This window comes from Triticum aestivum, chromosome 5B (genome assembly GCF_018294505.1).
Source record: "Triticum aestivum cultivar Chinese Spring chromosome 5B, IWGSC CS RefSeq v2.1, whole genome shotgun sequence".
NCBI lineage: Eukaryota > Viridiplantae > Streptophyta > Magnoliopsida > Poales > Poaceae > Triticum > Triticum aestivum.
In genome coordinates this window covers 275,433,851-275,578,029 of record NC_057807.1, presented here as the reverse complement: position 1 = coordinate 275,578,029, position 144,179 = coordinate 275,433,851, and the positions used below count along the sequence as shown (strand labels likewise).

Sequence of the window (144,179 nt, the reverse complement as noted above, 5' to 3'; positions counted from 1 at the left end):
TCTGATAGACATAATATTTTTGGTATTTTTGATAGATAGATGCAAAGTAAAAAGTAAAGGCAAAGTAAAAACAAAGCAAGTAAATAAAGTGATATAGATTGATATGATGAGAATAGACCCGAGGGCCATAGGTTTCACTAGTGGCTTCTCTCAAGAGCATATGTATGCTACGGTGGGTGAACAAATTACTGTTGAGCAATTGACAGAATTGAGCATAGTTATGAGTATATCTAGGCAATGATCATGTATATAGGCATCACGTCCGTGACAAGTAGATCGAAACGATTCTGCATCTACTACTATTACTCCACTCATCGACCGCTATCCAGCATGCATCTAGAGTATTAAGTTAAAAACAGAGTAACACTGTAAGCAAGATGACATGATGTAGAGGGATAAATTCATGCAATATGATAAAAACCCTATCTTGTTATCCTCGATGGCAACAATACAATACCTGCCTTGCAACTCTTTCTGTCACTGAGTAAGGACACCGCAAGATTGAACCCAAAGCCATGCACTTCTCCCATTGCAAGAACTACCAATCTAGTTGGCCAAACCAAACGGATAATTCGAAGAGACTTGCAAAGATAACTCAATCATACATAAAAGAATTCAGAGAAGAATCAAATATTTTCCATAGATAATACTGGATCATAAACCCACAATTCATCGGTCTCAACAAACACACCGCAAAAAGAAGATTACATCGAATAGATCTCCACGAGAAAGGGGGAGAACATTGTATTGAGATCCAAAAAGAGAGAAGAAGCCATCTAGCTACTAGCTATGGACCCGAAGGTCTGAAGTAAACTACTCACACTTCATCGGAGGGGCTATGGTGATGATGTAGAAGCCCTCCGTGGTGGATGCCCCCTCCGGCGGAGCTCCGGAACAGGCCCCAAGATGGGATCTCGTGGATATAGAAGGTTGCGGCGGTGGAATTAGGTTTTTGGCTCCGTCTCTGGTCTATTGGGGATACGTAGGTATATATAGGAGGAAGGAGTACGTCGGTGGAGCTCCGAGGGGCCCACGAGGGGCGCCCTCCACCCTCGTGACCTCCTCGAAAGCTTCTTAGAGTAGGGTCCAAGTCTCCTGGATCACGTTCGATGAGAAGATCACGTTCCCGAAGGTTTCATTCCGTATGGACTCCGTTTGATATTTCGTTTCTTCGAAACACTGAAATAGGCAAAAAACAGCAATTCTGGGCTGGGCCTCCGGTTAATAGGTTAGTCCCAAAAATAAGATAAAAGTGGGAAATAAAGCCCAATATAGTCCAAAACAGTAGATAAAGTAGCATGGAGCAATCAAAAATTATAGATACGTTGGAGACGTATCAAGCATCCCCAAGCTTAATTCCTGCTCGTCCTCGAGTAGGTAAATGATAAAAAAGAATTTTTGATGCGGAGTGGTACTTTGGCATAATTTCAATGTAAATCTTCTTAATCATGGTATGAATATTCAGATCCAAAAGATTTAAGACAAAAGTTCATATTGACATAAAAATAATAATACTTCAAGCATACTAATCAAGCAATCACGTCTTCTCAAAATAACATGGCCAAAGAAAGTTCATCCCTACAAAATCATATAGTTAGGCTATGCTTCATTTTCGTCACACAAAGATGTTCCCAACTTCTATACCCCCGATGACAAGCCAAGCAATTGTTTCATACTCAAATAATCTCAAACTTTTTCAACCTTCACGCAATACATGTGCACGAGCCATGGATATAGCACTATGGGTGGAATAGAATATGATGATGGGGATTGTGTGGAGAAGACAAAAAGGAGAAAGTCTCATATTGACGAGGCTAATAAATGGGCTATGGAGATGCCCATCAATTGATGTCAACATGAGGAGTAGGGATTGCCATGTAACGGATGCACTAGAGCTATGAATGCTCAACAAAAGAAAACTAGTGGGTGTGCATCCAACTTGCTTGCTCATGAAGACCTAGGGCATTTGAGGAAGCCCATCGTAGGAATATACAAGCCAAGTTCTATAATGAAAAATTCCCACTAGTATGAACAAGACAACTTATGAGACTCACTACATGAAGAACAAGGTGCTACTTTGAAGCACAAATACATGAGACTCACTACATGAAGAACAAGGTGCTACTTTGAAGCACAAGTGTGGTAAAAGGATAGTAACATTGTCCCTTCTCTCTTTTTCTCTCATTTTTTTATTATTTTTTTATTTATTTGGGCCTTTTTTGTGGCCTCTTTTTTTTATTTGGGCTTCCTTGGCCTCTTTTTTTTCGTCCCGAGTCTCATCCCGAATTGTGGGGGAATCATAGTCTCCATCATCCTTTCCTCACTTGGGACAATGCTCTAATAATGATGATGATCACACTTTTATTTCTCTTACAACTCAACAATTACAACTCGAAACTTAGAGCAAAATATGACTCTATATGAATGCCTCCGGCGGTGTACCGGGATGGTGCAATGAATCAAGAGTGACTTGTATGAAAAATAATGCATGGTGGCTTTGCCACAAATACGATGTCAACTACAAGATCATGCAATGGCAATATGACAAAAGTAAAGTATGTCATGATGAACGGAACGGTGGAAAGTTGCATGGCAATATATCTCGGAATGGCTATGGAAATGCCATAATATGTAGGTATGGTGGTTGTTTTAAGGAAGATATAAGGAGGTTTATGTGTGAAAGAGCGTATTTATCACGGGGTTTGGATGCACCGGCAAAGTTTGCACCAACTCTCAATGTGAGAAAGGGCAATGCACGGTACCGAAGAGGCTAGCAAAGGCGGAACGGTAAAAGTGCGTATAATCCATGGACTCAACATTAGTCAAAAGAACTCATATATTTATTGCAAAAATTTAGAAGCCATCAAAAATCAAGTACTACGCACAATGCTCCTAGGGGGATAGATTGGTAGGAAAAGACCATCGCTCGTCCCCGACCGCCACTCATAAGGATGCACAAGCCAGGTACACTTCATGCTTCAAATTTGTTACACAACTTTACCCATACGTGCATGCTACGGGACTTACAAACTTCAACACAAGTATTTCTCAAATTCACAACTACTCAACTAGCACGACTTTGATATTATTACCTCCATATCTCAAAACAATTATTAAGCATTAAATTTATCTTAGTATTCAATTCACTCAAAAGAAAGTTTCACATATCTTGAACACTAAGAATATTAACATTAAGCAAATTACCATGCTATTAATGACTCTCAAATTAATCTAAGTGAAGCATGAGAGATCAAGTTTCTTTAAAACAAAACCACCACCGTGCTCTAAAAGATCTATGTGATGCACTAGAGCAAAAATTATCACGCTCAAAAGATATAAGTGAAGCGCTATGAGCAAAACTATCAAGCTCAAAAGATATAAGTGAAGCACATAGAGTATTCTAACAAATTCCAAATCATGTATGGCTCTCTCAAAAGGTTTGTAAATCAAGGATGATTTTGGTAGACTAACAAGCAAAGACACAAATAATACAAGACTCTCCAAGCAAAACACATATCATGTTGGTGAATAAAAATATAGCTCCAAGTAAATTACCGATGGAAGTGGACGAAAGAGGGGATGCCTTCCGGGGCATCCCCAAGCTTTGACTTTTTGGTGTCCTTGTATTATCTTGGGGGTGCCATGGGCATCCCAAAGCTTAGGCTCTTGCCACTCCTTGTTCCATAATCCATCAAAAGAATTGACCCAAAACTTGAAAACTTCACAACACAAAACTCAACAGAAATCTCATGAGCTCCGTTAGAGAAAGAAAACAAAAGACTACTTTAAGGTACTGTAATGAACTCATTATTTATTTATATTGGTGTTAAACCTACTGTATTCCAACTTCTCTATGGTTTATAAACTAATTTACTAGCCATAGATTCATCAAAATAAGCAAACAACACACGAAAAACAGAATCTGTCAAAAACAGAACAGTCTGTAGTAATCTGTAACTAACACAAACTTCTGGAACTCTAAAAAATTCTACCAAAATAGTCAGTCCTGGAAAATTTGTTTATTGATCATCATCAAAAAGAATCAACGCAAAAGCACTCGCCAGTAAAAAATGGAAGCTAATCTCGTGAGCGCTAAAGTTTCTGTTTTCAGCAGAATCAAATCAACTATCATCGTAGGTTATCCTATAGGTCCTACTTGGCACAAACACTAATTAAAACATAAAACCACATCCAAAAAGAAGGTAGATGGATTATTTATTCCTAAACAGAACCAAAAACAAAAAACACAAAATAATATTGGGTTGCCTCCCAACAAGCGCTATCGTTTAACGCCCCTAGCTAGGCATAAAAGTAAGGATAGATCTAGGTATTGCCATATTTGGTAGGCAATCCATAAGTGGCTCTCATGATAGATTCATATGGTAATTTTATTTTCTTTCTAGGGAAGTGTTCCATACCCTTCTTTAAGAGAAATTGGAATCTAATATTCCCTTCGTTCATATCAATAATTGCACCAATCGTTCTAAGGAAAGGTCTACCAGGAATAATAGGACATGAAGGATTGCAATCTATATCAAGAACGATAAAATCTACGGGCACATAATTCCTATTTGCAACAATAAGAACATCATTAATTCTTCCCATAGGCTTTTTAATAGTGGAATCCGCGAGATGCAAGTTTAGAGAGCAATCATCAAAATCACGGAAATCAAGCAAATCACATAAAGTTTTGGGAATAGTAGAGACACTAGCACCCAAATCACATAAAGCATGAAACTCAGAATCTTTAATTTTAATTTTAATAGTAGGTTCCAACTCATCATAGAGTTTTCTAGGGATAGAAACTTTCATCTCAAGTTTTTCTTCATAAGATTGCATCAAAGCATCAACAATGTGTTCGGTAAAGGCCTTATTTTGGCTATAAGCTTGAGGAGATTCTAGCATGGATTGCAACAAGGAAATACAATCAATCAAAGAGCAATTTTCATAATTAAATTCCTTGAGATCCAATATGGTGGGTTTAGCAACATCACGGTTTTTATTTATTTCAATCCCACTTTCATCAATTTCATCATCAAGATCTAGAAACTCCGAATTCTTTGAACGCCTTCTAGGTAAAGGAAGATAATCTTCAGATTCATTAAGATTCATATTGCAAAACAAAGATTTAATGGGGGGCGCATCAATAACTTTTAGATCTTCATATTGATTTTCATAGGGATTTGAAGAACACGTTTTAATAAAGGCATCTTTGGAAGCACGCATCCTAGCGGTTCTCTCTTTGCACTCATCAATGGAAATTCTCATGGCTTTGAGAGACTCATTGATATGATGCTTACGAGGAATAGATCTAAGCTTTAAAGAATCAATTTCAAGAGAATTTCTATCAACGTTCCTAGCCAAATCATCAACTTTAAGCAATTTTTCTTCAAGCAAAGCATTGAAATTCTTTTGTGAATTCATAAACTCTTTAACACTACTCTCAAATTCAGAGGACATCTTATTAAAATTTCCATAAGAGTTTTTGTAGGAATTTCCATAATTATTAGAAGGATTACTAGGATAAGGCCTAGGATTAAAATTCCCTCTATAAGCGTTGTTTCAAAAACTATTCCTACCAACAAAATTCACATCCATAGATTCATTATTAATCTCAAACAAAGTAGATAAAGGCATATCATTAGGATAAATAGGAGTATTTTTAGGAGCAAACATCTTCATAAGTTCATCCATCTTTTCACTCAAAACATTGATTTCTTCTATAGCATGCACTTTTTTACTAGAAGATCTTTCGGTGTGCCATTGAGAATAATTAGCCATAATATTATCAAGCAATTTGGTAGCATCCCCTAACGTAGTTTCCATAAAAGTGCCTCCCGCGGCCGAATCTAAAAGATTTCTAGAAGCAAAATTCAATCCGGCATAAAAGTTTTGTATGATCATCCATAAATTCAAACCATGAGTAGGGCAATTGCGAAGCATTAATTTCATTCTTTCCCAAGATTGGGCAACATGTTCATGATCAAGTTGTTTAAAATTCATGATATCGTTCCTAAGAGTGATAATCTTAGTGGGAGGAAAATACTTAGAGATAAAAGCATCTTTGCACTTGTTCCAAAAATCAATACTATTTTTAGGCAAAGACGAAAACCAAATTTTAGCACGATCTCTAAGTGAAAACGAAAATAACTTCAATTCGACAATATTATTATCCGTATCTTTTTTCTTTAGCATGTCACACAAATCAACAAAATTGTTTAGATGAGTAGCGGCATCTTCACTAGGAAGGCCGGCGAATTGACCTTTCATAACAAGATTCAGCAAAGCGGTATTGATTTCACAAGACTCATCATTATTAAGAGGAGCAATCGGAGTGCTAAGGAAATCATTATTATTGGTATTCGAGAAATCACACAATTTGGTATTATCTTGCGCCATGGCAACAAGTAATCCAACACACAAGCAAACAAAAGGCAAAGGGAAAAAGAGGAGGAGATTGGGAAAGAGAGGGCGAATAAAACGGCAAGGGTGAAGTGGGGGAGAGGAAAACGAGAGGCAAATGGCAAATAATGTAATGCGTGAGATAGGGATTGTGATGGGTACTTGGTATGTTGACTTTTGCGTAAGCCTCCCCGGCAACGGCGCCAGAAATTCTTCTTGCTACGTCTCGAGCCTGTGTTGGTTTTCCCCGAAGAGGAGAGGATGATGCAGCACAGTAGCGTAAGTATTTCCCTCAGTTTTTGAGAACCAAGGTATCAATCCAGTAGGAGGTCACGCGCAAGTCCCTCGTACCTACACAACACGATAGCAACTCGCAACCAACGCTTAGGGGTTGTCAATCCCTTCACGGTTACTTACGAGAGTGAGATCTGATAGACATAATCTTTTTGGTATTTTTGATAGATAGATGCAAAGTTAAAAGTAAAGGCAAAGTAAAAACAAAGTAAGTAAATAAAGTGATATAGATTGATATGATGAGAATAGACCCGGGGGCCATAGGTTTCACTAGTGGCTTCTCTCAAGAGCATAAGTATTCTACGGTGGGTGAACAAATTACTGTTGAGCAATTGACAGAATTGAGCATAGTTATGAGTATATCTAGGCAATGATCATGTATATAGGCATCACGTACGTGACAATTAGATCGAAACAATTCTGCATCTACTACTATTACTCCACTCATCGACCGCTATCCAGCATGCATCTAGAGTATTAAGTTAAAAACAGAGTAACGCTTTAAGCAAGATGACATGATGTAGAGGGATAAATTCATGCAATATGATAAAAAAAACCATCTTGTTATCCTCGATGGCAACAATACAATACGTGCCTTGCAACTCTTTCTATCACTGAGTAAGGACACCGCAAGATTGAACCCAAAGCCATGCACTTCTCCCATTGGAAGAACTACCAATCTAGTTGGCCAAACCAAAAGGATAATTCAAAGAGACTTGCAAAGTAACTCAATCATACATAAAAGAATTCAGAGAAGAATCAAATTTTTTCCATAGATAATACTGGATCATAAACCCACAATTCATCGGTCTCAACAAACACACCGCAAAAAGAAGATAACATCGAATAGATCTCCACGAGAAAGGGGGAGAACATTGTATTGAGATCCAAAAAGAGAGAAGAAGCCATCTAGCTACTAACTATGGACCCGAAGGTCTGAAGTAAACTACTCACACTTCATCGGAGGGGCTATGGTGATGATGTAGAAGCCCTCCATGGTGGATGCCCCCTCCGGCGGAGCTCCGGAACAGGCCCCAAGATGGGATCTCATGGATACAGAAGGTTGCGGCGGTGGAATTAGGTTTTTGGCTCCTGTCTGATCGTTCGGGGATACGTAGGTATATATAGGAGGAAGGAGTACATCGGTGGAGCTCCAAGGGGCCCACGAGGTAGGGGGGCACGCCCAGGGGGGTGCTCCCTCCACCCTTGTGACCTCCACGGAAGCTTCTTGGAGTAGGGTCCAAGTCTCCTGGATCACGTTCGGTGAGAAGATCACGTTCCCAAAGGTTTCATTCCGTTTGGACTCTGTTTGATATTCCGTTTCTTCGAAACACTAAAATTGGCAAAAAAACAGCAATTCTGGGCTGGGCCTCCGGTTAATAGGTTAGTCCCAAAAATAATATAAAAGTGGAAAATAAAGCCCAATATAGTCCAAAACAGTAGATAAAGTAGCATGGAGCAATCAAAAATTATAGATACATTGGAGACGTATCATGATGTTACACATATTAATAGTGTGAATACCAAAAGATGTAAGGTTGATAATGATAGTCCCACATACTTGTGGCACTGCCGCCTTGGTCACATTGGTGTCAGACGCATGAAGAAGCTCCATGCCGATGGACTTTTGGAGTCTCTTGATTACGAATCATTTGACACGTGCGAACCATGCCTCATGGGCAAAATGACCAAGACGCGTTGAGGCACGCGGTGGCTATCGTTATGTTCTCACCCTAACTGATGACTTAAGTAGATATGGGTATGTCTACTTAATGAAACACAAGTCTGAGACCTTTGAAAAGTTCAAGAAATTTCAGAGTGAGGTTGAAAATCAACGTGACAGAAAAATGTGGAATATTTAAGTCACGAATTTGGCACACACTTAAGGAAATGTGGAATCGTTTCACAACTCATGCCGCCTGGAACACCTCAGCATAATGGTGTGCGAACGTTGTAATCGCACTCTATTGGATATGGTGCGATCTATGATGTCTCTTACCGATCTACCGCTCTCATTTTGGGGCTATGCTTTAGAGACTGCCGCATTCACTTTAAATAGGGCTTCGTCAAAATCCGTTGAGACGACACCGTATGAATTATGGTTTGGGAAGAAACCTAAGCTGTCGTTTCTAAAAGTTTGGGGATGCGATGCTTATGTCAAGAAACTTCAACCTGAAAAGCTCGAACCCAAGTCAGAAAAATGCGTCTTCATAGGATACCCTAAGGAAACCATTGGGTATACCTTCTACCTCAGATCCGAAGGCAAGATCTTTGTTGCCAAGAACGGGTCCTTTCTGGAGAAAGAGTTTCTCTCGAAAGAAGTAAGTGGGAGGAAATTAGAACTTTGATGAAGTACTGCCTCTTGAAGCGGAAAGTAGCGCAGCTCAGGAAGATGTTTCTGTGGTGCCTGCACCGGCTAGAGAAGAGGTTAATGATGATGATCAAGGTGCTTCGGATCAAGTTACTATTGAACTTTGTAGGTCCATGAGGACACGTTCCACACCAGAATGGTATAGTAACCCCGTCCTGGAAATCATGTTGTTAGACAACGGTGAACCTTCAAACTATGAAGAAGCGATGGCAGACCCAGATTCCAACAAATGGCTGAAGCCATGCAATCTGAGATAGGATCCATGTATGAAAACAAAGTATGGACTTTGACAGACTTGCTCGATGATCGGCGAGCGATAGAAAATAAATGGATCTTTAAGAAGAAGACGGATGCGGATGGTAATGTTACCATCTATGAAGCTCGACTTGTCGCTAAGGGTTATCGACAAGTTCAAGGGATTGACTACGATGAGACCTTCTCACCCGTAGCGAAGCTTAAGTCCGTCCAAATCATGTTAGCAATTGCCGCATTCTACGATTATGAGATATGGCAAATGGACGTCAAAACGGCATTCCTTAACGACTTTCTTAAGGAAGAATTGCATATGACGCAGCCGGAAGGTTTTGTCAATCCTAAGAATGCTAACAAGGTATGCAAGCTCCAGCCCTCCATCTATGGGCTGGTGCAAGCATCTTGGAGTTGGAACATTCACTTTGATGAAATGATCAAAGTGTTTGGGTTTATGCAGACTTATGGAGAAGCCCGCGTTTATAAGAAAGTGAGTGGGAGCTCTGTAGCATTTCTCATATTATATGTAGATGACATACTATTGATGGGAAATGATATAGAACTCTTGGAGAGCATACAGGCCTACTTGAATAAGTGTTTTTCAATGAAGGACCTTGGAGAAGTTGCTTACATATTAGGCATCAAGATCTATAGAGATAGATCGAGACGCCTCATAGGTCTTTCACAAAGCACATACCTTGATAAGATATTGAAGAAGTTCAATATGGATCAGTCCAAGAAAGGGTTCTTGCATGTATTGCAAGGTGTGAAATTGAGCTCAGCTCAAAGCCCGACCACGGCAGAAGATAGAGAAAAGATGAGCGGCATCCCCTATGCCTCAGCCATAGGGTCTATTTGTTGGAAATATGCCCTAGAGGCAATAATAAAAGTATTATTATATTTCATTGTTCATGATAATTGTCTTTTATTCATGCTATAACTGTATTATCCGGAAATTGTAATACACGTGTGAATACATAGACCACAATATGTCCCTAGTGAGCCTCTAGTTGACTAGCTCGTTGTGATCAACAGATAGTCATGGTTTCCTCGCTATGGACATTGGATGTCGTTGATAACGGGATCACATCATTAGGAGAATGATGTGATGGACAAGACCCAATCCTAAGCATAGCACAAAGATCATGTAGTTCGTTTGCTAGAGCTTTTCCAATGTCAAGTATCTCTTCCTTCGACCATGAGATCGTGTAACTCCCGGATACCGTAGGAGTGCTTTGGGTGTATCAAACGTCACAACGTAACTGGGTGACTATAAAGGTGCACTACAGGTATCTCCGAAAGTGCCTGTTGGGTTGACACGGATCGAGACTGGGATTTGTCACTCCGTATGACGGAGAGGTATCTCTGGGCCCACTCGGTAATGCATCATCATAATGAGCTCAAGGTGACCAAGGTGTTGGTCACGGGATCATGCATTACGGTACGAGTAAAGTGACTTGCCGGTAATGAGACTGAACAAGGTATTGGGATACCGACGATCGAGTCCCGGGCAAGTAACGTACCGATTGACAAAGGGAATCGTATACGGGGTTTGATCGAATCCTCGACATCGTGGTTCAACCGATGAAATCATCGAGGAGCATGTGGGAGCCAACATGGGTATCCAGATCCCGCTATTGGTTATTGCCCGAGAGTCGTCTCGGTCATGTCTGCGTGTCTCCCAAACCCGTAGGGTCTACACACTTAAGGTTCGGTGACGCTAGGGTTGTATGAATATGAGTATGCAGCATACCGAATGTTGTTCGGAGTCCCGGATGAGATCCTGGACGTCACGAGGAGTTTCGGAATGGTCCGGAGGTAAAGAATAATATATAGGAAGTGGTATTTCGGCCATCGGGAAAGTTTCGGGGTCACCCGGTAATGTACCGGGACCACCGGAAGGGTCCCGGGGGTCCACCGGGTGGGGCCACCCATCCCGGAGGGCCCCATGGGCTGACGTGGGAGGCGAGCCAGCCCATAGTGGGCTGGTGCGCCCCCCTAGGCCCACCCCCTGCGCCTAGGGTTGAAACCCTAGGGTGGGGGGCGCACCACATGCCTTGGGGGGCACTCCTCCCCCCTTGGCCGCCCCCCCCCCCTTGGGAGATCCAATCTCCCAGGGCCGGCGCCCCCCTGGGGGCCTATATAAAGGAGGGCAGGGGGGAGGGCAGCCGCACCCTTGTGCTTGGCGCCTCCCTCCCCCTGCTACACCTCGTCCTCCTCCCGTAGTCGCTTGGCGAAGCCCTGCTGGAGTTCTGCTGCATCCACCACCACGCCGTCATGCTGCTGGATCATCATCAACCTCTCCTTCCCCCTTGCTGGATCAAGAAGGAGGAGACGTCTCCCGTCCCGTACGTGTGTTGAACGCGGAGGTGCTGTCCGTTCAGCACTTGGACATCGGTGATCTAAATCACGTCGAGTACGACTCCATCATCACCATCCCCTTGAAAGCTTCCGCACGCGATCTACAAGTGGTATGTAGATGCAAACTCACTCCCTTGACTCGTTGCTTAGATGAACTCATAGATGGATCTTGGTGAAACCGTAGGAAAAATTTTAATTTTCTGCAACGTTCCCCAACACTATTTTGTATGCCATGCTATGTACCAGACCTGATGTAAACCTTGCCGTAAGTTTGGTAGGAAGGTACCAAAGTAATCCCGGCATGGAACACTGGACAACGGTCCAGAATATCCTGAAGTACCTGAAAAGGACTAAGGATATGTTTCTCGTTTATGGAGCTGACAAAGAGCTCGTCGTAAAGGGTTACGTTGATGCTAGCTTCAACACAGATCTGGATGACTCCAAGTCACAAACCGGATACGTGTATATTTTGAATGGTGGGGCAGTAAGCTGGTGCACTTGCAAGCAAGGCGTTGTGGCGGGATCTACATGTGAAGCGGAGTACATGGCAGCCTCAGAGGCAGCACATGAAGCAATCTGGATAAAGGAGTTCATTACCGACCTAGGAGTTATTCCCAATGCGTCAGGGCCGATGACTCTCTTCTGTGACAACACTGGTGCTATTACCCTTGCCAAGGAGCCCAGGTTTCACAAGAAGACCAGACACATCAAGCGTCGCTTCAACTCCATTCGTGAAAAGTTTCAAGATGGAGACATAGATATTTGTAAAGTGCATATGGATCTGAATGTCGCAGATCCATTGACTAAACCTCTTCCGCGAGCAAAACATGATCAACACCAGAACTCTATGGGTGTTTGATTCATCACAATGTAACTAGATTATTGACTCTAGTGCAAGTGGGAGACTGTTGGAAATATGCCCTAGAGGCAATAATAAAATGGTTATTATTATATTTCCTTGTTCATGATAATTGTCTATTGTTCATGCTATAATTGTATTGATCGGAAACCGTAATACATGTGTGAATACATAGACCACACCATGTCCCTAGTGAGCCTCTAGTTGACTAGCTCGTTGATCAACAGATGGTCATGGTTTCCTGACTATGGACATTGGATGCTATTGATAACGGGATCAAATCATTAGGAGAATGATGTGATGGACAAGACCCAATCCTAAGCATAGCACAAGATCGTGTAGTTCGTTTGCTAGAGCTTTTCTAATGTCAAATATCATTTCCTTAGACCATGAGATTGTTAACTCCCGGATACCGTAGGAGTTCTTTGGGTGTACCAAACGTCACAACGTAACTGGGTGACTATAAAGGTGCTCTACAGGTATCTCCGAAGGTGTCTGTTGGGTTAGCACGAATAGAGACTGGGATTTGTCACTCCGTATAACGGAGAGGTATCTCTGGGCCCACTCGGTAATGCATCATCATAATGAGCTCAAAGTGACCAAGTGGTTGGTCACGGGATCATGCATTACGGATCGAGTAAAGTGACTTACCGGTAATGAGATTGAATGAGGTATTGGGATATCGACGATCGAATCTCGGGCAAGTAATGTACCGATTGACAAAGGGAATTGTATACAGGATTGCTTGAATCCTCGACATCGTGGTTCATCCGATAAGATCATCATGGAACATGTGGGAGCCAACATGGGTATCCAGATCCCGATGTTGGTTATTGCCCGGAGAGCTGTCTCGGTCATGTCTGCGTGATTCCCGAACCCGTAGGGTCTACACACTTAAGGTCACCGGAAATATTCGGGGGCTCGGCATTGTACCGGGGCCCTCGGAGGGGTTCCGGGGGTCCACCAGGAGGGGCCACCTGTCCCGGAGGTCCACATGGGCTGTAGAGGGAAGGGAACCAGCCCCTTGGAGGGCTGGACGCCACCCCCCTGGGCCCATGCGCCTAGGATTGGGGGAAAACCCTAAAGGGGGCGCCCCCCTTGCTTGGGGGGCAAGCCCCCTCCCCTTGGCCGCCGCCCCCCTCTAGATCTCATCTAGAGGGGGCCGGCCCCCTTCCCCCTTCTCCCTATAAATAGAGGGGCGAGGGGAGGGCTGCAACACCACATCCAAGGCGCAGCCCCTCCCCTCCCCAACACCTCTCCTCCTCCGCAAGAGCTTGGCGAAGCCCTGCCGGAGAACTGCCACTCCATCACCACCACGCCGTCGTGCTGCTGCTGGAGCCCTCTTCCTCAACCACTCCCTCCTCCTTGCTGGATTAAGGCGTGGGAGACGTCACCGGGCTGCACGTGTGTTGAACGCGGAGGTGTCGTTGTTCGGCGCTTAGATCGGAGTCCACCGCGATCTGAATCGCTTCGAGTACGACTCCTTCATCCACGTTCTTGCAACGCTTCCGACTCGCGATCTTCAGGGGTATGAAGATGCACTCCCCTCTCTCTCATTGCTAGTTACTCCAGAGATTGATCTTGGTGATGCGTAGAAAAATTTTAATTTCTCCAACGATCCCCAACACTTCATACCTAGTTCAATCTCGTTACCAGCAAGTCCCTTTACTCGTTCCGTAGTACATCATCCTGCAACTAACTCATTAGTCACCTTGCTTTCAAGGCTTCTTATGATGTGTATTACTGAGAGGGCCCAGAGATACCTCTCCGATACTCGGAGAGACAAATCCTAATCTCGATCTATGCCAACCCAACAAACACATTCGGAGATACCTGTAGAGCATATTTATAATCACCCAGTTACGTTGTGATGTTTGATAGCACACAAGGCATTCCTCCGGTATCCGGGAGTTGCATAATCTCATAGTCGAAGGAATATGTATTTGACATGAAGAAAGCAATAGCAATAAAATTGAACGATCATAATGCTAAGCTAACGAATGGGTCTTGTCCATCACATCATTCTCCTAATGATGTGATCATGTTCATCAAATGATAACGCATGTCTATGGTTAGGAAACTTAACCATCTTTGATTAACGAGCTAGTCTAGTAGAGGCTTACTAGGGACATGGTATTTTGTCTATGTATCCACACATATATCAAGTTTCCGGTTAATAAAATTCTAGCATGAATAATAAACATTTATCATGAAATAAGGAAATATGAAATAACAACTTTATTAGTGCCTCTACGACATATTTCCTTCAGACGGAAGTACCAAGTTCCTTTCTTTTAACGAGCATTTTAAGTAAAGTAGTAAAAGGCCTTCACCAAAGGAGTTGTAGGGTAGTCTTGCTCTCCAACAAGATCAATCCCTCTAGAAAATATTTATGAAGATACTCATTAAATAGGAATAATGCCTAAAAAGGAAAAATAAAAAAACATGGTGTGATAAAATCCTACCAACTATACTACTGGGAGGATAATTTCAATATGGACCAAAGGCAAAACAAATCATTTCATTTGGAGGAAAGATGAGCAAGTTATAGCCAGTCAAAGTTTGGTCTTGCGCACTGACCATGAGTACGCCTGGAGTGGCCTGGACCTACAATTCTCTGCCAAGGAGCGAGCGCTCTTCTTCGCGTCCACCACGATGACCCGTGGAAACAGAACAATGGCATATTTCTGGGAAGAACGCTGGATAAATGGGCAGTCCATTTGTGAGATTGCCCCAACACTTTACAACTGCATACCCAAGCACCGGCGCAAAATCTAGACCATCGCTGAAGGACTGCAGGGCCATAGATGGGCTAGGGACATTCACGTGACCCTGGGCATACACGAGATTGGCCAGTACCTTCAAGTCTGGCTGGTGATCAAGCACATCATGCTCTCAAACACCCCTAACCAGCTAGTTTGGAGATGGACGACCTCTGGTATCTACTCTGCTAGCCCCTGCTATCTTGCCACCTTCCAGGGATCCATGACTTGCCTCTCATGGAAGCTCGTATGGAAGAATTGGGCGCCACCACAAGTGAATTTTTTTCACTGGTTGGCCAACCAGGATCGGTGTTGGACGGCCGACCACTTGGCTAGACGCAGTCTCCAGCACCAGCCACGATGCCCACTCTATGACTAGGCTCCTGAGACGGTGCACCATCTCCTCTTGGAGTGCCCCTTCGCTAGGCAGATTTGGCATGAAATCCTATCCTGGCTACGGATGACCAATGCAGGGCCAAGCCACGAAGATTCACTCATGGACTAGTGGCTACAGGCCAGGAAAAACACGACGACACTGATGCGTAAGGGCCTAGCCTCCATTGCTCTATTGACACCATGGATGATCTAGAAACAACGCAACAAATGCATTTTCAGGGGCTCCCAACCCCTAGTTCAAGTCCTGGTCTCAAAGATCAAGGAGGAAGCCAAGCAATGGGCAAGAGTGCGTGCCTGTGGCCTTCACGTCATTCTGTTGTCCGCTTGGGACGTGCACTAGTTTCACTAATCCTCATTTGTACTTGACCTCCTAGGAGGATTGTATCAAAATTGTACCTTTTCAATGCAATGAAATGCAAAGGTCCTTTGCATTTTATGAAAAAAAGTTTGGTTGAATTATCAAATTTAAATTAAATCAGAAACTAATCGAACCAGCTGAATTCGAAAGGATATTTTATAAGTACACCTCCCAGCGAACCGGTAAGCATGTGCAACTTATGACTCTAAGAGGCGCTGACATGTGGGTCTGGATGGATTTAAACGAAGGGTTATTATCTAACCAAAATAGAGCATCAACTGCGACACATCAGTGTGGCTCTCGCTGGCAATATAGGTCGAGGGTGCGCTCATGGATGATGCAGATAGATTAGGGTGACGTGTGCTTCCTATACGTGGGTTGCACAGCGGTGGGGCTCATCAAAACACCTCTGTAACCTTGATTGCGAGCTCTATATGTGATGTAAAGCAAGTGTGGTGTCTTGCATTAGACTCCAGGTGTAGAGAGAGGTCGAAGCATCATCTTAATTGACCAAAGAAGCAGGGGAGAGGTTGCTACGCGAGGTTAACTCTACGGCAATGTTGAGCTCGATTGACTCAATAGGAGGGAACCGCGACACTCTCCTCTAAGGAGGGTGTAGATTGAGAGAGAGGAGAGGAGTCAGGTGAGTGGAGAGGCTTGCTGGATGCTCCTTTTATGTGCAAATCATGACCATGGTGACCAACTACTCGAGTCATTGCATTGAAGATGCCAGAGTTGTTTCTATGGGCAATGGCGGCCTTGTTAGCTGCTAGGTAGGTACACCAGGCGGTGCTCGGTGGTCTGTCCCTGGGGAGGTGGTGGTGGCACATCTATCCAGAAGCATGCTCGAGGGGGGGGCATGTGTGGGCGGGGCCAGGTGAAGTGACTATAGGGCAGCGAAGATCTTATCCACAAGCGCATGACTATGGGACAGCGTGTGAACATGGCCTCGATTTTAGCACAGGCACAACAGAGCGACGCCTTTCTTCTCTCATCGAAGGTGGTCACTATTCCATCATATGAAGACAGTGTCGTCGATATAGGTCACATGGCTAGACTTGAGATTTGGTATGGCCGTGTCCTATGGATTCTGCATGATCTGCGAAATTTTCAACTAAAGTGTATCAACTCCACTTCACTGACATGGTATGAGTTTCCCTCTTATCAGTTTTAAAAATAAATTCTTTTGAAAATAAATTCTTTTTGGGGCCAAATGGACAATATTGGGGCTAAAATTAATAGTGCAGATGTACCAGGGTATATGGAGACTACACACAAAAATTGAAGCTTAAACTCCAGGATTAAATACACAAAATATTTTTATTAATTTTCTAGGAGAAACTTTGGGCAATTTGGGAGCCAATATTTGTACTAGAGTATACCATGTTTTTGCATATTTGAACATGGAAGATCATAAGATGGTACCATAATTTTCTTTGCAGAAAATGATTTTTCCAAAATGGTGCTCCTTTGCAAAGGAGTTTAAATGGGAATTTCTTTTGAAAATAAAATGTACTTTCTCAAAAACAATCGGGCTTGAAATTGATACATGTGAAAGAGCATAGTTAGATAAAGATTTGACTAGCCAAGTTCATGCTCATTTGCCTCTTGGAAAATGGGCTAACTATTTTCTTAAATTAATCCAGAGACAGAAATCCAAATCAAGTAAGAGCCAAATGAAAATCCAGAAAAAGCAAGGGGTCAAATTTATAAAAATTGTTCTATTAAAGTAGCCTTTGGTCATGCTAGTTAGGTGTCATCAACCAACTAATATAACTAACCTCATCATCTTAACCGTGTAAACACAGTAGGTTGTCTACATGTCAAACTTTATTTAACCAAATCAGCGGTATAACACAAGACATTTTGCCATGCTTAATCTTGCACATTCCTAAGTAAATGTTTACAGTTATGATGTCCATGTAGTCATAGACACTTGTTGGATGATAACTAACTAGTTCAGTTAACTTCGGACTACTTTGTAGCTACTTGGCCTTTACTAAACCTCCCTTTAATCAACTTAACACATTATACTACTTAATAGTTTTATTGTTACCTACAAAGGTAATTCCTTGGCTTCTAGGTAACTAGCCTATGTATAAAATAACTACTCCACAAATATAGCAGCCACTCATAAATCCTAATCATGTGTACACTTGCATTTGATCTTGGAGTATCTCACATCTACTTAAAGTAGGCGCACTTGCTTTAGGACATATGAGGCCTTTTGGTTAAACCTATAGAAAAGAAGACATAAAAATTTCATGTATGTGTCCTAACTGTAAGTCTGCCACAATAATAGTAATACATTTATTATTGGTCCCTGGGCGTGTGGGCACAATGGACAACTCACATGTCAAACTTATAACCTAGCTAGCCAACCTTGCCCATCAGACTAACAAATCAGCGTCCATGGTGGGTGTTAGGGCTAAATTTCAATTCCATACTTTTAAGTAATCAAGAACGCCCAAAAATTGCCTGCAAAAGCTGAAACTTGTAAAACCCATAGGCAATCCATCGTAGCTCCAAATAAAATAATAATAGGTATTGAACATTGTTTGCCTTGTACTATCAACTAAAAGTATTTCATCTATTGCATGAATTCTACCTCTGTTCAACCACTCAACTAATTGACATTTTGTTGTAGTTGTTGCTCTAAGGCTGACATGTAGGAACCAAAATTTATATCTCATGTTCTGTATACTCCAATTGAGAAAATCTAGTTGGTTAGTTTTGTATTTTCATAGCATACTCCATGATGCACTCCATGCATTTCCATCATCATTTGTGTCTTTTTTTCTATTTGTGCTTTCTCGCTGGTCCTTTTCGGCGTTTCGCTTCTTATTGGTAGAATTCGACCATGAGGAACTTTCGAGGTTAATTGCCACTGATACCAAGGTTTTGAACAGCCAGGAAAGCATCAACTTGTTGACCCTTTATCTCATGTTTTACTTATGTTGAAATATTTTGTTATTTTATCTTCTGTTCATGTCGGTGATCATGTTATACCTTCCTTTGCAATATGCATGCTTAGCCTTGTGTGACATGTCTAGGAGTTGCTTGTTATTCATGATTGGTGGGTCATGGCATTAATCTTTGACTAATAAACTATGAAAGTAATAAAGTGATTTGTCAGTGGCGGTAGTATATTATGGGGTTGGCGATCGTGGCAATTGTTGATCGAAGGTAACCATGTGTTTTGGAGGCTGCCATCATGAGCCAATCAAAGTACACTCGATGAGTTGAATAGAATGATCACAGAAGACGAATGGTGTCTAAGTTGATCATCCTCCAATGTGCTCCCTACCTGTGAATTGTAGGAAGCACTTAGATCCCATTGAAACGTGAATCGAACGCATCACTTATGCTTTGTTTGTGTAACAAATTTTTGTGAAATGGAGGTGTATCGTCCATTGTTTTAGCAATAGTGGGGCGTATCACTTTATCTCGCTGGTATGACAATCTGATAATTTGATTAGCATGAGTAAGGAATCACATTATATGTTGAATGGACACCTTTTATGCCATGTTTACCTAGAGTTTTTCTATGACTTATATTCATGCCTTGTTGTAGTTCACTTTCATATCATAGTATAAGTCTAGCATAAGCGGGTATATACTTTGATTCCGGCTACCTGGCGGATGCCTAGTTTGTTAGGTCACTCGGTTGGCTAGCTCGTTTCTCGAGTTACTTTTGGGCGGGATGGTGGGGTCACCATCCCATGTTTATTCTTTTATCCACTGTCATGTTATGACTGACCTTCGAGCCGTTAGTTTTTAATTATCTACCTTCTTTCGTATAAGAGATGTGTCACGTATCCTTCAATCCGAGTTTGTGTTGTGATATTCAATATTTTTACGCATGTCATTCGCAGCCTGTGTATGATATATGTTCTTGAATTCGGACTTTGCTAGTATGAGCAGGGAATGGTTGTTGAGCGATGTGATGTGGCGTTTCAGTGAAATCCTGAGTATGTGTGTGCCTGTCAGTTATCACCATTATCAAAAGTATTTATACACCCAATCATGGTTGAGCCATAGGGTAGCGGGCTTGCTCAAGGACATGTTCCCGCACCTACACTAGTAGAAAAGGGGGCAACGGTCCAGGCCGGTCCAGCCCATTAGTCCCGGTTCAATCCAGAACCGGGACCAATGGGGGCATTGGACCCGGTTCGTGAGCCCCGGGGGCCGGCCGGGCCACGTGGGCCATTGGTCCCGGTTCGTCTGGACCTTTTGGTCCCGGTTGGTGGGACGAACCGGGACCAATGGGCCTCGCTCCTGGCCCACCACCATTGGTCCCGGTTGGAGGCACGAACCGGGACCAAAGGCAACCCTTTAGTCCCGGTTCATGCGACCAACCGGGACTAATGGTGGTGCCTATATATACCCCCTCGCGCAAGAGCAGAGCACACTGCTCTGTTTTTTCTAGCCGAGGGGGAGAGGGCTTGGTGGTGCTCTAGCTCACCTCCTATGCACACAAGGTGTTCGATGGAATGCCCGAGCCACACTACTTAAGGTTTCTCCTCTCCAAGCTCGACCGCCAAGCTCCATTTTCCTTAATATTTGTCTAGGTTTAGCGGTCCATCACGCCCCGTCCCCGTCTTCACCGTCGTCGATCACCCGCGCCGATCTCATCGCCGGCACCACCGTGGTGAGCCTCTTGTTCTTATCTTCTTTCTGAAAGGAAAAATATTCTTACTTGTATGTTTAGATAGATACTTGTATGATTTTCTTACTTTTATTATTGCATCTTATATAGTGCGATGGTTTTGGTATCCGCCCCCGTCGGCCCTCGTCCTGTCTATGATTCAGATGTGGTATATATTATCTTTTCATAACTACTGGTTCATTTATTGTTTATGAAAATTATGCCGACCAGCGCAACATAGATTTTATTTATCTAGGAGGTTGTTGAACCGGAAATTCCAACCGACCCTATTGTCGAGAGGTTAAATTTAGTTGAAGAAGAAAACAATTTGTTGAAGGAAAAAATTAGAAAAATTGAGGAGGAGAAGATGATATTGGAGTTGCATGTTGCGGATGTCGTCGATGATCACAAGATCAAGATGGATGCAATGCGCTTGAAGATTAGAAAGATTAGAAAATATGCCATTCATACCGAGCATGGATGGTTTGCTTTAAGCGCGGATGGCATTAATCCTTTCGGGGAGCAGAGCAGCAATCACAGCACCTGGCCCGTGACTCTATGTATGTATAACCTTCCTCCTTGGATGTGCATGAAGCGAAAGTTCATTATGATGCCAGTTCTCATCCAAGTCCCTAAGCAACCCGGCAACGACATTGATGTGTACCTAAGGCCATTAGTTGAAGAACTTTTACAGCTGTGGAATGGAAACGGTGTACGTACGTGGGATGAGCACAAACAGGAGGAATTTAACCTAAAGGCGTTGCTGTTCGTGATCATCAACGATTGGCCCGCTCTCAGTAACCTTTCAGGACAGACAAACAAGGGATACCACGCATGCATGCACTGTTTACTTGACACCGATAGTATATACCTGGCAAGCTGCAGGAAGAATGTGTACCTGGGCCATCGTCGATTTCTTCCGACCAACCATCAATGTCGAAGAAAGGCAAGCATTTCAAAGGCGAGGTAGATCACCGGAAGAAGACCGCCATGCGTACTGGTGATCACGTACTTGCTATGGTCAATGATTTACACGTAATCTTTGGAAAGGGTCCCGGCGGACTAGCTGTTCCGAGTGACGCTGGGGGACACGCACCCATGTGGAAGAAGAAATCTATATTTTGGGACCTACCCTACTGGAAAGATCTAGAGGTCCACTCTTCGATCGACGTGATGCACGTGACGAAGAACCTTTGCGTGAACCTGCTAGGCTTCTTGGGCGTGTATGGGAAGACAAAAGATATAGCTGAGGCACGGGAGGACCTGCAACGTTTGCACGAAAAAGCCGGCATGCCTCCAAAGCAGTATGAAGGTCCTGCCAGCTATGCTCTTACCAAAGAAGAGAAGGAAATCTTCTTTGAATGCCTGCTTAGTATGAAGGTCCCGACTGGCTTCTCGTCGAATATAAAAGGAATTATAAATATGGCAGAGAAAAAGTTTCAGAACCTAAAGTCTCATGACTGCCACGTGATTATGATGCAACTGCTTCCGGTTGCATTGAGGGGGCTTCTACCGGAACACGTCCGATTAGCCATTGTGAAGCTATGTGCATTCCTCAATGCAATCTCTCAGAAGGTGATCGATCCAAAAATCATACCAAGGCTAAGGAGTGATGTGGTGCAATGTCTTGTCAGTTTCGAGTTGGTGTTCCCACCATCCTTCTTCAATATCATGACGCACGTCCTAGTTCATCTAGTTGACGAGATTGTCATTCTGGGCCCCGTATTTCTACACAATATGTACCCCTTTGAGAGGTTCATGGGAGTCCTAAAGAAATATGTCCGTAACCGCGCTAGGCCAGAAGGAAGCATCTCCATGGGCCATCAAACAGAGGATGTTATCGGGTTTTGTGTTGACTTCATTCCTGGCCTTAAGAAGATAGGTCTCCCTAAATCGCGGTATGAGGGGAGACTGACTGGAAAAGGCACGCTTGGAAGGGACTCAATAATATGCAGGGACGGATATTCTTGGTCTCAAGCACACTACACAGTTCTACAGAACTCTACCTTGGTGACCCCATATGTCGATGAACACAAGAACAGTCTGCGCTCCAAACACCCGGAGCAGTGCGACGACTGGATTACATGTGAACACATCAGGACTTTCAGTAGTTGGTTGGAAGCACGTCTTAGAGGTGACAACACTGTTTGTGATGAGTTGTACTTGTTGTCCAGGGGACCATATTCGACTGTTACGATTTGGAAAGGATACGAGATAAATGGGAATACATTTTACACGATTGACCAAGATCAAAAGAGCACCAACCAAAACAGCGGTGTCCGCTTTGATGCAACAACCGAGAGGGGAAAGGACACATATTATGGTTACATAGTGGACATATGGGAACTTGACTACGGACATGATTTTAAGGTCCCTTTGTTTAAGTGCAAATGGGTCAATCTGTCAGGAGGCGGGGTACAGGTAGACCCACAGTACAGAATGACAACAGTGGATCTGAAAAATCTTGGGTACACTGACGAACCGTTCGTCCTAGCCAATGATGTGGCACAGGTTATCTATGTGAAGGACATGTCTACCAGACCGGGAAAGAGAAAAGATAAGGAAGCGAATACATCATACGATGAGCCAAAGCGCCACATAGTTCTTTCAGGAAAAAGGGACATCGTGGGAGTGGAGGACAAGATAGACATGTCTGAAGATTATGAAAAGTTTCATGAAATTCCTCCCTTCAAAGTCAAGACTGACCCCAGCATCCTGATAAACGATGAATATTATCCATGGTTACGGCGCAATAAGCAAATGACACAAGCGAAGAAAAAGTGAAGACTTTCTCCCGCAACTATTATGATGATACCATGCCAACTTTGTAACTGACGAGTATGATACCATTGTCCGTTTTGTATATGCACATGCTATGTGTGGGTCAATTTATGATACCATGCCAACTTTCAACTTTTTCAGAGTTCATTTGAAATGCTTTAATGTCTTATGGTTCGGCCCTCTTAATAATTAAAAATAGCAACAATAAGTATTTTGTTGTAAGTAGAAACAAAATAAAATAAATAAAGCAAGAAAGAAAACAAAAAAACAAAAAAAAGTGTTTTCAAATTTGAAAAGTAATGGCACTAACAGAAAGTTTATAATTTGCCTAAAACTAAAAGCAAAAAGAATTAAAAAATAAAGCAAAAAACAAAAGAAAATAAATAATGCAGAAAACCACAATAAGTATTTTGTTGTAAGTAGAAACAAAATAAAATAAATAAAGCAAGAAAGAAAACAAAAAAACAAAAAAGTGTTTTCAAATTTGAAAAAGTAATGGCACTAACAGAAAGTTTATAATTTTCCTAAAACTAAAAGCAAAAAGAATTAAAAAATAAAGCAAAAAAGAAAAGAAAATAAATAATGCAGAAAACAAAACAAAAAAACTGGAAAAAAATAAAAATAGCAACAATAAGTAAGGAAAACAAAAAACAAAAAAAATGCCTCCTACTGGGCCCCCACGGCCTGAATACGACTTGAAACCCTTCTATGGGCCAGGATTCAGGCCCGCAGTAGGCCCAGAAGGCCCATCAGGCAAAGCAGTAGCAAGTAGGCCCGTAAGCCTGCAGTGGAGAGGAGCTCGAGAGGGGTGCGGCAGTGGGGCTTATAAACCACTGCTGCCCCTCTCAACTAGCGAGGTGGGACTAAACTTTGGCCGCGATGCGGGCAGCACAGGGGCCTTTGGTCCCGGTTGGTGCCACCAACCGGGACCAAAGGCCGCAGCTTCCCGCCCTTTGGGCTACTGAAAAGAGGCCTTTGGTCCTGGTTGGTGGCACCAACCAGGACTAAAGGGGGCATTAGTCTCGGTTGGAGCCACCAACCGGGACCAATGCTCTTGCTATATATACAGGACTTGGCAGTTTTCGCCAAAACCCATCTCTTTCTTCTCGCCTTGATGCCTCTGCTCCTCATCGCCGTCGCCGCCGATCCCTGCCCCGACGCCGTCAGGCTGGTCCAGCTCGCCGTCGCCGCCGCCGAGCCACTGCACCGACACCGTCGCCGCGCCCGCCGCCCCTGCTGGCCCCGACACCATCGTCGTCGCCGCGCGCGCCACTGGCCGTTCCCCGACCGCGTCGCCGTCGCCGCGCGCGCCGCCCCTTCCCGACCCCGTCGCCGTCGCCGCGCGCGCCGCCCCTTCCCTGACCCCGTCGCCGTCGCCGCGCGCGCCGCCCCTTCCCCAACCCCGTCGCCGTCGCCCTGACCACACGCCGCCGCCTTCGGTCCGGCCGCCGGCGCCCTTTCCTCTTTTTTTATTTATGCAGAAGTTTATATATGCAAAAATTTATACATATATGCAAGTATATATGTATTTTTTTCATAAGTGTATTTTTTGTTCATTGCATTTTTTTCATATATATAATGTATATATGTATGTGGTAGCTATATATATGATGAATGGATGTGGCTATATATGTATGTATGAATATAATGTTCATAGCATTTTTTTGTTTATATATGTTTTTTCATATATGTATTAATTTTATATTTAGGTTGTTAGTAGATATCGATTTTAGGTTAGTGCATTTTAGGTTAGTGTAGAGGAGAAAGTAAAATAAGAAAAAGGAAGAAAAGAGGAAGAAGGAAGAAGGAAGAAGAAGAAGAAAAAGAATGAGAGGAAAAAGGAAAATAAGAAGAGGAAGAAAGGAGAAAAAGAGGAGAGGAAAAAGAGGAGAAATAAATAAGAAGAGGAAAAAAGAAGAAAAAGAAGAGGAGAAGAAGAAAGGAATAGAGGAGAAAGAAGAAAAAATAGAAGAAAAAAATTCTATTTTTTCTTCTTCTCCTCTTTTTTTTCTTCTTTTTTTTCTTCTTCTTCTTCCTTCTTCCTTCTTTCTCTTTTCTTCCTTTTCCTTAATTATTTTCCTTTCTCGAGGGAGAAGAAGAAAAAGAAGAGGAGAAGAAGAAAGAAAGGAATAGAGGAGAAAGAAGAAACTTCAACACGAGCTAGGGGGTGGTACCGATACCCCCTCCCCGATAACATTATTTTCCCATGTATATGTATGTCGCGTCGTTGTCGATATAACCCCCTCTAGATAACTTCGACATGAGGGGCGGTCGATATATATACCCCATCTCGACCGTGATAACTTATACAACTGCAGCACCCCCCTCGGCCCTCTCGCTCGACCAAAACTCTCGAGGACACCCAAACCCTAGAGAGAAAATGATGTTGGTCTCCTACCCCCTCCCGCCGCGCCCCTACCCGACAAATTAACTCTCTCTAAGCCACCCAAATTTATCAAGTTAAAAGAGCGTTGTCGTCGAGGCCACCCCAAACCCTTGAAGCGTTGTGTTGAGGCGACCCCAAACCCTAGAGAAGCAGCGTCGAGGCCACTAACATGATTCATTATTGTGATTAGCTAGCTAGTTCTATGTTTGCCACTAATATATATATATATATATATATATATATATATATCCATCTGTACCATGTTTGAATAATAATTGACATGTTGTAAATATTTGCAGAAACTATGGAGCACTCCCGAGACGAAGAAACAGAAGCGATGTTGGGGGAAATAATCGCACAAGGAAGTGATGAAGTTGCGTCATTTCTCAACGAGACCGATGGTCAGGAAGGACTGGATGAAGAAGAGGGCTATGTTCATGATGGCTTCGACCCATTAATGCCGGTACAAGAAGAGGACTATGTTCATGATGGCTCCGGTGACACAATGGAGGTACAAGAAGGAGACCGTGCTGACTGCTCCGGTCACCGAACCGAGTCCGGCCAGGTATATATATATTAGTTAAGCCCGTGCTGACTAGTTAATTGATGCATCCATTGTTTTGGTATATGTACACATATTAATTACTCTCGTCTTTCTTCCTTATAATTTCTAGCCCTCCGGATCGAGCACAACTTCGGTAAGGAGACGAGGCCCGAAGAAAAAGTTGAGCTCGGATGAAAAGTTTGAGATCATAGAAATCGCGCCCGACGGCGAACCGACTGAACCCATCCGGACAAGGAAGGCATTTTCTGCTCAGTGCGGGGTTCTTGTTAGGGACAAGATCCCGATCAACATCCAGCAATGGTATAAGCCTGCTAAGGATGAAGACCCTGAGGTGTCTTATGTCAATGATATGCAGAAAGAAGATCTTTGGACTGAGCTGAAGGCAAATTTCACCCTACCGCCAGAGGAGGATCCGGAGAAGCCAGTTAAAGAGCAATTAATCAAGTATTGTGCTCTTAAGAAGATGGCAACCCTAATGAGGAGGTGGAGGAAAGAGCTGAACCAGTTTGTCGAGAAAAAAAAGACACCAGAATTCATCGGCAAATATGAGAAGATCAAAGATCACTGGCCCGCATTTGTGGCCCACAAGACATCGGAAAAGAGTAAGAAGATGTCGGCGACAAACAAGCAAAATGCTGCGAAGAAGAAGCTTCACCATCGCACGGGGTCAGGTGGCTACCTCAAAGCCCGGCCTAAGTGGTCCAAGGCTGAGCATTATCTGCTTGAAAAAGGGATCGAACCAGAGACAATGCGCTAGCCAGACCGTTGCCGGACTTGGTTCTTCGGGGCTGGCGGAACATTGGACCCTGTAACAGGAAAGTGTCAGTGGACGGACGAGCAACTGCAAACACCAGTCAAGAACCTTCAACACTATATCGATGCAGCGCAACGAGGGACGTTCCTTCCAAACAGGGAGAAGGACGAGCTCACAATGGCCCTTGGGAATCCTGAGCACCCTGGACGGACACGAGGCACGCTAGGCTCCATTCCGTGGAAGGTTGGTTTTCCGGACGCAGGGGGTTACAAAACCCATGAGAGGAGGAAGAAACTGGAGCAGGACCAAATGCAGGCACTGCACAAAAGGGTAATGGGGCTAGAGGAACGAGAAGAGGTACGAGAAGCAGCAGATCGCAACAAACGACCTGCCGAAGCTTCCCCCGAAGCTACCCCGCCATCTCAGCGGAGAAGCAACGTGGCTTCCATCGAGCTGCTTCAGCCGGAGCATGTCTTGACGGCTCCTGCCAGCTATCCCGTGGATGGTATCACGGAGTCTCAAAATTGCCACATTATGGCGCGATGAATGAATTTGAAGGTCAAGGCGGCTGTTGGCCAAGTTTATCCTAGTGGACCCGGCACAACTTATCACTGCCAGCCGATTCCAGAATGATTTTCTAAGGTGATGGTGGATGAAATAACGGAGGGATTTGAGGACCTCGTGCTTGAGCACCCTACCGGTGAAGGGGAGACTAGGCTGGGTTCTGCTCTGAAGACTCCATGCCTATGGCGGAAGGAGCTCATCAACCTTCTGAACTGGACGCCTCCGCATCCTCCTCCTCCTCCGGGGAGTCAGGGCACTCCGCCTCCTCCACCGCCTCCTCCTCCGGTGAGTGACGATCAGGGCACGCGTGGCGGCACTCCGCCTCCTCCACCGCCTCCTCCTCCGGCGGGTGACGATCAGGGCACGCGTGGCGGCACTCCGCCTCCTTCTCCGGCGCGTGGCGGCACTCCGCCTCCTCCTTCTCCGCCTCGCCAGCAAGGGCGGAAGAGACCCGCCGCTGCCCCGGCTGCTCCGGTGCGTCGTAGTCCTTCTCCTCCGCCTCGTAAGCAAGCACGAAAGAAGACAGACGTCGCAGCCGCTCCGTCTGCTCCGGCGTCTAGCAGCACAAGAAGAGGAGAGAGGCAATACAGATACGGTCCACCTCTAAAGCCTCTAGAGAAGTTACCGTACGAGAGGACCAAGGAGGAAAACAATACGATCGTGCAAGCCCACGTGAAGGAGTTCTTTGAAGGGGTGAAAGCAAAGAGACATCCACCTCCGGAGGAGAAGGTAGATTCGGTGAAAGCAAAGCGCACTCTCGATGCCCTGAGGAAACCAGCAAAGTCTCCGCCGAGAACCAACTATGAGCGCATTACTGAACTGACATATCTCCAAGCCAAGCGGTCGGGAACTACTGTCAGTGATAAAAGGTTAAAAGAACGAGCAAAGGGGAAAAAATTGCCCAGCTCGGCGAACAAGCACAACAATCGTGGCCCCCGCTCAATGTGTCTAATCCTCCGGGGACGGTGGCCGGTTATGGCAATCTTGAAGATTACCTGCCTGACGATGCACTTCCTGATTTCATGGAGGTGGACGAATTCAGATACGAGTACGGGAAGCCTCTCGTCAAAGATGAAAAATCTCTGACAACAATGATGCGAAGATTCCATAGTTGGTACATGAAAACCTGCAGAGAGTCTGAGGGGCAGAACAGTTTGTATCTGAACATTAAAGAGGAGCACGACCTCATTTCAAATGATCTGTTGTGTGTTCCATTTGAGGAGTTCTTCGAGTTCTTCAATCAAAAGGCCCTCGATAAATTAATAGTCTTTTGCTACTGCCTGTAAGTACTATTTCTGTCATTAAGTCTCTATATCTAGCTCGGCTCTTTCATTGCATGTATTTATAATTAATTATCCTCAATATATTATGCACATTGAAGATCGTCGAGTGCAAAAAATAAGAAAATTATGATATTGAGTTCATTAACACAAATATCATAGATGTATTTCTGGTTGAAAAGAACGTCGAAGAGGCCAAGGACAACTTGCTACAATCGTTGATCAAAAATCAAAACAAAGATACCATACTCTTTCCTTACAACGGCCCGTGAGTGTTACTGTCGTGTGCATATTCGGTTTCCCTTATTACTCGAGCGAGGTTATAGTAATGTAATTGATGAGTTATGCATGCGTGCGCAGGTACCACTATATTCTTCTGGAGATTAAGCTTGAGCGTGGACTAGTAACCGTCTTAGACTCGAGACGGAAAGATCCCAGCACCTATGCGGACATGACTGAAATGCTCAGCAAGTAAGTTCAATCGATCGTTATCACACCATATCGGCAACTTTTTGTTCATTTCCTGATATCTCAAGTAATAATAATTATTTTCTTTGGCTTGCAGGGTTTGGAAACAGTTCACCGCACAAGCTCCGGGACTGCCGAACGAGCTGCGATATATATACCCGAAAGTAAGTACTACTGGCTAGCTAGTTGCGCGCATCTCCCGTTGATTCTATAGCTATACTTTCATCAATGTCATTTATAATGCTTCATTATCAGTTTGATTGACCTCTATTTCTCGTAAAGTGCTTGTGGCAGGAGGAAGGGAATGATTTCTGTGGATACTACGTGTGCGAGTTCATCCACAACGCGACTTTGAAAAACAAGCGGGGCTACTCTACAAGACAATATGAAGTGCGTAAGCAATAATATTCACAATTTCATTTTATTACACCATCATTTCTGTTGAGTTTCATTCATATATATGTATTAATTAACCCCCTTCTTCAAATTAGACGTGGCAGATGCAGGATGAACTCCTAGAACCAGATCGCATGAAAGCAATTTGGCGGGATTCTTTCTTGAACACGTCATCAGTAAAGCCGGAGAATACCATGTGGAAATTGATTTCAAATGCTAGGGGTTTGTAATTAAGAGATCTTATACATATTGTACATGTATGTAGCCAGTAAAAAACTTGTTGTTCGACCGATCTCTTGGAGAAGGAGAGGTCGATCGATCACTTCTCTCGGTATGCATGACGAACTTCTGTACTGAATGGTTCTCTCGATCACTTATGTATATATACTACGTAGCGTCGACCAAGCACGGACATAAGAGAGGACACTTCTCTCTATTAATTAGCTAGCTAACACAATATACGAAACACCTAAATTAACCCCCCAAAACCCCCAACCCCCCTCCTTTCAAAAAAAACAAAAACCCCAGCCACTGGAATGCAGACGCGTGGATGCCTTTTGGTCCCGGTTGGAGCCACCAACCGGGACCAAAGGCCCCCTGACTGGGCTCGGCGCACAGGGCCACGTGGAGGCACATTGGTCCCGGTTCGTGTTTGAACCGGGACTAATGGGTGGAGGTAGGCCCTTACGAACCGGGACTAATGGGTAGTTTTCTACTAGTGCTACTCTCAAAGCTTGGATTCTCGAGCAAGAGTCTTGGGGGTTAAGTCAATGCTTATGAGGCAACCCGTCGATCGGTCTCGATCCATGTGTGAATTCATACGCTCGCGGTGGATGTATGTGGCTGGGAGAGTGAAGGTTAAGGTCCTTTAGAGCCATGCCTCAGTGTTGATGATCTGGGCCAACGCGTTGTTGTGAGCTCATATGAGTTCCACTCGTATGCATGGGACGACTATGGTCGCCATCTTTAGTTGTTTCTCTTTAGTATTCGATTTAAATCCCATTCTTCCCGTGTATGAGATCACAAACTGAGAAATTAGTACCGATATAGTGATGGTGGCAAAGTTAAGGAGCGGTAACCATAGTAACATGTTAAATTGAAGTCCTACCATCGGCTCAGGAACCAGAACCGCGAGTCGGGTAGAGACCTCGCTCCTCGGGGTTGCAGCGGAAAATGGTGGCAACATTCTGCCCAAGAGGAGATCGTGAGGATGAGGTGGTGCCGGCAGGCGTCAGTGAGGTCTATGCTCCAGTAAGCTAGAAAGTGGCTCCCACCGAACCCTAGTTAAGGTGCCTTGTGATATATGTTGATCTGGGCTGGGATTTGGGGATTAGGGGAAGATTGCCATTCGGATTTCTTTGATTTCTTGCGATTTCCCCTCCTTCTCACTGCTAATCGAGCCAATACCTTTTTACTTCATATTAACTTGATTCGGATCAAGGCTTTATAACCATGAACATTAACAATTAAAATTTATGTGCTATCAGAAAAACTGCTAGCTACTGATCATAGCATTAACATGACATAGGGGCAAAAATAAGAGATGCACTTGATCAATCAGGACTACCACATCATTAACCGAAAACCATCATCTTAGATCAATTAGGCCATTTAGCATTGGTATCTCGAGCCTATCTAATCTGGCTAGAACACAAATTAGGCCTTCCAAACGTTAATTCCAAGTTAAATGGCCTAATTGATCTAAGATGATGGTTTTCGGTTAATGATGTGGTAGTCCTGATTGATCAAGTGCATCTCTTATTTTTGCCCCTATGTCATGTTAATGCTATGATCAGTAGCTAGCAGTTTTTCTGATAGCACATAAATTTTAATTGTTAATGTTCATGGTTATAAAGCCTTGATCCGAATCAAGTTAATATGAAGTAAAAAGGTATTGGCTCGATTAGCAATGAGAAGGAGGGGAAATCGCAAGAAATCAAAGAAATCCGAATGGCAATCTTCCCCTAATCCCCAAATCCCAGCCCAGATCAACATTAAAAAAGGAAAGAGGGACTGGGACTTGTGTTGTTGTTGCCGGCCAACGTGCGTACTCACCATGGCAAGAAGGACGTCGTCCTTCGGGACGACGGCCGGAATGATGCGCCTGGCCGATCGCCTCTTTAATGGACGCGCGCAGCCAATGCTCCGTGCGTTTGCTCACCGCCGTCACCACCAAAGATTGCGCCGGTGCCCGCCGGCGAGATGTGCTCCTCCAGTCCATGCGCATGCAGCGTGGTCGCCACCGTTCGACGAGGAAGCACACGGCGTTGGTCCGCAGTAAGCTTCTCCGGCGAACGGAGCCGGCACGCCGCCATGCTTCTGCTGCGCGGCGCCACCGAAGCGGTCGCCGTTTTCTCTCATAGAGGCGAGCGGAGATTTCGGGGAGAAAGTGGGGAATGAGGTAGGGTTTGACCGGCAACCTGTTTTGTTCCGGCTGGGATGATACGGACCGTCCACTGAATCGGACGGCTGAGGTCGGCGCCCAGGCTAGCTGCTGGGCTTTCGAGTGGATAAAGGGCATAATCTGACCGGTGGTTGAGGCCTAAGTTGTCCAGGCCCCGGGAGATTTTTCTTTTTCCCTGAGAATTTTTCTCCAGGGCAAATCAATGAAAGGCTACCGTGGGTATCATGGGCAAAATTTAATGTTCTTTGCATTTTCCTTTTATTCAGTGCTTTTATGTATTATGATCATTCTCAAAATGTGTTGCGCTGCTTTAAAATGAAAATATCTAGAAAATTATGTTGTAAATTATGTTTTAGGTTTTCAGAATAAACCTTTTTTGGGGTACTTTTAACACATGAAATTTGATGATGAGTATCATTTAAATATATTTGATGTAGGATTTTTTTTTAAATTGATATTTAATCTAAGAATGATGTGGCCAATATCTATAATGAATTATTCATTTTTTTAAAGTGCCCTTTATGCAGTTTTTTTTTCAAGTTATGTCTTATGTACTAATTAAGTTAGAAAATGCCCTGATTTTAAAGGAGAAATATGATATGAGATTATGATGTCATTTACTTTGAGTGGTAATCTCTCTTTAATAGCATGTCAATGTTGAATTATGAGATGATATTTTTTTTTGCACAGTTATGTTCAACTTAAAAAATTTATGAATATTTTTTTTTGGATATCAAACATGAATTTTATGTTGATTTTATGATAATGTTATTCCGTAATGATGTGATCATCACTAACGGACTAAAGTCACCTCAACAAAAATGCTAATGCGTGGTGCGGTTTTCCGCGTCGCACTATGCATCTAATAATGTTGGGCATGTGTGCTCCTTGAACAATACTAAGGTTTATGTTGATTCATTTTATATTGAAATTAAGATATGCACTGTTGAAATAAGCATAATTGACCAAAATAGTATTGATAAAGTTATGATTGATTTTCTAACCAAATAAATGTTGTTTAAAGAATTTTATGTGATATGCAATATCCTAGTCATTATATGACATTTTTATGAAATCTATCCAAAGTACATGTTGCCATTCATTTGACCATCATAATTTGTCAAATATTATTATTTCATGAATTATTATGTAACTTTATGTCCAAATTTTATTAATTTAATCTTATGATAACCTGACGATAATGTTAATGTCAATTTTAATGTTGGCAATGGCATTTATATTTATGACATTTTCACGCTGAATGCCCTCTTTAATGATTACTCGGTGGGAGGGACATTCCTATTTATATGTTAATTCAAATGTCATTTTCATTGTATGTCATTGACAATTCTAACGATAATTTTGACACTCAAGTTCAATATTTATATTATCGTTGTGAGATTTAGTGTCAAGAGGCATCATAGTGCCTCATGGCACACACGATTATATTATGATGTTACTTTATGTTAATGATGGCAATTAATTTAGTCGTAGTTCTTGTTGGTCATTACGAGATTTTACATCTCCCTAGTCAAAATGGAACCAACGAGAAGTTTTGATTAGAGATTTAATGAGCAAGCGTTCTAATGGCATATGATGATATTCTTATTGATTATGTTTTTCATGTGTCATTTACGAATGAGTAAGGTTCTTTTTTGTTATCTTCCCAACGGTGATACAAATTAGAATAAAAATTAAGCATGTTTTTATTCATGCCATTGCATGGTTAGTTCATGCATGATTTTTTGTTATGATGATCATAAAGTTGTCTCCTTTTTTCCAGCAATAATAATGATGTCAAACTTCTGTTTGGCATAGAAGAACCTTATGTAAATAACTTTTCCACATCGAGAGTGGAGATCATTGTCTCATGTAAGGAATCTCCCAATGTTTTTCTGCCATTAAGGTTGAAGGATGTTAATCATGATGATAAGACAAACATTGGGAGAGGACGCATGTGCCATCATGCACATCACTAATGCAAAGGAGATTAAAGTCAAAACTATTGGATTTATTCCACTAGTTTTTGGAGATGACTTAATTTTTCATCTTATTGATGATGCTTTGTTCATGCTCCTAGTTATTGGGAAACCTTGATTTGGTCTCTCAAATAGATGCCGTTATCTTATATGTTATTAAGTCAACTCCAATTATGTAATGTTAGTCCCACCTTATGGTGAGATGAATTATGTTTTCACTAATTGATTCTTTTGTAAAGATTAGATGCTATGTTATAATTGAGTATGCAAGAGAAGTGTAATTAATGAGACCTCATCAAAATTGTGGTTTTAGACCACATTTCGAGGGGGAGGCTAGAAGTCTCATTCAATATGATATATCGCGTTCACTTCTCCTACTTAGATTATAGCATGTACAACTAAGCAAACTATGTATCTCAATTCTCTAATTAAGATGGAACCAACGAGAAGTCTTGGTTGGAGAATGTATGAAAAGCACATTCTAATGTTGGTTCTCTAATTAAGATCCAACAAATCTTATTTAGAAGAATGAATGAAAAATGACTCCTTTATCATGTTAGCGTGTACTTAGTCCCTTATGAACATTACAAAGCACACATGAATGCTAAAGTGGCAAGCTTGCTAGTCTAATGACCATCATGATGTAACATGTTGATTATATATGACCAACGTCATTTATAATCATATGTGACACTTCACTCAAGTGGCAAGTTTGTTAGTATCATGTGGCTTGTGGTTATATTTTGACTAACGTTGTTTATAATCATTTGTCACTACTCTTTAAGTTCTTTTCCATCTTCAGCCCAACGGTGTTGTGGTTTAGAACTGAAATGATTATTATTAAGATTCTGGATATGTTTTAAATCCTTTAAATAAAGTGATCATCGGGGAACCTAGAGAGTATGAACATGAATCTTAAGGATAACTCCATTAGATCTTTATTCATATGCATCAGGTAAGTTGAGAAAAAATGCCTATTGCAACACTTGATGTTGAGACTTAACAATTACCCAGTGATTGATAATGTGTGTGAACGATCATCTTAGAGGCTTGTGTGATAACGAGCTCTAATGATGTATGGGACTCAATAGAGTTTACTCAACGAGTTGTTGTGATGCTTGGATTGTTATTATAACATGCTCTTGTGTTGGCGAAGTTAAGAATGGTCTTAGGACTCAACCATAAGTTTTCGTCATGGAGAAGTTTGACATAAGGCATGTTATCTAAAGAAATACAATTATGAAATAATACAAGCATTGGGCCTCTCGTACCATAAAATGAGGGGGAGTAAGATTACTAACTTGTGAAGATGGAATATTTTTGGCGAGCCAATAATTTTTTTATCTTCTATTTATGACATAGGATCTTGGTGATGCCTCATACTTTGCTTGTATTGAATTTTGCCAAGATATAGGTCTGAAAGGAGTACAAATTTTATTATGACAACATACATCGATAGAGTACGAAAGAAAATATTAAGTGGTAGTACTCTATCTTACCTGCTACTAAAGTTAAGGGCAATAATGGTGGACATTTCGGTGTCCAAGGAACCATTATGAACTGATCAGATAATGTCGATTCCTTTATGCTTCGGTTGTCAGAAGCAGTATGTGTATTCAGGTATGAACGTGCCCTTGTTTGTGATCGGGATAATTGGCAAATATAGAAGTAAGTCCAGAAATGGACTAGTAGAAAAACCGCTACAGCCTTGTAGATATGCAAGGCAATAAAGTTTACATGCTCACTAATGAGAAGTTTGATAACCTTGATATCTTGTGTTATTCAGACATTGTTTATGCGAGATATGTGGATATTAAAGTTTCCACGTTACGTTACATCCTCATTCTTGCATATGGAGTTATATTGTGGAAAAGCTCCTTAATGACACTGATGGCATTAGAAATATGTATTTAATTATGTGGCGTGTTAAGAGGCTACTGGGCAGGTTATATGTCAAGAAATTTTATTCCCGAAATTATGGTGGTAGACAACATATTTTTAACCACCTACTGCAATATGATACGCAGTTTTCTATGCGAGTAACAACAAGTTGAATGGCATTGCCAAAGCCATTGACAATATGTTTAGTGTTGTGAAAAATAGAATCCAGGATCAAGCTATTGAAGTTGAGCGTATGAGAACATTTGAATGTTTTACGGATCCGTTTATCGAAGGCTTGCCACCCATACTTATGATTATGTTGCCGGCATGGGGTTACTGGAAAGCCTTTTGATCCTGAAAATGAGGACCGTTCAATAAACCAACTCCTATAAAGTAATATGTCATCCATTTCAAGATAGAATGGTGTACTATAAGTATTGAGGTTTAATGACACCTTTTGGCCATTAGAACACCTTACTTTGGTATATTATTTCTATTAAGAATGGGCTTATGATGTTTGTTAACCTTACGATCAAGGGGGAGAATGTTGGAATTAATCTACGGTTGAAACAAACCGTGAGAGAAAAGGGGAGCCTTTTGACCCCAGGTGTGCAATGATCGGAAGCACACCACACATCCACACGTTTGGTTTTGGTCCCATGTACCCAGCACACACACATATATAAGGAAAAGGGGGTTTTCATTATGGATAATGACATATCGATCTAAACCACCTAACTGCCGATCCTGAATATGTGCTGAGGTATGTGAAGGCCATCTCCACCACCGGCCACCGCAGAGCTGTGCCTGCGGCAACCCTGCTGTCATCCTCGCCACCGTGCTGCTTCTTCCCCAACATCTCCTCGCCACTGGAGACACAAAGGTGCAGCCGTGGGCTACACAGGGGCTGCATCGAGATATCGCCAAGTACCTGTAAGTTTGTACGCTTCCGCATAAAGTTGTTGATCTAGTCTGAGATTAGGACCATACGTTGATTAGCCTAAAGGCTAATTTATCTAACAATATACTCCCTCCGTTCCTGAATACTCTATAAGTCTTTTTAGACATTCCGCTACAAACTACATACAGATGTATATAGACATATTTTAGAGTGTAGATTCACTCATTTTGCTCCGTATGTAGTCCATAGTGTAATCTCTAGAAAGACTTATATTTGGGAACGGAGGAAGTAGATGCATGTAGGCACAAGTTGTATACCATTATACAAGTCCCTTTTTATTTCACTGCATCTAAACAAAAAACAGGAAATTCAACTTGGAGTGATCAAATAGAGAGAGAAAAAGGATAGACAATAATGAACATCTGCAAAGATCTAAAGATCTAGAGGCCAAACAAATGGCAGCTGTTGAGAACAAATGGTGGTTCGTTCACGAACAAGTCGTTAATCCAACTTCCGTCCGCTGCCGCGACGTGCACCGGCGACCTGATCGGTCCGTCGAAGTCCATCTCCTGGAGCAACGCAGCAGCAGCAGCGGGTGCCGGCGGCGAGGCGTTCCACCCCCAGCAGTCATCCTCGATAGCGAACATACGCGAATAATCGTCGCGCTCTCTCGGCGGTACATTGGCACCGCCGTCGCTGCCGCCGCTGCTCCATGTGATATCCGAGGAGCTTGCCGGAGATTGAGTCTCAGAACTGATAGCACCAGATCTGCTACCGGGAACGACGGCGACGTTGGGAGCTGCTGCTGTGTCGGTGCGGACGGTGGTCTCGAGGATCACCGGCACGGCCGCCGACTCGGTCGCCTTGCAGCTGTGCTCCGAGATGTACACCACCGTATACTTCGGCCGTCCATCGTCGCTGCCGTCATCGTCATTGCGCTGCACCGTTCGTTTGGCCGGGCAGCCCTGGTTCGTGCTGTTGGTGCACCGATAGTAATTCCTGCCAGTTGCCATATTGATGAAGAGCGATTTAGCTTTAGTCCTTGTTATAGTCTTCAATTAATTAACCCGAGCATGCGTAAGCATCATACGTCTTCTTGATGATGCCATCGATGTCAGATGCATCATCGTGTATCACGGGTACATGAAGGGGGTCCCAACTTATGAATCACTGTCGAGAGATAGGTGCACGTATCCAAACAGACAGCGAGCAGTCTGGATACGATAACGAAACGACATATATTTAGCTACTCCTAGTTTGGTTGATTGGCTCCCTTGCATGGCTTTCCACGTTTTGAGATAAGAGAGTGTAAAAAATATATTAAATCTTTGTTTCTAAATCAAGGATCAAAAGCACTGATGTTTTTATACAGCGAATACAATTTATTGTACTACAAATTTAGCGAAAGCATTGAGTACTTAATCTTCTTGTTAGTTAGGTTAAAGCATGCATGCATGCGATGATACTACTATACTTAGTCGTTAAATTGAAGGGTGGCCTGTCATGGGCAAAATATTGGGTCATGAGTCATTTCAGCCTTTCATTAGTTATAAGAATGATACCATGCAGGAATCTCCGGATGAAATCAAGTACTACATAAGATTTAGATGTGCAATATTTAGGGCACAGATGTGCTTTAGCAAAACCGTATAAGAATAAATGGTTGTGATTTTCTTTCTCTTTCAACCCTAATCCTCCCCATCTCTTTCCAACTTAAAATCTTGTGCCGCCTCCACCATTATTAACGAGGCCCTTCTCTACAATAGCAACCAGCACACCATCCGCCGTCACCATCTCTCGAATTGCCATCACCGCCACACTAACATCAGGGGGCAGGGGGTTCAAAAATAAAACATCAGGAGGGCAGGTGCTCGCTGTACCCCGGCGGCCAGCTCCGCCAGATTGGAAGAAGAAGATGAGAAAAGTACTAGCACGTACGGTGGAGCTACAAGTTTAAGAAACTGATAATAGCAAATGTTGTACTAATAGTATTAAATTATTTACCTGGGATGCTTGGCCGCTTCGATTTGCTTCTGGCCGTACTTCCTCCACTGGTAGCCGTCGAAATCCGGCACCGTTGTGACGAGCGTCGTCGTCGTTGCCCCTTGCTTCTTCCTCCTGCAACGAGTAGTAGCCTTCGTCGCAGGCGCAGCACCGCCGCGTTGTCCTTGCCCCTCCTCGTGCCGTTCATCCTCCCGGACTCTCTTGCGACCCCCGCGCCGTTTGCCTCCGCCGCACGACGCGGTTGCCTTCACCTGCGGGCTGCCGTGCTCCCAGTACAAGTCAGCTGCAGGACCAGAACACGAGGAGGCGCCGCTCCGAGACGGCGACGTGGACGGGAACAGCAGCTCGTGCAGCTGCGCCACCAGCTCCCTCTCCCGGCGCTGCAGCTGCATCCCGCCGTCCGCCGCTGCCCAGCCGTGCTCACCGCCCGGGGCACAACCTCTGCTCCTCTGCATTTCAGTTCGGATAGCTCGATGGTACGTGCGGCACGCAGACGAGTGTGTATATGACGCTAGCTAAGCTTGCTCAGATCAGACAAGCTAGACGTGGAAAGAAAAGGTGTTGGTTGCTCCGGTAGCTTCAGACTCTGGAAGTCGCGGAGGCTCCTTTATAGAGAGGATCAGGATCTCTCGGTGCGCTGAACGTCAACAAAAGACGTGGGCCCACAGACTTTACACACCCACGTGGCGGTCCTTCCATGTTGATGGGGACGAGGAAGAGGATCCAACCCAGTGTGCGTGTGGGGACAACCGAAGCGAAAATCGTGGCGGGGAGGGAGGGGGCATATGCATGATAGGGTTAGCTCTTCTTGTCCCATATGTACGTGATGCACGCGCCAATATACACATGATATCATTTTTCCCGCGTAAACATTATAGGCAATTCAAGAAAGCAAATGTCCAGTTGATTTCCTATGAGAGAAGGCGATGCGGTGCGCAGCTCCGAGGCTGAGCTAGCTAGAGTCTTGCCGAAGACGGGGACGACGCGGGCAAGCTTGGAGAGAAGGGGAGGGCGGTGTTCCTATTGATCGCGGCTCGGAGTAGACAATGTCCGAGCTGGACAACACGATCGGTTGGGGCATCACCGGCCGAGGGCTTGCTAGGACATCGCTTCAGGCAGGGGCGCCGCCACATCACGGGTGGAGAAGGGAGCCTTTTTATTTTGATTGTTGCTCGGATTACATAACGCCCGAGCACGAGACGTACACATGGGACACCGTGGCCAAGCTCGAGGTTGTCTACTCTGACTGGAAGTCACAATGAAAAAGGCGCTTCCTTAAACGCGATAGCAATGTCGTCAACAAGGGTTTGGCAAGACATTCATCCGTAATAGGACCGTGTTGTCATCGGTGGAGGAGAGGGTAGAGGAAGACTTGAACAAGATCGGGAAGGAAGGAAGAAGGCCGAAAGGAGGAAGAAGGAGCAGCAATCGCATTTTAATCTAACGGCTGAAAACTGACTAGCATTTTTTTTTTCGAGCAACTGATATATAGGTGGCCCTATTTTTTTGTATCATGCAAGTGTGGATACATAATTGGGTATGTTTTATAACTTGATGAGCTATACGTAATCAAATATTGTCGGCAATTCGTAGGAGCACGCATGCATGCGGCCACCAATATCTGATGAAAACCATGCGGAAATGATGTTTTGAAGTTTAGAAAAAATCTAAAAAATGCGTGACGTTAAAGGGTGATGTTCTATTGCCATGTGAAATTTCCAATTCAAACACGTTATGGGATGTGAGTTATGAAAATAATAAAATGGGAGGGTTGTCTCCGGTAGCTCACAGAGTTATTAGTCCCTTCCAATCTGCTTTCATCAAAGGGTGTTTTATTTTAGACGGTATTCTCTCCCTTCATGAGATTGCTCATGACCTTCATGTGCGGAAATCCAAAGCTGTTATTCTCAAACTAGACTTTGAAAAAGCGTATGACTCAGTTAGCTGGCCTTTTCTCAGGCAGATTCTGCTTGCCAAAGGGTTCGACGGCGCCTATGTTCACCGTATCATGCAGTTGGTCTCGGGTGGCCACACTGCAGTTGCCGTAAATGGCGCTATTAGCAACTTCTTTGCAAATGGGAGGGGCCTCCGCCAAGGGGATCCTGCCTCCCCTGTTCTTTTCAACTTTGTGGCTGACGCCTTCTCCTGTATGCTCTCCAAAGCGGCTCGATGTGGACACATTATTCCTGTGGTCTCTCACCTACTTCCGGAAGGGGTCTCTCATCTGCAATATGCGGATGACACAATCATCTTGGTGGAGTTGGACAATGCTTGTATTGCCAATCTGAAATTCATTTTTTTGTGTTTCGAAGCTGTTTCTGGTCTTAAGATCAACTTCGCCAAGAGTGAGGTTATGGTGACGGGGGTTGACCGGGCGGAGGCCTTGCGGGTGGCCAGGCTCCTAAACTGCTCCTTAGGTTCCTTCCCTTTCAAATATTTAGGTCTCCCTATCTCCCCTGGTCTGCTTCACGCGAAAGACTTCGCTCCGGTGGTTGCTAAAGTGGGGAATAGGGTGCTTCCTTGGAGGGGTAGATATAATACCAATGCCAGCAAAGTGGCTCTCATCAACTCTTGCCTATCCTCTCTCCCGATGTTCCTTATGGGCTTCTATCGTCTCACGAATGGTGTGCATGATGGCTTCGACAAACATAGGGGTGGCTTCTATTGGAATTCTGCTGATAACAAAAGAAAGTATAGGTTGGTTAAATGGCAGCTTATGTGCAAGCCTAAAAACCTTGGGGGGTTAGGCATTATTAACACTCGGGTGATGAATATCTGTCTGCTCATTAAGTGGTGGTGGAAAATTATGACGGTGGGGGCCGATGCGCTATGGTTTTCGATTCTTAAGGCTAAATATTTTCCTAATTCCAACCCCATGTTTGCCCCTGCGCGGCGTGGTTCGCAGTTTTGGAAAGCCCTTATTAAAGTTCGGCCGATTTTTTTGGAGCACGTCAAGTTTTGTGTGGGTAATGGGACTGCTGTTCGTTTTTGGTTAGATTGGTGGTCTGGGGATGCTCTCCTGGCTGTTAGCTTTCCGGTTTTGTTTTCTTAGTGCCCCAATCCGCATATCTCCATCGCGGAGGTGGCTGCTAATAACTGGGACTTGGCTTTTCGTCGGGCCCTGTCTCCTGAAGAGTTGGAAGAATGGCAAAGTCTCTCTGCCCTCTTCCATGTGCTCTCGGAGGAGGCCGACTCCATGGTCTGGCCACATGCGGCCTCTGGTAAATTTTCGGTCAAATCGCTGTATTCTAGACTCATTGGTGGTTCTACTTCGGCTCGATTCTCTTGTGTTTGGAAATCCAAGGTCCCTCCTAAGATTAAGATTTTCCTCTGGCAAGCCTTCTGTGGTCGCCTTCCTACTGCCGATCAGATCAAAAAACGCAATGGGCCGGGCTCAGAATTCTGTAACTTGTGTGGGGCGTTGGAAAACTCGAATCACATCTTTTTCAACTGTGCTCTTGCCAAATTAGTTTGGTCTTGCGTCCGATCCTGGCTTCGGGTTTCCTGGAATCCCTCCTCTTTCTCCGATATTAGATCCCTAGCCAAATCTTTGGTAGGGGTCACCAAGAGGGTATTTTGGGTCGGCTTGGGAGCCTTATGTTGGGCTCTATGGACCATTAGAAACAAATTTACTATTGAGCTTACATTCCCTTCTAAGCCTGCTGATGTTCTTTTCAAATCATGTATATTCTTGCAGCAGTGGAGATTATTGACTAAGGAGCCAGATCGGGACGCCCTCGACCTGCTCATCGCAAAAATTCGGGCTTCAGCTTCTCAGATCTCCGGGACGAATCATGGCGTATAATTCTGGTGCTGTAGTTTGCGGGACTTAGGGTTCCCTCTCTCCCCGGCCTGCGTGCCGTGTTTGGCAGTTGCCTGTATCGTTGGTACTTTGGGTCCTTTTAACTTCTCTTTGTGGCTCTGTGATTGTGTGAACCTTGGGTATTCGTGACGCTGCCGTGTGGCTTTATTTATAAAGTCAGGCCTTGGCCTTTTCTCTAAAAAAATAAAAATAATAAAATCAACATTGAATAGTGCCGAAAGTAATGTCACTATTTGTTGCTGAATTTGTTTTTTTTCGCATAGATCACATCTTGTAATGTGTTTCAACTTGGATACAACATCACCCTATTAACATCCAATATTTTTTCTAGATTGTTCAAAACTTTCAAATGTGGTTTACACGAAGTTTTCTTTGAATGTTGCTTTTCATGTGATATTCTCCCCTCTTTTATACCATTAGCCCTTAATCATTTCAGTGAGTCCATGCATGTCATCTTTTGGCAGAACTGCATGGGGCACCCACCCCCTATACCATACTTTTTTTATTTCATCTTAAAAGTTGAATCTATTGTATCTTTTGAATCGAAAGTTCAAATTAAGTTTCATTGGATATTCGTATTCGTTGCAACGAGTACTTTCAAACAAGACCGATTTTGAATACATGTAGAACTTGATAGTCATAATATTAAGTTTTACAAAGCTTCACCAAGTTACCAAGTTCATTTGCTTTTAGGGATTTAGGGCTTAGAGCTTAGGTTTAAGTTCTAGTCACTAGAACTTGTTTTTTTTAACTGGGCAAAATATTTTCCACTTTCATTGATTAAGAAGAAGGTTTAGAGTTTTTGGCCAAAGGCCGAATTACAAAGTCATCACTCTCGCAGCACTACAGTACTCAAATATTTGGCCCCTGCAAGGCACCAACACTTTGAAACATCTTTGATTCTTGCAACAAGAACCCCAACCGGCACCGCGGTGTTACGGAAGACGCATGCATTCCTCTCGTTCCAAATTTCCCATGAGATCAACATAATAAGAGACATCATCGCCCGTCGAGACTGCGATGCGTTGGAGTCAATGAGGTTCCACCAGGCTTTCACCAAATGGACCGTCACGCAAGCTGTAGGGTTCACATCAACCAAGCCAAGCCAAGATTTGATCATTTCCTAAACTCGAACCGTGTAGCGGCATTGGAAAAGGAGGTGAGCCGCGGTTTCCTGAACTTGCTTGCTGTGGGGGCAGCGATCACAGTTAGGCCATCCACGTCACTGGAACTTGTTGAATTAACTACTATTCATTCTAGCAAGTTTAAGTAGTTGAAACTTGCTCAAGTGTTTAAAACTCGTCAAAACGTATTTAAAAATGTGTTTGTTTCAAAGCCCTCATCACAAGGAACACGCATATGCAAATGAGATATAAATTGAATTTTCGATTCAAAAGATATAATAGATTCAAATTTACAAGTCAAAAAAACATGGAAGGTGGGATGGACGGGGCATATGCACTCTCATTCAAAAGTTGTACCAGAATCTGCATGCACGCCGTAATTAAGCTCTAATCATAAAAGCATTTTTTAAAATATTGACGCGATCATGCGGCCACACGCATCGTGCCCCCGAATATCGTTGCACTGGATGATACGATCAGCTACTAGATAGTGCTCACATCGCTACCGAGCTATGCAAATACTCTTGCGTGATGCACATGGAGTTGTATCACACAAGCCATTTTCATGTCGGAAACACCATGTGTACATTCACCAGCAGATGGGTACATGAATGAATAAATTTATTTGCGGCCGGCTGAGGGAGAGCGACCCAAGTCCACACAGAGCAAAAGCAGCGTGTCAACGTCCAGCGAGCTGAACACCACACCCAATATGTCCGTCCTACTCATTTCGTCCTGTAATAAACTTTTACTTGCGGAAAATTTCCTCTAATTGTTCACTCTGTCATCACATGTAAGTAAGTGGTAGGATCTTCTGGACTTCTGGTTGTAGTAAGTCTCAACAGGAGCAAGTACTGACCGGACCAGCAGTAGGCAAGAATTCATTGACGCTCAAGTCTTGGGTCAACCTTGGGCATTAAGACTCACGTCCAGTTCGTCCAACTCCAATGAACCTAGGTACAAACCACTGTATCGATGGTACGGACCAGGCCCAGACTGTTGGTCGGACAGGCCTAGACTTACGTCCACACGTCCTACGTCATGGTCCTGACGTCAGAGATGGAAGCACTGGTCCTTCCTCTTGCCAGCGGGTAGCAATCAATCATCATGAATTTTAAGGCAGCCTCAAATGCTCTGGACGAATTCAACAAATTCAGTTATTGTGTTGGAGGGAGACTGGAATCTGACTCGGGGTTAGGGTTTGCCAGGAGTTGGTCACGAAGAGAATCTTGGGTGTTTCTCAAATACTGAAATCTGCTGGATAGGAAAATGGTCGTTGTAAATAGTCGAAGTCTGCGAGGATGCTTGGACTGGTTACTCCATTTAGTCTCATTCCACACATGGCAAATCCGGTTTCTTAGGCCTCTTCCAATGCACTGATGTTAAGAGCAAGTCTAGCAAACCCCGCAAAATCGGCAAACCCGTAAAATTTCGGCGAGTATACAGGCTCGGCCCAATTTTCTGGTCAGAACAGAGTCTGTGTACTCGCCCGGCCTGTAATTTTTTTACCACGGCCCGCAAACCGCCCCCTCCCAGAGCAGTATATCTACGGGTCGATGCTTTTGCGGGTCGAAACCCTATACCCCGCCGCCACGTCTCTCCGCAATTCCCCACTTTCCTCCTCACATTTCTGGCCGCCGGTGAGCCCCTTCCGCCTCCAGCCGCCATGTGGGCCCGAGGAGATCGTGCGCCACGGCGTCGTCGGGCCTGAGGACTTTGTCGCCGATGTCGACGCGGCCGCGGCCGCCATTGCCGAACGCAGCTTGCGCGAGGAGGCGGAGCGCCGGCGCCACCACGAGGAGCTCGACGACCTAGTGTTCCAGCAGGCGGTCGCGGCGAACCTTGCCGCCAAGGAGAAGGACGACGAGTGGCGGCGCATCCGCGAGGAGCAGAAGGCGAAGTACATTGACCTCGGCAGCTCCGACGAGGAGGATTGAGCTCCTCCACCGCGTCGTCCATGGCCGCGAGCTCGCCGCCGTTAGATCCCCACCCCCTCTAGTACTAATAGTGAATGTAGTTTGTAGTATAAACTAGTGTCTGTAATGAATTAGTGTTTGATCATGTAATATATGTAGTATGTGATGAACTACTACGGTTGCAATTTCTTCCGCAAAACTTTTTTTTTCAAATTATGCAGTTCCGTATATGGTTTCTGTTCGGTTGCACACATTTTCGACCCGCAAACGAGATCCGCGTCGAACTGCAAACACGTTTTATGGGTCGGGATTTTGCGGGGTCTGTTAGAGATGCTCTAAGGTTTGGTGCTAAATGCATTAAAAAGCTTAGCAACTACTCTCCCCAATGCATTGATGTTTAACTTTTGTAGCTAAGCCCCCCTTATTTAATGTTTTAACATCAAAACACCTTCATGCATTGGTTAATAGTCATTTTGCATAGGTCCACGCGCTTAGCATCGTTTCCTTCTGGGGTCACCATAATGCTCTCTCTTCTTTTTAATTGCTCTGCCACATTACTTTCTTGCCTATGTGGCACCCTTAGCACCGGTACACACTGGAGCATTGGGAAGGGCCTTATACGCGCGCAGGAGACTCCGTGAACAGCGCCTGCCGGTGCCTCCTATCATGCATTCGGCATCCAAATATCTTAAATGCAGGCTCTCAAATCCATGAACGTCTGTCATACACACCAATGTGGCATGTACAAATGTCGGTACTGAAAATATATAGGTCTTGTTATATAAAATTTATTAAAGTGCACAACTGAAACATTAGCTTTTTGTTTTTATTGTGGGTCCACATATGGTCCACAAGATTATTGAGTAGTTGTACTTGTACCTGGTGATCTCAAAGATTCTGATGGATCTGCAAAAAGTTCATAAGCTGAGCTGCGTCTTGATCTTTTGGGATTTAAACTTGTTCTCGAGGTGCTTAAAAATCATTGGTTTGGGCTACATGCTGACCCTCATCCTCGACAATTATATTGTGCAAAATAACATAACATGCCATGAGCTGTCACAAAGTTTCTGATTCCCACATCATTACAGCTCCACGAACAATTCCCCAACAAGCTTGAAGCACTCTGAATGCTCTCTCCACATTCTTCCTGGGCGCTTCCTACATTGCTGCAAAGTGGCTTTGTTTGTCGCCCTGTGGTTCGGATATGATCTTCACAAACGCCGCCCACTGAAGATAGATGTCGTCGGCAAGATAGTAGCCCATGTTGTTTCCGCATGCGCTCCCTCTACAATGCGCAAGAACAATGGTTTCCGCATGAGGAAAGGGCGACCAAGCGATGGATCATCCGGGAAAGTTGGGTTCAGAGCAAAGTAGTCCTTCTGCAATAGTTGTGCTCTGGACACCTTATCCAGATTGATCACTCTTCTCACTATAATTGAGCCCTTGAAGTTGCGAATATGCTCCACCTGCCGGTCTATTTCCTCTTGCATGCTCATGAGCATGATCTCCACTTCTTCGTCCGAATCCCAGGAATCAAAGAACTCATCTTGAATCATTCGATCAAGCTCCGCCAGTCCATACTCCTCGTCCGACGAAGTATCCTAATTCATCGTTTTCCCTAAAAAATCATAAAACTTCTGGTCAGACAATGTATCGAACACATAGGGTGCAAGGCGGAGCCAGAGAGTTGCCGAGCTTACCACAATGGGGTCTGGGCCAGCGACGACGCCCCGACGACGAGGACGGGAGAGAGGACTGCTCTGCCGGAGGTGGCGGCACAGAGGGTAGGAACGGCTGCGGGGCGCGCGCCGCGTCGGAGCGGCGAGATGGAAGTCGATGAGGAGGAAGAAGAGAGGAGAGAACAAATGAATCTGGTAGGTCGATTTGGTGGGTTTGATGCAATTTGCGATGGGGTCGGGCTGTCGGGGACGATGTGGTGGACACGCAGAGCGCACCTCGCTCCATATATTCGCCTCATATTTGAGCTGAATATGAGGGGTACCGGTTAACCCCGGGCGTTTGAGGCCCGTTTGAGACGTTCATCTGGTCAAAATTTTATGATCGGCCAGTAACCGGGCGGTCCATCCGGGCATATGAGTCAAGTTTGCGGCGTCCGGCTATAGATACTCTGATGGTCCAGATTTCTCCGTCAACCATATTGCCGTGAGAAACTGGTTGTTAGGCTTTAAGACATACAGTGCCTCAGTGAAGCTGTACAAAGGCACTGCGTTCAGTTGAGGGACACTGTTTGGTGGGTTGGCTTTCTAACGTTCAGTGCACGCAGCAGATGTAGATTGGATTCATTCTGGTATCTTCAGAGTCAGGTCACTGTACAGGTAGTTGGCTGGCAATTGGACCTGATAGATTATTCAAACTTTACTTTTTGGAAAATCGAACTTCGCTTAAATTATGTCGTAGTCACAAAAGATAACCTAAGTCCATCGGTGCATTGAGAAGATTAAGTGCTAGACGCAACTGAAAGGATGCAAGAAGTGTAACTTTTGTACTCACGACAATACAATCAAACACCTCTTTTTGCAATACAAGTTTACGCGTTCTACATGATCCTCGTTCAAATAGTGTCCATTGTATTCGTCGACGAGTGTTGCCAATATATATGATTACTGGCTTGACAGAATACCAGATAAATTAGTACGCTAATTCGGGTGAAGCGTCTGTCTTACTATGATCACTTTGCCTATGTACAAATGATTGTGTTTTTAATGACAAAATCTCCTCTCCAATGCACGTTATCTATCATTGGACGCATTGGCTTTCGTATGTAGTCTAAGCTGCACCGAACAGAGTACCAGTCGTTGTTCAAGGTGGCGTGTATGCGGTTGAAGCGGGTGCCAAGAGGGGTTTTTATCCAACGTGGGTGACATCATAATTTCCGGACCGATCCAGCTTCTTCGTCGGCATGGGCATAGTTTTGGTCTCATATGACTTTACTGTTGCCGAATTGCCATTTTGTACATACTTTGTCATGCAGTTTTTTCTATTGTGTACATCTTAGTTACGCAAAGACCAGGTATCGCTGATCATAATTTGTATCCGCTTGATACTAAATTTTGAGATAATAAAAGTGTATCGGAAAAGAGGAGTCAGTCGTAGGGAGTGAATAGCAAAAAACTACCACATTACGGGTCATCGTTCCAAAAAACTACCGCTTTTTTAATCTTTTCAAAAAGCTACCACAAAATTGTTCTGCTGTTCCAAGAAACTACCATGTCGCACTGATGACTACTTTGTTAACTTTAAACGTTATTATGACAGCTCGGGTCCACTCGTCAAGTTGACCGTTTGATTTGACCATTAGTTTGACCATTGACGGGTTATGATAGGTGGGGCCTAAGTATCTGTTTAGCAAATAGGTCCCTGAAACAAAATATAAAAGCAATCGGGTCCTTGATTTAAAAAAAAGCAATCCCGTCCTCCCGTGGAGCTCGTCGCCGGAGTCGGCCAGCACCACGCCGGCGAGCTCGTCAGGGCCGTCCAGCTCCGGCCGTGGCCGGCGGGAAGCAGCAGCCGCGGCGGGCTGGAACCGCCCAAGCTCCCCGCCCGAGCTCCCTGGCTGCTCCCCGCCCGTGCTCGAGCTCGCGGCCAACGGCGGGGCGGCTGCTCAGGGCCAGCGGCTGGGCGGACCTAAGCAGGCGGCGGCGCGTCCATGGCGTGGTGGTGGTCGGCCCTGGCGGCGGAGGCCATGGCTGCGCCCGCCGTGGTGGTGGCCGGCCCGGAGGCGCTCCCCATGGCATGGTGGTGGTCGGCCCTGGCGGCGGCGGCCATGGCTGCGCCGGCCTGGAGGCGCTCCCCATGGCATGGTGGTGGGCGGACCAGGCGGCAGCGGCAGCCAGGGCTCCGTCGGCTGTGGCACTCTGGATTTTGAGAGATAAGGGAGAGAGAGGGGGAGAAGAGAGATAAGAGAGAGAGAGAGCACTTACATGTGGGATCCAACTGTAAGTTAACGGTCAAACAAATAGTCAACAAACAGTCTGTTTAGTAGCAGGCCTGACCTGTCATAAACGGGATTAATTCTAAGTTAGATGGTCATTTGGGTTTTTTGGAAAAGCAGAACAATTTTGTGGTAGCTTTTTGAAAAGATTAAAAAAGCGGTAGTTTTTTGGAATGATGACACATAATGTGGTAGTTTTTTGCTATTCATTTCAGTCGTAGGCTAGGGTGATTGTAGCCAATAAAGCCAGAATAGGAGAGTCGCTATCCCGCACTCGATCGGCATGTATTTTTCGAGGGCGCTTCAAAACTAGCCCACCTGCCTTCATATTGTCACACCTTGTGTTTTGCATCACATCACTTAAGTTAATAAAATCAGATTTGGACCAAACAAGAAACTTTTGTGGTGATTTGCCTCTTATCGGGTTTCACGGTTTTGCTTGTTCTATGACTACTCTTAATTCAAATAAATCTCTATAGTTCTTCTATTCAATTCATGTGCCCCAAACTCCTCCCAATGATCATACCATGTAAGTAAACCTTGAAACTATTTTTATAAAAAAAAATTGACCACAAGCAAATTAAAATCATTTTGTCTTTCAAAACCATAGAATAAAGGTTTGAGCTACAAGTATTTGCTTTTGCAGAACAAACAATTATTAGAAATCATTTATGAGGTATATTATATATAAGACCACTATTCCCTTCAAAATATTAGGTGGTAAGCTATTTAAGTATTTTATTTGTTATCTTTTTGAAAAGGCCAGAAATGACATTTAAATAGGAAAAAAATGTTGTATTGATCTAAAATTACCCAAGTCTAATTTTGATCATTTTGAACAGCCCATGTGAATTTCACTCCATTGACATGTATACCATCTTGCTCAAAATCAGATCAAACACCATATAGTCATTTCTAGGGTTTGATATTTTCGCCATTTCTTTTCTTTGTAAAATCATCAAAAAAAAACATTGGAGCTTCACCTCACACCCATTCACCCCAGTAATCCTTACCAGGCCAAGCTCAATCTTTCAAGGGTGAAAACATGATGAGTCTAATTTACGTGATAATTTTCACCTTTTATTTTATTATGTAGTTTAGTATTCTTTGGATTTTACCACATTCACGCTCATCTTTCTATGTGTTTTCACCATAATGCCATGCACGAGAACTGTTTGGAGTTTAAGGAAAGAAGGCCAATTTATGGTGATATATCAATGAATGCGATAGAACTCTACCATAAAATGGTGAAACAAGAGGGAGAAGAAGCAGCTCATGCAGGAGGCTCCAATGCCAAAGACGGCGAAGCGTCGCCGCCTCCTCCGACTACTTCGCCCCCGTGCAATCAGTTCAAGGAGGAGAGGCAGAACACACAGAAAAACACATCAGAACAAAGAACCCTAGCCTTCGGAAGGATTTTGAGGGGAGTGGGGAATCAACCCAAGGACTCCACCACTGCTACAGCACATCGAGAGGGCATCATCATCACCCATCTCCATCTATTTGTAATACATTAGCTGGCGTGGATTAACTTTTGTATTACTTTTATGTTGTCACCATGTTCATCATGATTCATCCAGCAATGTTTGTACCCTCGATGTGTGAGTAGTTTCCCTAGTTCTCGGGGATATGGAGGAACCCTAGTATGTTTATGATCGTTTGATATTACGATCTGACATCATACTTATATGTTTATTTTAATAATCTTCTTCATGATTGGTGAAGTCAACCATCTAACAGATGACTCCTTTGGACAGAAGGTTATTGTTGTTTGCTAAAAGATCATTGCAGAGGTAGGTTAGTGACAGGGCATGGTTCCCTTCATTCCGGATTGTTGCAATAGGGGATAAACGGTGACCACGTTAGCCGCTTCCATGGGGAGATCCTTAATTAGCATTCAATAACTGGAGTGGGGCTGAATGGTAGTGGTGTATGTGATATGTGGCTACTGCATGTATTAACATATTTGTACTCGCCCACAAAGAGAAACATATATAGTGGTTTAGAAATTTGACGTAGAATTATGCTTAGGCATCGGTCGTGTTAGATACATACTAGTGGGGAATTCAGACCCCCTGGGAACATTTTAGTCCTATCAATTTCAACACCCGTTACTCATGTCTCCCGCTACTTTATTTTACTTCAGCAGTTTACATTTTAGTTTGATACAACAACTTGATATTTTCCATACTCTGCTTCTCCTTTGCTTTGGGTTGAAATTGACTTGCAAGCACTATTATTTAAATCTTTACAAGAGATAAAGCCTAATTCATGTGTTCCTTGTGAAATCGATACTCTTACTTTAAAAAGGGTACAACTAAACCTTGTGCCATTGCAGGCCATCAAGCTTTTACTAACGTCGTTGCCAGGGTGGTAAGCCATATTAAATAAATGGATCTTCAAGAGGAAGACGGGCCCTGATAGTAGTGTTACTATCTACAAAGCTCAACTATTCGCAAGAAGGTTTTCGATAAGTTCAAGGTGTTGACTACAATGAGATTTTCTCAACTGTAGTGATGCTTAAATCCGTCCGAATCATGTTAGCAGTTGCCATATTTTATGAAATCTGGCAAATGGATGTTAAAACTACATTCCTTAAATGGATATTTCGTAAAGAAGAGTTGTATATGATGCAACCAGAAGGTTTTGGCAATCCTAAAGGTACTAACAAGGTGTGCAATCTCCAGCGATCCATCTATGGACTGGTGCAAGCATCTCGGAGTTGGAATATACGCTTTGATGAGTTGATCAAAGCATATAGTTTTATATAGACTTGCGTTGAAGCCTATATTTACAAGAAAGTGAGTGGGAGCACTACAACCTTTCTGATATGTATATGTGAATGACATATTGTTGATCGGAAATGATGTAGAATTTTCTGGAAAGCATAAAGGAGAGCTTGAAAGGAGTTTTTTCAAAGAAAGACCTCGGCGAAGTTGCTTATATATTGGGCATCAAGATCTATAGAGATAGATCAAGAGGCTTGATAAGATTTTTCAATGAATACATATCTTGACTAGTTTTTTTTGAAAGCGTTCAAAATGGATCTGTCAAAGAAGAAGTTCTTGCCTGTATTACAAGGTGTAAAGTTGAGTAAGACTCAAAGCCCGACCACGGTAGAAGGTAGAAAGAGAATGAAAGTAATTCCCTATGCCACAGTCATAGGTTATATAAAGTATGCGGTGCTATGTACCAGACCTATTGTGCACCTTGCCATGAGTTTGGCAAGGGGGTACAATAGTGATCTGAGAGTAGATCACTGGACAGTTGTCAAAATTATCCTTAGTGAGGACTAAGGAAATATTTTTCGGTTATGGAGGTGATAAAGAGTTCATCGTAAAGCGTTACGTTGATGCAAGCTTTTACACCGATCCAGATGACTCTAAATATCAATCTGGATACATATTGAAAGTGGGAGCAATTGGCTAGAGTAGCTCCATACAGAGCATTGTAGACACAGAATATTTGCAAAATACATACGACTCTGAATATGACAGAACCGTTGACTAAACTTCTCTCATAAGCAAAACATGATCACACCTTAGTAATCTTTGGGTGTTAATAACATAACAATATGAACTAGATTATTGACTCTAGTAAACCCTTTGGTTGTTGCTGAAGGAAATATGCCCTAGAGGCAATAATAAAGTTATTATTTATTTCCTCATATCATGATAAATGTTTATTATTCATGCTAGAATTGTATTAACCGGAAACATGATACATGTGTGAATACATAGACAAACACATAGTCACTAGTATGCCTCTACTTGACTAGCTCATTAATCAAAGATGGTTATGTTTCCTGACCATAGACATGTGTTGTCATTTTATTAATGGGATCACATCATTAGGAGAATGATGTGATTGACATGATCCATTCCGTTAGCCTAGCACTTGATCGTTTAGTATACTGCTATTGCTTTCTTCATGACTTATACAAAGTTCCTACAACTATGAGATTGTGCAACTCCCGTTTACTGGAAGAACACTTTGTGTGCTACCAAACATCACAACGTAACTGGGTGATTATAAAGGTGCTCTACAGGTGTTTCTGAAGGTACATGTTGAGTTGGCATAATTCGAGATTAGGATTTGTCACTCCGATCGTCGGAGAGGTATCTCTGGGCCATCTCGGTAATACTCATCACCTAAGCCTTGCAAGCATGTAACTAATGAGTTAGTTATGAGATGACGTATTACGGAACGAGTAAAGAGACTTGCTGGTAACGAGATTGAACTAGGTATTGGATACCGACGATCAAATCTCGGGCAAGTAACATACCGATGACAAAGGGAACAAAGTATGATGTTATGCGGTTTGACCGATAAAGATCTTCGTAGAATATGTAGGAACCAATATGGGCATCCAGGTCCCGCTATTGGTTATTGACCGAGAATGGTTTTAGGTCATGTCTACATAGTTCTCGAACCCGTAGGGTCCGCACGCTTAACGTTTCGATGACAGTTTTATTATGAGTTTATAAGTTTTGATGTACCGAAGTTTGTTCGGAGTCCCGGATATGATCACGGACATGACGAGGAGTCTCGGAATGGTCGAGACATAAAGATTGATATATTGGACGACTATATTCAGACACCGGAAAGGTTCCGGAAGTTTTCGGAGAAAACCGGAGTACCGGCCCCTCCCTCTTGGATTAGGAAAAGAAGGGGGGAAACCTACTTGGAGTAGGTTTCCCCCTCCTAGGGCGCGCCTCCCCTTAGGCCGGCCCCCTCCTCCCTCCCTCCTTTATATACGGGGGCGGGGGGCACCCCATAGACACACAAGTTGATCTACGGATCGTTCCTTAGCCGTGTGCGGTGCCCCCTTCCACCATATTCCACCTCGGTCATATCGTCGCGAAGCTTAGGCGAAGCCCTGCGCCGGTAGAACATCAAGATCGTCACCACGCCGTCGTGCTGACGAAACTCTCCCTCGACACTCGGCTGGATCGGAGTTCGAGGGACGTCATCGAGCTGAACGTGTGCTGAACTCGGAGGCTCCGTACGTTCGGTGCTTGGATCGGTTGATCGTGAAGACGTACGACTACATCAACCGCGTTGTGCTAACGCTTCCGCTTACGGTCTACGAGGGTACGTGGACATACACTCTCCCCTCTCGTTGCTATATCATCACCATGATCTTGCGTGTGCGTAGGAATTTTTTTTGAAATTACTACGTTACCCTACAGTGGCATCAGGGCCAGGTTTTATGCGTTGATGTTATATTCATGAGTAGAACACAAGTGAGTTGTGGACGATATAAGTCATACTGCCTACCAGCATGTCATACTTTGGTTCAGCGGTATTGTGAGATGAAGCGGCCCGGACCGACATTACGCGCACGCTTACGCGAGATTGGTTTCACCGTTACGAGCACTCGTGCTTAAAGGTGGCTGGCGGGTGTCTATCTCTCTCACTTTAGTTGAACCGAGTGTGGCTACGCCCGGTCCTTGTGAAGGTTAAAACGGAGTCTATTTGAAAAACTATCGTTGTGGTTTTGATGCGTAGGTAAGAACGGTTCTTGCTAAGCCCGTAGCAGCCACGTAAAATTTGCAACAACAAAGTAGAGAACGTCTAACTTGTTTTTGCAGGGCATGTTGTGATGTGATATGGTCAAGATGTGATGCTATATTTAATTGTATGAGATGATCATGTTTTGTAACCAAAGTTATCGGCAACTGGCAGGAGCCATATGGTTGTCGCTTTATTGTATGAAATGCAAACGCCCTGTAATTGCTTTACTTTATCACTAAGCGGTAGCGATAGTCGTAGAAGCAATAGATGGCGTAAACGACAATGATGCTACGATGGAGATCAAGGTGTCGCGCCGGTGACGATGGTGATCACGATGGTGCTTCGAAGATGGAGATCACAAGCACAAGATGATGATGGCCATATCATATCACTTATATTGATTGCATGTGATGTTTATCCTTTATGCATCTTATCTTGCTTTGTTTGACGGTAGCATTTTAAGATGATCTCTCACTAAAATTATCAAGAAGTGTTCTCCCTGAGTATGCACCGTTGCCAAAGTTCATCGTGCCGAGACACCACGTGATGATCGGGTGTGATAAGCTCTACGTCCATCTACAACGGGTGCAAGCCAGTTTTGCACACGCAGAATACTCAGGTTAAACTTGACGAGCCTAGCATATGCAGATATGGCCTCGGAACACAGAGACCGAAAGGTCGAGCGTGAATCATATAGTAGATATGATCAACATAGTGATGTTCACCATTGAAAACTACTCCATCTCACGTGATGATCGGTTATGGTTTAGTTGATTTGGATCACGTGATCACTTAGATGACTAGAGAGATGTCTGTCTAAGTGGGAGTTCTTAAGTAATATGATTAATTGAACTTAAATTTATCATGAACTTAGTACCTGATAGTATCTTGCTTGTTTATGTTTATTTGTAGATAGATGGCTCGTGCTGTTGTTCCGTTGAATTTTAATGCGTTCCTTGAGAAAGCAAAGTTGAAAGATGATGGTAGCAATTACACGGACTGGGTCCGTAACCTGAGGATTATCCTCATTGCTGCACAGAAGAGTTACGTCCTGGAAGCACCGCTGGGTGCCAGGCCTGCTGCTGATGCAACTGACGATGTTAAGAACGTCCGGCAGAGCAAAGCTGATGACTACTCTATAGTTCAGTGTGCCATGCTTTACGGCTTGGAACCGGGTCTTCAACGACGTTTTGAACGTCATGGAGCATATGAGATGTTCCAGGAGTTGAAGTTAATATTTCAAGCAAATGCCCGGATTGAGAGATATGAAGTCTCCAATAAGTTCTACAGCTGCAAGACGGAGGAGAATAGTTCTGTCAGTGAACACATACTCAGAATGTCTGGGTATAACAATCACTTGATTCAACTGGGAGTTAATCTTCCTGATGATAGTGCCATTGACAGAATTCTCCAATCACTGCCACCAAGCTACAAGAGCTTTGTGATGAACTATAATATGCAAGGGATGAACAAGACTATTCCCGAGCTCTTCACGATGCTGAAAGCCGCGGAGGTAGAAATCAAGAAGGAGCATCAAGTGTTGATGGTCAATAAGACCACTAGTTTCAAGAAGAAGGGCAAAGGGAAGAAGAAGGGGAACTTCAAGAAGAACGGCAAGCAAGTTGCTGCTCAAGAGAAGAAACCCAAGTCTGGACCTAAGCCTGAAACTGAGTGCTTCTACTGCAAGCAGACTGGACACTGGAAGCGGAATTGCCCCAAGTATTTGGCGGATAAGAAGGATGGCAAAGTGAGCAAAGGTATATGTGATATAGATGTTATTGATGTGTACCTAACTAGAGCTCGTAGTAGCACCTGGGTATTTGATACTAGTTCTGTTGCTAATATTTGCAACTCGAAACAGGGACTACGGAATAAGCGAGCACTAGCCAAGGACGAGGTGATGATGCGCGTGGGAAACGGTTCCAAAGTCGATGTGATCGCGGTCGGCACGCTACCTCTACATCTACCTTCGGGATTAGTTTTAGACCTGAATAATTGTTATTTGGTGCCAGCGTTGAGCATGAACATTATATCTGGATCTTGTTTGATGCGAGACGGTTATTCATTTAAATCAGAGAATAATGGTTGTTCTATTTATATGAGTAATATCTTTTATGGTCATGCACCCTTGAAGAGTGGTCTGTTTTTATTAAATCTCGATAGTAGTGATACACATATTCATAATGTTGAAGCCAAAAGATGCATAGTTGATAATGATAGTGCAACTTATTTGTGGCACTGCCGTTTAGGTCATATCAGTGTAAAACGCATGAAGAAACTCCATACTGATGGACTTCTGGAATCACTTGATTATGAATCACTTGGTACTTGTGAACCGTGCCTCATGGGCAAGATGACTAAAACACCGTTCTCCAGAACTATGGAGAGAGCAACAGATTTGTTGGAAATCATACATACAGATGTATGTGGACCGATGAATGTTGAGGCTCGTGGCGGATATCGTTATTTTCTCACCTTCACAGATGATTTGAGCAGATATGGGTATATCTACTTAATGAAGCACAAATCTGAAACATTTGAAAAGTTCAAAGAATTTCAGAGTGAAGTGGAAAATCATCGTAACAAGAAAATAAAGTTTCTACGATCTGATCGTGGAGGAGAATATTTAAGTTACGAGTTTGGTTTACATCTGAAACAATGCGGAATAGTTTCGCAACTCACACCACCTGGAACACCACAATGAAATGGTGTGTCCGAACGTCGTAATCGTACTTTACTTGATATGGTGCGATCAATGATGTCTCTTACCGATTTACCGCTATCGTTTTGGGGTTATGCTTTAGAGACGGCCGCATTCACGTTAAATAGGGCACCATCTAAATCCGTTGAGACGACGCCTTATGAACTGTGGTTTGGCAAGAAACCAAAGTTGTCGTTTCTTAAAATTTGGGGCTGCGATGCTTATGTGAAGAAACTTCAACCAGATAAGCTCGAACCTAAATCGGAGAAATGTGTCTTCATAGGATACCCAAAAGAGACTGTTGGGTACACCTTCTATCACAGATCTGAAGGCAAGACATTCGTTGCTAAGAATGGATCCTTTCTAGAGAAGGAGTTTCTCTCGAAAGAAGTGAGTGGAAGGAAAGTAGAACTTGATGAGATAATTGTATCTACTCCCTTATTGGAAGGTAGTTCATCACGAGAACCGGTTCCCGTGACAACTACACCAATTAGTGAGGAAGCTAATGATATTGATCATGGAACTTCAGATCAAGTTTCTGCTGAACCTCGTAGGTCTACCAGAGTAAGATCCGCACCAGAGTGGTACGGTAATCCTATTCTGGAAGTCATGTTACTTGACCATGATGAACCTACGAACTATGAGGAAGCGATGATGAGCCCAGATTCCGCAAAATGGCTGGAGGCCATGAAATCTGAGATGGGATCCATGTATGAAAACAAAGTATGGACTTTGGTTGACTTGCCCGATGATCGGCAAGCCATTGAGAATAAATGGATCTTTAAGAAGAAGACTGACGCTGATGGTAATGTTACTGTCTATAAAGCTCGACTTGTTGCGAAAGGTTTTCGACAAGTTCAAGGGGTTGACTACGATGAGACTTTCTCACCCGTAGCGATGCTTAAGTCTGTCCGAATCATGTTGGCTATTGCTGCATTTCATGATTATGAAATTTGGCAAATGGATGTCAAGACTGCATTCTTGAATGGATTTCTAGAAGAAGAGTTGTATATGATGCAACCGGAAGGTTTTGTTGATCCAAAAGGTGCTGACAAAGTGTGCAAGCTCTAGCGTTCCATTTATGGACCGGTGCAAGCATCTCGGAGTTGGAATAAACGCTTTGATAGTGTGATCAAAGCATATGGTTTTATACAGACTTTTGGAGAAGCCTGTATTTACAAGAAAGTGAGTGGGAGCTCTGTAGCATTTCTAGTTTTATATGTTGATGACATATTATTAATTGGAAATGATATAGAATTTCTGGATAGCATAAAGGGATACTTGAATAAAAGTTTTTCGATGAAAGACCTCGGGGAAGCTGCTTACATATTGGGCATCAAGATCTATAGAGATAGATCAAGACGCTTAATAGGACTTTCACAAAGCACATACCTTGACAAAATTTTGAAAAAGTTCAAAATGGATCAGGCAAAGAAAGGATTCTTGCCTGTGCTACAAGGTGTGAAGTTGAGTCGAACTCAATGCCCGACCACAGCAGAAGATAGAGAGAAAATGAAAAATGTTCCCTATGCTTCAGCCATAGGCTCTATCATGTATGCAATGCTGTGTACCAGACCTGACGTATGCTTAGCAATAAGTTTGGCAGGAAGGTACCAAAGTAATCCAGGAGTGGATCACTGGACAGCGGTCAAGAACATCCTGAAATACCTGAAAAGGACTAAGGATATGTTTCTCGTATATGGAGGTGACAAAGAGCTAGTCGTAAATGGTTACGTCGATGCAAGCTTTGACACTGATCTAGACGATTCTAAATCGCAAACCGGATATGTGTTTTTATTAAACGGTGGAGCTGTAAGTTGGTGCAGTTCTAAACAAAGCGTCGTGGCGGGATCTACATGTGAAGCGGAGTATATAGCTGCTTCTGAAGCAGCAAATGAAGGAGTCTGGATGAAGGAGTTCATTTCCGATCTAGGTGTCATACCTAGTGCATCGGGACCAATGAAGATCTTCTGTGACAATACTGGTGCAATTGCCTTGGCAAAGGAATCCAGATTTCACAAGAGGACCAAGCACATCAAGAGACGCTTCAATTCCATTCGGGACCAAGTCCAAGTGGGACACATAGAGATTTGCAAGATACATACGGATCTGAATGTTGCAGACCCGTTGACTAAGCCTCTATCACGAGCAAAACATGATCAGCACCAAGACTCATGGGTGTTAGAATCATTACTATGTAATCTAGATTATTGACTCTAGTGCAAGTGGGAGACTGAAGGAAATATGCCCTAGAGGTAATAATAAAGTTATTATTTATTTCCTCATATCATGATAAATGTTTATTATTCATGCTAGAATTGTATTAACCGGAAACATGATACATGTGTGAATACATAGACAAACACATAGTCACTAGTATGCCTCTACTTGACTAGCTCATTAATCAAAGATGGTTATGTTTCCTGACCATAGACATGTGTTGTCATTTGATTAATGGGATCACATCATTAGGAGAATGATGTGATTGACAAGACCCATTCCGTTAGCCTAGCACTTGATCGTTTAGTATACTGCTATTGCTTTCTTCATGACTTATACAAAGTTCCTACAACTATGAGATTGTGCAACTCCCGTTTACTGGAAGAACACTTTGTGTGCTACCAAACATCACAACGTAACTGGGTGATTATAAAGGTGCTCTACAGGTGTTTCTGAAGGTACATGTTGAGTTGGCATAATTCGAGATTAGGATTTGTCACTCCGATCGTCGGAGAGGTATCTCTGGGCTCTCTCGGTAATACTCATCACCTAAGCCTTGCAAGCATGTAAATAATGAGTTAGTTATGAGATGACGTATTACGGAACGAGTAAAGAGACTTGCCGGTAACGAGATTGAACTAGGTATTGGATACCGACGATCAGATCTCGGGCAAGTAACATACCGATGACAAAGGGAACAAAGTATGATGTTATGCGGTTTGACCGATAAAGATCTTCGTAGAATATGTAGGAACCAATATGGGCATCCAGGTCCCGCTATTGGTTATTGACCGAGAATGGTTTTAGGTCATGTCTACATAGTTCTCGAACACGTAGGGTCCGCACGCTTAACGTTTCGATGCCAGTTTTATTATGAGTTTATAAGTTTTGATGTACCAAAGTTTGTTCGGAGTCCCGGATATGATCACGGACATGACGAGGAGTCTCGGAATGGTCGATACATAAAGATTGATATATTGGACGACTATATTCGGACACCGGAAAGGTTCCGGAAGTTTTCGGAGAAAACCGGAGTACCGGAGGGTTACCGGAACCCCCCCCCCCCCCCGGGAAGTAATGGGCCTTGATGGGCCCTAGTGGAGAAAGAGAGGGGCCGGCCAGGACAAGGAAGGTGGGGGGGGGGGGCGCCCCCCTTGCCTTCCCCCTCTCCTACTCCTTCCTTCCCCCTCCCTCTTGGATTAGGAAAAGGAGGGGGGAAACCTACTTGGAGTAGGTTTCCCCCTCCTAGGGCGCGCCTCCCCTTAGGCCGGCCCCCTCCTCCCTCCCTCCTTTATATACGGGGGCGGGGGGCACCCCATAGACACACAAGTTGATCTACGGATCGTTCCTTAGCCGTGTGCGGTGCCCCCTTCCACCATATTCCACCTCGGTCATATCGTCGCGAAGCTTAGGCGAAGCCCTGCGCCGGTAGAACATCAAGATCGTCACCACGCCGTCGTGCTGACGAAACTCTCCCTCGACACTCGGCTGGATCGGAGTTCGAGGGACGTCATCGAGCTGAACGTGTGCTGAACTCGGAGGCTCCGTACGTTCGGTGCTTGGATCGGTTGATCGTGAAGACGTACGACTACATCAACCGCGTTGTGCTAACGCTTCCGCTTACGGTCTACGAGGGTACGTGGACATACACTCTCCCCTCTTGTTGCTATATCATCACCATGATCTTGCGTGTGCGTAGAATTTTTTTTTTGAAATTACTACGTTACCCTACAGTTGCTCACATGGTGATGTAAACTATGGGTGTTAATCACATAGAGATGTGAATATTGATGTTAAATCACATGGCGATGTGAACTAGATTATTGACTCTAGTGCAAGTGGGAGACTGAAGGAAATATGCCCTAGAGGCAATAATAAAGTTATTATTTATTTCCTTATTTCATGATAAATGTGTATTATTCATGCTAGAATTGTATTAACCGGAAACTTAGTACATGTGTGAATACATAGACAAAACATAGTGTCCCTAGTATGCCTCTACTTGACTAGCTCGTTAATCAAAGATGGTTATGTTTCCTAACCATAGACATGTGTTGTCATTTGATGAACGGGATCACATCATTAGGAGAATGATGTGATGGACCTGACCCATTCGTTAGCTTAGCATTATGATCGTTACAGTTTCATTGCTTCTGCTCTCTTCATGACTTATACATGTTCCTCAGACTATGAGATTATGCAACTCCCGAATACCGGAGGAACACTTTGTGTGCTACCAAACATCACAACGTAAATGGGTGATTATAAAGGTGCTCTACAGGTGTTTCCGAAGGTGTTTGTTGGGTTGGCATAGATTGAGATTAGGATTTGTCACTCTGTGTTTCAGAGAGGTATCGCTGGGCCCTCTCGTAATACTCATCACTATAAGCCTTACAAGCATTGTGACTAATGAGTTAGTTGCGGGATGAAGTATTACGGAACAAGTAAAGAGACTTGTCGGTAACGAGATTGAACTAGGTATCATGATACCGATGATCGAATCTCGGGCAAATAACATACCGATGACAAAGGGAACAACGTATGTTGTTATGCGGTTTGACCAATAAAGATCTTCGTAGAATATGTAGGAGCCAATATGAGCATCCAGGTTCCGCTATTGGTTATTGACCGGAGATGTGTCTCGGTCATGTCTACATAGTTCTTCGACCCGTAGGGTCCGCACGCTTAATGTTCGATAACGATTTGTATTATGAGTTATGTGATTTGATGACTGAAGTTTGTTCGGTATCCCGGATGAGATCGGACGTGACAAGGGGTCTCGAAATGGTCGAGACGTAAAGATCGATATATTGGAAGGCTATATTTGGACATCAGAAAGGTTTTGAGTGATTTGGGTATTTTTTTGGAGTACCGGAGAGTTACGGGAATTCGCCGGGGAAAGTAATGGGCCTTTATGGGCCATACGGGAAAGGACAGAAGGGCCTCAAGGGTTGGTCGCGCCCCCCTGGGCTGGTCCGAATTGTACTAGGAGGGGGCGGCACCCCCCTCCTTTCTTCTCCCCTCTTCCTCCTTCCCTCCTTCTCCTACTAGGAATAGGAAAGAGGAGGGGAATCCTACTTGGACTGGGGAGTCCCAGTAGGATTCCCCACACCTGGGGCGCCCCCCTTGGGCCGGCCACCTCTTCCCTCCCCTCCTTTATATACATGGCCAGGGGACAACCCATAGACACACAAGTTGATCTTTTAGCCTTGTGCGTCCCCCCTCCACAGTTACACACCTCGGTCGTATCGTCGCAGTGCTTAGGCGAAGCCCTGCGCCAATAAACTTCATCATCACCATCGCCACGCCCTCATGCTGACGAAACTCTCCCTCGGCCTCATCTGGATCAAGAGTACGAGGGACTTCATCGAGCTGAACGTGTGCTGAACACGGAGGTGCTGTACGTTCGGTGCTTGGATCGGTTAGATCGCGAAGACGTTCGACTACATCAACCGCGTTAACTAAACGCTTCTGCTTTCGGTCTACGAGGGTATGTGGAGACACTCTCCCTGCTCGTTGCTATGCTTCTCCTAGATAGATCTTGCGTGATCGTAGGATTTTTTTTTGAAATTACCGCATTCCCCAACACTAGTTGGCCAAACCAAACAGATAGATTGGATAGAAACACAAAGCTATAACAATCATGCATAATAAAGTTCAAAAAAGACTTAATTACTTTTCATGAATATTCATATCATAAACCCACAATTCATGGAACCCAACAAACACACCACAAAAGAATATTACATCAGATAGAACTCCAAGAACACCGAGGAGAACATTGTATTGCAGATCAAAGAGAGAGAAGAAGCCACCACTACAAAAAAAGACACATTCGTGACATTTTGTGCCGAACGAATTTTTTTCCTGTCATGCTTATGAAACCTGTATGACGATAATTGTGACAAAACCCGGTATCATCATAGATGTGGTGGCCTCCTACTTCTATGACAAAAAATTATGACAGAAAATGGACTTTTCGTCCTGGGCGGGCTGAAGACACACCTGCATGACATTCTTTGGGTCGTCCATGACGGAAAAATTGTGGTAGAAGCGAGGGCGAGGAAAATTTCAGGGAGTTCCCGGTTACGGTGGGTGGTCGGGACCAAGCGATGCACGGAGGTTTGCGTGTTTCTCTCGTACACATACGCGCGTGTGTGCGAGGCGTTGGGCTCTAACTGAACCCGAGCGAGGCGTTCGCCTACTGAACCCGAGCGATTGCACTGCAGGCTATGCATTACTGAACCCGAGCGATCGATCGATCCCTCGCTGTTAACTGAACCCGATCGAGCGATTCCTTTGCTACTGCTGCTAACTGAAGCCGATCAAACTTGTTGCCTCGTGATGAATAGTGAGTGTTGTTGGGGGTTGGATGAACAGTTCCCGGTGGGGGTTGGATGAAAAGGACCCCGGGGTAGTATAGGTTGTTGTCGCTTGATGAACAGGACCCCGATCGAGCCGGTTGGGGTGGATGAACAGGACCCCGTGGAGGGCTGGATGAGCAGCAGCCGGTGGAGGGCTGGTTGGACAGTAGCCGTGGAGGGCTGGATGAATAGTAGCCCATGGAGGGCTGGCTGAACAGGACCCCGTGGAGAGGGTTGGTTGAACAGTAGCTGGTGGAGGCTGGATGAACAGGACCCCCATGGTGAATAGTAGCTGGTGAAGGCTGGAGGAAGTCGATGGTGGATGAACAGTAGCAGGTGGAGGCTGGAGGAAGTTGATGGTGGATGAACAGTAGCCCGTGGAGGCTCGAGCGAGGCAGTAGACAGTGGATGAATAGTAGCCCGTGGAGTCCCGTTTTGCGGTACGCCACACCCCTCTCGATGAACAGGACCGCCGTTTCGACCGTAGGCGCTCCAACACAAGTTTGTTTCCTTCTTTTTGTTGTACACCACACCCCTTCCGGTCAATAGCACCCCATTTTGACCGTAGGAGCTCGAACACAAGTCCGTTTCCTCCGTTTTGCGGTACGCCAGACCCTTCCCAATGAACAGGACCCCGTTTCGACCATACACAGTCGAACACAAGGCCGTTTTCCTCCATTTTGCGGTACGCCAGACCCCGTTCTGGTTGTTCCGTCCAAGCCAGTTGGCTCCCATTGAACACGTCCCATTCCGGCCCAGTATGTTGCCTCCCGATGAATAGGACGCGTTCCGACCCAGTCACTTGGCTCCCAGTGAACACGGCGTTGTTTCCTCTGTTCTGACCCAACCGGTTAGCTAAAGATGAACATGACAACATCACTGCCGTTCGTTGCTCTCCATGTACACGAGCCCTGGCCGTCCGTATGCGCGAGTACGCATTTCGAGACCCCGCTCGTATGTACGTACGTGACCATATTTTTTGGCGTGTGGTTGTATGTACGTGTACACGGTTTACACGGGATAGCCTTAACTGCTACGTGGGGGGCTCTACTATGACATGTGCCGCTACTTACTCGGCCACGGTTCATCGTTGCAGAGCAACCGATCGACCAGTATGTACATAAACGTTTGCGACAAGACAGACAACGCTTCGTATGCTTCGACCGGGTGGGTCCCAGCTGTCAGGGACGATAAGGACGCACTTCCTTACGTGCAAAGATATAGCTGTTGGGTCCCAGCTGTCAGGGGGGAATCCTTTTTTTGGCCATAATAAGTACGCACTTAGTTGCGTGCGAACATGTAGCTGGTGGGTCCCAGCTGTCAGGGGAGAAAACATTATTTTTTAGGGTAAAAAAGGATGCAGTTGCATGGATGCGTCCATGGGCGTGGTGCGTCCCCGCTGTCAGCCTCTCACATACAATCATCTTCCGATGACTCTCATTTGTTGACCATGTTGACCACACCAAGCCAAGTGCACCAAGGCCGATGGATGACGGGGAGGCCCAAGACTGGAACGACCCGGAGATGGGGAAGACGCGGCAGTGGAGTCGCAGATGGAGAGGAGTGGGAAACTTGACTGGTTTGGGTGCGCGGCAGCACTACCGCCCACGGGAGACAGGAGCAAGAACAGAGATTAAAGAAGCAGCATGACTGTTGGATTAACATCCAACGGTCCAGTTTCTAGAATCATTTGTTGATTATGTTGATAAAGCCCTACGTACATGTCCGTTTAGTAGTCCCACAAGTGAGCCACCAAATCTGCCGGGTCCCATCTATCATCGGGAGCAATAGTTTTTTCGCATAACAAGGAGGCACTTTCTTCCGCGTGAAGATACAGCCGGTGGGATCCAGCGTGCGACTATGGACCTCGTGGGTCCCAGCTGTCTGGCTCTCCACGTATTGTCCTCTTCCGATGACTCCCGCTTGTTAACCATGCCGCGCTGAGTGCAGCAAGGTGGTAGACGACGGCGAGGCCCCAGACGGGAATGGCCGAAGATGGGAGGATGCGGCAGTGGATTAGCAGATTGAGAGGAGTACAAGGGTTATAACTGGTTCTAGTGTGGCGTGGGGCTGCAGCTGGTGGAGAATAACAGGAGGTGTGGAGGGGTGGAGGGATAGCCTAGCCGACAGTGGGGTAGCACTTCACAGCAATGCATGCTAAGCAAAGCCGCTAGCCGTCGGAGGCCAGAGCAGGTAGTCCTGGCGACACTAGAGGAAGAAGACGAGAAATTGAAGGTGCATGCCGGCCGTTGGATATATATCTAATGGCTATGGATGTTAGAATTATTTGTTGACCAAGTTGACAATGCCTTGCGTAGGCTTCGACCTATTGGCCCACATGTCAACCTGCAAAAATGTGGCATATATTTAGCCCATGTTTTCTAGAATTTACAGTCCATTTGCTGGGCTAGGTGAACAAATAATTTCTCGTCAATGCGACCCATTTAATATTTTCTAAGAAATCCCAGCCCATTTGCACTTTCTTGAAATACACGAATTAGCTGGGCTTGTTCTATATATAATGTTAGGTTAGAAGGAGAAATTAAAATGAAAAAATAAACCGGAGCGACACATTATATATATATAAAATTAACAAATTAGTGAGTAATTGCTCAAAAGAAAATTGAGCGCGTTATTATTATATTGGTCCTTAAAATCTTCGCAAGCTTTTGTACGCAATCACCAGGATTTTCCTTGCCTGTCAGTCAAAAACAACCAGGATTTTCCTTGCCAACTTTTGTTAAACATTTACTTTTATAAGTTAATAAGACGTGGGATGTTTTTATAATGTATATATAAGTCTCTATTAAATATACGATAATAGTAATAATATAAATATATATGATGTGGTTAGAAGGGAAAACATAAATTAAACCTCTCCCTCGTGAACCTTGTAGGCTTTAGAGCACCGCACAATGCAATGTGCCTCATTTTGGTCCTCAGGGAGTTCTTGCCTATTTAGGTAGGCTAAGAAGGGTTCTGTCCACGGGGTGATAACAGCCATAATTACGTGGGCCGAAGGTGTTATTTCGGTGGCGGAGCCTCCGATTACGTCAGAGTGTTCGGGATCTGGGGTTGTGTTCGGATCCGGACTGGTATTGCTGGTCTCCCCTTCCCACACCACGGATGGCTTGAACATCCTTTCCAAGAAGATATTAGGCGGGACGGGGTCACGCTTAGCGCCGATGCGGGCGAGGATATCCACCGCTTGATTGTTTTCTCGGACCACATGGTGGAATTCGAGCCCCTCGAACCGAGCTGACATTTTGAGCACGACATTGCAGTAAGCCACCATTTTTGGGTCCTTGGTGTCAAAGTCTCCATTTATTTGAGATATTGCGAGGTTCGAATCCCCATGCACTTCTAGGCGTTGAATGCCCACGGAGACTACCATCCAAAGTCTATGCAACAGAGCCTCATATTCGTCTGCATTGTTGGAGTCTGTGTATAATATTTGGAGTACGTATTGGACTATATCTCCGATTGGGGATGTCAGGACAACGCCTGCTCCTAGACCAGCCAACATCTTAGAGCCGTCAAAGTGCATGATCCAATTGGAGTACGTGCCGTACTCTTTAGGGAGTTCGTCTTCTGTCCATTCGCGACGAAGTCAGCTAGTACTTGCGATTTAATGGCTCGCCGTGGTTTGTATATGATGTCGAACGGGAGGAGCTCGATAGCCCACTTAGCAATCTGGCCCGCGGCATCGCGGTTATTTATTATACCGTTTAGTGGTACTTCAGAGGCCACCGTGATCTAACACTCTTGAAAGTAGTGTCGTAGTTTCCGGGATATCATGAAGACCGCGTATGCTATCTTTTGATAATGTGGGTACCGTGACTTGCATGGAGTGAGGAGGGTGGATATGTAGTATACCAGCTTTTGAAGTGGGAACTTATGTCCGTCCGTCTCTCGTTCGACGACGAGCACTGCGCTTACAACCTGGTGAGTTGCAGCTATATATAACAGCATGGGTTCGCCGATATTTGGCGCGACCAGGATTGGATTTCTGGCCAAGAGGGCCTTTATTTCTTCTAGTCCGGCCGTAGCCACGTCCGTCCAATCGAAGTGTTCGGTGCATCAAAGAAGGTGATAAAGAGGTAGTGCCTTTTCTCCCAATCGGGAGATAAAGCGGCTTAGGGCAGCCATGCATCCAGTTAATTTCTGGATTTGCTTGAGGTCTGTTGGGGTAGCCAACTATGACAGAGCTTGGATTTTAGCCGGATTTGCTTCAATTCCTCTATTGGAAACGATGAAGCCCAAGAGCTTTCCGGCAGGCACGCCGAAAACGCATTTTTCCGGGTTGAGCTTGATGTCATATGTTCGGAGATTGTCAAACGTAAGCCTCAAGTCGTCTATTAAAGATTCGGCGTGTCTGGTTTTGATGACCACATCGTCTACGTATGCCTCCACTGTTTTGCCGATTTGTTTTTCCAGGCATGTCTGAATAATGCGTTGATAGGTTGCACCGGCATTTTTGAGCCCGAAAGGCATGGTATTAAAATAGAAGGGGCCGTATGGTGTGATGAATGCCGTTGCGGCTTGATCGGACTCTGCCATTTTGATTTGATGGTATCCAGAGTATGCGTCAAGGAAGCACAAGTCGTGTCCTGGAGTAGCTTCGATGATTTGATCGATGCGGGGGAGGGGGAAGGGATCCTTGGGGCAAGCCTTATTGAGGTCCTTGAAATCGACACATAGGCGCCAGGATTTGTCCTTCTTTGGTACCATCACCAGGTTTGCTAGCCAGTCCGGATGTTTTATTTCTCTGATGAATTCGGCCTCGAGTAACTTGGCTAGATCTTCTCCCATGGCTTGTCGCTTAGGTTCTGAAAAGCGCCGAAGAGTCTGCTTGACCGGCTTGTATCCCTTCAGTATGTTTAGGCTATGCTCGGCCAGCCTGCGTGGGATACCTGGCATGTCTGAAGGATGCCAGGCGAAGATGTCCCAATTCTCACGCAAGAACTCTCACAGTGCGGCGTCTATTGTGGGGTTCATCTGTGCCCTGATGGATGTGTTTTTGTAGGGTCCGTTGGGTGGACCTGGAATTTGACTATTTCGTCCGCTGGTTTGAAAGAGGTGGACTTGGGTCATTTGTCAAGTATCACGTCATCCCTGTCCACCGTGGAGCGCAGCGCAGTAAGTTCTTCGGTCGCGAGGGCTTCGGATAATGCCTCAAGGGCCAGTGCGGTGGTTTTTATTTTCGACGTGGAGTGCTACGTCCGGATCACTAGCTAGAGTGATGATTCCATTGGGCCCGGGCATCTTGAGATTCATGCACCCGTAATGGGGTATAGCTTGGAAGCTCGTGAATGCATCCCGCCCTAAAAGGGCGTGGTATCCGCTACTGAACGGGGCCACTTGGAATGTGATTTCTTCGGACCTATAATTCTCCGACGTGCCGAATACCACATCTAGTGTGATTTTTCCTCCACATCTTGCCTCCCGACTAGGGATGATTCCTCTGAAGGTTGTGCCGCTTTGCTCAATGCGGCTCTTGTCTATTTCCATTTTGTTAATAGTTTCCTCGTAGATGAGGTTTAGTCCGCTACCGCCATCCATGAGCACTTTAGTAGGCCGGAAGCCATCCACAATTGGACTAAGGACCAAAGAGGCTGGTGCTCGGACTGTTCGAAATTGAGGTTTGTGACTGGCATTGAAGGTTATGGCCGTGTCGTTCCATGGATTCATTACTGCAACATGGCAGACTTTGGCGAGGCTGCGGAGTGCTCGCTTGCGCCTATTATTTGAGGCGAAAGTCTCGAAGACTGTCAATACTGTATTGTTATTTTCTGCGGGATGGTGCTCTGCGGTATTGTTGATGAGGAGATCCTCGCCGCTCTTGGCCACCTGCCGGAGTATCCAACATGCTCTAAGGCTGTGTGTTGGTATGGTATCCGGTGTACTGTGAATTTTGCATGGCCCATTGAGCCATCCCTCCAATACGGTTCCACGCCCTGTAGTGGGCTTTGGTTTCTTTGCAATTGAATTGGGTGACTTGCGAGAGTGCACCCTTTTAGTTCAGACGAGGAGTTTAGTGAGAGCCGGAGGATCCCAGAATTTTGTTTGGGTTTTCCAGGCGCTTTCCATCGCACAGTACTTTTGTACTATGTCCGCCAAGTCAGCGACTTATGGCATTGAGGATTCCCCTGTCCATGCAATTTTGCCAGAAGAATGATATTGCGTCTTCCTCGCGACAGTCCTTGACCTTGCTCATTGAGGGAGTCCTGGATTAGGGGGTATCCGGACAGCCGGACTCTATACTTCGTCCGGACTATTGGAGCGTGAAGATACAAGACTCAAGACTCCGTCCCGTGTCCGGATGGGACTCTCCTTTGCGTGGAAGACAAGCTTGGCGATCCGGATATTATATTTCCTTCCTTGTAACCGACTCCCTGTAAACCCTAGCCCTCTCCGGTGTCTATATAAACCGGAGAGGTTGGTCCTTATAAGGCCGATCATAATCACAATCATAATCATCATAGGCTAGCTCCTAGGGTTTAGCCTCTACGATCTCGTGGTAGATCTACTCTTGTACTACTCATATCGTCAATATTAATCAAGCAGGAAGTAGGGTTTTACCTCCATCGAGAGGGCCCGAACCTGGGTAAACATTGTGTCCCTTGCTTCCTGTTACCATCAGCCTAAGACGCACAGATCGGGACCCCCTACCCGAGATCCGCCGGTTTTGACACTGACATTGGTGCTTTCATTGAGAGTTCCTATGTGTCATCGCTGCAAGGCTTGATGGCTCCTTCAAGCGTCAACGACACGGTCCAGGGCGAGACTTTTCTCCCCGGACAGATCTTTCGTGTTCGGCGGCTTCACACTGCGGGCCAATTCGCTTGGCCATCTAGAGCAGATCGACAGCTGTGCCCTTGGCCACCAGGTCAGGTTCGGAAACCTGAACCACACGGCCGATATCCACTGAGACGTGATCTTCGACGGAATCGGGCCTGGTCCAGGAGCATCGGACAGTCACGATGGGCACGGCTTAGACCTATTGTCGGGCAATGCTCGGGATATCACCCCAGCAGTAGCCCTAGACCTAAATCCGGAGCGGACTGCGCAGCCCAAGGACGGGTGAATGGACCCCGCCCTGCAGGCCGCACACTCATCGGCGGTAGAGCCGAACTCAAGCCTCACCTCTAAGGAAGCCTGTGACTCCGGACCACCGGACTCGTATCTGGTTGTAGGTTCCAGTCCGCGCGCTCCTGAGCCCGCCGAGCCTGGTTGGGCTCCGGTAATGGAGTTTACCGCTGCGGATATCTTCCAGCACTTGCCCTTTGGCGACATGCTGAACTCGTTAAAATCTCTCTCTTTGACAGGAGACTCTTGGCCGATCTATGTCCGGCTCGAGTGGGAAGCAGGCGACGAGGGAATTCATTGCCCACCCACCACCCATTTCATTGCCACGGTCGATGAATTAACTGACGTGCTTGACTTCGACTCCGAAAACATCGACGGTATGGACGACGATGTAGGAGAAGAACAGGAACCACCGCTCGCAGAGCGGTGGACAGCCACCCCGTCGCACGATATATACATGGTTGAGATGCCTAAGGAGGACGGCGGCGACAATCTGGAAGATAAAACCCCCGGGCAAAAACCAAAGCGGCGACGCAGACACCGCTCCAAGTCCAGCAACAGTAAAAATAGAGACAAGAGCGCCAGAAAGATCGATACCCAGTCAACTTCAAAGGCAACAACGACCATACGGACCCAGCGATGGAGCAGGACGAGCCAGGTCATGCCGAACACAGTCCGGAGCAGAACCCCGATCACAATGATCTCGAGGGACGAGTTCATCAAACCGCCCCAGGACAAGAACATAGTCCAGACGACGATGCATTCATCGTCCCGGAAACACGCGTGGAACGAGATAACCTCCACAGAAGGCTTATGGCCACTGCGAGAAGCCTGAAGAAGCAGAAGCAGAGGTTAAAGGCCGCACAGGAAACGCTCAATTGCAGATGGAATAAAGTGCTAGACACTGAAGAAAGATACGGTGACGATCGCCATACAAAGAGCTATCCAAAAAGCAAGCTGCTGCCAGAATTCGATGACGAGGCCGTTCCACCAAAGAACAACACGACCAGGAGGCCGGATGAACCACTTCATAACCGCAACAGAGCAGCTATCGACGCCACACACAATTTACGTGAGCACCTTGATAGGAAAGCCGGCGCGGTTAGGTCCATCTACGGATCTAAAGGACACACCCCGGCGCGGGACTATGGTCACCAAAACGATCATACCGATCGGATACCAGTTTGGAATAAACACCAGACACAACAACAACCGATGGCATGCCACAGCACGTCTAGATACAGAGGGGCTGCTCACCCCCTGTGCTTCACCGAAGAAGTACTGGACCATGAATTTCCACAGGGTTTTAAACCTGTGAACATAAAGGCATACGACGGAACGATAGACCCAGGGGTCTGGATCGAGGATTTTATCCTGCATATACACATGGCTCGTGGGGATGACCTCCACGCCATCAAATACCTTCCCCTCAAGATGAAGGGACCAGCTTGAGACTGGTTGAAAAGCCTCCCCAAAAATTCAATTGGAAGTTGGGAGGAACTCGAAGACGCTTTCAGGGCCAATTTTCAAGGGACTTATGTCCGGCCTCCGGATGCGGACGATTTAATTCACATAATCCAACAGCCCGGAGAGTCCGCCCACAAGCTTTGGAACATAGTCCTCACTAAGAAGAATCAAATTGTCGATTGTCCGGATGCCGAAGCCTTAGCGGCATTCAAACACAGCATCTGCGACGAGTGGCTTGCCAGACACCTCGGCCAAGAAAAGCCAAGGACAATGGCAGCCTTAACAAGTCTTATGACCCGCTTTTGCGTGGGTGAAGATAGCTGGCTGGCCCATAAAGGCACCAGCAACCCCAGCACATCCGAAATAAGGGATGGCAACGGGAAGCCACGGCGTAATAAAAACAAACATCAAAACAAGGAAGAGAGCTCGGACAACACAACGGTCAACGCCGGATTCAGGGGCTCTCGACCCGGTCAGCAAAATAAGCCATTTAAAGGCAGTAAAGAGGGACCGTCCAGTCTGAACAGAGTCCTGGACAGACTGTGCCAAATTCATGGCACCCCCGACAAACCTGCGAACCACACACACAGAGAGTGCTGGGTCTTCAAGCAGGCCGGCAAATTAAATGCCGAACACAAGGAAAGGGAAACACCAAGTGAAGACGAGGATGAACCTCGCCAGCCGAACACTGGGGGACAGAAAAAATTCCCACCAAAGGTTAAAATAGTAAACATGATCCACGCGACTCACACATCCACAAGAAGGCACAAATGCGCACTCAGCGACGCGTATGCTATAGAGCCCATCGTACCCACACCTAACTACTGGATGGCTTGTCCGATCACCTTTGATCACTCGGACCGCCTGACTAGTATTCGGTGCGGAGGATCAGAGGCCTTGGTGCTTGACTCAATAATCGACGGATACCATCTCACCCACGTCCTCATGGACGGCGGCAGTAGTCTCAATTTAATATACCAGGACACTGTCCGCAGGATGGGGATAGACCCATCCAGAATTAGCCAATGCAACACCACCTTTGAAGGGGTGATACCAGGCGTTGAAGCCTATGGCAGGGGTTCCGTCGTGCTGGAGGTAACGTTCGGCTCCCCGGGCAACTCCAGAAGCGAAGAACTACTCTTCACCATCGCACCCTTCCAAAGCAGCTATCACGCATTGCCTGGAAGAGCGGCCTTCGTCCACTTCAGCGCAGTACCACACTATGCCTACCTTACACTCAAGATGTCCGATCCACGTGGCGTCATCACCATTAACGGAAACATAGAGCGCTCTTCACGCGCGGAGGAATACGCGATGGATCTAGCGGCCAGACTCTAAGCGGCCTCCGATACCAAAAAGCATGATTGGTCGTCAAGACCACGGACACGGTTAGACGAGTCCGACAGCCCGGATAAAAATGAGCCAGGGCGCAGCATATGTAATCCCATAGAGGACACCAGGGGCTATAAATATTTAATAAAACCCCACCGATGGCCTGACCTTATTTACAGGCCAATGCCTTACACTTTTACCATCTATCGCACGCTTACGTCGTACTCTTTTACACGAGTTTTTCTTTTTTTACAGACACAATGCGTGCAATACCCTTCCAGGAAATAGCACAACGGAGACAAAGGCACAGACGTGCAGCAGGGCCCCGCTCAAAGGTTTCTCTTTAGATTAAGCCCCTGTGTAAACCTTTTATATTGCCTCTTGTTGTTCACACATCCCGTGGGTACTACACCCACAGAGGATACTGCCGTTATTGACATTTCGCCACGACAGACCGATGCACGTATCTGGAAATACAGGGTTTATAATGAAAAAGGCGCTCTTCAGCCCATTTTCTGTTACAAAGTCCGAATACCTTCGGGAGTGTTCAGCGTCACGAGTTTGGCCTTATATGCATCAACTCTGAATCATGTCTTTGGTCAAATGTTAGGTTTGCCCGGCTCCTGGGTTTGCTGCCTTACGTTCCATTCTTATCGGCTAAGGCGGCCAAAGGATAACTATTGCGATTGTGCCCTGGTTATTCCGGATGAGCACCTCCGTAGAGAAAGCCGAAAACTGACTGTCATGATACAGCGAGAGACTGTTCAACCACTCGAAGACTTACCAGAATCTTTAGGATTCCTCCGCATTAACGAAGGACCGTTTCCCGGTCATGTACACACGCGCCCGTATTCGGATGCACGCAAAAGTACTAGGGGCTACATAGTAGCCCCACCGTCAAACTCCTATGGCTAAGTGAAAGTGTTACAGCTATATAGTCCGGTTGCCTAGTTCGACGTGCGATCACCTCCTTAATGGACCAAGACCTTGGATCAAGAGTGATTATGCATATTTTTCGCGAACATCCCCGCATTGTATGCATGGGGGCTGAAGCCAACGACTGCTAACCTTCAGAATTACACATATACATAAAAACGGCCGCACAGGAGGCACAAATAATACTTTCGAGCAATAAGTATAAATACAGCCTCATAATCAAAATAACATTGTTTTTACAATGACACGAGTTGTCACTCGAACATGACATTCTTCGAGCACTGAGCCTCTATTAAGCAAGCACCTTCTGTTACCTGCTCCAAGTAGTGCTCGGCCGGATCCTGGCCTCCCGCCGGATTCTGGGTCGCGATGAGGGTGCCATCCATATCCGACCAATATGCCTTAACATGGGCAAGTGCCATCCGTGCACCCTCTATACACGCCGACCTCCTCATGGCATCAATTTGAGATACGACGCCGAGGAATTGTTGCACCAAACCAAAATAACTGTTCGGCTTCAGCTCCTTCGGCCAAAGATGGTCTATTACAGACCGCATGGCAAGCCCGGACAGCCTATGAAGTTCTGCCACGGCAGCCATCTTCTCACTCAACGGCAATGGGCGCGCAGGAGCATTGAATTGGGACCAGAACAGCTTCTCCACTTCTTTATCACCTTGATCCTCGAAAAACTTGGCGGCATCAGTTGTACTCTTCGCCAAGTCCGCATAAGCATCTGCAGGACTCCAGCATCGATCCAGGAGGGCATACTTCGGATCCAAAAACTTCATCCGCAGTAAGTAGGAGCCCTGGGCCACGATTTTGCCGGCCTGTCGAAGCTCCTCCCGCACATCCCTGATTTCAGTCCGCACCTCCTTGGCCGCATAGAGTGCTCTGTTCAGGTCAGCCAAATTAACCTGATTCTCCTTCTTAAGGAGCTCATACCGGTCGGCGGCATTTTTCAACTCCATAGCAATTTCGGCTATCTTGTCTTTGCTTCGGCGATAAGCAGCCTGTTCGGCTCTCAACTCTTCGGCCGCCTTTAGGGCAGCCGCATTGCTAGCCCCAGCTTGTTCCTTGGCCTGGGCAAGTTCCTCCCTTAGGGCTTCCACGGCAGCAGCTCCGTTCGCAGTCCAAACACGTCACATTAATATTATGCCCCTCTCATATTTTCCTATACAACATAATAAGGAAAGCAGAGCACATACCTTGTGACTTGTTCAATCGCTCGTTCACCAGCGTGATATCGGCGTCAATAGATCCGATCTGCCTCCTTAGTTTGGCAACCTCAACGGACTGGTCGGCTGCCGGACCCTTAGATACCTGGTCATATGTACAGTGCAATCATTACTTACGAAATATGATCCTCCATTTGCCGCCTAGGGCGGGCAACCAGAGTCTCATGGGCTACTATGCATACGGAGCACACCTAGTGCGTGCATCATAGCCAAAACTCGTGTATTTTTTACAACATACCTCAAAGCCTCTGAGCAGGCTCGTAAATGCTTCATTTAAACCGCTTGTGGCAGATGAAATCTTCTTGAGCACCATGCTCATTAATGAGCGGTGCTCCTCCGAGAGCGCAGCTCGCTCCAGAAGGCCCGTCAGTATGTCCGGCCGGACACTGAACTGTGCCGAACCCTTCTCCTTGCCCCCCGTGGGAGCCGAACGCTCCGGGCTCAGGGCGACTGAAGGATTAGCCTCTGGCTTCGGCAGATCCGGACTCCTCCGTGACGACATCTTGGTGTCGCCCGCCTCATGAGGCGGAGAGGCTGGTGGGGTCTCACTCTCCATCATCTCCGGAGGAAGATCCCCCGAAGACGAACTCTGTTGAGAAGAGCTGCTAGCCGGACTGCAAAATGGATCCTGGTTCGTGTACTCGGAGAAAAATAGTACCTTCGAATTTACAGGTAGCTTACAGCTCGGTGGAGGGCTGGCCCGTTGGCGGGCATGACGCGGTAAGGATGCCCTTCAGGGCAGGGCCCCCTGGTGACGCTTTCTTCCCCTGCTTGGGCACCTCCGTCTCCAAGTCTTCAGAGGCGGCCCTCTTCTTCCCGCGTGGGGAGGAGGCTTTAGACTCCCCTTCCGGACTATCCTCCTTAGGGGAGGCCGCAATTCCCTCGGTGTGGATGCGCAGTGTGTGAAGTTCAGCCTCTCGGTTCTTCCCTTCATCTTTCCCTGAGGGCATTTTGCTGAGCACCCGGCCAAGCATCTTGGCTATTGTTGGACTAGGCGAGCCTTCGGGAAGTGGCGCCGGACACCTGATTCTCTCCGCCTTACTGAGCCATTCCTGGCCAAGGAGGATTTTCAGAAAAATGACTATGACAAATATAAACGAAGTGTCCAGTTTCAAGATTACTTACTTGGGTATCTAAGCGATTGCAACTTAGGCCCGCATCCTCGATGGTGTCCGGACACTTTACTTGTGGTCCGAAGAATAATTTACACATCCCTTCGAGCTTCAGGCCGAAGAAGTGCTTAATAGTCCACGGACCCTCTGGATTGAACTCCCACATCCGGAGAGGCCGACGTTTGCAGGGCAACATCCGTCGGATTATCATTACTTGAATTATGCTGACAAGATTTATGTCCCTCTCGATAAGCTCGCGGATACGGCTCTGCAGTATTGGTACATCACTAGCGGCCCCCCAATTCCGTCCTACGTCGGTCCATGACGCCAATTGTGATGGAGGGCCCGAGCGGAACTCAGAGGAGGCCACCCACCGGCCCTGGGAGTTGGGTCCGGACATATTGGGGGATCTGGGGTGTTTGAGTTTGGGTCTCGGGTGCTAGAACTCGAGATGCGAAAGGGCGCAAGGGTGGTGGAAAAGAGGTATAGGCCTCGGCCCCTTTATAAAGGAGGTGAATATCAAGAGTCCTCAGCGTGACCACTTGAGACTTATCTAAAAACACACGGAGTCATACCAACGGTCGTCATGGTGTTGCGCACGCCCGTATTGATGGAAGATCCCGTAATAAGAGGAACACGATCTCTGCTTTGGTAGGGCGTGCCAATAAAACCGCCTCGCAATGCGAGTCAAGGTAGGGCCAAGAAACACCAGTTCATGTTTGGCCGGGCCACGATGCAAGGGCACGATGTACGAAGATTGCCAGCAGATCAGATTTATGCTATGTTCCCTACGATTGTATGTGAGAATCATCTCGCAGATCTGGACACGGTCTAAGTGTTCGATAATTACTTTGGAGTATTCGGAGATGGAACCCGCCTTGCAATGCCGAAGACAAGACTGCACGCCGGACTCATCGTCATTGAAGCCTGGTTCAGGGGCTACTGAGGGAGTCCTGGATTAGGGGGTATCCGGACAACCGGAATCTATACTTTGTCCGGACTATTGGAGCATGAAGATACAAGACTCAAGACTCCGTCCCGTGTCCGGATGGGACTCTCCTTTGCGTGGAAGACAAGATTGGTGATCCAGATATTATATTTCCCTCCTTGTAACCGACTCCCTATAAACCCTAGCCCTCTCCGGTGTCTATATAAGCCGGAGAGGTTGGTCCTTAGAAAGCCGCACACGATCACAATCATAATCATCATAGGCTAGCTCCTAGGGTTTAGCCTCTATGATCTCGTGGTAGATCTACTCTTGTACTACTCATATCGTCAATATTAATCAAGCAGGAAGTAGGGTTTTACCTCCATCGAGAGGTCCTGAACCTGGGTAAACATTGTGTCCCTTGCTTCCTGTTACCATCAGCCTAAGACGCATAGATCGGGACCCCCTATCCGAGATCCGCCGGTTTTGACACCGATACTCATTACAAGGAGGAATCTGGCCCAGAAGTGATGTACTGTCTCTTGGGGCTCTTGTCTAATGTGGGAAAGATCACTTGTGTCTAGGTGGGTGGGTAGATTTAGGTCCAAACCCTGACCCGATCTGAGACCCAGGGGTAGAGGAGCTTCCGAGCTGGGCAGTTCGGGCTCCGGGATGTTGCCCAATTTTTCTAGCTCGCTGTCCGATTCTAGGTTCGGAGCTTGGGCCATGTCCTCCCGTAGACGGGTATCCGGCTCGGAGATCTCGGGAATCCGGACATAGGTCATCCTCAAAATAGAGGAAGAATCGCTGCATTGCTCCTCCACCACCGCTATCTGGTGGGTGACCGGCGGAGAGTCAATCTCCCTTTGATCGGGTTTAAGCCCGATCCGATCATAGTCCGATGTGATCCAAGAGCTCGTTCAAGGAGGAGAGCTCCATTGGATCCATCTGCTCGGTGAATTCCGAGCTGACGTGGAGGCTATTTTTGATGACCCGAGAAGTCATCGTTGGCGCGACGGCCGAACAGGCGGCCATAACGAAGCCTCCTAGTCGGAGAGTTTGGCCTACAGGCAGCCCCCCCAGTGGTGATGTTGTCCTTGACAACAAGGCGAGCCATCAAGCCTTACCATGATGACACAGTGGAACTCTCAATGGAAGCACCAATGTCGGTGTCAAAATCGGCGGATCTCGGGTAGGGGGTCCCGAACTGTGCGTCTAAGGCTAATGGTAACAGAAGGCGGGGGACACAATGTTTACCCAGGTTCGGGCCCTCTCGATGGAGGTAATACCCTACTTCCTGCTTGATTGATCTTGATGATATGAGTATTATAAGAGTTGATCTACCACGAGATCGTAGAGGCTAAACCCTAGAAGCTAGCCTATGATTATGATTGTTCTTGTCCTACGGACTAAACCCTCCGGTTTATATAGACACCGAACGGGGCTAGGGTTACACAGAGTCGGTTATAGAGAAGGAGATCTACATATCTGAATTGCCAACCTTGCCTTCCATGCAAAGGAGAGTCCCAACCGGACACGGGACGAAGTCTTCAATCTTGTATCTTCATAGTCCAACAGTCCGGCCAAAGTATATAGTCCAGCCGTCCGAGGACCCCCTAATCGAGGACTCCCTCATCCGAGGGCCCAAGGCGCGCTCGGACTTGGCTTCCAGGCGAAGCCAAAGGGCAAGTGCGGAGTGCCGCGGGCCCGAACCGCCTACGACCTTATTGACGCGTGGTGATTGATTGGAGGTGGGCGACTCTGTTTCCCCACGCTGCCTCGGCAACTGCTCGACTTGACAACTGCATGCTGCATGAAGATAGGATTTTCATTACTGGAAATTGTGGGAGGTCGACGATTTACCTTCTCCCAGCTATAAACGTGTGAGCGGGTGGAGCCCCTGCCCATCTCTCTTTCGTCTTGCTCCTGCTTGCTTCTCCTCCTCTCCGTCTTGCTCCCATGGGACCAATCAGGAGGTTCTCTGCGGCAGAGAAGGGGAAGGCTCCTAGGGAGGGGTCGGACCCTCTCCCGCCGAAGAAACCGGCTCCGCCTCCCCGACAACACCAGCATGGGGAAAGAGGTGGCCAGGCCTTGGCAATCGAGGCCTCCGCCTGGCGTCCCTCTCCCCCTATACGCCCGCGCTCAGGGCGAAGGAGTGTGCCGCCGAGCGGCGCCTCGTGAAGATGGCAGGGCCGCCATTGCCCTGCCGGCCGCACCTCGGACCCATGCTGAGGGTAGCTCACGCGAGTTCGCAGTGTGGGTGGCGATGCCTCCTGATACCTGGATCCAACTCCCTCGGTTCTTCGCCAGCGAGCTACCTCCGAGGGGACCGGTGGAGCTGTGGCTGCAACACGCAGCGTGCAGCAGCCTAGCCACCGGAGCTAAGGTCAAGGTGGTGCCGTCTGGAGACGTCTTCATGACGCGAGGATGGGGCGAGGTCGCCCGGCCTTGCCGAGCGGAGGGAGCCCTGGCGATCCACTTCGAGTACGACGGCCCGGCCACCTTGTTCTTCAAGGTCTTCAACGAGCGGGGCGAGTGGCTGGAGTGCTGCCCGGAGGAGACAGCTCGAGGGACGCCGTGATGGGTGCTAGATATGTTGCTGCCCCCTTCAGCGCTTCGTCCAGTAGTAGTGACGACTCCTGGGAATCCAGCGTCTCTCCTGAGCCCAGTGATTCCCTGGAGTCGAGCGACGACAGCTATGTGCCGCCGAGCTCCCGCCGAGGCCGGATTGCAGCTGCGGCTGCCGCCCGGCGTCATCACCATCAACGTAGGGCCCTGTAGTTGTTCGTCCTGTGCGAGATGAAGATCAGCCCTCGTGGGGCTTGTAAGGATCGAGATGTATTTAATAGTATTGTTTTTCCTTTTGACTTTGTAATGGATGTGCGTATTCCAGTTTGGCTGAGTCCCTCGATTTTCTCTTTCCTAGATAACGTGGCGCTCTACACCGGCAGGACCCAGTCCCTAGGCAGGCTTCAGCCGTCGCTAGTATGCCAGGTTGCGATACCATGGTCAAGGCTAGGAGGTGAGCGGTCCAAGGTCCGGTAAGAGCCCATGAGACGCGATGCTCACGAGGCCCCCCTTGGCGTGCAAGCAGCTGTACAGAAAATTGAAAGGGGGAGTTGAACTGCCCAAGTGGAACTGCGGGGCGAGGCGTGTGGAGCGAAACTGGTGCCGCAGCGAGCCGAGACTTATCTTTTGCGGTCAGAGTCCATCAGAGAGGCAATGCTTGCTATCCACCCTCCTACCTCGCTTGCCAAGGTGCTCTACCTCCTTGGGACCCAGCCCTCGAGCGAGCTCAGCTGCCGCTGGTATGCCAGGTCGCGATGCCGTGGTCAAGGCCAGGGGTGAGGGCTGGAGAGCTAGTAGGAGCTTCCGAGACACGATGCTCGCGAGGCCCCCCTTTAACATGCAAGCGATTCGAGAGGCTAGACTGTGGTTGTCCGGGCCATCCTTTGGCTCACTGTGGGGTGAACCTGCAAGTTAGATGTCAAAGGAGGCCAAGACCCACAGATGTGAGACGGAGGCACCGAGGACCCTACGAGGTGGTGTACGTGAGGCGGGCCACAAAACAGAGCTCGATCTCCGGGTTTATCAGCATTGCAGGGACAGACCCGAGCACAAGCGTCGTGCCGATGTGAGTGTCGTGCAATGATGCAAAAATGGCATTAGTCAGGCGCATGAGGGTAGTGAGGCGGTGGTCACGAGGCGACAATCATAGAAAAATTCACAGAAACGGTTAGATAATCCTGGAGAATGCAAAACGATACACGCCGTAGGGATGGACCCACACGGCCTAGGGATAGTGCAGCCTGAGGGGCGCCCCCATGCAGAATGAACTAGGGAGATGTCACCTGGTACCGTTGCTGAAGAGTTGTTGAAGTAGCGAAAAAACGCGCGCTGCAGAAGCCGTTCCTCATGAGCCACTTAGGTGCCGAGCCTCGGGAGGCTCGGAAGGACTGGAAGGCTCTTGAGGGTGCTCCTCCATCTCTGCCAGGAGCGCCTGGTGCCTGGCCTCGCAGGCCGCCTGAGCATCCCTCATGCAGTGCTGGAACGCCTCAGCCGCGCCCGCCAGGCCGAAAGGCATGCAGACATAGCTGTGAGGCGGACCCTCGCATCGGCCGACACGAGACGACCACATGAGCTGCCGAGACGCGGCCTTGTTGAGCCCAGGGATGTCGATGCAGACAAGGAACTCCTTACCCTCACTAGGGCAGTGAGCTCCGCCTCGTGGCAGGCGATGATCGCCTTACAGAACCCTTCCTTCCTGAATCTCCTCCATTGCCCTGATGATGGACTCATGAACGCCTTGTGCCTCACGCCTGCTGCCTTCTCCTGGGAAGCGTGCTCTGAAGAGCGCCTCCACATGGTGCCCGAGCGCCACTCTCGCGACATTGTCTAGGTCTGAGGCCCTCCAGAGGAGAGCCTCCGAGCCCACTTGAGGGGAGCATCGGGCATGCCTTCCTATGCAATGGGTGAAGGTGTCGCGTCCGGAGACACGAGGCTCAGCACCGCGTCCTCGAGTGATGCTCCCTCACGAGACCCCTGGCCTAGTTGCAGCTTCTTTGTCTTGGGCGCGACCTCAGGAGAGAGGGCGCCATCTTCATCTTCTGGGTTCTCAACTACTACAGCCTGGAAAGCGCGCTCGAGGGAGCACACCGCATCCTTCTCTTGACAGGCGACTGTGATGATGCCGCCGCTTCCTGGCATCCTGAGGATGTTGTAGCCGTGGTGTGTGGCCGCCATGAACTTGGCCAGTGCTGGGTACCCAAGGATGGCGGTGTAGGGCAGGCGGATGTCAGCAACGTCGAAGTCAATGAGCTCGGTGTGGTAGTTGTTGCGCTCGCCGAAGGTGACCGGGAGGCGAACCTGCCTGATCGGGTGTGTTGATCCGTCGGTCACTCCTGAAAATGGTTTGGTGGGGTGCAGCTGGTAGTATGGCACCTGGAGCCTGTCGAATGTCTGGACGGAGAGAACATTGAGCCCTGCTCCGCCATCGATGAGAGTCTTGGTGACGGTCATGTTGCTGATGATGGGGGAGCAGAGCATGGGGAGCGCGCCAGCAGTGGCCGCACACTTGAGACGGTCTGTGAACTCGAAGGTGACGGCGCACTTGGACCACTTGAGAGGGCAAGTTGCTTCAAGCTTGGGGAGCGCCGCGTTGACCTCGCGCGTGAACTACTTGAAGACACGGTGGGAAGCCGGGGCCTGCGAGCCTCCCAAGATGCAGGTGATGGCCCGATGCTCCTAGAAGCCCCCAGCCCCCTCGTCCTGGTGGTGATCTTTGTTCCTGGCGGTGGAGGCAGAGGAGGCAAAGCTGCATTGCCCTGAGGGTGGTCCTCACGAGGATGCTCCCTCCAGTTGCCCTCGCGAGGCTGTTCCTGCCAGCGGTCCTCACGAGGCTGGTCGCGCCATTCCCAACGGCGATTGCATCCATCCCAGCAACCTCCACCTCGACCACCTCCGCAACCATAGCCTCGATCATTGCGCTCGGGGCATCGACCGAGGCGCCCGTCACGGAGAGCCCTGAGCTCCTGGCAGTCGCTGGTGTTGTGGCTGTAGACATTGTGGAAGGCGGAGAACGGTCGCTTGCCCTTGGATGACTCGGGGTGGTCGCAGCCGTGCTTGGTCTCTAGCTCTGCCGCCAGCACTGCTGGCCCCTTGCACTTTGCGTCCTTGGACTTGGTCTTCTTGTCTTCTGTATCAGCATCAGGGAGCTCAAGGAGGAAGAGGCGTCCCTCCTCAGCCCTCGCACACTTGTTCTCCATGTTGAACATCTCCAGAGCGGTGCAGAGGTCCTTGTGGATGGCTAGCTCCTCCTTCATCTTGACATCGCGGACGCCATCGGTGAACACGGAGATGATGGCCTCTTTAGACACCTTGGGAATCTTGAGTCAGACGTTGTTGAAGCGCTGGATATACTTATGCAGGGTCTCTCCAGGCTGCTGCTTGACGCGGCGCAGGTCGCCTGCAGCCGGCGGACAGTCGCTGGTGCCCTGGAAGTTGGCAATGAAGCGGCTGCGCATCTCCTCCCAGGAAGAAACTGACCCCTCGGTCAGGTTCAGGAGCCAAGAATGCGCGCCATCCTTGAGGGCCATCGGGAACCAGTTTGCCATGATCTTCTCATAGCCGTTGGCCGCCTCGATGCTCAGCTCGTAGAGCTGCAGGAACTCGGCGGGGTCTGTGGCGCCGTCGTAGCATGGAGGCAGGTCAGGCTTGAACTTGCTTGGCCAGACGACGTTGCGGAGCTCCGCAGTGAATGCGCGGCATCCTGTCGTGGCCACCGGAGGTCATCGAGGGGGTAGAACGTGGTCTCTGTGCACGCGCACCGCCACCTCGTGTGAAGGCTCGCGAGCCTGGTGCTGGGGTGCCGGAAGCACGCGTGCCTCTCCTTGGGGATGTTATACCACTTGGCAGCTCACGTCGTCCCGAGCCGGCGATGGGCGCTGCGGGTCGCGCTGTGGAGCCATATACCTTGGCTCGATGATGGCGCCCCAGGCCGGAGGCGGAGGAGGAGCCCCGTGCGCGACGTTGCCCGCTGCAGGTGGTTGCTGAGGCAGCGAGCGAGCCAGCCCGTTGGAGCCCCCGTGCGCAACGCTGATGAGCTTGGCAATACGCTCGAGCCACTCCTTGTAGAGAACGCCCACCGGACGGTAGCGGAGAAGCTCCCACGCCGTGAGCAGAGCGGCCTGCACGTCCACCTGACCGTGGGGCGAGTGGGATGACGAAGCTGCTGGGGTTAGTGACGGAGTAGAGGTGCGGCCATCACGGCGCACCAATGGGTGCAGCGATGAAGCTTGCTGCTCGTGGCCGACAGGGCCCGTGGCGACGTTGGCCATCAGAGAAGGAGCGCGGCGGGCGCGGCGGGCGCAGCTGTAACCCGCCAGAGCTGTCTAAGCGACGCGGGCGGCGACTGCAGCCCGACGCTCGGCGCGAGCCTTGCACGCGTCGGCCATGGAGATGTCGGAGCAGAGACAGATCGAACGATGGAAGAGAGGATCCGACGCACCCCTACCTGGCATGTCAAATGTCGGATTTCGGGATCCGGCAACCCTTGAGAGGTTTGAACTCTGGGGTGCATGCAGAGATGTCAACCTGCCCAGCCTACCTACTCACGATCTCCCTAGCCTAGCGCACAGAGCTCAAAGGGACGTAAAGACACAGAGATTTATACTGGTTCGGGCCACCGTTGTGGTGTAATACCCTAATCCAGTGTAGTGTGGTGGATTGCCTCGAGGGGCTATGGATGAACTAGTAGAAAGGATGAACAAGCCTCAGGAGGTGAGGTGTTCTTGAGCTGGTGTGGTGCTTTACTTGTTATGGTTTCTGTCCTCTTCTATGGTGGTGGCTAAGTCCTATATATAGTGGCCTTGGTCCTCTTCCCAAATATGAGCGGGAAGGGATTCCACAATGGCGGGATTTGAAAGGGGACAAGTAGTATAGTCTATCCCGACAAAAGTAGTCTTCGCCTGCGAAAAGCCTTTGGTCGTGACGCTGCGGTGGGCTCGGCTGTGACCTCCGCCCTGCCGTCCTGGCGGTCTTGGTATTGTTGCACTAGAATGGAAACCTTTGGTTGATTCCTCGGGACTCCGTGCCTGCGGCTTGCCTGCCTTCCACCAAAGAGGAAACCTGCGCTCTGCACCCGCCTGGCCTTGGTCTTCATGGCTCACGTCAGCTGAGCCTCATGAGGTAGCTGCCTAGAATTCTCCGCCCCTCAGGAGCCCTCCTAAGGAGGCCAACTCTTTCGGGGGTCTTGGCGTCATCCGCCTCGCGAGGCTTGGCCCCTCGCGAGGGTCTTGCGGTGTTGATGTTGAAGCTGGGCCGTACCAGACCGCCGATGGAGCCACGTGGTGGGCCACAGGCAGGCAGGACTAGATACCCCCAAGTCCAGGATACCGACACAAGTGCGCTGTAAAATCACCACGACTGCGCAAGCGCGAGCAAAATGGTGCGGATACTAGCTTAACCGTGTGCGATGCAAGTGCGCTATAAAATCACCACGACTAGGCAAGCGCGAGCAAAATGGTGTAGGTACTGGCTTAACCGTGTGCGATGCAAGTGCGCTGTAAAATCACCACGACTGCGCAAGCTAAAGGCGGGTGAGTTCATTTAGAAATTAGGATGAACCGTGTGCGATAGAAAGCTAGCTAGAAATATAAAAACAAACTACCCGCCTTGAGTGTTGCAAAAATTGGCGGTTCCGCCACTTTTCCTTATTATCATACATGCATATGCTTATTGGCCCATGCGCGATCTTGGGCACTCCCGCCCCGCATTAACTCATTTACCCAAATTTTAGTAACCGTCGTACTTGAACCGTCGCCCACACTCCTCCAGCACTTACCTTATAGCAAAATTGCAGTAGCCGAACGTCACAATTACAGTAGCCATGACATATCCTCAAACACCACAATCCCGTCCCCCACCACAGTACCCCACCCGCCCCCCTTGAACCCTAGCTCTCGGCCACCACCGGCGCCGCCGCCAACCCATGCTGGTCTGCCCGTTCCTCCTAGATTAGATAATAAAGAAAGTTCAGGTTACCCAGCGATTCCCATACCGCCGCCCCACTCCCCTGAGTTTTTAGATGAGGCCTGCGGTGTCCCTCCCCACCAGTTCCACATACCCTGCAGCCTAAGATCGACCACGTATCCCGGGGAGCCCGACGAGCGTTCGGCCAAGAAGTGGTTTATCATGGCCTCTCCAACGGACGTTGGCGAGGTGGCCACCGTTCACCCCGACCTGTCGATCCTGGAGCAACACGTCACTGCGGAAGCCGGCAAAGACGTTGACTACGTTGCCATGTCGAAGGCTTCATGTCAGCGGGCTTCCGTATTACTGTATCTCGGGAAAGCTGGCTATGACATCAAGCTCATCGATAGCGACAGCTTCACGCGGGCCATGTCACTGGTTCCATGGTCCATCCCCAACCCCTCTGGTTCAACAGCCATTGATCTCTTTGACGGCCCTGCCGCTGATCTCCTCCGCCAAGTGGTCAAGGATTTGTGATCCTTATACGCCATCAATCCCATTTTGTCATTTCTGAAGGACACGTTAGATCCTTATACGCAGCTTGGAATCCTCAATTGCCAAGTTAGATCTCATCGACCACGACCACGAGCACGAGGAAGGCACCCACAAAGGTTCTTCCACCATGGATATGTGCTCTTCCAACTGGAAGGATCCCGTCCATGAAATGTGAGGCAACATCCTATCAGCAAATTTTACCTTTTCTAGCTTGCCAACCCGTACCCTTTGTTGTAGTAGCATTTGCCGTGCGGTGCTATAACTGTGCCGTGTTAAATTATTTCAGTTATGCAAAAATGTATTGTTTAATAGGGCTATGTGATGTTTAAGTATGAATTGTCCACTTTAGTTTCACGAATGGCTATATTTGGTTGTTCATAGTCAGTAGATGCCTTGTTTATCTATGTTTGGTTGTTAGGTTTGTTGCAGTGAGCATTTTTCCAGTTATCGAGCCGATGCATTGTTTATATGTATTTTGTCTTAGTTTGGTTGTAGTGAGCATTTTTCTAGTTATCAAGCAGATGCCTTATTTATCTGTATTTGGTTGTTAGGTTGCTTTTTTAGCATTTGTCCAGTTTTCAACCAGATACATTGTTTATCTGTATTTGCTTTCTAGGTTGGTTGCAGTGAGCATTTGTCCAGTTTTCAAGCATATGCCCTGTTTATCTTTATTTGCTTGTTAGGTTGGTTCCAGTGAGACTCTGTCTAGTTTTCAATGGCTATATTTGGTTGTTATACTGATCATTTATGCCTTGTTTATTTCAGTCATTTACAATGTGTTGTTCATTATGTGCAAGTTGGAACTATGTCGCTCGACTGCATCAATACCAGTTTGAACGGCTATATTTGGTTCCAAGTATGCCTGCTGTAGTTAACACATGCCCTTTATTTCAGTTTTACACATTGATCCAATGATGTTTAAGCATTACCTACGTTCTATTCATTTTCAACAATACTAGTTTGAATTGCAATATTTGATGGCTGTTAAGCCTGTTATCGGTAACATTGCCTTCCATTTTATATATGCTTTAACAGCATGCTGAAACCAACACATTCAAGCTATCATTTGGAGATGATATTGTTTACCTTTTCTATATTTGTTTGATGTTAAGGTTGCCGTACTTATACCTGCCTTTCCACTACTTATGCAGGACAACAACGGGAGTGGCCACCATTTCCCGCCGAGGTTAGCTTCATCCTTCGGCTTGTACTCCCCCATCATTCCATAATGTAGTGCATATAGATCCAGGCCTGGACACTTGTTAGCTTCTAATATTGACTTGTTGCTTGTAGGTACATACGCCCTTGGCAAGGAATCACGCATCGACCCTTTTTGCGTATGGGGAAATGAGATATTCATGAACAAGCATCAAGTAAGGAAACTAATAAGGATTATTAGCAAAGAGATATGAATGGTGGCAAGCAAATTATTTGTTTATGCTCTATCCAACACAACTGTGAGCTGTAGGATGGTAACTACAAACTCTGCAGCCTTCTCTTTTTACTGCCCATAATGAGTTGTTAGACAACAATGTCTGAATCTTTTTCATTCGCAGTGGTTCCCGAAGCAGTTCACTCAAGATTACCTCGCAAAGTACATGATTAGTGGACAAGCAATGAAGGTTAAAGTATTTCATCCAAACTACAATGAGTATCGAGAAGTCGTAATAAATACAGTGAAGGATGGATGGGCAGCCATCACAAGGGGTTGGCCTAGAGTCGTGCGTGCATTACGCATGGAGGAGGGCACAATATGGACATTCCGCTTCAGCTTCTGCAGCAACCAGAATCTCTTTCGCCACTCTCTTTACAGCCTTTAGTACAATGTGGTTCATCATTCTTTACTCGGTGCTTTTGTAGTTCTTCAGTATATGTACCTGTGCATCGAATTATGCATTCGTGGTTGAACCTATATTTGTAATAAACCTGGTTGGATATGAAATAAGTGATTGCCTACTTTCAAATTCAAAAAATGTGATTTTTAAATTAGGGATTAATTGGGGATTAATTAGGGATTACACCGCACACGGTTTACAAAAGCGAAATGTCTACGATAGACGTGGAGATCAGACACGTTTCTAGGATACACTACGTGTGCGATCAATCTCCACCGCACACACAAAAAACAGGAAAAAACGTATGTGATCAATCTCCACTGCACACACGATCAGCCAAGAAAAAATGAGTGCGATTAACAACAGCATCGCACACAGTTCTTTCTTATTAAATGTTTGCGATAGTCACCTTATCCCACACACTTCAAAATTATTGACTATTTGTGATGTTGTGTGCACCGCAAATGTTTGGTACTTCTTGGATTAACTGTGTGGGATCTACATACTAACGGAAAGTTATTCCTTGGATGGACTGTGTGGAATGTACATACGAAAGGAAACGTTTAGCGGGGGCTGACTGTGTGGGATGTACTTACGACCGGAAATGATTTCACCTGTATAATTGTTTTTTAGCACTACTGTACATATAACCGTATTTGCTCGCTCGCCGGTCGCACACGACCTCATTTTGTCGAGCGTGTGTGCCAGGAGGGCATATCCCCGACGGTTTCTGGGTCGTGTGGAAAGGACCCCCCTATCGCCCACACTCACTTGGCGACGGTTCCAAATGCCGTCATGGAAAGGAGTTAAAAACTGTTTATATAGCACCGACGCATACCAGTGTTCTCTAATAATATGCAAGGTATACACCAAGGGGGAGAATTCCGGCAGCTGGAAATCTGGACCTGAAAAAGCTACGTCAAGCTACCTATTCTGCACAACTCCAAATGAGTTGAAACTTAGCGAGGATTTTTTATGGAATATTTAATAAATATTGGAGCAAATAAGTACCAGAGGGGGCCCACCGTGTGGGCACAACCCACCTGGGCGCGCTAGGAGACCCAGGCGCGCCCTAGTGGGTGCTGCCCTCCTCGGCCCACCTCCAGTGCCCATCTTCTAGTATATAAGTCATTTTGACCTAGAAAAAAATCAGAGGAGGACATTCGGGACGAAGTGCCGCCGCCTCGAGACGGAACTTGGGCAGGAGCACTTTTGCCCTCCGACGGAGCGATTCCGCCGGGGGAACTTCCCTCCTGGAGGGGGAAATCATCGTCATCATCATCACCAACAACTCTCCCATCTTGGGGAGGGCTATATTCATCAACATCTTCACAGCACCAACTCCTCTCAAACCCTAATTCATCTCTTGTGTTCAATCTTTGTATCAAAACTGTAGATTGGTGCTTGTGGGTGACTAGTAGTGTTGATTACATCTTGTAGTTGATTACTATATGGTTTATTTGGTGGAAGATTATATGTTCAGATCCATTATGCTATTTAATACCCCTCTGATCTTGAGCATGTTTATCATTTGTGAGTAGTTACTTTCGTTCTTGAGGTCACGGGAGAAATCATGTTGCAAGTAATCATGTGAACTTGATATTTGTTCAATATTTAGACGATATGTATGTTGCCATTTTCTTAGTGGTGTCATGTGAACGTCGACTACTTGACACTTCACCATATTTTGGCCTAAGGGAATGCACTGTGGATTAGTTATTAGATGGTGGGTTCGAGAGTGACAGAAGCTTAAACCCCGGTTTATGCGCTATTCCATAAGGGACCGATTGGATCCAAAGGTTTAATGCTATGGTTAGAATTTATTCTTAATACTTTTCTCGTAGTTGCAGATGCTTGCGAGAGGGTTAATCATAAGTAGGGGGCTTGTTCAAGTAAGAAAAACACCTAAGCACCGGTCCACCTACATATCAAATTATCAAAGTACCGAACACAAATTAAGCCAACATGATGAAAGTGACTAGATGAAACTCCCGTGTACCCTCAAGAACACTTTGCTTATTATAAGAAACCATTTGGCATGTCCTTTGCCTCAAAAGGATTCGGGTACCTTGCTGCACTTTTGTTACTACTGTCGTTACTTGCTCGTTACAAATTATCTTGCTATCAAACTACTCCGCTACTTACAATTTTAGCACTTGCAGACATTACCTTGCTGGAAACCACTTGTCATGTCCTTCTGCTCCTCGTTGGGTTTGACACTCTTACTTATAGAAAAGGCTACAATTGACCCCATATACTTGTGGGTCATCATCCCCCGGTGAGCTGCACAAGGTAAAAAAAATGGCTTACCATAGTTGTGGTTTTTGATTATTTGCAATGTGCTTGCTAATAACATCGTCCTATATATCAATCTTTACCTCTCGACCATTTCGAGACTCCTCGTCATGTCTGTGATCTCATCCGGGACTCCGAATAACATTCAGTCACCAAATCACATAACCCATATAACACTATATCGTCAACGAACGTTAAACGTGTGGACCTTATGGGTTCGAGAACTATGTAGACATGACCGAGACACCTCTCCAGTCAATAACCAATATAGGAACCTGGATGCCCATATTGGCTCCTACATATTCTACGAAGATCTTTATCGATCGAACCGATATGACAACATACGTAATTCCCTTTGTCCATCGGTATGTTACTTGCCCGAGATTCGGTCGTCGGTATCTTCATACCTAGTTCAATCTCGTTACTGGCAAGTCTCTTTACTCCTTCCATAATACATCATCCTGCAACTAACTCATTAGTTACTTGCTTGCAGGGCTTCTTATGATGTGTATTACCGAGAGGGCCCAGAGATACCTCTTCGATACTCAGAGTGACAATCATAATCTCGATCTATGCCAACTCAACCAACACCTTAGGAGATACCTATAGAGCATCTTTATGATCACCTAGTTACGTTGTGACGTTTGATAGCACACAAGGTATTCCTCTGTTATCCGGGAGTTGCATAATCTCATAGTCTAAGGAATATGTATTTGACATGAAGAAAGCAATAGCAATAAACTGAAAGATCAATATGCTAAGCTAACGGATGTGTCTTGTCCATCACATCATTCTCCTAATGATGTGATCCCGTTATCAAATGACAACACATGTCTATGGTTCGGAAACCTTAACCATCTTTGATCAACGAGCTAGTCTAGTAGAGGCTTACTAGGGACTCGGTATTTGTTTATGTATTCACACATGTACTTAAGTTTCCGATAAATACAATTCTAGTATGAATAATAAACCTTTATCATGAATAAGCCTCTAGGACATATTTCCTTCACAAACTAGCAGTAACATATTTACACATGAATGACCTAGTTGAAGACAACACTACCAAATCCATCAAAGCATACCACAACTCAACACAACAGAACACAGCAGTAATCATGACACATGGATAATATTGTTCAACTCTTGCACACTAGCGTGCCACACATCTAAGCATATTACCAATCCATCCATGACCACTAGCTATCAATGCTTGCCGACATGAAAACAATCCCTAGCATGCTTCAAATCCATCACAATTAGCTACTACACATCGACAGATCTAGGTAGAACTAGTAGAGAGGAGGGGGTGATTGAACTTACAGATGCCATCAGAGGAGCCGCGGAGGAGGTGCTGGCACGTCGGAGAAGAGGAGTAGTTGATCCGCCGCCGCGGTCAACTGGTCACCGGAGTAGTTGCGCCGCTTACCTCGTCGTCGAAGTGAATCCGCGCCGGAGGGAATGCTCGAGAGGGGGGAAATGATGGCGGGAGTTTTGCCGCCGCGGTCACCCTGGCTATATAGGGCGACCGAATCGGCGGGCGGTGACTCGAATTCGTCCCGCCCCTTTTACGGAGACGCGCCATTGCTCCCGCCATCTCCCCACCCGCAGCGTGCTATCCCCCCCCCCCCCCCCCCCCACACCATCGCTCGAGCCTAGCTCCCTGGAAACTGCCGATTCGGACGTTCCTACCGGGCCTGACTAAGGACTGCTTTAAGGTTCGTGCGGGCCACGATTTTAATGCGAGCCAGTAAACCAAACAGACAAAAAAAAATCTCCCGCACTGACTGGGCCTAATGCGAGCAATCAAACGCATCAATGATGAACCATTGAGCAGGCTGAGTGGTGGTAGACGGACGAATTGTCAAACGGCGCGAACACGCGGCCCTTAGAACCATCAACATGATGTCATAGCAAGAACAACGCGTGTCACCGGAAAAAACTGCACCTGAAAAGGTTGCTATACTAGCCAATAGTGTCTCTCTCTATGTAGTAGTACTACTACGTACACACTAGTGAAGATTCCCGAAGCACATAGCCACATACCACTGCCACCTCTAAAAGCTAATCTTTGTTGGGTGCGTGAGGCACGAGGGAAACATATATAGCGCTACATGATCTTGAACAGGCAGGCTTCTGACTTTTGGTGCGTGATGAGACACCATGCAAGGCACGTAGCATGTTCCCTTTCCTTACTCGGACACATGGACCGGCTTGTTGCTACCAGTTAAGCGAGCGAGCTTCACGTCTGGTCTGGAGTCAAGACTACTGAACTAGATTAGCTTATTGTGGCTGCGGTAGTTTCGACATTTTCCTACCATCCATCAATTAATTGTCTCGCTTCGTGCGACGAAAAGCTAGCGTGTAAAGTCTTTTTCTCATAAAGGTTAGACAGGCATCGACGACATTTTGATTCCATGGAGTATGCGTACATGTTTCCCATGTGAACAACCGCGTTGTGTGATACTGACGCGTACTTGAAATGTGACATGCACGTCGTCGCATGCTTCATGTCACCAGCGAAAACAACAGAGCATGGGCACAACAAGCTGGTGGTAAAAATCTGACGCGTTTGTACCCAGAAAATTTTGAGTGGCCGGAGCTACTCCTATTTGGCCCTGAATCCCTAATAATTCTTTTTGGAAAATCTTCTGATCTATACATCAGACATTATGGTAGTTCATATAACACAAGAAGCAAAAAAAATTACATCCATGTCCATAGGTCACATAGCGACGATCATAAAAGCATATATAGCCGGACTTGGTAAATCCGGCCCCTCAAACGCCTACGGACGTGCCTGGACGCGTCCGCAGGCACTGACCGGACAGTCCTCAAATAACTCTTTCTGCATCCAAACCCTCGTACATCAAATCTTAAAACCATACAAATCATGCAAAGAAAAGATATGCGCACTACGTAGATCAACTAATCCTCGACTACGCTACTCGTTGTCGTCGGAGATGTCCACTATCTCCCGAGCTCCGGGAACATGGGGGGGGGGGGGGGGGGGAGACACAACTCCGGCTCCTCCTCTGACTCGCTTCCATCTCGTCGAAGAGCGCATCAGTCTCAACCTGTTCTTGCCGGAGGATCCTGGATGGACTTCAGGATGGCTGTCTCCTCCGCCATCTCCGCCGGTTGGGCGACGGTGAACTCTGCCATGGCCTCCTCCATGGTGAAGCCTGCAACTGGCGTCGGCCCCTCCTCTGGTTCCGTCACGTCCGCTTGCTCTGGATCCGCCCCATCCATGGGCTCCGTCTGCTGCTGCCCCTCCTCCGGCTCGGGCGAGTCCGGAGGCAGGCCCGCTGTGATCCGGCCCGCGCGCCTCACCCAGATCCTCCTCAATCTGGAAGCGGCGCTCTGGCATTAGCAAAGCGTAGCTGGTCTTCTTCTGCCGGGCCATGTCGTACGGCGAGGGAAGAGGAAGGTGGAGACGACGAGAAATGTGCTCGGGCTGGCGGTGTGGAGAGGGAGGAAGAGGTTATGGCTATGGTTGGGGACGCCGACCGTCTTAAATAAATGGACTTTGCCCTCGGGCGGCGCCACACAAAATTCACAACCACCACTGAAGGAGACGCCCTCGGTCTTTCGGGTTCCTGGGCGATTTCGTGTGGGACCCGGCCGTCAGTCCGATGTGGCGAACGCGCCCGGTCGCTCCCGGGCCTCCCCATAACAGCCCCATATTTGGGCTGGATATGAGGGGTGCCGGTCAGCATAGACATTTGAGGCCCGTTTGAGGCGCCTGCTTGAGTCTTTTTTTTACCGGTCAGTGACCCAGACCGTCCGCCACTACTAGCTAGGGATAATCCTAGTAGTGGCACAGGGTAAAAGCCTAGTAGTAGCGCGGAGGCGGCGCTACTACTAGCGTTGTAGCTAACTATTTAGTAGTAGGGCGGGCATGGACCCGTGTTACTACTTATGTTAGCAGTAGCGTGGTGTTTGACCCGCGCTACTACTAACTAGCTGTAGCGCTGGGTAGTACCCCACGCCACTACTAAATTTGTGTATTTCATTTATGCATATTTATATTGTACTTATACAACCTTAATACATATTTTTATACACTAGCAATGATATAAGAACTCATCATCATAATAATGATATAAGAACTCATCATCATCACAGTAATATACCAACTCATCATCATCAAAATGATATCACAACTCATCATCATCATCATAAGTTAACCACTACTAGCTAACCGTTATCATCCTAGTTTATGCGCTACTTCGTAAGGGACCGATTTGGATCCAAATGTTTAATGCTATGGTTAGGTTTTATCTTAATACTTTTCTCATAGTTGCGGATGCTTGCGAGGGGGTTAATCATAAGTGGGAGGCTTGTTCAAGTAAGAACAGTACCCAAGCACCGGTCCACCCACATATCAAATTATTAAAGTAGCGAACGCGAATCAAACCAACATGATTAAAGTGACTAGATGAAATTTCTGTGTGCCCTCAAGAACGCTTTGCTTATTATAAGAGACCGTTTTGGCCTATCCTTTGCCACAAAAAGATTGGGCTACCTTGCTGCACTTTATTTACTGTTACCGTTACTTGTCCGCTACAAATTATCTTGCTATCAAACTACCTGTTACCGACTATTTCAGTGATTGCAGAAAATACCTTGCTGAAAACCACTTGTCATTTCCTTTTGCTCCTCGCTGGGTTCGACACTCACTACGATTGATCACCTATACTTGTGGGTCATCAAAGCGATGCCTTCACCAACAAGGCCACCGCCTCGGGGACCCACCCATCACTACTAGGGAAAAGCCTAGCAGCAGCGCGGGTTTTGGGCCTATCAGTAGCGCGGGCAGGAGCGCTACTAATAAGACGCTACAGCTAATGCTTAGCAATAGGGTGTCTTGACCCACGCTACTGCTAAATTGACTTAGTAGCAGCGCTTCTTCAGAACATCGCTATTGGTAATTAGTAGTAGCGCTTCTCCTCACCCGCGCTACTACTATTATTTAGTATTTTATTTCTTTTCTTTTTCATGTTGTATTCATACACCTTTACACAAGTTTTCATACAACAGGAATTTAGAGATTGTTTTTACATCATAATGAGTTATTACATCATGGGGTGAAAGAACCGTGGACTAGTTTCAAGTGGATATCCATCCACTTGAAACTAATCTACGGTTCTTTCACTCAATGATATAATAATATCATCATCATCATATCATTAACAACTTAGCATCATAATACATCATTGTCATATAACACCTCCTCAAGATCATCGTTTTCATCATTGACATCAATAACACCTCCTCAAGATCATCATTATCAACTCTAACACATTACCACATAATAAACATATTGTACCTCATAGGACCTATTACATTCGATTAAGACCTCCTACATTTTCTAAGGTAAAAGAGAAAAAAACAAGATAGCCCCTGACTCTCCATTATGGAGAATGGAGATTAGCCTGTCTCCAATTCTTGCCTTTCGCTGAATGTTACTTCCAAGAACCTCCTTGCGAATGTCCATACATTTCTTCCATTCTTTGATGATCATGTGTTCACGGGTTTTAGAAATCCGATATGCACAGGTGAGCTCCGTAGATTTACCTGGCAGTATGTTCAGAACTGAGAGGCGACCATGCAGAGACATCAGATGAGGCACACAATCCATCGGGAGTTTCTATTGAAAAACATAATAATAACTTTGTAGTTAGCAATGATGTACTAGTTTTAGAAGTATGCAAAAGATGCATGGATGTCGTAATAGTAAAAAATCTTACCAGGGTATCTCCAGAGAAGTTTTCGTGGTTCAACACATGCACTAGTGGCACGTATTCACCATAATTTGGAGGAGTTCGATAATAGTCATTGTAATTCTCAAGAAGAGTACAAAATGCGATCAGATGATTTTTCTCCTTATACGTTAATTCGGTGCCATCGGTGTAGTGGGTTTTATCTACCATCTTCCGCACAGTCTTTGAAGAATCAAAATAAGCTGTCAATGGAAATAAGCTATCAACTATTTTGAAATAAACAATATAAATTAGTTAATAACTATGTTTGAGAAACTCACATAGCGGTACAATCGGAAGCGTATCAACAAGGACCCAAATGTCCATATTGTCTTCCTCGCTGTCAGGATCACCAAGATCCATGGTGACAATCATACCCTCATAAAAACCATACATTTTGCAAAGTGCTTCCCAATTTTGGCAACCAAAATGGGTTACGCTCTGAGCATTGCACAGATTTACTTCAAAATCCATATCATGATGGGTCCTTAGGTGTATTTTCTTTGTTTCGAAATTTTCATGGTCTTCAAAACCCATCCTCTCCAAGACATAGCGTCTTGCATGGCATGGGATAAGCTAGTCGAGTTGTAAAATATGAAAATTAGACGTTGAAATAGTTGAAGTCATGCTTAATTACGAAAAAAACACTTGTCGTTGTTGCGTACCGTTTCACAATCGAAGGTCTCCTCGAGCTTAATGCTGAAGTGCCGATCTTCGTCCAGCCGAACGAACCTGTCGCACATACCTCGATCGTTGTGGCACCAGCTACACTCCCCCGGGAGACCGTCGTCGTCCGAGTACGACATTTCCTACAATCATAATTCAAAGATTAAACTTGTACATATTCTAGCACAAGTCATGCCAGAATTCACGACGAAATCCGGCATGACCTTTGCTAAAAAAGGACATATCGAGCGCCTGAAATTTGCCGGAACGGAAATTAATCAACACTCCGGCAAAACATAGGCCACTCGGAGATGTAAACTGAACATGAACGGCCACTTGGGCAACCACATATCCTATTTGAGCAACAACACAAGATATACAAGGATATTTGGCTGGTCTCACCTCGATGTCGGAGGGGGTCGGTGACTGGGACGACGGCAGGGAAGTCGGAGGGGGTCGGCGACGGGGACGACGGAGGTCACCTGAAACCATATAAGTTATCACTAATACATCCTGAATAATTGCTTAAACTAAAAAATAACAACAAATATGACATGTTCAACTAGTTTTATTAATCCAACTAGTTCTTACTAAATATAAACTTACTATAAATAGAAAAAAAACTAGTTCTTTCTAAAAATAAAGTAGTTCAACTAGTTATATTAATTATCTTACTAAAAATAGATTAGTTCTGTTAATTCAACTAGTTCAACTAGTTTATTAATTTACTTACTAAACTAGTTCAACTACAACTATAAAGTAGTTCAACTACCACTACTACTACTAAAAATCTAGTACTAACTAAGCAACATCTAGTACTAGCTAACCCTAAATTAACATCTACTACTACTAAATCTAGTACTAACTAGTGGCAGGGGGTGGGGGGCGACGGAGAGGTAGCTAGGGGCGGCGAGGTCGAGGGCGGTGGGAGGAGGGCTACCGGCGGAGGAGGGAGGAGGGGCGGCCGCAGGCGGAGGGAGGAGGGCGGCGGCGGAGGAGGGAGGGGAGGCCGCAGGCGGAGGGAGGATGTGCGAGGAGGATGGAGGAGGGACGGAAGGAGGGGAGTACCTCGGCGGCGGACGGACGAAGGCGGCGGCGGCAGCGACGCACGACGAGGTTACGCGGGCGAGAGTGAGAGTGTGAGTGAGAGGGCCGGTCGTGCGCATGGGGATAAGGTAGGGATAGTTGTAGCGCGTTTGCCAAAACGCGCTACAGCTAACCTGAATAGCAGTAGCGCTGTTTAGTAAAGTGTGCTACTGCTATAACTAGCGGGGGGGGGGGGGGGCTAGGTCATGGCAACTATAGCAGTAGCACTGTATGCGGTGGACGCGCTACTGCTATTTTCCTGTCAGCAGTGCGTTTTGGCGACACACGCTGCTGCTAAATAGCAGTAGCGTGGTATTTTGAAGAGCGTCGCTGGTAAGATTCTGTGTATAGGCTTTTCCCTAGTAGTGCATTGTCACCAGCAGGGACGAATCGAGTAGATGCTCACTGCCCGGTGGGCTAGGATCCCTCTGAAGGTGATGGGGGAGATGGTGGTCGTCAAAGGGCCGACTGTGGGCTAGGATTTGGAGCCACCCGAGTCGCCCCTATAGGACTGAAGCGGGGGCATCAAGGGGAAAAGATTCAAGATTGTGGAATCAATGTCTCATCGCCCCTCCTTCACCGGAGGCAGACAAACCTTGTTGTAGTAGACTGTCGAAAAGTCATCGTGCTAAGGCCCCAAAGAACCAGCGCACTTGAAAAACAACCGCCACCGATGAAGAGAAACGTAGTCTAGAAATTCAACCGGTATACACCATTGTCGCTGAAGGCGCGCTGATTTCATTATCCCTCCTTCTCCAGAGTCGGGCAAACCTTGTTGTAGTAGACCATCGGGAAGACGTTGTGCTAAGGCCCCAAAGAACTAGCGCACTAGAACAACAACCACCAACGATCAAGAGAAATGTAGATCGGAAGGATCCAACCGGTAGACACAAAATGCACATGAACGGAGACTGAATCCACGTAGGTCCACCAAAGACAAATAATGATCGAATCCCGCTAGATCCTCCAGAGGCACATCTTCACACATCCTCCAACGACGCTTGACACGCTGCCAGGATGGGTTCTAGGCAGAAAAATCCTATTCCATTTTAGGGAACGCCCGTCATATCGCCTTCCTGAGCATGATACAAACCCTAAAAAGCTTGAAAAAATATCTAAAAACGAAGCATGAGCCCTCCCATCGGCAAGGGCCGGAATCCACCGCACCATCATGGGCCTAAGGCCAGAGAAGACCAAGAAGATCGGTACCTACGCCGGTGGGAGGCGGGGAAATCATGAACGCCTAGGGCCTTTCTTTCTTTCACGGGAAGAAAGAAAACCCACATTTGTCACCATGATATTTAAACATGTGCAAAGTAGAAGTAAATTTCTACTGGGGAAAGTATTAGTGTTGTTGATACATAATATATTATTAGCTACTGCACGTAAAAAATAAATAAATAAAGCATTCTCGGTCTCCAGATCTCATATGATGTGCATGCATCGTTTCCTTCCTGAAGGGTCCATCACGGTGGTCGTGCGCCCTTCGTGTTACTCTGGGTGAAAACCTGATTCAGTGAATGGGGCGGTGGCGGCTCTACGGTGTCATTTCGTGCCTAGAAGCACCGTTGGAGTCCTTAGTTCGTCGAGTTGTGACTTCATCTACTCGTGGTGGCTCGTTCACGGTGAAGAGATCCTTAGATCCTTGGCTATGCTCTTTTGTCTACTTGTTGTTTGCTTTTGGGTATTTGGAGTAGTGGTGTTATTTGTCAGCTCCCTTTGCCTTCGATGTGTGTGGTGTCAGGTGGTATGCATCATGTATGTCAATCATTGCTTTATATATAAAGCATGGCGAAAGCCTTTTTGGATGTAAATAATGTGCATAGCCAACAATTTGTTGCAACATCGAGTGCACAAAACAAAAGCGGATATTACGTGCAGAAACTTCTAGCTACCTAGTTGAAACCCTTTTTTTCTCCCATACGATCCTTAAAGGCGAGGTAATGGGACAAACTGTAGTCACATGTTCTGCAAGGGAAAAGAAAAAAAAGGAAATAAAGTAGAATGATAATGGGTTTTGGCGTATCATTTTCTAAAATAGCCAAAAGAAAAATTTATTTATGTCATGAAAATTCCAAAGGAAATATGCATATAGATATTGAGTTGAAACTTATCCATGTAAATTTCGCAAATAAGATGACGATTTGCGACATGGGACAGAAAGGAAATAATGACTAGGAGTAAGTTTCTAACCAATACCTATTAAATATTTCAAAGCATACAAATACGTTTTCTGAGTTGTACGCGAGTTCAAAAAATCTCCTCCCTAGGACTCCACCGCTACAACTTCAAATTCAGAGCAATAAAAAATCCGAGACAAATCCGCGGACAAGCCGAAGAGCAAAATATCACAACCTTTGTTGCGACCTAACATTGCGCATCCCCATTGACGTTGTTGCTTCCGTCCCTGCGACCAGCATCATCTTCATGTATCCACACGCCTCTCTAACCCGTGAGACCTACAAGAAAGACGCCCCAAGGGGAGCATGGCGCAGGAACATGAACATTGTTCGACCCTGATGAGCTTTGGTGATGCCACGGCCCAGGGGTGCGTCAGGACACTAGAAGTCAGCCCATGAGGACTGCTGGGGACCCTCGGGACTATATGTAGCCCCAGGTTGTCGACTGCGGTCCTTGGGCCCACCAGAAGGGAGTAACTAGCATCTCAATCCTTGCCATGCAAGACAAGGAGGCCAACTCTATAAACCCTATCCCCTGATGTCCTTTATAAGTCAGGGTATGGCTAGTTGATAGACATTATTCTCCACCCTTCAGTACACTTACGATCATCTTGATCTACCTTGTACTCTTTGTACCACATCCAGTCAAGATACACGAGCAAGAGCAGAGTATTACCTCAACCTTGAGGGCCCAAACCTGGGTAAAACTGGTCTCCGGTTTCCCTTTTAGTTCTTTCGGCTAGTCACGGTACCCTACTGAAGGGCCTGCCAAGATCTACACCATCATTGGTGCGGAAGGTACATGTAATGCTTGCCCAAACCAAGCTCCATATGGGATCCGGCAACAACTTTGGTGTCTAAGTGCCCGATTAGACTTTCGCTTTAGGATCCATGACTTTTGTTGCTAACCCAATAGGCCATCTTGAGCCCGTGAAGACTTTTGCACCAGGCCAAGTTTTCTTCTGTGGAAATATGGAGTTTATCGCTGACTCAGGTAGCGAGCTCATCCTTTGCGAGCCAGTTTTATGGTGGAAGTCGACACATGAAGCGGTCTTCTATAACCCATTGGTATCCCACTTCATCGCCCATATGGAGTTAATCCACGACATCCTGGAGGAGGACGATGATCTCAAGGATGAGATGGAGGAGGAAAGGTCAGCATCCAGCTGCCCGACGAGGATACAACATCAACACCCCCCTTTTGTGACAGGAAATGTCCTAATCCACGCACACTTCAATGCTCAGGCCAGTGACGATCCCAAGGACGAGATGGCTGCAGGATTTTGAAGACAATCATCAAAAGAAGTTCCATAAACAAAAAATCATCCATGATCTCTTCAATGTAATCGACAACTATTTCGTTCATACATCTTCAAAAAGTAGCGGGAGCATTACAAAAGCCAAATCACATACAATGGTAGCATACATATTGAATAGGCACATGAATGTGGTTTTCTCTTGATCCTCGGGGTGAAAAACTAATACGTCTCCAACTTATCTATAGTTTTTGATTGTTCCATGCTATTATAGTATCAATCTTGGATGTTTTATGTGCATTTATATACTATTTATATCATTTTTTGCACTAACATATTAACCTAGTGCCAGTGCCAGTTGCTATTTTTTGTTTGTTTTTGGCTTTTCAGAAAATCAATATCAAACGAAGTCCAAATGGGTTCTTTGAGTTAATTTTTTCAGACCACAAGGGACCATAGAAGCTTCGGGAGGAGACCAGACGAGATACGAGAGAGCCACAAGAACGAGGGGCGCACCCCCGGGGGGGGGGGGGGGTAGGGGCGCCCCTGAGCTTGTGAGCCCCACGCAGCTCTGTTTGACCTAATTCCACTTCTATGAATTCAAAAATATTTCCAAACGAATAGAGAGACACCGAAACACATTTTATGCCGCCACAAGCTTCTGTTCTTCCGCAATCCCATCTAGAGGCCTTTTCCAGTACTCTGCCGGAGGGGGAATCAGTCATGGAGGGCTTCTACATCATCCATGCTGCCTTCTGATGATGCATGTGTAGTTCATCACAGACCTACGAGTCCATAGCTAGTAGCTAGGTGCACTACAAAAAAATACACTTCCATGATGATACGTGTTTGTCACAATAGGTCACGTTTTTTGTCATGTGTGTACATCCATGACAATTTTATGACAGAATCAAGATAGTCATACATGTGTTGTCGTAGAAGCGTTCCATGACATTACCAAAATTGTTATCATAGAAGTGTCCACTTCCATGATGATAAATCACTCATCATAGAAGTGCTTTCGTCAAGGGTAACCGACACGTGGCATCCACTGTAATGGGGCGCTATTAAGCTATCAGGTTTCAGTTTGGATCCGATAACCCGTTAACAGCCCAGATCAATGGCGATTTTCCATGTGTAAAATTCTCATTCGCCGATGATCCACGTGTCGGCTCAGTGTTGGGACAGATGTCAACCGTCCACTTGACAAGAATCACCAATGAAAGGCCCATATTGGTTTAAAAGTCGGCCCATGAACAGGCCCACAAGATTTCGTCAGATCTAATGGGTTGTCCTGTTAATAGCCTAACATTTTCGGGATGAAATTATAGCCCACATCAGATACGGGCCGTTAAATGACTGCAATATTCTGGGCCAGTTTATGGCCCATATCAGATCCGACCCGTTAACAGCCTGCAATAGTTTGGGCCAAATTACGGTCCATACCTGATCCGACCCGTTAACTGACTTTCATTTCTTGGGCCAAATTACGGCCCATAACAGATATGACCCTTTCAACAGCTACTGTGCATTTGGGCCCATTGGCGGCCTGATTTGGTCTTCGGCCTCTTAATGGCACGTTTAACAGTTCAGCCCGATATTAGTTTCGGCTTGTCAGCCGCCGTGTCTACATATGGGCCTCTTTCAGCCCGGTTTCACTTTTGGACATTTAAAGGCCCGAGTTGCACCTGCGCCTAATTATGGTTCGTAGTTACTTTCGGCCTCTTAACGACACGTAGTCTTTGTGGATACATTCTAGCCCAAACTGCCTATCAGCCCGTTAAAGGCCCTCGAGAGTGTTGGGCCTAATTTTGGCCTGTTATACATCCGGCCTGCTTCCCGACCGTCATGTAATTGGGTCAGCCAAGGCCCAAAAACATTTCACCATGTTAATGGCCCGTCGCCCGAATGGGCCAATAATGGGCCGATTTATATTACAACACACTGTGACCCGTGATTTGTTCACCACAATTAAGGCTGAATCTAGTTTTCAACCGGCTAAAAGCCTATTAATTTTTCGGCCCAATTAAGGCAAGCGGTTTACTCGGCCTTTTAAAGGCCCGAAACTAATAGAGGGACATATTAAGACTAGACCTAACTAATGGCCCAAGATGATTGTAGGCCCATGGTTCGGTCGATTGGAGACCGGCCAGTTTTAGTATAGGAATTATTATCTTATAAACCTAACCTAGTGGCTCATTGCGCACCGATCGAAGATAATGACCTTTTCTCAGACAACGACATATGAAACAGCAAATAAATTATAACATTGTGAGGAAGAATAAACCTAGACTATTCAAAAAAGAAATTACAACATATTACATCCCCTGGGCATCCAAGTTCGCCGCTAGTGATAATAAAGGGCAACCAGACAATAGATTCCATAAACTGGGCAGGTCGCCACCAGTGGAAGTTAACAGGCCGACAAAATAATAGACAGAACCGACAACACTTCAACACAGTTCAAGAAAGGTTAGCCCAGCCCAGGAGCTACAGCGCAAGCATCTTAGCAACCTGATGATACTGCGCTTCTTTGACGCTAATATCCAGGAACTTAAGCTGCATAGCATCAATAGACGTCTTGTACTTACAGTTAATCTTGCATAGAGATTGGACTTCTAGTCGGATTTGAGCGGAAGCATGTCTTTCTGCTTGAATTTCAGACTGAAGAAGTCGAACAGATTCACGCGGCGACTTCATCGAGCTTGTGTCACTGAGTAAGTTTGACACTACATCAAGATATGACTTTGTGGTTGTATCCCTACCGTCAAGATGTGTTGCCTTCTTCTCTGGAATATATGTTAGAGGGACAAATAATGAGTTCGTCTCACTATCATTGTGGCAGTTCTTCCTAGCAGTAGTGCTGTCACCCTGAAAGAGAAACAAGTAGGTAGATAACAGGTTTTGCACTTATAAGCATCAACGCTGTCAATTCATCTCATTTATTTGTCATAAATAAGGAGACAAGGTTTAAAATAGCATTAACATAATAGGCATTGCTCATAGTTAAGACGGCAGGAAATGGCATTGTGCAGGAGCGGCCAGCTTCATCAGACCACTGGATTACAGATCAGGAACACAAGCATACATGTAGTTCTAAACAACGTATAAGCATGAATGGTGAGTTTACTATCAATTTATATCATTTCAGATTGGTAAATAAAGAGACACAATAACATTAATATAATATGGCATTGTTCATAGTTGAGACATAGCAGGATATGACATTGTGTTGTTGTTGGTAGTTTCACCACACCACTGGATTACAGATCAAGAACACAAGCATACACATAGTGCTAAAGAACATAACTTGCTATGTTTAGTTTAGTTTACATAGTACAAATAAGGACCTAGGTTGTACAACTAAAGACTGAAATTGAGAAGGACAAACTTATGTTTATGTACTTCTTCTTTATATACTTTGAACAACCAATTTGATGTAGACGACAAAAATAAACAACATTTGCACTCATAGCTATCCAAATATACACAACAAAGTTTGCAGGCTCGAGGAGGACAAACTTACATTAGTAGTGAAGACAGGCTCTATAAAGCCCTTGTCCATATTGATGGGGGGGGGGGGAATTCAAGAAGTTTACCGCACACTCTTCTTCAAGAGCATTGGCTTTATTCTACATTTTGTTAAGAGTAAATATAAATGTGAAAATATAGGAACGAATGGCGATTATTTAACTTAAGATGGAGAGTACAAATGTAAATACAGCATACAGGCAAAAGGCATTGACAAGAGCAATGCGGAGCTAAACTTCTTCAGTAACATTGGTTTTATTCAATATTTTGGCAAGAGTAAATGTAGATCTGATGTGTAAAAAATGGAGGACAAGGGAAAATAAGCTGCAAAGTGTACATGAAGAACTAGCTGACAAATATAAGTACAGTGATGAAGGACAGCAGATACTTACAAGAACAATGCAGAACTAAATTTCTTCATAAGCATTGGGTTTATTCTACATTAATTTAAGCATTAATATAGATCTAATAATTTGGAGCGAATAGTGGATAAGCAAGCTATAATGCACAATGATGTCACATAATCCACTAGGTATGAATGTAAGGACAGTGATAGGACAATAGGTACTCACAAGAGCAAAGCAGCGACCAGCATAGTTGCGATATCCTAGGTTTTGTGGCGCTGGATCTATCGCCAATATACATCGGGTGCTATGTGATTTCTCTGGTAGCACCACCTTTTTCAAGGACTTTGCTTGTACTCCTTCAGGTTCTGCAATCACCCTCTTCCTTTTGGATGTCTGAAACACAAGAACAACATTTGAATGGAAAAACATGGTATGATGACAAATGGAATAGGTGTTGATAATGGATGGGCATGGCATCTTCACATATATCATGAGTAAACTAAGCAGATGGCGGTGCAACGAAGCAAAAGAAATGCAATACACCTTATGCAAGATATGTGCAACCAATAAAACCTTGCCAAATTAGAACAGACACCTCATTGGGTGAACAAGATAGGCCATCTGTCTTTGACTCCTTGAGCTCAGAATAGTCATTAGGATCATATTCTGAATATGAATCTATAGGTCGGGAGCATGTGGGTTTCATTGCATCCACAATGGACCTCAATCCCTTGATGCCAAGTTTGTTACCCATTGAACTATTCTGCAATATTCTTCTGATGTGTGCATTCTTATATTCATTGTGATTACGTACAATATCTGAAAAGCATGAAAACATATATAGTAGTGAGATTCTCTTTGTAATGCGGAGGATATTATAATATAATAGGGGCTCCCTCTAAACTGCAAATGTCCCTGCTCCTCTTCACTACAAAGAACATATTGTACAACTATTATACTCCCTCTGTTCCTAAATACAAATATTTGTAGAGATTCCACTATGGATCACATACGGATGTATATAGATCCATTTTAGAGTGTAGATTCACTCATTTTGCTTTGTATGTAGTCCATGGACGAATCTCTATAGAGACTTATATTTAGGTACAGAGAGAGTACTTACAAAGGAAGAACAGAAGAGGAGCTTGCTAAAGAAGAGCAAGCAGATTGAGGGAGTCCTGGGTTAGGGGGTACTCGGGTGTCCGGGCTACTAAATGTGGGCCGGACTGATGGGTTGTGAAGATATAAAGCAGAAGGCTTTCCGTCGTGTCCGGGTAGGACTCCTCTATGCGCGGATAGCAAGATTGCTGTCTGGATATGTAAATTTCCTTCTCCCACGAACCGACTCTGTACAACCCTAGGCCCCTCCGGTGTGTATATCAACCGGAGGGCTTAGTCCGTAGAGGCTATCAAAATTCACATAGGCTAGACAGCTAGGGTTTAGCCATTACGATCTTGAGGTAGATCAACTCTTTTAACCCCTATACCTATCAAAGACAATCAAGCAGGACGTAGGGTTTTACCTCCATTAAGAGGGCCCGAACCTGGGTAAACATCGTGTCCCCTTTGTCCTTTGTTACCTTCGATCCTTAGACGCATAGTTCGGGACCCCCTACCCGAGATCGGACGGTTTTGACACTGACATTGGTGCTTTCATTGAGAGTTCCTTTGTGTTGTCGATAGAAGGATCGATGGCCCGCCTTGTCATCAATAACGATATTACTTCTGGAAGGACCCTAACTCCAGGGTAGGTCCTCCAGCTCGGCGGTTTCACCATGGGCGCTTGCTCGGCCGTTAAGCCAACAACGGCCCCCATAATCGCCAAACATCCACTACTAGAAAAACCCCTACTAATGGCGCACCTAATATGGCCATTAATGGCGCATCTGTGGTGCGCCATTAACAGCACGCCATTAGTAATTTTTACTAATGGCGCACCGCGGGTGCGCCATTAGTATAGGCCAGCGTGCGCCATTAGTATGCCTCCCAGGGGCCATGTATACCCAGGTGCTTTGGCATACTAATGGCGCACCACCACTGGATGCGCCATTAGTAACCGCAGCATACTAATGGCGCACTACCCAGTGATGCGCCATTAGTATGCACTGTCATACTAATGGCGCACTGTCCTGTGATGCGCCATTAGTATGAATATTAGGTTTTTTTTATCTTTTTATTTTCTGTTTTTTGCACAGGTTACAAAATGTATAGTTTGACAAAATATAGACAGCACACATCAACAACAGATTCATCGAATACAATAGAAGATTAGTCTTTGAATACAATTCATCATATTAGTCTCCGAATACAATTCATCATATTAGTCTCCGAATTAAAAAGACCGAACAAAGATAGAACATTATATTACAAGTCTCGAGACCGCGAGTAGCGAGTTTGTCTTCACATTACAAGTCGATATCGATCATCTAAACTACCATCACATAGAAGAGAGCTGCGGTCATCACGATGAGCATCATCACGATGAAACTCGTCTTCATCCGGTTCCTCCAACGCTCCCTCCCCTCTCCCGCTAGATAGCGGGCGTATCTAGATTCGGCCTCGGCCCTAGTGGTGTACCCTTTGTAACTGTTACCGCTGAATCAGTGAACCTGTCTCCGACACTCCTCCCAGTCATCGTAGACTCCGGGAACCTTACCCTTGTACACGACATACGTCGGCATCGCTATGCACTAGCCAAACGAAACGTTAGTACCAATTCACAGACAATACATAAGCAATATATAATTATGCAACAGAACGATCGGAAGAGAAAAGGAAGACATTAATAGCATCGATTACATCTAAGTTGAACGACTCTCGAAACCAAAGAGACATACTACAAGTTCATTAAAGTTTAATTACAACATGAGCCAATCGATGTTTCAGAACTAGACAACTCGACTCAAGGGACCGGAGCGTGGATGAAGCCGCCGTCTATCGTGGGAGTCATGAAAGAACGGGCGTTGTCATCCTGCATTTGTAGAATTGTGTCGATGTCACTGTTGGACGGTTGATTTCAGAGGTAGAACTGCCCCGAGGTACGAAGGACATCTTGATGGATGATTTCCGCAAACTCCGACTGGATGCGAAAGAATTCTTGTCGGAGGTCCGCGTCCTGGATTGCCGACACGCTCGCGGCCCAATCTTTGAGTTTACTCGGTAGCAGAAGTTGATGATGGTCCCGTACGATCGCCCGCATGTGATGGATGGCGTAGTAGGCACCCTTCTGACCGCCAGGCAGCTGCTTGACGCAGCATAACGTCGTATTGTGGGAGAACACGTGCTTGCCGTACTTACAAATAGGCCTGGTGAAGGTGCCTCCAGATTGGGCGTAGCCGGGGAGAACATCATCAAGAACCTTCTTGACACTTGTGTAGTCTACGTTCGACTGACGGTCCGGGTTGAAATACGTGGCCATGGAATATTTGGGGCTTAGGAGGATGAGCGTGCAACGTGTGTCACTGCAGAAAACACGGAAAGTTAAAAGAAAAACGATCAAAAAGTAAGAATTCATATGTTACGGGCCGGTTGAGGGGAGGACTTACTCGGGAAAGTAAGGCACGAGCAAGTTATCCTTATCTTGGTTTGCCAGAATGACGCCTTCGAGGTAAGAACTCGCGACTTGCCGGTCCCCAGCGCTGCCCAAGATCTTGGCACGCATGTAGAAGGGGTCGACTATCACGATGTCCGGGGTCTTGTCGCGAATGATCCGCATCTCCATACTCAGCGAAAATAGCCGAACGAAGGTGTAGTGCAGCGGATGAAGGTTCAACATAGCGTGGATGTCATCAAAACGCAGGACGATCGTACGCCCGATGGAGTTATCCACAAAGCCCTTGCCCTCTGGCACCTTGGCCGCGAAAACCGGGTATGCCACATCCTTCTCCCTGAGACGCCGCTTCTCCAAAGCAAGAACACTGTCATGCAGACTCCGCATAGCACCGGTTGCAGCATTGAGCATATTTGTCGGTAGCATCGCCCTACCCGCCACATGCACCCTCCTCGAGATATCCTGCGGTGAAGGTGGCCCGTCCTGAGCACGGATCGTACTCGGTGCCGGCTGGCTCGCACCCTTCTTAGTCTTTCTTTTGCGTGCCTTCTTCTTCTCCTGTAATGGGACCGAGTTCTGCTCACAGACCGCCTTCTTGAGTGTGTTGGGGCTGATAATATTTCGCACCTCGCCTATCTGAGGCTCGGTGAAGTCGGCAGCTGGAGGCGTCTCCTGAGAGCTGAACGCCAGACGGCGCCTGTTGCAACTTGGCTTCTCCGCGGTACGAGCTAGATCGCACACGTCTTTTGTTGGGTTTGGTTCTTGAGAAGGAGGCCCCATGAAGTCGCCATCGTACCCATGCTCGGCAAAGTACTGATCGACATTGCCAAATGTATCATCGTCGTCGTCGTCGTCGTTCTGATCCTGTGCCATATGCATGTTTGGATCCAGTGGCATAGGGATGTCCGGCACCGTTACGGCGGTCTTGCCATGGGGCCGACTTGGCGCCGGCACGACTGGCGGTGTTGTCTTTGGGGTGGTGTCCCCCGCCCCCAAACGAATCTGGCTCTTCGGCCAAAGCAGGGGCCAGCTCAGGCAGGCGCTGAGGGTCATCACGTCATCATCGTCGGCCCCGACGGGTCGAATCGGAGGTAACAAGTCGTCGCAGCCTGGCAGCACCCGAACCAGTTGAACCCTAAACAAGTTGGGTGGCATCTGGGTACCGTGGAACAAGTAGGAGATGCACTCTTTGGTCAGAAAGCCCCTGGCTATGCTTCCTTCTGGACGTGACATGTTGCGAACGTATCCTTTGATGACACCATTCATCCTTTCGAACGGCATCATGCTGTGCAGGAACGTCGGCCTGAGTTGGATGATATCCTCCACTATATGGACCAGCAGATGCACCATAACGTCGAAGAATGCGGGCGGGAAGTACATCTCAAGCTCGCATAGTATCACCACGATCTCTTCCTGTAGCCTTCTGAGTTGCCTCACGCCAATCGACTTCCGAGAGATGACGTCGAAGAAGTTGCATAGGCCAAATAGCGTTTCACGGACGTGCGCGTCCATGATCCCACAGATTGCAACTGGAAGTATCTGCGTCATCAGCACATGACAGTCGTGAGACTTCATCCCGCTGAACTTCTGCTTCGCTGGGTCTAGGTATCTGCTTATCTTCCCCGCGTAACCGTAAGGAAGTTTTACTCCTAGGAGGCAGGTGAAAAACTGCTCGATCTCCTCCTGACTTAGAGTGAAGCACGCGGGAGGGTAGTCATTTCCGGTCTTCTTGGCCTTTTTGCCTTTGCGACGACTTTCTGTGTCCTGCTTCGCCTCATCATCATCATCATCATCATCATCATCATCATCATCATCATCATATATAGCGTGAAGCTCCTGCCTGATGCCCATTGATTTCAAGTATGCCCTTGCTTTCGGCCCATCTTTGGTCCTCTCTGGCATGTTGAGCAGGGTACCAAGCAGACTCTCGCACACGTTATTCGTGATATGCATGACATCAAGGCTGTGAGGCACACGGTGGATCTTCCAGTACGGCAAGTCCCAGAAAACAGACCTCGTTTTCCATACCTTCAGCAGCGGCTCTGGCGCCTTTCGCTTCTTTCCCGGCTCTGGCGCCTTTTGCTTCTTTCCCGGCAGTGGGCAGTCTTTCCAATTTTTCAACAGCTTGTCTATTTCCTTGCCGCTCCTCGTACACGGGCGTTTTCGGGGTTCGGTTTCACCATCGAACAGATCCTTGCATTTCCTCCATGGGTCATCGTCGCGAAGCCACCTTCGATGTCCCATGAACACGGTTTTCGAAGACCCGGGATCTCTATCTAGCTGGCGATACGTTGTGTCATCCATGCACCTTACGCATCCAGAAAATCCGTGGACTACCTGCCCCGCAAGATATCCGTAACCGAGATAGTCGTGCACCGTCGTGAGCAGTGCGGCTCTCATAGGGAAATATTCTTTCTCTGCGGCGTCCCACGTATTGGCTGGCGTTTTCCACAGCGTGTCAAGCTCCTCTTTCAGCAGCCCCAGATACAGATTGATGTCGTTCCCTGGTTGTTTCGGCCCTTCAATTAGCATACTCATGTGAATGTACTTCCTCTTCATGCACAACCAGGGGGGAAGGTTGTACATCCACACAAACACAGGCCAGGTGCTATGTGTGCTTCTCTGGCTGCCAAACGGATTGACTCCATCGGTGCTCGCGCCCAGCACGATGTTCCTTGGATCGTTCCCAAATTCTGGGTATTCGGAGTTCAATGCTTGCCACTGGCTCGCATCCTTAGGGTGACTCAGTATCTTGTCTTTTTTATCTATCTTCGGATCATTTGCGTCATCTTCTCGCTTCTTCTCCTCCCTATCCGCGTGCCAACGCAGGAGCCTTGCTACCTTAGGATCCGCGAAATACCGCTGCAGACGAGGAGTGATCGGAAAGTACCACACCACTTTTCGAGGAGCTTTCTTCCTCTTCTTGTATCGAGTGACACCGCACACCGGACATATTGTAGACTCCGCGTGCTCGTCCCGATAAATGATGCAATTGTTCATGCACACATGGTATTTCACATGCGGAAAATCCAGAGGACACACGATTTTCTTTGCCTCCTCCAAACTGGTCGGGCACTTGTTCCCCTTGGGAAGACGTTCGTGCCAGAATGACATGTTCTCGTCGAAGCATGCGTCGGTCATTTTGTGTTTTACCTTCATCTCCAGAGCCATGAGCGTTACTTTCACGCGGGTATCCTCGGGCCTGCATCCTTCATACAACGGAGTAACCGCGTCTAACTCAAGTTGATCCATCTTGGCTTTCTCTCGGGCGGCAGCTCTTGCGTTATCCGTCTGCTTGAGAAGCAGCTCTTGAATATGAGGGTCCTGCACCCAGCCCATCGATGGTCCAACGTCATCTGCTCCGCCGGCATCATCATCATGTCCTGCATCTTCTACATGATGACTGTGTACAGCATCACCGTCGTGATCATCTCCTGGGGATTCTTCGTCTTCTCGCCCCCCCGAGCCGCGGTGGTTGTCTTGCCGCCCTTCCTCATTTCTTGCCCGGCCCCCATGAATGACTTCGTAGTCATCATCATCACCTTGCCACCGATAGCCATCCATGAAACCACGCAAGAGCAGGTGGTCCCGCACCTGCCCGGAATCCGGGTCCGCAATAAGGCTATTCAGCTTGCATCTTCGACACGAACATCTTATCTCCGTCTCGTTCTTTTGAAGCATCTCGGCCTTCGCGGACCTCAAAAACCTATTCACGATGCCTTCAGTCATCGTGCGGACCATGGTCGCCTGCGGGGTAGAGCAAAACGATATTTTAGAACCAAGAAAAATTTTGGCATGACTTTCCCTAAAAATAGGACCAAAAAGAATGCTTAATGCCAAAATTCTCGCCGAAACGGAAATGAATCAACATTCCGGCAAAATATTGGCAACTATCGCATTTCAAATACCGGTACACCTCCAAACACAAACATATATGCAACACCACAAACATATGCAACACCACGAACATACATAGATCTAGCTAGGCCATAAAAAGTGCATGTGCACATTGTTTGTAGGGAGAACAACATAAATATAGCTTCCCCCCTTACTTACCTAGCAAAACAAGGTAACTTAACCACTTAATTTGAATGAATCTATGGTGGAAATGAGGTGAAAAAGAGGAGGCACCCGAGACAAGGAGGAGGCGGTGGAGAGAATGAAGTGGGGAGAAAGTGAGTGTGGGAGGAGAGGCTGTCCAAAATATCTTGTTGCTGCCCACTTACTAATGGCGCACCAGCAACAAATGCGCCATTAGTAATCCAGGTTACTAATGGCGCACCCCCTGGCGGTGCGCCATTAGAACTTTTGCAAAAAAAGGAATAAAAGCAATAATAAAAAAAAATAACATTAGTGGCGCACCTCCTGGATGGTGCGCCATTACTAGTTACAACTAGTAATGGCGCACCACCAGGGGATGCGCCATTAGTATGTTTGGACAGGCGCACTAGTTCAAAAAAAAAATTAGTACTAATGGCGCACCGTGGTCAGGGTGCGCCATTAGTAGTTTCAACACTAATGGAGCATCAGAGGGTGGTGCGCCATTAGTATATACTAATGGCGCACCACTTGTCTAGTGCACCATTAGTGTCATTTCCATCTATAGCCCTTTTCCTAGTAGTGATCATCTCTACATTAGCCTGGAACACTCCAAAAAGATCGACCCGGCAGATGTCACGAGCTGCTAGATCACACCGCCGCCCAGGGGGTCGCAACAGACTATGATCGGATTGGGCTTAAACCCGATCAGAGGGAGAAGTCCCCACCGATCACCCATCTGGTAGCGGTCATTGAGGAACGAGCCAAGGACGCTTCCTCCCCTAAGTTAAGAATCAACTATGTTCGGATTTCCGAGCCCAACGAGCCAGATACCCATCCTCGGGAAGAGACTTGATGTCCTCCGAACATAGGATCAGGCATTGAGTCCAGAAGTCATCAGGACCTTCCTGATCCAGAACTGGTGACCTTGGAGATTCTTCAAACTCCGGATACAATCATGGGTCGGGATTCGGATTTTAGCCCGCCCACCCACCACAATCAATATTCACCAAGTAATTCAGGCCCTCCAGACATATGTGACCTAATGTATGTATGGCAACAACCTTAGGAAATGGTTCATCACTTCTGGGCCAGATTCCTCGTTAAAAACAAGATTAAAGATTGTTGCGACGATGACGCAGTTTCAGTTTTTTGCCGTAATTGTATGGACGAGGGAATTCTCAATGCCCTCAACCGCCGCCGCATACAACATTTATAGATTTAGCACACGTAGTACAGAAGTATTGCGTGATGGAAAGTGCCTGGAAAGCCCAGATAGCCCGGTGGGAACCCCCTGCCTTTAAGCAACCCACTGTACGGGCAAGGCGGATGCACCCTTATGAAGCATCCGACCACAAACCCATTGACAAGAAAAGCAAACCCTTCACGGGATATAGAACCATCCTTGACGAGCTACTTGACAAGCCCTGTCAGATACATACGACGCCGAGCACCGAACCAACGCATAGCCTTCGGACATGTTGGGTACTCCGGCAAGTTGCTAAAGCGGTGAGGCTATCCTCACCAGTACTACTCCAGAGAAGCATTCTTCAGAGGATGATGAGTTCAACATCCTTATAGTCTTTTGACCTTTTCTTCAAATAATCGGCGCAAATGGGTGCTCCGCGACCTCACCAAAGTCAACCAAGTAACTGCAAGGAACCCTTGCAGCGATACGGCCATAACTTTCGCCGCCGCCGACGAACCAAAGGCCCAATCAGTCCGAGCACCAGTCGCCTTGGTCTTAAACCCAATTGTGGACGACTTCCGGCTCACCAAAGTGCTCATGGACGGCGGTAGCGTACTTAACCTCATCTACGAAGATACGCTCGACAAAATGCAAATGGACAAGAGTCGCATCAAGGAAAGCAGTACCACCTTTTGAGGTATTATCCCCAGTCAAGAAGTACGATGTTCAGGGAAAGTTAAACTCGATTTTGTATTCGGCACGCCTGATAACTACAGGTCTGAAGAGTTGCTCTTCCACGTGGCCCCTTTCAATTGCGGATATCAGGACCTTTTGGAGCGGGACGCCTTCGCACGCTTCCAAGCCATACCCCATTACGGGTACATGAAGCTTAAAATGCCAGGGGCCAACGGAGTAATCACTATCACCAGTGATCCGGATATAGCACTCTGTGTCGAAAACAAAACCGCATCCTTGGCCCTCGGGGCACTATCCGAGGCCCTCGTGGCCAAAGAGTTAACCACTTTGCGTTCCAAAGTGGACAAAGATGACGTAATCCTCGACAAGAGGTCCAAATCCACCTCTTTCAAACGAGCAGACGAAAATAGTCAAATTTCAAGTGCACCCGATGGATCCTAACAAGACAACATCCATTGGAGTACAGCTGGATTCGACGGTCGCCGCCACCCTACGAGCGTTCCTGCGTGAAAATTGGGACATCTTTACCTGGCATCCGTCGGACATGCCCGGAATCCCATGCAGACTGGCCGAACATAGCCTCAACATAATAAAGGGGTTCAAACTAATCAAGCAAATGTTGCAGCGATTTTCTGAACCCAAACGATAAGCTATGGGGGAGGATCTACCCAAACTACTTGAGGTTGGGTTCATTAGAGAAATCAAACACCCGGACTGGCTAGCCAACCTAGTCATGGTGCCGAAGAAGGATAAATCCTAGTGCCTTTGTGTCGATTTCAAAGACCTCAATAAGGCTTGCCCTAAGGAGCCCTTCCCGTTGCCCCGCATTGACCCGTTGCCCCGCATTGACCAAATTATTGACGCGACTGCAGGACATGACTCATTGTGTTTCCTCGACGCCTACTCCGGATACCATCATATTAAGATGAAGGAATCCGACCAGGCTGCAATGACATTTATTACCCCGTATGGGCCTTTCTGTTTCAACACTATGCCCTTCGGGTTCAAAAACACTAGCGCCCCTTACCAACGCATGATTCAAACATGTTTGGAAAAACAATTTGGCAAAATAGTAGAGGCATATGTGGACGACATGGTCATGAAGACTAAGCACGTTGAATCACTGGTGGACAACCTACGCCTCATGTTTGACAACCTCCGAACATATGATATACGACTCAATTTGGAAAAATGTGTCTTCGGCGTTCCAGCGGGGAAATTGCTCGAGTTCATTGTTTCCAATAGAGGAATTAAAGCAAACCCAGCTAAAATCCGAGCCCTGTCACAATTGGTAATGCCAACAGACCTAAAGCAGGTCCAAAAGCTAGTTGGGTGCGTGCCAGCCTTAAGCCGCTTCATCTCTAGATTGTGAGAAAAGGCGCTACCACTTTATCGACTGCTCTGGCGCACCGAACACTTCGAACGGACGGATGCGGCTACAGCTGGATTGGAAGAAATAAAAACTTTGTTAGCAGGCAACCCAATCCTAGCCGCACCAAGTGTTGGCGAGCCTATGTTGCTCTACATATCTGCGACTCACCGGGTAGTGAGCGCCGTACTCGTCGTTGAACGAGAGGAAGAGGGACACAAGTTCCCTATCTAGAAACTGATGTACTATGTATCGGCGGTCCTTACACCATGCAAATCTCGATACCCACACTACCAGAAGATAGCTTATGCGGTCTTTATGGCATCCCAGAAGCTGTGGCACTACTTTCAAGAGTGTTTGATAACAGTGGCATCCGAAGTACCACTCAATGACATCATAAATAATCGGGATGCCACCGGCCGCATAGTCAAATCGGCCACCGAGCTCTTACCATTTGAAATAACATACAAGCCATGCCGAGCTATTAAATCTCAGGTGTTGGCCAAATTTGTCGCCGAGTGGACGAAAGCCAAGCTCCCTAAAGAGTACATCACATACTCCAACTGGATCATGTACTTTGACGGCTCTAAAATGTTAGCCGGACAGGGGGCTGGTGTCATCTTGACATACCCTACGGGGGACACAATCCACTATGTGTTACAAATCATGTATACACATTCCAACAATGCAGCCGAATATGAGGCATTACTACATGGTCTTCGAATGGTTGTCTCTATGGGCATACAACGCCTAGAGGTGCGTGGGGATTCAAACCTCGCAATATCCCAAATAAATGGAGAATTTGATGCAAAAGACCCAAAAATGGCGGCATATCAAAACATCGTACTCAAAATATCAGCTTGGTTTGATGGGCTCGAGTTCAATCATGTTGCTCGAATAGTAATCAGGCAGCAGACATCCTTGCTCGAACGGGCGCTAAGCGCGATCTTGTCTCGCCTAACACATTTGTGGAAAGGCTCTTCAAGCCATCTGTGGTATGGCAGGACGAGAGCGGAAATACCAGTCTGGAGCCCATCATACCCCCAGCAGCCGAACACAATGCCTATATCATCGGGGGCTCGGGCATTGAAATGACACCTTCCGCCCATGCAATCATGGTCGTCATTGCTCCATGGACCGAACCTTTCCTGGCCTACCTTAATAAGCAGGAGCTCCTTGATGACCAGAATGAGGCCCGTCGCATAGTTCGACGCTCTAAAGCCTACAAAGTTCACGAAGGTGAACTCTACACGAAAAGTACTATTGGAGTTCTCCAAAGGTGCATCTCCGAAGAGGAGGGATGGTAGCTCTGGGATGAAATACATGCTGGACTTGGTGTCCATCATGCCGCAGCTCGGGCCCTCGTAAGCAAGGCCTCCCGTACAGGTTTCTTTTGGCCAATGGCCTGAGCAGACGCACAGGCCCTTGTACAGCGTTGTGTGGGATGTCAGCTTTTTGCCAATCAAAGTCATATGCCGCCCACTGCCTTAAGAACAATCCCCATCACTTGGCCCTTTGCGGTCTAGGGGCTAGATATGGTCGGACCCCTTAAACGGGGAAGCCACAAGAAGAAATATTTGCTGGTTATGGTGGATAAATTCACTAAGTGGATAGAGGCCAAAACAGTAAAAATGGTTGAAGTCGGGCCAGTGATCGACTTTATATCCAGCGTGGCACACCGTTGTGGTGTCCCGCACAACATGATCACTGATAACGGCTCCAATTTCATAGCCGATGAGGTGAAAAAGTGGTGCGCTAACTTGGGCATTAAGCTTGATTACGCCTCCGTATACCACCCTCAAACAAACGGTAAGTTTGAACGGGCTAATGGCCTAATAATGAGCGGCATCAAACCCAGACTAGTGCGATCCCAACGGGAGTCAGATAAACACTGGGTCGAGGAACTCGATTCCGTACTTTGGGGATCGCGGACTATGCCCAATCGCACGACCGGATACACACCTTTTTTCATGGTGTACGACGCAGAGGCTGTCTTGCCCTGCGACATTATTCATGACTCGCCTCGAGTGCGAATGTATGAAGAGATAGAAGCCAAGCTCGATCGGCAGCATGACCTAGACGGCCTGGAGGAGGAGTGCGATACTGCAAGAGCCTGTTACTCATTTTATCAACAACAGGTTCGGAGATACCAAAGCAGAGAAGTGCGGGCCAAGACTTATAATGTCAGTGAACTCGTTTTACGCCTCCTAGAGAAGAAGAAGGATAAGCTCAAACCGAAATGGGAGGACCCCTTCATTATAGATGAAGTTCCCACAGGAGGAGCATATCGCTTTCGTAATGCAGCGGATAATCGCCTAGAGCCGAATCCATGGAACGCTGCTCGGCTCCGAAATTTCTATGCATAAGTTCGGCCTGCTTCTATTTGTCCCCTTTTTCCCTTCTTCATTTGTTTTTTATTTTCTCGTTTTCATACGTTTCCCGGGATATGTTCGGATAGGCCGAACTCTTAAGGGGTACACATCTTAAAATGTATACACCCCACCATTACTGGGGGCTTGTTTAACCGAAGCTTATTATTACTCAGAGCCTGGAGCTCACAATTCATATGTCGTTTTACACTCTTTTGCCAATATATACACCTCTATGACTTAAGTTTTTTCCAAGCTAGGTTCCCTCGCTCCTGTGTTTATGCCCTACGTTCCTGATTGCTCGGCTAGGGCATAAAGGGAGAACCTCTGCGATTGTTACAACCAGGTAATCCGGACCTGTACCTTAGACGGGTGAAGCCGAAAGCTAGCGTTCTGAAGAGAATAATTGGTCGGCAATCATTCGACAGGTTGTTACATTCTTGTAACTCTTCAAACATATGGGACCGTTTTTCTGTAATATGGACAAAGCCCAGGCACGCACAATTAAGGCATGCCATCCCAAGGAAAGGAACCCTTAACTAAACTATTTTCCTTGGAAGATGTTTCTTACATATGTAATATAGCATACTTCCCGAACTAAAATTTTTGTCTATTCAAGCACAATGACTGGGTTGCCTGGTTTCCGGACATAACGAATGTTTTTTACATTCCACCTTCCGGAAACACTCCACCATTTTGTTTTTGGAGGTTAAGACGAAAGCCTGCGTTGACAAATTTTCCACATGTTCGGCTGAAGATACATGATGATCGTAAAGTACATTAATACATTCAACCAAATGCCTATTCCTTATCTATGCCATCTATAAGACTCTGTATCCTACAGTCTTCTTGCGAATATTTTGTAGCTGTCATTACTTGGTCATATACCAAGTTCAACGGAATTTCTTTCCCATCCGGTCCTTGCGGTCCCACTCGGGCCATATGATTCGGATCTAGCTTGGTAAAGCATGTTTTTACCATTGCCCGGGCCTCTCGCATGCCTTCACAGCAGGTGGATGGCTTCCATAGCTCAAAGTGGCATCGGGCACCTTTGAACAGGCTTGTCAAACCCTCCATACTTTCTGGAGGTGTATCGGACAGCCATAAAGCCTTGACCATACTCTTAATGGCTTTCCGTGCCTGCGCATGCACCACGGACAGCTCCTTCAGCATGTCGCCTTGAAATCCGGACACTTCTTCTTCCAGCCGACCAGTTAATAGACCTGCAGTAACAGAGTTATGACATCCAGAATTGTGGACTAAGCATGAGTCTATATGGTGGTTTTAAAAGTCATACCGAACATGCCACCCTTTAACTTTTCATTTTCTTTTCGGGCGGCCGATAGTTGAGCCTTTAAGCTCTCTATCTCTTCGGATTGTTTGTCTTTTTACTCCTCGTGTTTTTTCTTCTTGGACGTGCTCTTCGCGAACTTTTTCATTTCCGCCAGTTCGGTGGTGACGGCATTCAGCTGCGTCTAGTTTGTTTTTAGCTCCTGGGATAGCGCCGTATTCTTCTCCTTGAGAACCTGCAGGTTATATCGATCCTTAAATCAGTTGGTCTCACCGCTTCAAGTCTTGGGGGCTACTGGCATATGTCTACCAAAACTGCACAAACTCTTACCTGTATATCCTTGGAAAACAGTTGGGTAACTCCGGCAAGTCCATCTCGAGTGGCTCGGATATATGCATCCACTGAACTGAGTGCGGTAAATTCCTGCTCGGAAAAGGCTAGAGTGCGTAGGGCCTCTTTTAGTCGACGGTGATTCATTATGCTCTCCACCTCAGAATTCATGACAAATACATCATCTGAATCCTCATGAGGCGGCGGAACTGGCATTTCATCATCCCTCGTGCTAGTTGACGAGTTCGGCACCGGATTGGCCGATATTCAGCTAGCAGGGTGTTTCTCCATAGTCTACCGCGTGCTTCTCCTGAATCGAGGATGGAAAGGGACTTTAACAATCCGAACTCGTGCCTAGGCACGTATTAAACGGATATACCTCTTCCAAGACCGCGAGGTTTCAACGGCGCTCCCAGTATCCTTTCACTTTGAACGATTGCCTTGTGTAGGGGCCACCCTCAAGGGGGTACGGCCTATCAAGCGCTGATCCTATAAAGTATGGTTTAATATAATGGATAAAGGTGCAAGTAGGGACTTCTTTTTCGAGAAAATCTCTTTGAATACTTACGATGGAGAAGGGATAGGGGCAAGGGTAGTCGGCTGTAATAGCCACTTCCGAGCCGTCAAGGATCGCTTGATAAAGTACCCCATCATCAAACTCTATGTATATAGCCAGATCCTCGTAGAAGCCAGGGTCTTCGTCGCGATTGTGATTCTCTGGCTATGGGACAGGACAGTGAACGTCCTCGATCATCTTCCTCCATAACTGTCTTGTAACAACAAAGAACAATTGGATTAGTGTGCCGTGATAGCAATAAGGCGGCATAGGTAATCAAAATCTCACCCATTCGATGGGGTTGTACATGGAGTAACCTTCCCGGCAGTTTAAGCAGAGGAAGTCTTCCTTTTTCCCCTTGTACAGATCGGCCAAGATCGCGGCCAGTTCGTTTGGGGTATTTGGACCCTTGCGTCTGTAGCGGGATGTGTCGTCTTCTCCATTGTAACAACATAGAGGAGTTACTCGGGATTGGAGAGGCTAGACACATCTTTTTATTGCAATGGCCATGACCTTGATTATTGAGAGCTCGGTATGGGCTAATAATTTGACCTTGCTAACCAATCTTTTTATTTCCGCATTTTCCTCCTCTTTGGGACTTCGAGGATGCCAGTTGAGGCGCTTCTTTAGGGGAGCACTAGAAAATTCAGGAAGGCCACGCCAAACTGGGCCTGGCAGTGGGACGTTGAAAGTGCAACTATCCCTGGGTGGTTTTGGTAATTCCTAACAACATATAGCTCAATGAGCTAATGCTATTTCAAGATAAATATTTCAGGAAAGCTCAATGATTAGCATGGCATGGATGAGAAAAGTGGATCCCTCAAAATGCTAAGGACAAAAGGATTGGCTCAAGCTCAAAGCTCAAGACTCTACATTTTCTATTTTAGTGATCCAAGATCACATTTAGTCTATAGGAAAAGCCAATACTATAAAGGAGGGATGAGGTGTTGCTTAATGGCTTTCTTGCTCAAAATGCTTAGTGATATGCTCCAAAGCCCTCAACTACTTTCTCACATCCACATATGACCCAAACCAAAAGTCAAACTCAGCCCTACCGATTCTTTCTATCCAGCGCCATCGAGTTTAGATGTCATAGCCACTGCCACAAACCCTAGTCTTTTCGGTCTCACCAATAGGGATCTCGGTCTCATCGAGATGGGATTGTAATCTCTCTGTTTCCCTTCGTAACATTTTGGTCCAACCGAGATGAGCGATTGGTCCCACCGAGATTGCAATGCAAACTCTCTGTTTCCCTTTCGTAACATTTCGGTCTCACCGAGATGAGCGAATCGGTCCCACCGAGTTTGCCTGACCAACTCTCTGGTTAGCTTATTACCAAAATCGGTACCATTAAGTTTGTGTAATCGGTCTCACCGAGATTACGTTATGCCCTAACCCTAACCATATCGGTCCCACCGAGTTGACATGTCGGTCCCATCGAACATCCTAACGGTCACATTATTTGCTAAATTGGTCCGACCGAGTTTCACGATTCGGTCCCACCGAGATTGGTAAGTTGTGTGTAACGGTTAGATTTTGTGTGGAGGCTATATATACCCCTCCACCCACTCTTCATTCGTGGAGAGAGCCATCAGAACATGCCTACACTTCCAACATATAGTTTCTGAGAGAGAACCACCTACACTTGTTCTGAGGTCAAGATATTCCATTCCTACCATATGAATCTTGATCTCTAGCCTTCCCCAAGTTGCTTTCCACTCAAATCTTCTTTCCACCAAATCCAAATCCTGTGAGAGAGAGTTGAGTGTTGGGGAGACTATCATTTGAAGCAGAAGAGCAAGGAGTTCATCATCAACACACCATTTGTTAATTCTTGGAGAGTGGTGTCTCCTAGATTGGCTAGGTGTCACTTGGGATCCTCCAACAAGATTGTGGAGTTGAACCAAGGAGTTTGTAAGGGGAAGGAGATCGCCTACTTCATGAAGATCTACCCTAATGAGGCAAGTCCTTCGTGGGCGACGGCCATGGTGGGATAGACAAGGTTGCTTCTTCATGGACCCTTCGTGGGTGGAGCCCTCCATGGACTCGCAAAGCCGTTACCCTTTGTGGGTTGAAGTCTCCATCAACGTGGATGTACGATAGCACCACCTATCGGAACCACGACAAAAACATATGTGTCTCCAATTGCGTTTGCCTTCTCAAACTCCTCCCCTTTACCTTCATATGCAATTGTTTTACATTCCACTGCTATACTCTTAGAGTTGCATGTGTAGGTTGATTGCTTGACTTGTGCTAAGTTGTTAAAATCTGCCAAGAACTAAAATTGGGAAAAGGCTAGATTTTTATTTGGTCAAGTAGTCTAATCACCCCCCCCCCTCTAGACATACTTTCTATCCTACAAGTGGTATCAGAGCTTTGGTCTCCATTTGCTTTGATTTCCATAGCTTTTGGTAGTCATAGCCTTGGTTTCACAACCTAGGAGAGTATGGCATCTAGCGAGGGAAATTACCACCATAGAGGTCCTTACTTTGATGGTACTAATTTTGCTAGTTGGAAGCATAAGATGAAAATGCATATTCTTGGACATAACCCCACCGTTTGGGCTATTGTGTGTATTGGCTTGCAAGGTGAATTCTTTGATGGGAGAGAACCGAACAGTGAAGCTACCGCGGAAGAGTTGAAGATGTTGCAATACAATGCTCAATCTTGTGATATCCTCTTCAACGGATTGTGCCCCGAAGAATTCAACAAAAAAAGCTTCAAGGAATCCAAATTGGATGTGCTTCAAAGTCATCTTGACAAGTTCAAAATGAAGGATGGTGAAGGTGTCGCTGAAATGTATTCTAGGCCTGCTCTTATCACAAATGAGATTGCCGTCTTAGGAAGTGAAGAGATGACCGACAAATTCATCAGCAAGAAGATCCTAAGAGCTTTGGATGGAAAATATGATACCGTGTGCACATTGATCCAAATGATGCCCAATTACAAAGATCTCAAGCCAACAGAAGTCATTGGAAGAATTGTTGCTCATGAGATGTCACTTAAGGATAAGGAGGAGCTCCACAACAAGTCAAGTGGTGCTTACAAAGCCTCGTGTGAAGCTCCCACATTATAAAGTGAGAAACAAACCTTCAATGAAGAATTGAGCCTAATGGTGAAGAACTTCAACAAGTTCTACAAGAGTAGGAGCAAGGAAAGAAGTTCCAAGTCAAGGTCCTACAATGACAAAAGATCTTCTAGTCGTGAGCGTAATTGCTACAATTGTGGAAGACCCGGACACTATTCCAATGAGTGTACGAAACCCTACAAAAGAAGAGAAGATTCTCCAAAAAGAAGAAGTAGAAGAGAAAAATCACCATCAAGAGAAAGAAGGAGTAGAGATGATTGTTATGAACGAATAACATCTCAGAGAAGCAAGGATTCGTAAAGGAAGGACAAGTCGTCAAGGAGCTACACAAAACGAAGACATCAAGCTCACGTTGGTGAATGGGTATCCGGCTCCGACTCTGACAATCACTCCGAGAGAAGCTATCACTCCGACTCCAAATATATTAAAGATGAAGGTGTTGCCGGTCTAGCACTTGTGTCAACCAACTCCTACGACATATTTTATTCACCAAATGAAGGACTTGGAAGATGCTTCATGGCTAAAGGCCCAAAGGAAACACACCCCGAGTATGTTGATTTCAATAGTGATGAAGATGACTTGTTAGGTGATGATGATTTACTTGTTGACAACTCTAGTGATGAATACTATGATGAAACGTCAAATAATCATGCTAATGAAGATAAAATGAATGACAATGATAAGGAGAAGATTGAGTTCCTAACTAAAGAACTAAACACTCTTAAGTTAGCTCATGAAACTATCTTAGGAGATCATCAAGAACTTTTAAGGACTCATGAGAAGTTACGCTTTGAAAAGCTCAACATTGAGCAAGAACATGAGTTTTTAAAAGCTATCAATGATGATCTTTGCAAGAAAAGTTCTTCTTACATTGCCAAGTGTTTACTCTTAGCTACTTACATGCCTCAAATCAAGTCTAGTAACAAGAACAAGAAAGATTCTTCCTCTAGTAGTAACAATAATTGCTAAATCCAATGTTGTTGCTTCTAGTAGTTCTCTTGATTCCACTAATGATTCTCTTAGCCAAGTTACACTTGAGCAAGAAAATAGCTTATTGAAGGGAATTATAGAGAAAGGTGTTTACAAGAGCCTTGCCGGGAGTAAGCAATTCGAGGAAATTGTACGCAAGCAAGTAAGGCACCGGAAGAACCAAGGTGTTGGTTTTGAACAAAAGTTCAATGCCAATGGGGTTGAGTGGGAAGAAGATCAATACCCCAAGACGAAGTTTGTTCCTCAACAAGATAAGTATGATACTACTTCTTTCAAAGGGACACAAGCTCAAGATGATCTTCCACCACAAGACCACAAGCAAAAAGGCAAGGACAAGCTTCAAGAGGAGATTGATGCATTTGAAGAAGCTCCTAAGACCTTGGTCAAGTGGGTCCCCAAGACTACATCAAGTTCTACTTCATCGAGTACGACTACAACTCGAAGGATTTCCATCAAGATGATGTGGATCCCGAAGAAGAAGAACTAGAGAGTTCTTGAGGGTGACTCCGCCAACATACTTCACTCTCATCATTTTGGCGAGTACAAGTGCAATCAACTTCCACATCTTGCACTAGTTCAAGGAGTCACAAACCCTCTTGTTGGTAAGGTAAGGGACAAGGTAACCTAATGCTTTCATAGACATCATGTTGTGTGTGTGCATCACTCTATGTCTATGGATATCCTTGTTTGTTCCTTGTGGGACTAACCCATGTAGGTATTGAAAGTGCAACTCACTCCAAAGGATAGCTCCAAATGATCTACATCAACATTGAGCATCCACATCTTCAACACCTACATGAAGTCATCATCGACAAAACCCAAGGTTAGTTCATCCCTCTTAGGGGGGATCTCACATCTAGGGGGAGCTTTACTCTAAGAATTGAGCCAAAGCAACTCTAACGGTGTGAATACAACAATGCTTTATGTAAAAGTGGTAACCCCACTTGTGCTTAAACGATGAGTATGACCTATGATCAAATGTTCTCATTTGACTCCTAAGTCAATAAAATCATATATAGATGACCTAGTCATCGCCAATTTCTTGATAGATGCTAGAATTGTGTGGGCATGCTTTGTCACATATTTAATTTGCCATTTTATTGTGTGAGCATGTTGGTTGCATAATTTACTCATTCGAGGACATCCACTTGTAGCTTTGATTGTTTGGTTTCTTTTCTTTTGCCAAGTGGATGGACAAGAATGCCTAAGAACCTTCTCTAGCTATCTCTGCTTTTCTTATCTCAAACTCTATTCATGATATATCACAAAGTTTGATCAAGTCAGATTCGAACCACTCTGTGTGAGGAGCACTCGGAGTCCCCAATTCATCATATACTTAAACTTCCAAAACCTCTTTGTGCGTTTTAGTCTGACCGATTCATCCATTTCGGTCAAACCGAGATCACTAAGTTGATCTTGGTTTTCAATCTCGGTGCAACCGATTTGAACTTTTCGGTCACACCGAGTTGTAGTAACTGCTTGCAGTAATGCATCTCGGTGCCACCAAGTTGTTCCACTCGGTCACACTGACAGGGTCAGGCTATATATATTCACGGGTCAAATTTTCGAAAGTTTTCCGAAACCCCTTCGCCCGTGCATAGCCTGCTCTGCCTCCTCGGGTCTCCGGATCGTCCTCCTCGTCGCAAGCGACCTCCCGCTGCTGGTCTCCGCCGCTGTCAATGGGGTTCTGCTCCACCGTTGTCGCCGTGGCAAATCCATCACCGCATTAGGGAATGGATTTGAACTTTGTTCTATTCTTAACTCCGATTCTTAGCACATTGCATTGCCATGAATCTTGCCACGTTTGAAATCACTCTATGCAGCGAAATCACTCCGTAGATTAGTTTTGGATTGAAAATTTAGGGTTAAGTTTCCGCCGAATTCATCTCGGACCGACCGAGTTGTAGAAATCAATCTCACCGATTTGGCTTTGGCCATTGCACCTGTGATTCTCGGTCTAACCGAGAATTGCAAATCGGTGTGACCGAGATCGATTCTTTGTGAAACCCTAGCAGTCTCGGTGCCACCGAACTGTGACTCGGTCTAACCAAGTTCACTAGTTTAGGTTCCAAAAGCTACTTCGGTATCACCGAGTTTACTAATCGGTAGCTCCGAAATGCTTTCAGTGGAAAACTAAAACTAAGTTTTTGACTCATTTTTTGCAAAAACATCTGTGCTTTGTGATGCTCATCTACTCTACCTCGTCTGCATCTATTCACAGGGTCTGCTATCAAAGTTTGCGTCATGTCAGATCAGAGTGACAGTCAGAACAAGTCTGAGGAGCAAGTTCACTTGAGTGAGGGCACTAGTCCCTCCAGTACCTCAGATGATGGTAGCAGGAGCACACCCAGCAATTTGCCAAAGGCAGCCACCAGGACAAGCAAGAAGGGAACCTCAGATTCTGAAGATGAGGACTATGTGGCTGTTGAAGATGAGGCCACTTCTAAGAAGAAGGTGCTGAAGAAGGAATATGGAACAACTGCTACCACAAAGCCAGGAATGAAGACAAAGGTTCCTGCCAAGAGAGTTCCTATGTCAAAGGCCAGAGCATCCACTCAAGTAACTTTAAGATCTGAACCCAAAGAACCAGTTGTGGCTGAGAAGAAAAGGAAAGAAAGGGTCAAGAAGACCATGGCCAGAGTCGTTGGAAAGCCCTCAATGATGGAAGAAGAAGAGAAAGAGGTTGCTGCACCAGCACCTAAAGCTCAGAAGCTGATGGGAGATGCTATAAGATTAGGGGCTGCTCCATCTAAGCCTGAAGATGCTCCCAAGGCTGCTGCTCCTAAGCCCAAGTCTGCACCTAAGAGGAACACTAGGAGTATTCCAGCAGAAGAGAAGAACAAGGCCCCAGTGCCTGAGGCTACTGATGATGAAGAAGATGAAGATTCACTTGTCTTGAGAAAGTTAAAGCCCAAGATCCCTGATCATAATGATGCTCATCTAGTTGCAGAGGATATGAAGCTCAGGAAGGATGCAGGACTAAGACTCTGGAGACAGACTGATCCCTATGTTATCTGAAGAAGAACTGCAGTGGACTACAGGTTCCACACTAAGGAACGACAATATTACTATGAGACAGTTTTGCTTGACAAGAAGCCCATAGTATGTGGCATAAGATGGGTTGACTGGGAGTACATCAGGAAGAATGAAGAGCATTATCCAGGAGTCTATGACAATTTCAATGCTTGTGGAGTAGATGACTTTGTTGGCCAGAAGCTCACCAAGTGGAATGATGAGCTCATAATGCAGTTTTACTCCACAACTCACTTCTACCCAGATGGGAAGATTGTCTAGATGCCTGAGGGTACTAGGTACCAATCCATAGTTGAGGAATGGTCTGAGTTTTTAAATGCTCCAAAAGAGAATGAGGATGACTTGGATGTCTATGCCAAGAAGAAGAAATACCACAACTCTATGGCTCACATGTACAGAGAGATCCCAGATGCTGCACTAGAGACACATAAGTTTGGATCTGTACATTACCTCTTGTCAGGATTGCCTACTATCAACTGGATCTTAAGGCACACTTTGCTGCCCAAGTCAGGTGATCACAAGATGATCAGAGGCCTTGCAATCAACTTGCTGCATATATTTGATGTGCCTCAGAAATTCAAAGTCACGAGTCTGATTGTGGAAACAATCAAAAGGACTGCTGCTGATCAGAAGAGATCTTGTGGATATGCCCCACACATTCAGGAGCTCATAAACTCCAAGATGGGCACAAGCACATATCTTTTGGACAAGGAGCACCTGCCCATCTACCCTGATTTTGAGGACAACACCATTGTGATGGATGAAAAATGAACCATCATCTATGCAAGCACAAGAGAAGAAAGAGAAAGCAAGGGCTGAGAAAGCTGCTAAGATGCCAACTACTGAAGAGGCATCTCAAATTTTCGTGAAGATCAAGCAAGATCAGCTTGGCTACTTGATTGCCTCCACCTTGAGGATTGAGAAGGGCTTGGACACCCTGACTCAAAACCAGGAGAGTTTGGAGAGAATCATAGAGCAGAAGTTTTATGCTCTTGATGTCAAAGTTACTAAGATCCAAACTGCAGTTGAGCAACTTCAGGAGGATGTGGAGGAGAAGAAGGGCAAGTCTACCATAGATGCTTTTGCTAGAGTGCCCAGAGGACAGAGATCTGCTGCAGTGCTAGTTCCAGACACCAGAGCTACATCATCTGCACTAGCTACAGCTTCAGTGCCACCAGCTCCAGCTACATCAACAGAAGCCTTCGTCCTTGGAGCCATCTCTACACCATCACATGAAGACCAAGCCTGAGAGTCGTTTAGCACTATGCATTTTTTTTGTTAAATTTTTGGTAACTTGTTGCCGAAGGGGGATAAAAATGTATAGATCATAGGCTTCGAGAGAGAGTGTTGCTTTTGTTCTCTCTTGTCTTTTTGGTGGTTGAACTTCATTATTTGTGTGTTTGCTTGATACATTATGCCTTTTGTGAGGTTCTTGGATGATCATGTGTTTGATCATATGCTATGCTACATTAATGCTTGTTGGATGATATTATCTCTTATATCCTCATATTATCATTCACTTTGCTTGGTGATGAGTGCATGTGTTTAATTATTATCATTTTGAGTGCTCCACCAAGATGTATGTGACATGGAAGAGTAACTCATGATCCTAACTCATTGTGCATTTGCAGTCCAAAGCAAATTTTAAATAATGCACAAATTTAGGGGGGCTTACTTATCACATACTTCTCAAAGCTACAATGTTTTTCAATCTTATTATCATTTGTCAAAGCTTTCATCTATATGTTGTCATCAATTACCAAAAAGGGGGAGATTGAAAGTGCAACTATCCCTGGGTGGTTTTGGTAATTCCTAACAACTTATAGCTCATTGAGCTAATGCTATTTCAAGATAAGTATTTCAGGAAAGCTCAATGATTGGCATGGCATGGATGAGAAAAGTGGATCCCTCAAAATTCTAAGGACAAAAGGATTGGCTCAAGCTCAAAGCTCAAGACTCTACATTTTCTATTTTAGTGATCCAAGATCACATTGAGTCTATAGGAAAAGCCAATACTATCAAGGAGGGATGAGGTGTTGCTTAATGGCTTTCTTGCTCAAAATGCTTAGTAATATGCTCCAAAGCCCTCAACTACTTTCTCACATCCACATATGACCCAAACCAAAAGTCAAATTCAGCCCTACCGATTCTTTCTATCCGGCACCACCGAGTTTAGATGTCATAGCCACTGCCACAAACCCTAGTCTTTTCGGTCTCACCGATAGGGATCTCGATCTCACCGAGATGGGATTGTAATCTCTCTATTTCCCTTCATAACATTTCGGTCCAACTGAGATGAGTGATCGGTCCCACCGAGATTGCAATGCAAACTCTTTGTTTCCCTTCCGTAACATTTCGGTCTCACCGAGATGAGCAAATCGGTCCCACCGAGTTTGCCTGACCAACTCTCTGGTTAGCTTATTACCAAAATCGGTCCCGCCGAGTTTGTGTAATCGGTCTCACCGAGATTACGTTATGCCCTAACCCTAACCATACCAATCCCACCGAGTTGACATGTCGGTCCCACCGAAAATCCTAACGGTCACATTATTTGCTAAATCGGTCCGACCGAGTTTCACGATTCGGTCCCACCGAGATTGGTAAGTTGTGTGTAACAGTTAGATTTTGTGTGGAGGCTATATATACCCCTCCACCCACTCTTCATTCGTGGAGAGAGCCATCAGAACATGCCTACACTTCCAACATACATTTTCTGAGAGAGAACCACCTACACTTGTGCTGAGATCAAGATATTCCATTCCTACCATATGAATCTTGATCTCTAGCCTTCCCCAAGTTGCTTTCCACTCAAATCTTCTTTCCACCAAATCCAAATCCTGTGAGAGAGAGTTGAGTGTTGGGAAGACTATCATTTGAAGCACAAGAGCAAGGAGTTCATCATCAACACACCATTTGTTACTTCTTGGGAAGTGGTGTCTCCTAGATTGGCTAGGTGTCACTTGGGAGCCTTCGACAAGATTGTGGAGTTGAACCAAGGAGTTTGTAAGGGCAAGGAGATCGCCTACTTCGTGAAGATCTACCCTAGTGAGGCAAGTCCTTCGTGGGCGACGACCATAGTGGGATAGACAAGGTTGCTTCTTCGTGGACCCTTTGTGGGTGGAGCCCTCCGTGGACTCGCGCAGCCGTTACCCTTCGTGGGTTGAAGTCTCCATAAATGTGGATGTACAATAGCACCACCTATCGGAACCACGACAAAAACATCCGTGTCTCCAATTGCGTTTTCCTTCTCAAACTCCTCCCCTTTACTTTCATATGCAATTGTTTTATATTCCGCTGCTATACTCTTAGAATTGCATGTGTAGGTTGATTGCTTGACTCGTGCTAAGTTGCTAAAATCTGCCAAGAACTAAAATTAGGAAAAGGCTAGATTTTTATTTGGGTCAAGTAGTCTAATCACCCCCCCCCCTCTAGACATACTTTCGATCCTACAGACGTCATCTATATAAAACCACTCCGAAGACCATTGTCGATATATCTCTTTGGCAGTTCCAAAGGGGTATCCGGATCCGGCTAAGCGCCATACTTTGGCACCGCCCACTTCAAATATAGAACCTCCTCGATGGAGGGGGACGAGGCAAAAGAACTTTCTCCATAGTTCGAAATGGGCCTCGATGCCCAAAAACCGTTCATAGAGAGCAACGAAACCTGAGATGTGCAAAATCGAACCTTGGGTGAGGTTGTCCAGCTGGATGCTATAAAATTCCAATAGACCCCCGAGAAAGGGATGGATTGGAAATCCTAAGACCCGCAAAAGGAATGGAACGAAGCACACCCTCTCCTCTTTATTCGGGTTGGGGAAATTCTCAGCCATCACGGCGTTGCCGATTGAGGCCAATCCCGCTCGAACGGAGACTAGATCTATGAGGGGAAGATATCCCTGCGTCTAGAGTCGACTCAACTGAAGATGAGGCACCGAGCAACTCTACCAATCACCCTCTTGAGGGCCATGGGGGCACGAAGAAGGGCCTGGGGCGCTGGCCACGTTTGGAAGCTTTTTCATGGCTAAATCTTGGCGTTTTTTCTGCACGATGTGGATGGCACTTGGAGGATTTGACCTCTTTATATGGGCGATCCTCCTGTGTGACCGGGTGTTTCCTTTTTAATAAAAAAATTGTGGACCGTTTGCATTCTCCAAGCGCGTGGAGATTGAGGCGACAGGGAAGGAGTCATAAAGGCGGAAGAAGGGAGACACGTGTAACACCCACGATGCGGCTATATCTCCCACGTGTCGAAGCACGACTTAGAGGCATAACCGCATGGTGGTTTAGTCGCAAGAAGGGTCATCTTCACACGATCCCATGTAATGAACAAGAATGGGATAAAGAGTTGGCTTACAATCGCCACTTCACACAATGAACATATAATTCATACATCATTCAGAGTACACACATGGTCCGACTATGGACGAAGCCAAAAGAAAAGAAGATAACCCAACTACTAGATCCCCGATCATCCCAACTGGGCTCCACTACTGATCAACATGAAACGAAACATAGCAATGACCAAGATCTTTGTTGAGCTCCCATCTAAGCTCGGTTGCATCACCTGCACTGGTATCATCAGCACCTGCAGCTGTTGTGATAGTATCTGGTGAGTCACGAGGACTCAGCAATCTCAAAACCCGCGAGATCAAGACTATTTGAGCTTACAGGAAGGATGGGGTAATGAGGTGGAGCTGCAGCAAGCACTAAGCAAATATGGTGGCTAACATACGCAAATGAGAGCGAGAAGAGGAGCAAAGGAACGGTCGTCAACTAGAAATGATCAAGAGGTGATCCTGAACTCCTACTTACGTCAAACATAACCCAAAACCGGGTTCACTTCCCAGACTCCGCAGAGAAGAGACCATCACGGCTACACACGCGGTTGATGCGTTTTAATACGGATCTGGTGTCAAGTTATCTACAACCGGACATTAACAAATTTCCATCTGCCACATAACCGCGGGCATGGCTCTCGAAAGTTTATAACCCTACAGGGGTGTCCCAACTTAGCCCATGATAAGCTCTCGCGATCAACGAAGGATATACCTTCTCCCAGGAAGACCCGATCAGTCTCGGAATCCCGGTTTACAAGACATTTCGACAATGGTAAAACAAGACCAGCAAAGCCGCCCGAATGTGCCGACAAATCCTGATAGGAGCTGCACATATCTCGTTCTCAGGGCACACCGGATTGTCCAAACTTCCGGTAGGCCATCCCAGAGTTGCCCCTGGTGGCCACCGGCGGCTGACAGGTTGGACCAACACTCACGATGAGCACTGGCCCGAGGGGGTAAATAAAGATGACCCTTGAGTCTGCAGAACCCAAGGGAAAAAGGCTTAGGTAGGCAAATGGTAAAACCAAGGTTGGGCCTTGCTGGAGGAGTTTTATTCAAAGCGAATTGTCAAGGGGGTCCCATAAATCACCCGACCGCGTAAGGAACGCAAAATCCGGGAACATAACACCGGTATGACGGAAACTAGGACGGCAAGAGTGGAACAAAACACCAGGCATAAGGCCGAGCCTTCCACCCTTTACCAAGTATATAGATGCATTAATTAAATAAGAGATATTGTGATATCCCAACATAATCCTGTCCACCATGGAGCAATCTTCAACTTCACCTGCAACTAACAACGCTATAAGAGGGGCTGAGCAAAGCAGTAACATAGCCAAACAACGGTTTGCTAGGAAAGGTGACAAAGGTTAGAGGTTCATGGCAATTTGGGAGGCTTGGTAAACAAGTGATAGGTAGCGCAGCATAGTGATAGAACGAAGCTACTAGCAAGCAAAGATAGAAGTGATATCGAGGGTAATGGTCATCTTGCCTGAGATCCCGCGAGGAAGAAGAACGAGTCCATGAAGAAGACAAACAGACGTAGTCGAACGAATCCTCACAACTCCGGAACGAAACCAAAGCTAACGAGAGAAGCAAACCGGAAAGAAGCAAAACAACATGGTAAACACACAGGCATAAACATGGCATGATGCACAATCAAGTATGATGCATGTCCGGTTTAATGAGGCATGGCATGGCAATATGCACAAACAACACTACAAGTTAAGTGGAGCTCAATATGCAACGAGTTGCATATTGACGAAACACCACATCAATTATTTAGTTCTCTCTCGTTATAAGCTACTCAACAATATTAAATGTTGTTAACATGGAAAGAGGTGAAGCATAATTAAACTACCCTATTTAGGCAAGTTTAAATGAGGCCGGAAACAACAAACAACAATTCTGGAAATCCCCATATGTTATTTAGCAATTTAACGCAAGCAACAATTTTAAACATTTTAATTGTTGCTATCATGATGCGGATGACATAATCAAGGTCTATGCAATATTTATGAAAATGTTGACATGAGCATGTTATGAAGCATTTGTCGCCAAGGCGGGAGGAAAAGGGTGCCACGGCGGCGAAACAGAAATGGTGCCACGGCAACATTCCGATGATCCGACAACTCATCAAGATGTCGGTGCGAACGAAAGTGTGGATGTGCAGAACATGCAAAAGATGGTGGGGTGATCCCGGCTACCGGGTGTCCCACATGTCGGTGGCATGGTTTACAGCGAACGTGCAAGGAACAATTCGGACACGGTCCAAACATAGGGTGCATCTCAGATAACATGCATTCGTCCACGGGTCATCGTCTCGGCGGTTATACCTTTGAAGCGTGCTTTTCGGGGCGGTTCACAATCGTCGAGGGAAGTAGTCGTACACAGGTCGTCGTGGGAAGTAGTTGTTCACGGCGTCGGTAGAGGAAGTAGTCGTTCTCGTGACGGTAGTGGAAGTAGTTGTTCATGTCCCGTAGATGATTCGGGGTCCACGGGGTCTTCGAGGGTCGACGGTAGTCGTACACGGCAACCATAGTTGAACTTGTAGGGCCGACGATGTCGTGGTACTTGGTGCAATGCACGGGATGGTAGTCCAACAATTGTCGGAGAGGGACTTGACGCATCAAAAGTCTTCGGTGCCACGGTACTTGTCCATGTAGACGTACTTTCGAACAGGAACTTGGCGCATCCAAAATGAGCAAGGCAAAAACCCTCGTTTAGCTGTGCTCGAACTTGACGAAATCCACGAACGGGTCTTGGTGTATCCTGGTCTTGGAGAGGTCTTCGAAAAAAAACTTGGCGTCCACGGGGACATGGAGTAGCGGTCTTGGCGTCGAGCAGGGGTTGAAGGCCAATGAGGGACGAAGTGGACGCTGCTGTTGCATGCCAGGAGGCGAAGCAAAGCGGTGACGAGCTCGAGGCAGCGCTGGGAGGACGGCGACGAGGCGGACTAGGCCGGCGGAGTAGGAGGATTGCTGGGGTGCGCGGTGCAGCGACGGTCGCCGGAGGCAGGGAAGCGGGGTCACGACGAGCACGACTCGGGGAGGCGCGAGGGCAGGGGCGCGGACGATGCGAAGACGGCTAGATCCGAGCGACGAGGCACCGAACCCCCACTTGGGCAGGGTAGGGGAGGCCGGCGACGAGGGATTCAGCGTGGGTGGCCAGGCGTGCGGAAGGCTGAGGTCGAAGGCGAGGCGCGGGGGAGGTCCGGGCGCGGCGGCAGCGAGAGGGTGACGAGGAGAAGCAGGAGAGGCCATGGATCGGGCGCAGGAGCTCCTCTCCTGAGCGTGGTGGCGGCACGAGGGAGGAGAGGGAGGCGAGTGAGCGAGAGAAGGGAGAGGGGATCGAGCGTAGATGGGGATCGAGCAGGAGACGGCGGCCAGAGGGAGAGATCGAGAGGAGGGGGTCGGGGCTAGGGTTAGATAGGCAGGGGCCAGCTGGGCCTTGGGCCTCAAGGGGTTTGGTGGGCCGGCCTGGCCTAGTGGCATGCTACTGCTAGAAGGTGCAGCTGGGATGGGCTCTCTCCTCTCTCTCTTTTATAGTCTAGAAACAGAAAATAACAACGAAGAAAAGGAGAAAAAAGGACGTGTTGGGGAAGAAATTGGATACGCGGATAATTTTTCCAGACCCACAAGAATGTGCTTGTACCGAGAAAATAGAAAAGGCCATGGATGAAAGATGTAAATCCAAACTCATTTGAATTTCACTCAAATGGGTTTGAACTAGGACTTGGTTTTTGAAGTGTCCAAAAATGTTGAGATTTTTGGTGGAGCTCCGGAAAATGATGAAAGAAATTATGGGCAAGGTTGGAGACCAAGAATTGAGATAACAACGACATGGGATATTTTGCAAGTGGGTTATGGTTAATTCCAAATAAATGGAATAATTTTATTATAGCTCCCTAATAATAGGAGACTTTGAATATGTTTTAAAGAGAAATCACCATGTGAATATCCCTTGATTTAAATAGATCAACGATCTATGCAATTTATTAGTTGAGTTGAGATGCAAAGATTAATGACATGATGGCATGATGACATGATGCAATGCAAAAATAAAAGAGCAAGCACAAAAGAAACACATGGTGATCACGAAAATATGGAAGTCTTCTGGAGCGTCGGTCTCGGGGCATTACAACACGGCCGAACTACTATCCGCCCAGTATGTAGTGAAGAACCAACCTTGCAAAATCCGAAGACGTAAGCCGGATACTGCATCGTCGTTTGAAGGCCAGTTCGGGGGCTACTGATGGAGTCCTGGATTAGGGGGTCCTCGGGTGTCCGGGCTACCGAATGTGGGCCAGACTGATGGGCCGTGAAGATACAAAGCAGAAGGCTTTCCCTTGTGTCCGGGTAGGACTCCTCTATGAGTGGATAGCAAGATTAGTGTCCGGGTATGTAAATTTCCTTCTCCCACGAACCAACTCTGTACAACCCTAGGCCCCTGTGGTGTGCATATAAACCGGAGGGCTTAATCCATAGAGGCTATCAGAATTCACATAGGCTGGACATCTAGGGTTTAGCCATTACGATCTCGAGGTAGATCAACTCTTGTAACCCCTATACCTATCAAAGACAATCAAGCAGGACGTAGGGTTTGACCTCCGTTAATAGGGCCCAAACTTGGGAAAACATCGTGTCCCCTTTGTACTTTGTTACCTTCGATCCTCATACGCACAGTTTGGGACCCCCTACCCGAGATCGGCCGATTTTGACACCGACATAGATTTTGGATAATAAAATATTGGTTTGCCACACATGATGAACCAAAGTGCATAAAGAACGCAACTCCCTGTTGTCCCTCGATATGTGGCGCATGTGCTTTTCGAAAGTAAAGCAGGAACACTAACTGACCAATTAAACATTCTCTGTTTTAGTACATGTCAGCATCACATCAGATTCGTATTTGAGCAACTAAGTTTGGAATTATGAGTGGCATGTTGTTTAGCTTGATGGGTTGAGGAGCACTGCTTGCACGTACATATCGAAGCACCTACGATAATACTAGTATTGAATATATGGGAATGTCTACATGCAAGTTGCATGACTTTCGTCATTTGGGTCATTCGACCATTTCAGGCGGTTGGATGAAGATCCTACATCTCCTAACCTTTCTTCTTCCTCACCTCTTATTCTTCCCCTAAGAACTACTGCACGGGTCGTCGGCCGAACCACCGGCCCCCGCCCTCCCCTAAACCGCCCACCACCTCTGATCTTCCGTCGCCCACGGCCATCCCTCTAGATACCCCTCCCACCTGCGTTAACTTTTGCCTCTGGTGAGTGATAACCCACAAGTATAGGGGATCGTTTGTAGCCTTGTTCGATAAATAAAAGTGTCGAACCCAACGAGGATCTAAAGGTAGAACAAATATTCCCTCAAGTTCTATTGATCACTGATACAACTCTACGCACACTTAACGTTTTCTATACCTAGAACAAGTATGAAACTATTTTGCAAGAATAAAACTACGAGTACTTTGTGAGAGTAAAACTATGAATAAATTGTGAGGTAATAAAAGTAGATAGCTTTTGTCAACAAGAAATTCATTTGTCCCTCGGCAATCGATAACAAGTATCGGTAATCATTCTTGCAACTTTATATGAGGGAGAGGCATAAGCTAACATACTTTCTCTACTTGGATCATATGCACTTATGATTGGATCCCTAGCAACCATCAGCAACTACTAAAGATCATTAAGGTCTTGAAACCCAACCATAGCATTAAGTATCAAGTCCTCTTTATCCCATACGCAACAACCCACCTACTCGGGTTTAAGCTTCTGTCACTCTTGCAACCCACCATAAGCGAATCATGAACGTATTGCAACACCCTACAGCGGGATCCCTCGCGTTTGCACGAGATGGAGGGCATCGTAGGACAACACCATAAATAAAATATACAATATACCAACCAAGATCATGATTAACCCATAGGACAAAATGGATCTACTCAAACATCGTAAGATAACCATAGATCATTGGGAAATAATATATGGAGTTGAGCACCATGTTTAAGTAGAGAGTATAGAGGGTAGAAGGGTTGTTACACCGCTTCATAGAGGGGGAGAAAGTTGGTGTTGACGGTAGCACGATTGTTGATGTAGATTGTTGTCACGATCCTTGCCCCGGCGGCACTCCGGCGCCATCAGGAGACATGGTGAGAGGGCCCCCTCTCCTTCTTCTTCCTTGGCCTCCCACCTAGATTGGAGGAGGGTTTACCCTCTGGTGCATGGCCTCCATGGCAACGGAGGGGTGAGAGCCCCTCCGAGATTGGATCTCCCTCTCTGTTCTCTTCTGTTTCGTGTTCCCCAGATCTGGCCCTTCACCGTTTCTTAAATTCCCGGAGATCCCGAACTCCGATTGCACTGAAATTTAAACACGTTTTTTTCCATAAATTAGCTTTCTTGCACTAGAAGAAGGGCCCCAACCGACATTTGAGGTGGCCATAAGACACCTGGGCGCGCCAGGCACCCCCTGGCGCGCCCCGGTGGGTTGTGGTCACTGTGGGCCCTCGTTTGCAAGTCCCAAAAATCACATATATTCCAAAATAATTCTGCATAAATTTTTATCGCGTTTGTACTTTGTTTGATATGGATTTTCTGCGAAACAAAAACATGCAACAAATAGGAACTGGCACTAGGAACTGGATCATTAGGTTAGTCCTAATAAATCATATAAATTGTTGCCAAAAGTATGTAAAGGTTGAATAATATTGGCACGGAACAATAAAAACTATAGATCCGACGGAGACGTATCAGCATCCCCAAGCTTAATTCCTGCTCATCCTCGAGTAGGTAAATGATAAAAAAGATAATTTTTGCTGTGGAATGCTACCTAGCATAATTTTGATAATATATCTAGTCATGGCATGAATATTTAGACATAAGTGATTCAAAGCAATAGTCTATAATTTGACAGAAAGACATCAATACTCAGGCATCCCAACATACAATCGTGTCTTTCAAAATATCAAAGCTAAAGAAAACTATCCCTACAAAATCATATAGTCTTGTTATGCTCTGTCTTCTTAACGCAAAGTATTTATCATGCACAACCCCGATGACAGCCGAGAAATTGGTTCATACTTTTTAACGCGCTTCAACTTTTTCAACCCTCACGCAATACATGAGCGCAAGCCATTGATATAGCACTATGAGTGGAATAGAGTATGATGATAGGGGTAAATATAGAGAAGACAAAAAAGTAAGAAAGTCTCACATCAACGCGGCTAACCGACGGGCTATGGAGATGCCCATCAATTGGTATCAATGCGAGGAGTAGGGATTGCCATGCAACGAATGCACTAAGAGCTATAAGTGTATGAAAGCTCAATATGAAAACTAAGTGGGTGTGCATCTAATCCTGTAATAAAAAATTCCCACTAGTATATGAAAGTGACAACATAGGAGACTCTCCATATAAAAACATGGTGCTAATTTGAAGCACAAGTGTGGAACTAGCATGCCCCTTCTCTCTTTTTATTTTTATTTTTTTCTTTTTCTTTTTTTCTTTTTCTCTTTCTTTTTTCTTTTCTTTTTTATCTCTCATTGTCTGTAGTCTCATCCTGACTTGTGGGGTAATCATAGTCTCCATCATCCTTCCCTCACTGGGGCAATGCTCTAATAATGAAAATTGATGATCATCACACTTCTATTTACTTACAACTCAATATTACAACTTGATACCTATAACAAAATATGACTCTATATGAATGCCTCTGGCAATACCAGGATGTGCAATGATCTGGTGTAACATGAATAAAAATGATGAACAGTGACTGAGCCACAAATGCTATGTCAGCTACATGATCATGCAAAGCAATATGACAATGAACGCTCAAGTCATCAAAACAGAAGCGATGGAAGTTGCATGGCAATATATCTCGGAATGGCTATGGAAAGGCCATAATAGGTAGGTATGGTGGCTGTTTTGAGGAAGATATAATAAGGCTTATGTGTGATAGAGCGTACCATATCACAGGGTTTGGATGCACCTGCGAAGTTTGCACCGACTCTCGATGTGAGAAAGGGCAATGCACGGTACCGTAGAGCCTAGCAAATTGCGAAAAGGTAAGATTGCGTATATTCCATGGACTCACATTAGTCATAAAGAACTCATATAATTATTGCAAAAGTTTATTAGACCTCGAAGCAAAGTACTAGTATGCATGCCCCTAGGGGGATAGATTTGTAGGAAAAGACCATCGCTCGTCCTCGACCGCCACTCATAAGGAAGACAATCAATAATAAATCATACTCCAACTTCATAGCATAACGAGAGACTATACGTGCATGTTGCGGGAATCACAAACCTTAACACCAATATTCTTACTAACCACAACTGTTTACTAGTACCTCCCACATATTCCATCTCTATATCGCAAAACTATTGCACGGAATCAAGCATATCATATCTAGTGATCCATAAGTTTTATGTAGGATTTTATGACTAACCATGCAATTGACCAATTCATGTTGACTCTCTAAATAGATATAAGTGAAGCATGAGAGTTAATTTCTTTCTACAAAAGACCATGCTCTAATAAATATAAGTGAAGCAAAAGAGCATTCTACAAACAACAGTTTTCTATGTGAAGAGAAACAAGCAACCCAAACTTCAAATGATATAAGTGAAGCACATGAAGCATTCTATAAAGCCATACTCAAAAGATATAAGTGAAGTGCACTGAGCATTCTATAAATCAACCATGGACTATCTTGTACCATCATGGTGCATGAAAGAAAAGTGAAAACTAAATGCAAAAGACGCTCCAAGATTTGCACATATCACATGAACGAAATGAAGATGAAAACATACCAATACTTGTTGAAGAAAGATGGGATGCCTTCTGGGGCATCCCCAAGCTTAGACGCTTGAGTAACCTTGAATATTTACTTGGGGTACCTTGGGCATCCCCAAGCTTGATCTCTTGTATTTCCTCCTTCTCCTCATATCGAGACCTCCTCGATCTTTGATCACTTCATCCACACAAAACTCAACAAAAAAAACTTGGTAAGATCCGTTAGTATAATAAAGCAAATAACTACTCTAAGTACTGTTGCAAACCAATTCATATTTTTTTGCAGTGTATCTACTATAATATAACTTTTCCATGGCTTATACCACCGATAGAATCGATAGTTTCATCAAAACAAGCAAAACAATGCATCAAAACAGAATCTGTCTTAAACAAGACAGTTTGTAGCATCCTGAACATCTACCATGCTTCTGGTACTCCATTTTTTGAAAAATTAGGAAGAAATAAACATTTTTATAGAAATATTGTGCAAAAAGTTTTAGAAACGTTTGACGTTCTGGTAAAAATGAAAATTCACGCGCTACAGCCAAAGTTTCTGTTTTACACCGCACATACCAACAAGCAATCTAATCAGCCTAAAGGCAAATCTTGGAACAATATGGTTATAATAAAATGGATTTGTACAAGGGGACAATTATTTTTGTGAGAATCTTTGTGAAATATTCTACATTGTTTTCATGGGCATGAACACAAGTGTTCAAGGTCGACCCTCACTTCTCCAATGCAAAACTTCAAATCACTTCTCTTTTTGTGAAGTTTTAAGTTCCCCTCTATATTTTTTTGTTTTTAACCTTTATAAAAGCACTCAATAGAAATAAATGACTCTCTAAAACTTCCGGTTTGTCTCCCTGGCAGCGCTTTCTTTAAAGCCATTAAGCTAGGCGTAAAGTGCTCAAGTAATGAATCCACCCGGTTCCCAAGGTATATCAAAGCCAATTCTAATTAACAATGAATTGGCATTTAGTACTGAGCACAATGCAACATATATCATTCAATGACAAAGTCTAACTCTCTTCCTATGCATCGGCATGTCATACAAGAACAATTCATGCACATCAAGTAAAGGCCAATGCATAGTATAAGCAATTTCTTGCAATTCTATCGTGTTGGAAACATAGAGAGGCAGAGATGTAGTTCCTCTCTCATAATAATTGCAAGTATGAGCAGCAAGCACATGCATAATATATTCATCAAAATCATCATGCGTAGTGGTAAAAAGCAACCCATCAATATAATCCTTAATAAGAGCAAACTTCTCCGATATAGTGTAGTTTGGAGAATTCAAAAAGATAATGGGACTATCATGTGTGGGTGCAATAGCAATAATTTCATTCTTAACATAAGGAACTATACCAAGTTCATCTCCATAAGCATAATTCATATTAGCATTTTGGCCACAAGCATAGCAAGCATCATCAAAAATGGATATTTCAAATGAATCAACGGGGTCATAGCAATTATCAGAGCATTCATACTTTGGTAAAAACGGAGGGACACTAAATAATGTACGAGTTGGAGGGTTACTCTCATTAGAAGGTCGGAACATGTAGCTAATCCGCCCTTCCTCCTTTTGTTCTTCGCTCTCCTCATCATGTTTTTCATCCAATGAGCTCAGAATTTCATCAATTCCTTCTTCCGTAGACTCCTACAAAATATTAGTCTCTTCTAGGACAGAGGAGACTTTCTCAATAAATGCATCAATATCGGAATTGTATTTGTAATTATCATAGCAAAGTTTTCAGGCCTATAAACATCA

General features: G+C 45.9%; 1 protein-coding gene across 1 annotated transcript; it reads right to left on the bottom strand.

Annotated features, from left to right (window-relative positions):
* Positions 1 to 37,331: 37,331 nt before the first annotated feature.
* On the bottom strand, positions 37,332 to 39,634 carry LOC123111350 (WRKY transcription factor 22). The gene is made up of 2 exons (XM_044532128.1): positions 39,064 to 39,634; positions 37,332 to 38,058 (listed from the first exon to the last, which is right to left on the bottom strand). The coding sequence occupies exons 1-2, from the start codon at positions 39,516 to 39,518 to the stop codon at positions 37,500 to 37,502; spliced, it is 1,014 nt and encodes a 337-aa protein (XP_044388063.1). The 5' UTR covers positions 39,519 to 39,634; the 3' UTR covers positions 37,332 to 37,499.
* Between the last annotated feature and the right edge of the window lie 104,545 nt (positions 39,635 to 144,179).

Excerpts from the sequence above, each read along its gene's own strand:
- LOC123111350 (XM_044532128.1), bottom strand. The coding sequence starts at position 39,518 with ATGCAGAGGAGCAGAGGTTGTGCCCCGGGCGGTGAGCACGGCTGGGCA. Across the intron at positions 38,059-39,063 it reads GAAGCGGCCAAGCATCCCAG|GAATTACTATCGGTGCACCA; the intron begins GTAAATAATTTA and ends GGCAACTGGCAG.